Raw genomic sequence first — 144,179 nt, 5'->3', positions numbered from 1 at the left:
GCATTTTCTGTACATGCAGAAAATAATGTATTTTATCCTTTCTATGTAAAAATATTCCAAAGAGTGAATTTTATGTCATCTGGGCTCACTCCATATATTTCTGTACTACACAGTCCATGACTACAATATCCCTGGAGCATTACCCATCTTTCTGGGAGAATAAACCACCAGCCTTCACCCTACAATGGAGGATTGCTCACATTTATCAGATCAAGTGCATGCTCTCTAATCTAAGTGTTCTTTAGATTCTGCTTCTATGGCAGCCATACATATCAGTTTTTCCAGGACAGACCCAACTTCAAGTATTGTATCCTATGTCCTTATAAATCACAGAGAAGTCCTGGAAATTACAATGCTTTGTCTTTCAAAATACATCTCTTACCTCTGCCACTTTTACCCAGAAGCAGCATAAAATCATTTGATAGGCCATAGGACCTGATAATATACTCAGAAATTATGGTCACTGTACCCAGAGTTTTTTGCAGTATGTGCCACATGATGTAACACCTTCGCACTCACTCATTCTTTCACACAACAAGCATTTAGTGAGCAGCCACTATTTGCCAGGTGAATGGTCCCACAGAGGTAAATATGTTTTACAAGAGAGGCAAATGTAAAAGAAAATAAATTGTAATATAATATGACAAAGGGGATGCTGTGATAATCAAGAGTAGAGAATGGCCAGCTAGTTCTACCTGAGGATAATAAAAAGACTTTCCAAGAAGGAAAAGACATTTGGACTTGGACTTAAATGATAATTATAAATAATAAATGAATGATAATTAGCTACAATTTTGCTAAATAGGTGCTGTTGGGGAGTTGAGTTGGGAGGTATTCCATTATATTATTGACTTTCATTTTAAAAGCTCATATAATATTTTATATAATATTTGTTTCTTTAGAAAGCAACACAGCAGAAATATTCCCATTATAATAACCCTACCCTCACTCCTATCTTTCATTAAAGAGGAATTTATAATACCTACTGTCTGTGGCCATCAGGTAGCTGAAGTTGCTCTTCTGTTAGAAACTGTCCTTTTCAAATATCATTACCTACTCACAAAACATGAGTTTTAAGGAAAGACATATGATATACATACCTCATATGGAGATACATGTCTGTAACATATAATGGATATTCTATGAGTATGTGCACATACTACATATACACATATACACACACACAGTAAACTCCATGTGCAGAAACAAAATTGACAGCCGGGACTTCTTGAGTACAGTGTTTTAATTGGAGCTTAAACAACACTGAAGTTGATTGTTAAATGCTATTTAAAATTTTTAAAGGTTAGCTAAAAACAATTACATTCACTAAAACAGTTTTGATGCCTTTGAATTCTCTGACTTTATTTTAAAAAGTATTAATTTCATTGCTATTTAACTCACCATCTGTTAATTGAATGAAGATGGCCCTTCTTGTTAGCCTTAATTGTCATGCCCTTTTTTCCAACCTAGTGAAAGGGTTTTTTTCATTTACTTTTTTCTCTATAGCCTCAGCCCCAGCTTGCTGCCTAGCAAAGGCATGCCATTTGTCACAGGGGGCCAGGCAAGACAGAGTGAACAGCTCATTGAAATCCATCTCAGCTTGTGAGAACAGCTAATCCCCAGGCATGCCCTGCTTTAGGGAGGGGTGTGTCAGGCACTCCCTATATTAAGGCTTAAATGTGAAGCCAAAAATGCCCCAGAACAAACCAAAACTGTGGACAGAAACATAACAGCAAGTGTTTCAGCAGGAAAAAAACTGGTGAATTAACAGTGGAATAAAAAGTCTTCAAGACCAAGAAGATACTACTATTGGGTTTGCAATTTTCATCTTTTTCTTCTTGAGAATGAATCCGGGAGCAAATTTGGAGACTACAGTCAGAAATGAGTTAACTCCTGGCCAATATTCAAAAGCCAAGCACCTTCAACTGTCTACAGAGATAGCCAATATGGAAGGTGAAAAAATAACAAAAACACATCCAGCTCTGCTTAACCAACACAGAATTTCTCTGTCCTTCAAGCCCTGGTCTGCTCTCACAATTCACCTTTGTTAGGAAACAGGCAGCTATACATATCCCATATAAATTCCAGCTAGCCACTGCTCATTTGCATCTCCTCCTTCAAACTCAGTAATTCCAATTCCTCTGAGGTTAGCTGACCAGCAGCTGAGAAGAGACCTTTTCTCTATGAATGCATAACTGGTCATTGATGAACAAACAGACACTCAGTCTATCTGACCTAGGAAAAAAATCCCTGACCATCATTCCAGATGTCCCTGTCGGTCAACACAATCTCCATATAATTTATAAGGTATTAAATATCAAAAATAATGGATCTTTTCACTTAGCATCCTGGCAGATAATGATAGCAGTACGTTTTATTTGAGAAGCCAGCACAGACTTCTCCTAGTAAAACTGCAAACAGAAAACTGTGAGGACTGGCCCCAGAGCCTCCTAGAAAAAGGCTGCCATTATACTCCATTACAGTTAAAGCTATGTAAGCACTTCCTGGATGACATCCAGTCACATAGCACTTTCTCCTTCCTTCTTGCTCACTTTTTCTTTTTTTTTCTTTTTTAGTAAAAACATGTTCTTTCAATGGCTAGACAGTGGTTTCTAGTAAAGAAGTAGACTGCAAATCAACCAGGGGAATGTGTGCTGAAAGGAATGACATATTTTTCAGAATCACCAGTAACAAGATACTTCTTTGTAGTCAACTTTATGTGCTGTGTGACATGCCATATGGACCGAGAGCTCTAATATATAACTCAAAAGTGCCAACAAATACCAGAGGGCACAAATTAAATGACAGGAAACTGCAAAAGGAAAAGTGGAGTTTTTTACTTGGGACCTGAATATAGTTTAAGAGTTTCAAATATGTTCAAGGTCTGTCTTCTTTCTTTTATATCTTCCTTGAACATTTGGATATTTGGGAACCCTTATAATCTGCAAAATACCCCAAAGTAAAAAAAGATAGTGTGACGAAAGTAGCCATCTAGGAAATTAAGTATGTACTTTGCCAACTGTATTGTAAAATGAAAACACTTTGCTCTTCAACGTTCATATTCTGCTAAAAGTTTGCATAAAGCAATGTGAAGCGCATTTTGGTGTAAAGAGAAGGCTCAAGTGATAAGTTGAGAGGCAGTAGAGTATAGAGCTAGAGGATTAAAGCCATACAGATGTGATTTCCCATCCCAGATATGCCACATTGATTCACTGAACAAATATTATTTGAGTGTCTATTTACTAGATACCGTATTGAAAAAGAAAAACGTGGTTTCTACCCTGATGGAGCTTACCTTTTATGTAGGGGGAGGGAGCGATGTAGACAGACACTGAACAAATAAATCAAAAAGATGAATATCTCAGAGTACTATGAAGAATATTAAAATAGGGTAATGTGATAAAAGTAACTGGGTGTCTACTGTAGATTGGATGATCAAGGAAGTCCTCTCTGAAGAGGTAGCATTTGAACCTAAATGATGAGAAGAAGCCAGCCACATGAAGACCTGATGGGAAAGTGTTCTAAACATAGGAAACAGCAAAGGCAAAGACCTTAAAATAAGAATGAGCTTCATTTAATATAATAAGAGAATGGAAAGAAGACTAGTGTACCCAGAGTTCAAATGTGAAGGACAGAGTAGTAAGAGATGAGGCTGACCACTTTTTAACGTTTTTTTTTTCTTGTAAATTTGTTTAAGTTCCTTATGGATGCTGGATATCAGACCTTTGTCAGATGCATAATTTGCAAATATTTTCTCCCATTCTGTAGGTTGTCTGTATGTACTCTGTTGATAGTTTCTTCTGCTGTGCAAAGATTTTTAGTTTAATTAGATCTTATTTATCCATTTTTGCTTTTATTGCAATTCCTTTCGGCGTCTTCATCGTGAAATCTTTGCCCACTCCTACGTCAAGAATGGTATTGCCTAGGTTTCCTTCCAGGGTTTATACAATTTTGGGTTTTACATTTAAGTCTTTAATCCACCTTGAGGTGATTTTTTTGTCTACAGTGTAAGGAAGAGTTCCAGTTTCAATCTTCTGCCTATAGATAGCCAGCTATTGAATACAGAGTCTTTCCCCACTGCTTGTTTTTGTCAGCTTTGTCAAAGATCAGATGGTTGTAGGTGTGTGGTCTTATTTCTGGGCTCTTTATTCTCTTCCTTTGGTCTATGTGTCTGTTTTTGTGTCAGTACCATGCTGTTTTGGTTACTTGATCCTTGTAGTATAATTCAAAGTCAGGTAACGTGATGCCTCAAGCTTTGTTCTTTTTGATTAGGTTTGCCTTGACTATTCGAGCTCTTTTTGGTTCCATATGAATTTTAAAATAGATTTTTCTAGTTCTTGGAAGAATGTCATTGGTTGTTTGATAGAAATAGTATTGAATCTATAAATTTCTTTGGGCAGTACGGCCATTTATTTATTTATTTTTTATTTTGAGACGAGTTTCACTCTGTTGCCCATGCTGGAGTGCAGTGATGCAATCTCAGGTCACTGCAAGCTCTGCCTCCTGGGTTCACGCCATTCTCCTGCCTCAGCCTCCCTAGTAGCTGTGACTACAGGTGCCCACCACCATGCCCGGCTAATTGCTTTTGTATTTTTAGTGGAGACAGGGTTTCACCATGTTAGCCAGGATGGTCTCCATCTCCTGATCTCGTGTTCCGCCCACCTCGGCCTCCCAAAGTGCTGGAATTACAGGTGTGAGCCACCGCACCCAGCCCAGTATGGCCATTTTAATGATATTGATTCTTCATGTCTATGAGCATGGTATATTTTTCCATTTGTTTGTGTCATCTCTGAATTTTTGAGCACTGTTTTGGACACTTTTCAAAAGAAGACATGCATGTGGCCAAGAAGCATATGAAAAAAAGCTCAACATCACTGATCATTAGGGAAATGAAAATCAAAACCACAATGAGATACCATCTCACACCAGTCAAAATGGTTATTATTAAAAAGTCAAAAAATAACAAATGCTGGTGGGTTCCAGAGAAAAACGAACATTTATATACACTGTTGGTGGAAGTGCAAATTAATTCAACTATTGTGGAAAGTAGTGTGGCAATTCCTCAGAGAACTAAAAACAGAACTAGAATTCAATGAGAAATCCCGTTACTAAATATATACTCAGTGGAATGTAAATCATTCTATCATAAAGACGCATGAACATGTGTGTTCATTGAAGCCCTATTCACAATAGCAACAATACAGAATCAACCTAAATGCCCATCAATGGTAGACTGGATAAAGAAAATGTGGTACATATACACCATGAAATACTATGCATCCATAAAAAAATGAGATAATGTCCTTTGCGCAAACATACATGAAGCTGAGGCCATTATCCTTAGCAAACTAACACAGTAACAGAAAATGAAATACCACGTTTTCACTTATAAGTGGTAGCTAAATGTTGAGAGTACATGGACACATTGAGGGGAACAAGAGACAGTTGTGTGTGCCAGAGAGTGAAGGGTGGGAGAAGAGAGAGGCTCAGGAAAAATAACTAATGGGTACTAGGCTTAATACCTGGGTGACAAAATAATCTGTACAACAAACCTCCATGGCACAGGTTTACCTATGTAATGAACTTGCACATGTACCCATGAACTTAATATAAAAGTTAAAAACAGAAAGATGAGGCTGAGCAATAGGTAAGGGCCAGATCATGGGGCCTTTGCCTTGATTAGATGTTGTATTTCATATCAAGACCCACTTACTATTTATGATACTTTGGGCACATTTCTTTTTTTTTTTTTTTTTTTTTTTGGGTGGTTTTAATTTTTTTTTTTTTTTTTTTTTATTGATCATTCTTGGGTGTTTCTCGCAGAGGGGGATTTGGCAGGGTCATAGGACAATAGTGGAGGGAAGGTCAGCAGATTAACAAGTGAACAAAGGTCTCTGGTTTTCCTAGGCAGAGGACCCTGCCGCCTTCCGCAGTGTTTGTGTCCCTGGGTACTTGAGATTAGGGAGTGGTGATGACTCTTAATGAGCATGCTGCCTTCAAGCATCTGTTTAACAAAGCACATCTTGCACCGCCCTTAATCCATTTAACCCTGAGTGGACACATCACATGTTTCAGAGAGCACAGGGTTGGGGGTAAGGTCACAGATCAACAGGATCCCAAGGCAGAAGAATTTTTCTTAGTACGGAACAAAATGAAAAGTCTCCCATGTATACTTCTTTCTACACAGACACGGCAACCATCCGATTTCTCAATCTTTTCCCCACCTTTCCCCTCTTTCTGTTCCACAAAACCGCCATTGTCATCATGGCCCGTTCTCAATGAGCTGTTGGGAACACCTCCCAGACGGGGTGGTGGCCTGGCAGAGGGGCTCCTCACTTCCCAGTAGGGGCGGCCGGGCAGAGGTGCCCCTCACCTCCCGGACGGGGCGGCTGGCCGGGCGGGGGGCTGACCCCCCCACCTCCCTCCCAGACAGGGCGGCTGGCCGGGCAGAGGGGCTCCTCACTTCCCAGTAGGGGCGCCCTCTGCCTGGGCACATTTCTTAACTCTTTGTCTCAGTTCCGTCACTTGTAAAGTGGAGACAGTAAGATTACCTACTCCTAAGGTTGTTGTAAATATTAAAAGAGATAATATATGTAAAACTCAAAGTCTAAGACATAGAAAGCAGGCAATAAATGTTCATTGTTGTTATTATTTATTAGAAACAGTCTATCCATGGCTGATAGGGGATTAGAATCAGATAGCCTGTGTTCAAGTCTTGGTTTTGCCACTTATTGGCTATGCAAGTTATTTAGGCTTCCTAAGCCTCATTTTTGTCATCAATAACAATAACAATATTAATAAATACATTTTCAAATGCTCAATATGCATCAGAAAGTAGCACACAAAATTCTATGGCCTCATATTGAGCATTTGAAAATGCATTTATTAATATGGTTATTGTTATTCAAACTCCTTCTGGCCTCACATATAAGTGAGAATAGGTAGCCATTTTTGTGAAATGTTTTCCAAAAAGTTTGACCTCAGAGATCACTGAGTCCAATTTGCTTATTCTGCTAACAGGGGAACTCAGGCACAAAGAAAGGAATGGACTTGCCCAAGGTTACACAGTGAGTAGGAGAACTGAGTACAAAACCAGATTTGAGCTTCCAGCCCAAAGCTCTCTGTTACAGCACAGAGTTTGCACTCAGATCCTTCCCTGGGAGCATGTTCTGCTTAAAGGAAAGGTGGGGAGGCAGTAAGGGAAGAAAGAGTGGAGAGAAAAGAGAAAGCAAGAAGGGGGAGGGTGTGTGTGTGGGAGTGGGAGTGAGAGAAAGAGAGAGAGAGAGAGAGAGAGAGAGAATGAGAGTCTTGCCTAAAGCAAGAGAAAGCACAAGAAAGGTGATGCTGAGGCCATTACATGATCAGCACTGCTGACCAGAGGTTGCCTAGGCTTGGGCCTTCATTAGTCTTCTGGAATCCCTGTGACTTGAACCAGAGCATAAACACCCCAAAATGTATTAACTAAGCACAAATTTTGGACAACAGCACTTCAGGCCCTCATAACCCATTTAAAAACAAACATTAGAAATGCGATATTTAAGAATCAACTTTTTTGTACTTCCTTACATGCATTGATAAATTTAGTATTGGTTTTCATTTTATGTATTTATTGAGAATGGAGCATCTTCATCTTATGAATGCTTACAACCATTAAAGTTAAACCCAGTCCTGCTGTGGAGCATGGAATTTTGTTTCATGTATGTGTTTGCTCTATTTTTGCCTATAGCACTTATTATCATCTGTTCTTATTACATTTTTTATTTCAATCTGAGAGAAGATACTGCTTATTTACTGACCAGATTAGAAAAAAATAATCATGGTAGACACCTTAGTTCATTCTCCTAATAAAACTGTTGATCTAGTCCTCCTGTTGCCAGCATCTTCACCTTCTACAAAATAGGTGGTCTTTTTCTTCATTCCACCTCATGGAGAGGATAATTTGAAAGGCCACAGAAAGTTATTTGCTTCTTTGAAGCATTTTTCAACAGTATAGATCTCATGAATCAGATCCCCCATGCAAATGATGCCTTATTTACCAAGAGATCAAGTAGTCAAAGTGTTATCTGTCAAAGCAATTTGCTTCTCATTGATTTTGCCATAAGCACGCTTGTAGATTAGTTCATTTACTGACTTCAGATTTGGGTACTCCCATGCAATATGTGGTTCTACAATCCTCAGCATGTTAATTGAAGCCTTGTTGAGCTTCACAAAGGTTCCGTTGAAGATGTGTCGAAGGCAAAGAAGCTGCAACACCTTTCAGACCTTTGGCCTCATACCATTAATACATCTGATCCTGATGACAAATGCCAATTTGGGTTCTGCAGGTACATAAAATTTGCCAGTTTGTCTTGCCATCCTAGCCATTTGAATTTCAGTTCTGTACACCTGCGTATATTCCTTGTGATAGTGCTTCACTGTTTCATAGATAAGCTTCCTCCTTGTTTTTCAAAGCATCTTTGTGTAAACTTCTTTCTCAGGTGATTGATCTTCAGCTTTGCGAAATTACTTTACTTTCACTTAAGGGTTTCTGGCACAACGGAAACCTTCTTCTTCTCTTTGACACCCTCCATGGTTCCAGCCAGAAAACACTGTTATTACTTTTTAACTTGTTTATTTGTTTGTTAGTGGCTTTGCTTGCTCTGACTCGAGAGCTTAAGTTTTAAAATGACAAGGATTTTTTTTTCTGTTATTGTCACGATTGTACCCCCAGTGCCTAGAAGAATGTCTGACACATGGTTGGTATTCAAGAAATTTGTTGAATAAGTAAATGAATGAATTCTGGATCCCTAGGAATTCTCCCAGCCAATTTGTTTCTCAGGAACTTCAAACTGCCTTGAACTGGGTCTAGTCAAGAAGTTCCAGGTTCCCAGTTGGGGAAAGCGACCCATAGTTTTGGCTTTGCTACCACCAACATGAGGAGGAAAAGCGACAATGTGTGGAGGAGACAACTTACCTTGGAACATCAATATAAGGCATGAGGCCTCTTTGTGACTACCTTTCTATCTATAAGGTCTGAGCTGCTGCATGATAAACAGGAAGGAAAGCTGGCTGCTAGGGCCACACAAGGCATGACAACTTGAGAACCTGTTTGACTTCCTTCACTGCCACATTTTAGGCCTCACACTAGACCTGCTCCTCTGACATCCTGAACTCAGTATCTCTCTGGATATTTGGTAAAGAAGAGCTTCATTCCCAGGCCCTCAGAGAGGGAAGGAAGCAAAACAGTAGGCAGTACATGGTTCTTTTTTTTTTTTTTTTTTTGGCTTTACTCAGAATATAGCTTTTATTTTAGGCTTAATTACAGTACACTATAGTATAAATTAAGTACAAGGATAAAGCTGTACTTTTCCAGATCTGTTTGGCCTTACATTTTAAATTAGGCTACACAATGCATAGATTGCACTGGGTTTTATTGAAGCAATGGATTGCCCACTAAAACTCGAAGAGAACCAGGGCTTCCACAATTTAATATTAATTTTTGAAATTTGCATACATTTAAGGCTTTTACTGGCCTTGAAATTTCAGCTGTGCTTTGCTCTTACTGAAATTCCTACTGCATGCTACTTGTCTATTGCTTGCTATCCTAGTGACCAGTAATATTGTGCCTTTGTCACCCAACCAGTTTTCAAGGTCACTTTCTCTGAGTTGGAAAAAGCATTTTATAAACTGTGGGGAGAGTTGGGTCCTGCTTCTGCCACTAAACTTATTTTCACTTTAGTAGAGTTACCCAACAGCTTGCGTGATTTAAAAAGAGTTGAATTGGAAGTTTTCTTCTAAGATCCCTTTAGGAATCCTGAAATTCTGTGGCTGTGCATAAGTGTACTTTAACATTTTTTTTTTGATTCTTTGTATCCTTTTTTTTTCAGTTTTCAAATTTTTTTTAATTTTATTTTATTATTGTTATACTTCAAGTTTTAGGGTATATGTGCACAATGTGCGGGTTTGTTTCATGTGCCATGTTGGTGTGCTGCACCCATTAACTCTTCATTTAGCATTAGGTATATCTCCAAATGCTATCCCTTCCCCCTCCTCCCACCCCACACCAGTCCCCAGAGTGTGATATTCCCCTTCCTGTGTCCAAGTGTTCTCATTGTTCAATTCCCACCTATGAGTGAGAACATGCAGTGTTTGGTTTTTTGTCCTTGCGATAGTTTGCTGAGAATGATGGTTTCCAGTTTCATCCATGTCCCTACAAAGGACATAAACTCATCATTTTTTATGGCTGCATAGTATTCCATGGTGTATATGTGCCACATTTTCTTAATCCAGTCTATTATTGTTGGACATTTGGCTTGGTTCCAAGTCTTTGCTATTGTGAATAGTGCCACAATAAACATACGTGTGCGTGTGTCTTTATAGCAGCATGATTTATAATCCTTTGGGTATATACCCAGTAATGGGATGGCTGGGTCAAATGGTATTTCAAGTTCTAGATCCCTGAGGAATCGCCACACTGACATCCACAATAGTTGAACTAGTTTACAGTCCCACCAACAGTGTGAAAGTGTTCCTATTTCTCCACATCCTCTCCAGCAGCTGTTGTTTCCTGACGTTTTCATGATCGCCATTCTATCTGGTGTGAGATGGTATCTCATAGTGGTTTTGATTTGCATTTCTCTGATGGCCAGTGATGATGAGCATTTTTTCATGTGTTTTTTGGCTGCATAAATGTCTTCTTTTGAGCAGTAATCCAACTTACAAGGGATGTGAAGGACCTCTTCAAGGAGAACTACAAACCACTGCTCAATGAAATAAAAGAGGATACAAACAAATGGAAGAACATTCCATGCTCATGTGTAGGAAGAATCAATATCATGAAAATGGCCATACTGCCCAAGGTAATTTATAGATTCAATGCCATCCCCATCAAGCTACCAATGACTTTCTTCACAGAATTGGAAAAAACTACTTTAAAGTTCATATGGGACCAAAAAAGAGCCTGCATCACCAAGTCAATCCTAAGCCAAAAGAACAAAGCCAGAGGCATCATGCTACCTGACTTCAAACTATACTACAAGGCTACAGTAACCAAAACAGCATGGTACTGGTACCAAAACAGAGATATAGATCAATGGAACAGAACAGGGCCCTCAGAAATAATGCGGCATATCTACAACCATCTGATCTTTGACAAACCTGAGAAAAACAAGCAATGGGGAAAGGATTCCCTATTTAATAAATGGTGCCGGGAAAACTGGCTAGCCGTATGTAGAAAGCTGAAACTGGATCCCTTCCTTACACCTTACACAAAAATTAATTCAAGATGGATTAAAGACTTACATGTTAGACCTAAAACCATAAAAACCCTAGAAGAAAACCTAGGCAATACCATTCAGGACATAGGCATGGGCAAGGACTTCATGTCTAAAACACCAAAAGCAATGGCAACAAAAGTCAAAATTGACAAATGGGATCTAATTAAACTAAAGAGCTTCTGCACAGCAAAAGAAACTACCATCAGAGTGAAAAGGCAACCTACAAAATGGGAGAAAATTTTCACAACCTACTCATCTGACAAAGGGCTAATATCCAGAATCTACAATGAACTCAAACAAATTTACAAGAAAAAAACAAACAACCTCATCAAAAAGTGGCCGAAAGATATGGGCAGTACGTGGTTCTTAAAAATCTGCATACGGTGGAGATTTTGACTCAGTAGCCTGCGCTCTTTTGCTTCCTTGTTCATAAAATATAAACAATCTGCTTCTTATTTTACCTAATTTCACCAAATCCACCAGAATCAGGAGACATTTGAGGGAAATAATCCATGCCTATATGAAATGAGAATACAGGCTCCCAGTCACTTCAGGTGGTTTCGGAAAAGAGGGCTGTCTAGAAACAGGTGGTATATGGTTTGGAATCAACAGAACACAAAGTGAGCTCAAGGGAGCAGGACAAGAAAGCCTGCAGTGCAGAAGCTCCACTGCAAGGCAAGAGAGGCTGAGGCTTAACAGATGATTTACCATTTACCAGGACAATCATCTCTTCCCATCCTGACCCTCCTTCAGTCATTTGAATTAACTGGACTCCTTTTCTAAGATGCGAACACCAAAAGGTTAAAAACAGTCAAGGAGAGAAAAATGGGGGATCAATCATTCACACCTTAATGTAAATCTGTTCAGCCTGTCACTGTCTTGATAGAGCTTTATGTGTTGTCTTTTTGTTCAGGAAGAAACGATATTTCTGGAGAGGGTGGGAAGACATGTTGGAGAACACAAAGACCACATGTAAAACAGGGAGAAAGTATGAAGTTTGGGAAACCATATTAAATATAAGGTACGGGGATTGGGGGTGAAGACAAAAGGTAGAAGAGGGCAGATAGGAATGTGAAACCTACAGTTTCTGTCCCTATGTTTCTGGGGACGTGACCTAGGGCATCATTAATGGCAAACTTCCTCTAGTTTTAAATGTAGCCTAGGGCTGATCATGCTAGTCATGATCAAAAAATGCAGAGTTTGCTGTCATCTCATGGGGAACTAACACAGCATATGGTGCTTGAGATGATGACATTGCCTTCCCCGAGAGTTAGAGGCATGAGCATGATGACCAGAAATTCCGTTTTGCTACCTCGGGACCATCACCTGTTCTAGGTATTAATCTGCCAGCCACTTAGCTCTGCATTCATCTTATTGTTGTCAAGACGATCTGTTTGCCCTATCTTTTCCCAGGCTTCCCAGTTGTTGTCCTAGAATATTTTGTCAAATCCTAGAAATTAAAATCTGAAGTCAGCTTGGCTAGCAACCCCAAATAAATCAAACCCAAGTTCGAAAAATCAGGAAAAGAGGTCATTAGTCTTTCATCTTGATCCCTGAAAAGTTACCCAGGAATTTGCCATTTGCCATTTCTGCATTAGTCTTCAGATAGCCTCAGAAATGAGTTATTGAAATTAATTTGAGAGCAAATATAGTCTAATAATTCCTTTGTGAAAAGATGGAGGGAAGATAAAGGAGAGATGCCTTTGGGTGGCCACAAATAAAGAAAGTTGAATAATTGATCAAAGTATGACTGCTAAATAATTCAAATATATTTTATTACATTTAATAAACATTTAAAATCCAAGTTGCAATTACAGCTGCAAAATTGCTTTTCCTTTCGATGTAACATAGTCACTTTTATATTTAGTTATACTTTACATTTTCTTGGTTACATTGTTAATGTGACAAGTTTTATTATTAGCAATTTATATTAACTATAAAAATGGAAATTTGAGAAGTGAAATATAAAAAAATTAAAACTAAACATGGAAATTACACAAGAAACATTTAATAATATATTTTATTTCAACTTAGTTAATATCCCATTAAATGGTTTGGTGTCATAATCATAAAATTTTATAATGTTAAGAAGCAAGGGCACAAACAAATGTTCACATATATTTTATACTTAACAAGAAATGGAAAAACATGAATACTGAAAGAAACAAAAGATTATTCACGCTTTTATTACTGATTTGATCTTACCATATAATCTAACAACTGAACTTATCTTAACCTAATTTTATTTAACTGAATCTAATGCCTTATATATTCCATCTATAGCCTCTTTTCATAAGACTACATAATGCATAATTACTTTTAGGACTTTCATTGGGAAAAAGTAATGCCAGTTTTAAGAATTTGTTTTTACTATTGTTTTAGCATTTTTTCACTTTGTTCCTAACCCAGACACAGATTTTACAGTTTTTAAAGTTACATTATGCTAACAGATTTTTACTTAAAAGTCTCAGTATTTTTAAGTCTGCATATCATCAGAAAGAAAAACAAGTTAATGAGTTTTAAAAATTTGCTTATTGTTTTAGAAGTTTTACTTTTTTGTTATTGTTCTGTGCTTTATAATTGTTTAACCACTTTCTGGCACAAGTTCAGCAACTTGCAGGATACATTTTTCCTGGAAGTTTTGTTTTAAAATTCTTAGCATTTTTAAATTGCCATGTTATCCAAATATTTTAAAAATTGATTAATGCACATTTTAAAATATTTTTGTTGTTTTTCAGGGTTTAACATTTAATTTTGGTTTTTGTTGTTGCTGCTGCTGTGTATGTGTGTATACGAGGGTTTATTTCCACTGCTCCTGACTTGAGCACAAATGTAGCATCTTTCAAGCTCAGAAGTTATATTTACAAGTTCTAATATTCTTAAATATCCACTTTAGTTTAAAAACTAGTAAGAGTTTTAAAGATTTTTGCGGTTTAAGTAAATTATAAAAAAATTTTCTCTTTTTTTGTAGATTTTAAAATACTGTTTTTAATTCCTTTTAAACTGGGTGCCATTTTAGCAGCTTCTTAGTTGCAATTTGATCCAAAGCATTATATGAATGTTATAGTGTTTTGTAAGTTTCGCAGATGCTCAGAAAATGCAAGTTCTAAATTTTGTTTGTGCTTGTTTTGTTTGTTTTATCGCAGTTTGATTTTTGACCTTTTTTTCCCACAACTTGTTCCTAACCAGGAGACGAATTTAGCCACTTGGTAGCTGCGTTGTGCTTCAAAATGTTATGCAAATGACATAGTATTTTTACATTTACAGAACCTCAACAAATAGTAATGAAAGTGTTACAAATTATTGTTGAGGTTTTTTTATTTTTATTTTTCTTGGGGTTCTCTGGTTTTTTTGTTTTGGTTTGGTTTAGTTTATGTGTTGTTTTTTTTTTTTATTTGCTTCCAATCCAGGGGCACAAATTCAGCAGCTCCTGGCTATATTAGGCTCCAAAATTCGATAAGAAAGAATAAGTATTTTCAGGTTATATATCTCTACTCCTCCCTCCAAAAAGGATTAATTCAGGTTTTAATAAATGTTTTTGCTTTATAGTTTGATTTTTTTGTATTACTTTATTTTTTTTTTCAATTTGCTCCTGACCTGGGCACAAATGCAGCCCCTTTCTGGCTGTGCTGTGCTCCAAAGTATAACAGGGAGGATAAATATTTTATAGAACCTAGTTTCCCAAAATGAAGATAACGTGACATTTTAAGAAAAAATATGTTGGTGTTGCTCAAGTTTTTTTATTGACACTTTCCTGTTTTAAGTAATTTTCCAGCTTTTACCTGCCAGACACGTATTTAGCAGCTTTCTGGCTTTGAAGTTTGACATGAAAATTTTAATTTGGTGTAAAAACAACGAAGTTTTTTAAACTCACACTGCTGGTGATTATAATTGTGTAAATCCTGTTAATTTTCTTTTTCTTCCCACCCACGTACATGCCAACGCAATTTGTTTTCTGTTTTCAAAATGCACATAACATATTTTACCAATGTTAAAAATTTGACACATTTCTTATTAATAATGTTAGGCTAAAAATATTCTTGTGCTAAAATAAACTCAATGACAGTTCAAAAAAATAAAATAAAACTAGCATATATCAGTAGTAACACAATTTTTTAAAAATCCCTGAATTTGTTCTATATTTATAGGCCCAACCTAATTACCAAATATCATTGGAATAGAAATACCTTTTTGAAAGTTTCAAAGTCATCTCTATATTATCAAATGCCACTAGCCACCTGGATAATGCGATACAATGAAATTCCAACCAAGCAGAAGAGTTTGGCAATCCATCTTGGTTGTTGTAATTAGATTTGACCTATAATTACTGAACAAAACAGCAATAAAAACTCTACAGTATACCTTCAAACAAATGTATCTGACTGGATTTGGTGCATTATTCTCAGTATCATTAGCTTCAAATCTTTAGTTTATAGCATAGGAAAAATTATAGGAGAAACCATATCTGGACCTGAACACATTTCTCATACCTAAAAGGTGGATTCTAGCATTAATTCACCACCATTATTTGTTGTTTGATCACTCACTTCCTCTTGAATAGCTGGAAGGGAAGGCTTTGTGGTCAAAGGTGTTTCAGTCTTAAACAGGGACTCCATTCTGATGTGGGCATTGATGTAGAAGGACTTCTGAAAGGATTCAAGGGTGAAGTAATAGATGAAAGGGTCAAAACAACAGTTCAGAGTTGCAAGGCACAAGGTGATTGGGTACATGATCTTTGCAAATCTTTCCAAAAAGCAATTAGTAATAGCTTGGGAGCGCACCAGGGCATACAAGAAGAGGACAGAGTTGTAGGGTACAAAGCATACCACAAAGACTGCCATATGTACTGTGATCATTTTCAGTACTTTTTTCTTATTGGTCCCAATTTGAGACAGAGTAGCAGGCTTGCGAAGAGTTCTCAGCACCACAGAAGAGCAAGAGACATTCAATATTAGAGGAATGATAAACCCAACAACTTCAATAAATATTGTGATCTTGGATAAATAAGTCTTCCAGACACGTTTGGAGAAGCCTTCAAAGCAGGTGGTGGTTGCATTGTTGACATTAGTGGTGGAAAACAAAGAGGCTGAAATACCGCCACTGAGGACTAGGATCCAGACACCAGCACACACAATGGCAGAATTCCTCCTAGTCCTAATAGTACGAGATCGAAAAGGATAGACAATGGCCAGGAAACGATCCACACTAATACAGGTGAGAAAGAGCATGCTCCCATAGATGTTGGTAAGGAATGCAGTTCCAGAGATCTTGCAGAGGGTGTCACCAAAAGGCCAGTGGCGGTTGAAGTTGTAAAATATTTTAAAAGGTAGTGTACAGACAAAAAGCAAATCAGAGACAGCTAGATTGGTGATAAAAATAGCAGTCTCACTTCTCATTTTCATGCGGAAACAGAAGACAAACAGAGAGACACTGTTGGTTATCAGACCCAAGATGAATACAACACTGTAGACAGCACCATTGAGATTATACTTGAAGGAATCATCAACAATGCAAGTATTATTGGCAGTAGCATTGCCCAACCTGGGTCTGAGGCTTGAATTTGAATCTTGGAATTGGAAGTCAATGAATCTTCTGTCACCCATGGACTTTTTTTTCAGGAGGCCTGCTGGCTGCAGGGGTTCACCACTCTGACACTATGGACCGGTAGGAAATATTTTCCTCCTATGAGAGACAAGATGGAACAAATAATCAAATTTGCCTTCCATCCATGATTTCTGTGTAATAAGATATTCTGTCCACCCAGATTGGAAGAAAACATGCACATTCCATTTGGTTTGACAAGTATTTTTTGAACATCTATTATATATTTAAAGGTACTACAAGAGTATGTTGCAGGAGCAGGAAAGCTCACACTCAATACAATAAGTGCAATACTATAGCATTGCAAATGTAACTAAGGTGTAGGTCACTCAAGAGTCCAAAAATATAAAATGATAGTTAAAACAGCATTTATGGGACTGCAAAACCTCTAACATTAAAGTCAGGCTTTATTCACTATGATCGGCTTGAACTTATCTTCTACAATAAGTACTGCCAGTATAATTATTTTATTTGGAAAATGCTTTTATAATGGAAGGCTTTTCCCTTCTGCCCAGAGTCCCTCCAGTCTGCCCACTAGTGATCCTTTTACACAGCATGATTCTAGCTCACTGGCTATATATTATTTTGTGAGTCTCAAGTTGATACATTTCAAATAGATCTCCCCAGTTTTCCATTCAGATTTTTTATGATTTCAATCATTTTATTTTTTATTTGCATTATGTTTAACTGACAAATCATAATTGAACTACATTTATGTAAGTACGAGGCGATGTTTTAATATATGTATACTACATGAGGTGATTATGTCAAGCTAATTAACACATCCATCCCCTCACTTCAGTTTTATGTTTCCAGGAACATATATATTACACCCACAGCAAGCAGCCTGCAAATGCCTGGCACTTCTGCTCTGCTGCTCTGAGTAATCAAACTTTGTGGGAGAGAAAGGACAGACAAGAAAACATTACATTCTCAATCCTGAAGAGAGGGCATGGGAAAACTGCCACTGTGGCCCTATTCATAGCTCCCATTGCTTGAACACACAACCACCTTTGCCGTCTAGAAGTGAGGGTGTGGCGCTGGGACTTAACACAGCATTAGAAGCAAGGAGTTCTATTTCTGACTCAGACACTGGTTCACTCTGTAACTTGGCTATACTCTCTCTCTTCCTTGTATAAACTTTACCTCTAAGCCTCACAGCTAAAGCTAGGAAGATTCAATAGGGCTTGTGAATTGCTTTATGAGCTTGCTAGTATTCGGCCCTACCTAACTACAGAGAAACATTATGTAAGTTTGTTTCTTCCTCCCTTCCTGAAACAACTGTAACTTTATATTTCTGTCTTTTTTGGTATACTGAAGTTCACATTAGGAACACATCCTTCTAGTGTCATGTATACCTTGTGCCTCAGAAAGCTCCCCTTGAGTTTCAGCCTTAACTACACAATTTACTCAAACAGGACAATCCAGGAGTGTGCCCTCAAGGTAATATTTCCCATACAGGTATGATTAAAAAACCAGAAAGACATTTGGCTCTTGAGATGATTCTGAAGAAGAATCAATATTAGCCTCTTTTCTTACTGGCTTCCTTTCTTTTGACTAAAAGAAACAGCATTTCTAACTATTAGATCTTCCTAAATAGCCAACATATTGTGCACTAAATAGAGGCAAAGGACCAACACTTGAGCTTCAGATGAAATGAAGAAGGAAAAATATATGCTGATGCAGTTAATTACATTTTCCACTGCAAGGAGCATTAAACTACTGTCTTCTGCAAACCTCTGCTCCCAATTATTCTGACAATTAATCACCTAAGGGTGTCAGAGAGTGTTGGGTAGCTGCATTTTTATTGACAATGGACAGGAAGCAGGTCCCGTGGAGGTTGACCAAAAATAAATCTGACCCTCAACTTTTAACTTCAATCTACACCTGGAGCTAATTCAGAGTGGCCACAATTGTTTCCTCTTTTTTAAAAAATTTCTAATGATAGTAAAATACAGGTATACCATATTTGGGGTCCTTAAGGCTCCTGGAAGAAGTAAAGTTAGCCTTTTGGCCCTATAAGGATAAATAACCAAATCACTTCACTTCATGAAGTGCTAAACTTTCAGATCATACATTGAAAACAAAGCTCCAACTTCTGGCATAAATATGCCCGGTACCCTAGAAAAGCTGACTTGCTTTTGCTCCCTACAGAGGACAGTCCAGAGCTCAGGAAGACAAGGCCTTGAAGGCAGAGTATACTAAAATTATTTTTGCTTTGCTCCATTTTTAATAAGCGCAGGCCAGGTCAGAGTGCTTCTGATCCCCAGAGCATTTCCTTGTTCTACTCTGGTCAAAGTTTATGAAAGTTGACACAATAGTTTTCAGAGGAAGATGAAATCTATTGTGTTCTTATGTATAGATACTTAGCAGTGAAGCAGATTTAAAAATACACAAATGTTGTGAAAAATACAGCTCAAAACAATCCTGCTGGAGCGATAGGGAATATGTTCAGACTGTTGCTTCTCAAATTAGTGGTTTCTAACAGATAAGACTCTAGGTCAAGTCACAGGCATAGGTCACACTCATACAGGTTTTATATCAGTGTTCCTATACATTGGTTGATGCTTCATAATAGTTTTTGAAACAAAACCTAGCTTTATGGCATTCCATATGGAGGGAACCATAGATAAATGTTTCACTCAAGAATGGAGCTAGGAAATTGATCTAAATCAACCTCTTTTATTTTTGATGCAAGAAATAGCCTTTTAAAAGTGGCTTATCTACACCTAATCTGGTTTTCACTAAGATTATTAAGGCTGCTTTGTCTCTCCATTTTATTTGAGGAAAACAGGAAACTGATATGGGCCTCAATTTGATAAAATCCTGTTCTCAGTGATTAACTTGATATTTTTTTTTCTTTTCATCAAAAAAGAAAAAAAATACTTCAGTCTCTTATTAACACTTCACTTGATAACACAGTCCAATCTTTGGGAAATAATGTGGTCTGGTGCTCAACATGATGGGGCCAAAGATTGCATCAGCCCTACTAAAGTAGAATTTTCCCTAGTACTTAGTTACAGAGTAAGAAAACTACAGGTAAATTGCTCAACCTAATATTATAAAATTGTCTTGAGTCTTGAGACTCAATATCTCATCTCAGCAGAAGCCCCAGATCTTTGGGGACAATTTTTGGGTGTTCCCAAAATAACTCATTTCCAATTTCTGTAAGGGTCATATATACCAGCCAGGATTTTGACATTATTCCATATATTTGAACAGGTAAATCAGTTATCAATTTGGACACCAATTCATGTGATATACTTAGACACTGAAACTGATAATAGCAATAAAAAGAGTCTCCCATATCTAAAGGTAAATCCCAGTGGCAGAGAGGGGTTGAGCTAAAGAATCAATATTCATCTTCATCAAAATTGCCTGGATTATAACAAATTACAATTCCTCCATCCATTCTAGATCTTCGGATGATACAATCTTTAAAAAGTTGGAACTATTTGTTACAACAAAAGTTGGAGAATTAAATTAGGAATTTGCAGTTTCTCTACACATTTTCAGGTTATTATTATTATTTCAGTAATTTTCAGGAGGGTAGGACTCACCACATTAGTTCGAACCAAATCCTGGCACCAATTTTATCTAAGACTGGAATAACCAATGAGTTTCCTGGAGGCACTGTAGTTAGAGATTTCCTCCAATGGGTGCTGTGAAATAGAAATAGTCATAATAGTGTGCCATAAAGAGAGCTGATAGCTTTTCAATAAAATGTATATTTTCAATAAAATGATCTTATAGAAGATCATAAGACAGAAAAAGTATTATATGATATAAACCAGAGTAAATGAGACCCAATAAATTTTAAAATGGTATTTACATGCATTGGATTTCATTATTACAGAATTGCAGATAACAATGTATTTTCCAACCTGTCACTGCTGTGCTATATTTTTTTAGTAGTATTGACTAAACACTAGTGCATAAAATCCATATGTGGTAACCTATAATAATTTAAAGATAATGAGTGACAAAAGACATAAAAATATTTCCTCCACTTCCATAAGGTAATGCATTACATTAAAAATACCAAAACAAAGGAGAATTTTGTTTTGGCATGAACTTACATTGGGTCTTTTTTTTTTCTTTTTTTCTTTTCTTGGCAACAACTGTTACCATTGGGCAGGGTCCTTAATAAGGGAAGAGGGAAGAGGAAAGATGACTGGAACAACAGGTGGAGACTCCACTGTCTTGTTTTTTACCTACACCCCACACAATTTCTCTCTCCACTGAACTACAGTGATATGATCAAGGCTTCAATTCAAACACTGACTGACAATCACTGCACCTTTACCAGGATGTCCTAGGCCTACCCAATATAGCATGTCTGTAACATCTCCAATTCAAACTCTGCACAAAATATTTGTATAAAACCAGAAATACTCTGCGATGGAATTCTTAGGAGTAGCAACCGCATTTAGAATTTACCCATTACAGTGCTTCCATCTGTAAAGTAGAATCATCCCCTAGCTCCAAACGTACACTATTGTTACATCTCATCCTTTTCTAAACAGAGGTAGCCTAAAACAAAGCAAACTTCTAAATAGTATTACAACTCTCCTGAAATGATTTTTCTATAATCTAAAAAAACAAAATAAGTACAATGATTAGATAATTTAAGATACATTGAGATCACCTTAATATTAAGGAGAGTTGATTTTCACACTCCTCCAGAAATCTGTCTTCCTGGAATGAAATGAATATTTTATTCCATTTTATTGGTTTATCGTAAAGGAAAACAGAAGCATTAACATTATTTTATGCCTTTCACAGTTGATAACGATTATACAAAAAACCTTTTATTCAAAATCCAAGCAAATTAGGAAGTTCAAATACCCAGAAGTTTTTATAACTGATATTAATTAAATATAGACACATCCAGCCCCATCACGAGCTCTGTGAGAGCAAGTCACAGTCCATTTCTGAGTCTCAGTTTCTCTTCTCCTTTAATCTTCAGTCTTGACTGACAGAAAAGCAACCTTCAATGAGTGCCATGCTGGTGGCCTTACTGGCTGTTCTTTTCCATCATTTATTTTCACCTGCTTACATTGGCCACTGTAAAACATTTTTTATTTCCTCAAAGTCTGCAAGCAAGGAGGGTCATTAATTTTTATTAGACTTAATGAAATGATTGCTAGATTTATTTGAATATTAGAAATAAATAGTATTAATTAATACCGGAAGCTAAGAATCACAGAGAAAGATGCCACTAATATCCTAAAGTCTTCCAAATTCCCTTATTTTCCTCATCCTCTGTCCTTGTGCTCATTTCAGCAGGCATATCACCTCTAATTGTTTAGGTCTCAACCCTCAACCCTTCCCACCTGTTTCCTGGTCACTTCACCCCTCAGAATATGAGGTTATCGGCATATTTCAGGACATAACCATGTAGAATCATTAGATCATTTACCCGTTACATTGTTCTGATAACTGATTATTTATCCGCTTAAAGTAAAGGTGGATTCCCAGTGGTAGGTAACCTTTTATTGGGCTCCCAATTTTCAGTACTAATATTCGCAAACACATTACAGGTTTTGTTCTTCCCCCAACAAGAAGGCCAAGGGCAGACTATATGTGATGACCATATACACAGACAAAAGGTAGCTACACAATTAGGCGCTGAACAAACCACAGCAAGGGCAACAATTCTCACTGCATTTTCCCAAAAGGCAATTGAATAGATCAAGCTTTAGCTAAGCTTGGCCTGAATGTTTCTGTGAGGCATCTTCCTGGTTCTCCCTTTAACTTGCAGAGAGCACACATTCTGAAAGACTGGCCTGATTGTTCCAATAAGGCTTTCATTCCCATCTCTGATTGGCAGGAGAGACTTTAGAATGTAGATGCCATCAAGTTTATCAGGTGAACTCATCCTTCTTGGCAAGAGTGCAACTTTTCATCTGTGACAAGGCAAAAGGTTTTATAATCTATGTTGATGGGATATGATGTTGGGAATTTTGTTCTGAAAAATAAACGTGTTGCAAAGCCATTGGGTAATCTGGATCTCAGGTTATTATTATTGTCTTTATGTTAGTCAAGATAAAGAAAGATGGTATAATTTTGTAAGGTAGCAAAGTGAATAACCCCACCAAGCTCTGAAATATTCTAACCTTTGAATTTGTCTGGTCTTTTCCACACTGAAATAATGATAAATTACATTGCTGAATTTCCTTTTAAAAGGTAACTGAAATACTGTATTTAGCAACTCAATAAGACCTTTTTACTGAAAATATTTAAAATTTACAAGAAGAGAGTTTAAAGATGACACATTGATGCATTTGTATGGCAAACAGCAATTAATTTCACATATAATTGCAAATTCAGTTTATGACAGAGTTTTTCATTCAAACATGATTCTTCCTTTATGGGCAAGTTCATGAATTATTCAATATAGCAAATGTCACATTCTCCATAAATCAATTAAGCATCAAAGACATGTCATGTATAGTTTTACTAGAAGAAACCTCATCATAATACAAGCCACGTTAGCGCACAATAAACTGTAAACCAAAGAAATACAAAGCTAGTCGACATACTTTCTAAATTGTTCTACACTGTGATTTTAAATTAGCTCTTTAGAACAACTGTGTTTACATGAAACAGCAGCCTGAAAATCCTGTATGTCTTCCACGGAAACAATATTATTGCCAAAACAATGGAAATTCTCGTTTTTTACCATTCATCACGAAGATCCTTGTTCAGTACTTCAGAGTTGAAGTCTAACTTCTTTCCTTACACTCTCAAAGCATCAGTGTTTCCACTGTAGTTTGTTATGCTATCCCCCACCCCCAAACGCCAAAATCAAATCTTTTTAAAAGAGAAACTTACCCCAAGAAAGAGTGTGCTAGATGAGAGAATGTGCTGATGCCTGTAGATAATTAGCTAATAAACATGTAAATGGGCAACTCGCCCTTTGGAAGTGCATATTTTTATCCATTTTTTTTTTTTTTTTTTTTTTTTTTTTTTTACAGGGAAAGGTTAGCCCAGCCTAAAGTAGCAGACTCTGGGCTGCCGCAGCTTTTTACTGCAAACCGCTCATTCTGTAAATGTGAGCTTATTTACATTTATCTCTTTCCCTTTGTTAACGACTCCCTCTCTTGAATGCTGTAGCCCGCATGCCTTTAGCAAACAGGACACAAAAAGGCCTGAAGTCCGAGCTGGAGCCGACGGCCAGGGGAACTCTTGGGGGTCTCAATAGGAAATGCTTTTCATTGGCTAAGGAGGCATTATTAGGAGTCTAGATCCCGCCCAATTCCCTGTGCTCCATCGTTCCCTTAGTCACCAGTCACTGGACTGAATAAGTTTTTCCTTAAAGAGCATTGCCCAGGAAAAGCAGTTTCACAGTCAAGAATTAATGGCTTAAGTGCCACTTGACAATATAAAAAGTGTCTTTCCTGACCAATTAATCCACAGAGAAAGCCTGTGTGCCTGTCTTTGCCGCAGGACTGCAGAGGAGGAGACAACATTTCAAACAAGGAGGAGTGTTTCAATTATGCATACCATGTTCGCTCCTACTTGTTTAAAATAATTACAACAATATTGATAATAATAAGTAGGGGGCAAGGAAAAGGCAAAAATGAAAGGTACCATAAAAATATTCCTATCACACTGTGCAAAATTCAATCTCCCACCATCACAAAAATATAAAGTAAATTTTAATACTACACTCACTTAAGCCAGATAAGTGCCCTCAGATAGAGATGTACTAGGGTCCCAGAGCTCTGACACCCACCTTCCAAGGACTAGGGAGTGTTCTGTAGCAAAAGGAGGGTCTACACTTCTCAAGTAACTGCCTCGCAGTAAGTCTAATTACCATGAAAATTTCAGAGATTTGCTAAAATACAAAATAAATAGCACAGATGCAATCTATTTACAATAGAGAGTTATCTGCAACTGTATACCTCCGCCCACCTCCCCCATGGCAAGATTTTCTTTTCTAATTATCTACAGGTTTACTGCCTTGGTCACTCACAATTCTTTTTTTTTTTCCTCCCTATATTTTCCTCTTCACCTCCCTCTCCTTGATCTGATTTTGTGGCAGAAACCCACTCATCCATCTGTAACTTCATTGTTGGCCCTTCCCCTCTGCCAGCCCACCCCTGCAAGCCTTCTCTACTCTATCTCCACCCACTGCAAAAGCCACCAACAGCAGCCCCTCCCCCTCCTCTGGAATGAAATTCTCTGCCCAGGGATAAGGTGCTTTCTTTCTCTTGGCAGAGCAGAGCCCCTGGAGTCTTGGAGGATCCTCTATTTGCTTCAGAACTTCAGTTTGTGTAATTAAGCTGCCTCCCAAGTAGGGCATGTTTCAAGCTTGTTTATTCTCCCTATTTGTTCAGCTCTATTGTGGCTCTTCTCACTATCAGTGGAGGCCAGTAAACAAGTTAGTGTGAAGCTGACACTAGCCTTATTACTTGTAACTGGCTCTAAAAAAACACTTTCTCTGTTGCTTCCTCTTCTCCATCCCACCGCCCATCTCTGTTCTTTTTATTCCCCTCTCTGCTTATCTCAAATATGTCTATTTCTGTCAGTTGCTGACATTGTCTGTGTCTTTATAAATGGTCTTTTACCAACTCTCATCCTAGACCAGTACTCGGTGCATTTGTCAGTCCACAGGCGAAAGATACAGTCTCTACCCTGCAGTATGCCAGAGTCTAGGTAGGGACACAAAGACACATGAAAAAAGTGGGATACCAAAGGTAAATTTTGAAAAAAAAAATACCAAGGCAGTTATATGGAGATTGAGTTCTGTAATAGATCAGAGGATGGAGATGAAGTCCCATGGATAGGGCCAGGAGGGTTTCTTAGAAGAAGTGGGATTTGTGCCACATTTTGGTGGATGATTCAGTATTAAATAAACCAAGAATGGAAGGGGATATATTTCTAGGTGGGCAGAGCAAAGTGATCAAATGCAGAAGATGTAAAGTGAGAGTAGGTGAGAAGGAGACCAGTTTGTAAAGGGAAAATAAGGGTAAGGAGAAAAGCTTTTGAGAGGAGTACTTTACTGTAGCAACTCAATGCACTATAGTGATTGAAGGGTTAACCTATAGTCATGATCACTGTCTGTCTATATGATCAGCTCACTACCTTTCTCCTCTTCAAATTAATAGCCATAAGTTTTCCAATTCTTCTGTCTTCATTTCTCCCTCAAGGACACAAGTACTTTGCTGATTAATCTCACCAATGTAGCAGATCTTTTACAATGTCACTGGGTCACGTGCTCTTTTAGCATCAGTCTTCCTCCCTTCTGAGTTTCAGCCTCATTGATCCTCTTCCAGCCCCTAGAATGAGATAGGATCACTCATGCCATGGATATTTCTAAGTGCTATTTCCTCTGCCTGGAACACTCTCCTCCCTCTCTAATCTTCCTTTCACCAGTTTAATCCTTATTCTCCCTTCAAATCCTATCCCAATAATCACGCCTTCAGGGAATCCTTCCTTAACCCCTCATTTAGGTCATATCCACATACTATATGTCCTATAGCATCATGGACCTTTCATGTATTGCATTTTTTACTGGTATAATTTTACATACCGTTGTGTAATTTGTTTGTGTGACAATTTTATTAACATTGATTTCTCCCAACTGTAAACTCCAAGAGGATAGGATTAATATCTGCTTAATCCAAAAAGGATAGTGGTGTTTGCAAAAAATTATTCTCCCTGACCTTCTGTTTTACCCAACCAAAGCAACAACTAGACTTTTTTTACTTATCAGCTGAAAACATGCATCATTTTGCCCATTTTTGCACAAATTTACACCAAGATATTATTTTAGGCCAAAGAATACACACAAATAAAGAAAAAAAAATCCCATTAACAAGAAAGTACTAAGGCTTATCCACTACCATCCCCTTTTTCCTTTAACTCACTTATTGCTGCAAACCTTATAGTTTTGCTTGCTCTAACATTTGTAAGGTGGAAGGGGGAAAACAAAAGTCTTCCCAGGGTTTTCTCCAATCAGCCAGTTTATATCTGTAAAACTTAACTCAAAATGTTCTTTAAAAAAAAGACACTCGTTGAGTTTTTGATGTCTATGCTACTGGGGGAGGAAATGAATATGTCGCTTAAAAAGTGCATTCAGAACTGTCTGGGGGAATATGCATTTCATTTTTTTATCTGTTTGAAAAGAAAGTAACTGAAATATGACTAACTTCCAACTGGAAATTTACACATTTGATTAAGAACAACCAGATGCTTGGGACCTTCACACTTCAAACCCAAATTAATTTTTCTTTCTGCCAACAATATCAAAGGACTGGGTGAAATCACCCATAGTGCAAGTAGTTCAGCACTATGCCAGGTTCCCTAGAAACAGTATAAATGTAACCAAAGGATTTTAACCATGCCTGTATCATTCCAGCTAACAGTTTTGGTAACTCTGATAGTCTTTAAGTGAACACAGTACCTGGACCATGTTCTAGGGAAAGGGAGCCAGTTAATTACTAACTTTGCATTAATTAGTGGATGTCTTTTTTTTTCTGAGACAGGGTCTCATTCTGTTGCCCAGGCTGGAGTGCAGTGGTGCAATATCTGCTCACTGCAACCTCTAATTAGCGGATATATTGAAGTCTTCCAGGAAACAAAGAAAGGCAAAATCCTGGATCCTGCAGCCATTTCTTTTTTATACAATCTTCTTTTTTGCTTCAGTGGAAAAAAGGATCACAAGGCCAGGTTCCCCATCAGCTCATTTAGGACACTAAGTCTCTGAAAGGGGGTAAAATTTATTTTCAAGCAAATTCCCTACAAGATTTTTAGCTCATCCTTAACACTGGATTACCTTTACTTCCTAGTGTTTTCTCAAACAACTGAGCTTTCCTGCTCACTCACTGAACCAGCTTAGGAAACAAGTTTCCATTGCTAGAAGTGGAGTTGGTAGTTACAGAAAATGAACACTTTAACCTAAGAACTTTGGGAAAAGCCCAGGAACTTTGCATGTTTGATATAGGTTAGAAAAATTTCAAGGTAACAATAAAAATAATGACTGTAGAAAACATTTTGTCAGCATTATTACATGTCAGGTAATATTCTAAGTCCTTTACATATATTTATTTACGTAATTTGCACAACTCCATGATGTAGTCACTGTTATTCCTATTTTATACTTGAGAAAAATCAGCCACAGAAAGTTTAAGTAAATTGCTCAAACTCACACAGCTAATAATTCCTCCATTAATTCTGATAATTTCTAGGCTAATAGTTATAATCATACCTTCATTTGGTAGTACACTCAGAACTCTGTCCAAATCATCTTGTTCATGAGCAAATATAAGGATTCTATCTTTTGTGATGCAAACTCCTCACTAGAAGTCGACCAACCTTGCTAACAAAATGTGTAGCTTTTGAACTGTTCAAAGGTTTGAAAATCTGTTAATATGAGACCTAAAATTACAATCTGCATGGGAGGAAAGTGACTTACCTAAGACAACAAAGCTAATAAATACTACAATCACATCAAAATGCAAGTGTTTTGGAATTATGTTTATGTAAATATGAAGTCAATTTTGATAAGTTAAGCTACATATTCAAAACCCAAGAGCAACCACTATAAAATTTCAAAAATATAGTTTAAAATTATTAAAGTAATGAAAAAGTTGCACAGAAAATAGCCACTCAAGACAATGAGACGAATACAGGACAAGAGTAGTCATTACACATATAGAAACAAAAAAGGACAATTGCATGAAAACATAAAGCCATGTCAATTATAACATTACATATTATTGATTACATAATTGAATCAAAAGACAGATTGTAAGACTGAATTATAAACAAGGTTGAAATATATGCTATTTGTAAGACAAATTTAGATTCAAATACACAAATGCATTGAAAGTAGAAGGATGGAAAAAGATATTCCTTAAAACAATGGCCAAAAAAAGGAGCTGGAGAGGCTATGTTAACATTGACAAAAATAGATTTTAAAATAAATAAGCACCTATTACTGAGATTTTAAAATAAATAATCACATATTACTGTGGTATATTTTATAATGATAAAATGATTAACCCATCAGTAAGGTTTTATGATTATAAATATATATGCACCCATACACAGAGGCACTAAATACATGAAGCAATAACTTATATAATGGCAGGAAGAAATAGACTATCTCATAATAATAGTTGGAGACTGCAATATCCCAATTTCAATAATGGAAAGACCAACTATACAGAAGATCAAGAAGAATACAGAATAATTGAACAACACTATATCCCAACTAGACCTAACAGAGCTTTATAGAACATTTCACTGAACAACAATAAAATATATTGTACATTCTTTTCCAGTGCCAATGGAATACATGGCAAGTGGACCATATAGTAGGCCATAAAGAAGCCTCAATAGATTTAATAAGATTAAAAATAATACGAAGTATGTTGAAGATCCACAATGGTTTTAAATTATAAATCATCAACAGAAAGAAATTTGGGATTTTTTTAACATGTGGAAATTAAACAATACACTCTTAAATACCAGTGGGTCAAATAAGATATTATAAGAGAAAATAAGATGAACAAACATGAAAATACAGCTTACCAAAACTTATGAAGTTCAGGAAACTTATAGTTGAAGTAAACTTATGGTTGAAGGAAACTTATGGTTGAAGATACCTATATTAAAAATGAATACAGGCCAGGCACAGTGGCTCACGCCTGTAATCCCAGCACTTTGGGAGGCCGAGGCAGGCGGATCATGAGGTCAGGAGATTGAGACCATCCTGGCTAACACGGTGAAACCCCATCTCTACTAAAAATACAAAAAATTAGCCAGGCGTGGTGGTGGCACCTGTAGTCCCAGCTACTTGGGAGGCTAAGGCAGGAGAATGGTGTGAACCCAGGAGGTGGAGCTTGCAATGAGCCGAGATTGAGCCACTGCACTCCAGCCTGGGTGACAGAGCGAGACTCCGTCTCAAAAAAAAAAAAAAAAAGAATACAAACATTGATTCTTTGACAAAATTGACAAATCTTTGGCTAGACTGACCAAGAAGATAGAAAACTCAAGTTACTAAAACCAAGAATGAAAGAGTAAATATTATTACTGACCTTATAGAAATAAGAAATTATCATAAGGAAGCATTATGAACAATTGTATTCCAACATATTAGATTACATAGACTAAATGGATAAATTTCTAGAAATGCACAAATTACTCAAACTGACTTGAGATAAATGGAAATATAAATGGACATATAACAAGCAAAGAGACTAAGTTAGGAATAAAAAAAATCATGCAAAGAAAATTCCAGGAGGAATTGGCTTCACTGGTGGATGTTCCAATCCTTCACAAACAAAACTTCTCCACAAACATTTCTTAAAAATAGAAGAGGAGAGGCCAGGTGCAGTGGCTCACACCTGTAATCCCAGCACTTTGGGAGGCTGAGGCAGGCCGATCATGAGATCAGGAGATGAAGACCAACCTGGCCAACATGGTGAAACCTCATCTCTACTAAATATACAAAAATTAGCTGGGCATCGTGGCATGTGCCTGTAGTCCCAGCTACTTGGGAAGCTGAGGTAGAAGAATCTCTTGAACCCGGGAGGCGGAGGTTGCAGTGAGCCGAGCTGGTGCCACTACACTCCTGCCTGGAGACAGAGTGAGACTCCGTCAAAAAAAAAAAAAAAAAAAAAAAGGGAGAAGAGAAGAGAGAACACATCCCATTTCACTTTATAAGGCAAACACTATTGATATATTTTGGATCTGTATCCCCACCAAATCTCATGTTGAAATGTAATCCCCAGTCACCCCAGCTTGTTTGAGGTGATTGGATCATGGGGGTGGGTTTCTCATGAGTGGTTTAGCACCATCCTATTGGTGCTGTCCTCACAATAGTGAGTCCTTCTGAGATCTGGTTGTTTAAAAGGTGTGTGGCACCTATTTCTGCCCATGGTTCCTCTCTGGCCATGTAACATGCCTGCTCCTGGCTTAGCTTTTGCTATGAATAAAAGCTCCCGAGGTTTCCCTGGAAGCTGAGAAGATGTCAGAACCATTCTTCCTGTACAGCCTTAATTTCATGAGCCAATTAAACCTCTTTTCTGTATGAATTACACAGTCTCAGGTATTTTTTATAGCAATGCAAGGATAGTCTAATACAGAAAATTGGTAGTAGGAGTGGGGCATTGCTACTACAAATACACCTGAAAATATGGCAGTGACTTTGGAACTGGGTAATGGGCAGAGATTGGAAGTGTTGGAAGGCTCAGAGGGCAGGAAGATGAGAGAACATTTGAAACTTCCTGGAGATTGGTTAAATGGTTGTGACCAAAATTCAGATAGTCATATGGACTTCACCAAGTCCAGGCTGTTGAGGAGGTCTCAAATGGAAATAAAGAACTGTTTGGCAACTGAAGCAAAGGTTACTCTTGTTATGCTTTAATGAAGAACTTGGCTGCATTGAGTCATACTCTAGGGATCTATGGAAGTTTCAGCTTAAGAGTGATGACTTTGAGTATCTGGTGGAAGAAATTTCTCAGCAGTAAAGCATTCAAGAGGTGGCCTCGCTGCTTCTGATTGCCTATACTCAGAAGCAGGAACAAAGAAATGGTCAAGTTGGAACTTAGATTTAGAAGAGAAGATTGTAAAAGTTTGGAAAATTTACAGCCTAGCCATGTGGCAAAAAAAGAAGAGCAAATTTTCAAGGGAAGAATCTAAGTAGGCTGTGGAGCAACCACTTGTTAGAGAGATTTACATGACCAAAAAAGAACCAGGTGCTGATAGCTTAGACAATGGGAAAAAAGCTTAGAAGGCATTTCAGGGATCTTTGTGGCAGCCCCTCCCATGATAGGCTCAGAGGCCTAGGAGCGGGTCCAGGCCCAGGACTCCACTGCCCTGTACAGCCTTGGAACACTACTCCTTGCATCCAGGTCACTCTGGCTCCACCCTTACCTCAAATAGCCCCAGATATAGCTCCAGCCACTGCTTCAGAAGGTGCAAGTTACAAGCCTTGGCAGCTTCCATGTAGTGTTAAGCCTATAGGTGTGCAGAGTATAAGAGTGAAGGAGACTTGGTAGCCTCCATCTAGATTTCAGAGGATGTATGAGAAACCCTGGGTGCCCAAGCAAAAGCCTGCTGCAGGGGCAGAGACCTCACATAGAACCTCTACTAGGACAACATCAAGGTGAAATGTGAGATTGGAGGCCCCACACAGAGTTTCTACTGGGGCACTGCCTAGTGGAGTTGTGGGAAGGAGACCACCATTCTTCAGACCACAGAATGGTAGAGGTTTCATCAGCTTGCACCTCAAAAAATTACAGGCACTCCACTTCAACCCATAATGTCAGCAATGGGAGCTGTACCTGCAAGGCCATGGGGCAGCACTGCTCAAGGCCTTGTGAGTCCACCCCTTGCACCAGTGTGCCCTGGATGTGGAACATGAAATCAATAAAAACTATTTTGGAGATTTAAGATTTAATGACTGTCCTGCTGGGTTTTAAACTTGCAAGGAACTTGTAGCCCCTTTCTTTTGGCTGATTTCTCTCTTTTGGAACAGGAATGTTTACCCAAAGCCTGTATCTCCATTGTGACTTGAGCAAAAATAACTTGTTTTGATTTTACAGGTGCATAGATGGAAGGAACTCATTTCCACATGGCACTTAGGAATTGGGACTTGGGACTCTGAGTTATCGTCAGAATAAGTTAAGACTTTAGGGGACTATTGGGAAGGCATAATTGTATTTTAAAACGTGAGAAGGGCATGAGATTTGTCAGTCTAGGGGCAGAATGATATGGTTTGAATTGGTGTCCTTGCCAAATCTCAACTTGAAATGTAGTCCTCACTGTTGGAAGTGGGGCCTGTTGAGAGGTAATTGAATCATGAGGGTGAATTTCTCATGAATGGTTTAGCACCATCCCATTGGTGCTGTCCTCATGATAGTGAGTTCTCACAAGATCTGGTTGTTTAAATGGGTGTGGCACCTTCCTCCTCTTGATGCCTCTCTTTCCATGTGATGTGCTTGCTCCTGCTGCTCCTTCTGCCATGAGTAAAAGCTTCCTCAGGCCTCCCCAGAAGGTGAGAAGATGCCAGTGCCATGCTTCCTGTACAGCTGGCAGAGCTGTAAGCCAATTAAAACAATTTCTTTATAACTTACTCAGTATCCGGTATTTCTTTATAGCAATGCAAGAACAGCCTAATACAATTGCCCAGATACCAAAACAAAGATTTCCTATGAAATGAAAGCTACGTATTATTATCACCTGTGAATGTAGACATAAAAATCCTTTGAAAATATTAGCAAACCAAAATCTAGAAACATATAAAGAGGATTATAGACCATGACTGAGATTTACCCCAGCAATGAAAAGTTAGTTTAACATATAAAAATCAAAGTAATTCTTCATATTACTAGGATAAATGACAAACTACATGAACAACTCAATATATGCAGCAAAAGCAGTCGAAAAAACTAACATCCTTTCAAGATAAAAACCACTGAACATACTAGAAATATAAAGAAAATTCCTTAATGGGATAATGACATCTATAAAAAATCCACAATTAACATTATACTCCATGGTGAAAAATCGAAAGCTTTTCCACTAAGATCAAGGACGAAACAAAAATGCCTGTTTTCACCACTTTTATTCAATATTGTACTGGAAATTATAGCCAGAGCAATTAGGCGAGAAAGAAATAAACAGCATCCAAAGTGGAAAGGAAAAAGTAAAACTATGCCTATTTATTGATGATATAATTTTGGGAAAAAAATCTAAAGAATCTAGAAAATAACTATTAGAGATTGTAAACAGGGTAAGCAGGTTGTAAGCTACAAGATTAATACACAAAAATCAGTTTAATATCTATTTGCCAATAACAAACAATCTGAAAATAAAATTGAGAAAAAATCATATTTATAAATGAAACGAATAAATTTAAACAAAGAAATGCAAGACTTGTGCACTGAAAACTACAAAGGATTGCTAAAATAAATTTAAGAATATCTCAATAATAGGAAAAAACTCATGTTTATAAATTGAATAGCACAATATTTTGAGGATAGGGATACTACTCATATTGATCCACAGATTCAACACATTTTCTATCAAAACCCCAGCTGACTTTTTTGTAGAATATTAAAAGATGAAATTTATATGAAAATGCAAGGAACCCAGAATAGCCAAAATAATCTTTAAAACAGAATTAAGTTGATGGACTCACCCTTAATCAATTTCAAAACTTACTACAATCCTATAGCAATCAGTATTGTGGTACTGGCATAACAACAGACATATATATATATATATATATATATATATATGTCAATGGAATAGAAATGAGAGCCCAGAAACAAACCAACACTTGTATGGTCAATTTATATTTGACAAGGGCACCAAGAAAATTAAATGAGAGAAAGATTTTTTTTCATGAATTGCAGTGGGCCATCTGGATATAAACACTCAAAATAATAGATCCACACAAAAAATAAACCAAAGTGGACTATCTGCCTAAAATTATAAAACTCTTAGAAGTATAAATCTCCATGATTTGGGGTTAGGCAATGATTTCTTACATTTGGTATTAATAGCATAAATTACAAAAGAGAAGATTGAAAAGTTGAACTTCATCAAAAGTAAAACTTGTTTGCCAAGAACTTAGTAAAGTGAAGGGTCTTAAATTGCCAAGGCCACCCCACCCCCAACCCCTGGCAGTGGTGGCAGCATGGTGCAGAGAGCATCTCTAGGCACAGGGAGGCAGAACACAGCAATTTTGCGACACTGAACTCAGTACTGTCCAGTTAGAGCAAAAAGGAAAACCGGACCAAACTCAGCCAACATCCATCCACAGAGGAAGCGTTTAAACCAGCCTTAGCCAGAGGGAAATAGCGGATCCCACTGGTTGGAATTTGAGTTCCCACAAACCTTGCCACCAAGAGCTAAAGTGTTCTATGTCTCCAAGTAAACTTAAAAGGAAGTCCAGGCCATAAGGATTGCAACTGTTAGGCCTCCTAGTGCTCAACTAGGTTCAGAGGCAGTGGACTGGAGGGGGGCAGATGACATACTGAGATGCCTGATGGGGTGTCTAAGGGAATGCTGACAACATCCCTCCCAACCTCAGGCTGCACAGTTCATGGGTCCAAAAGAAACCCCTGCCTTCTGCTTGAGGAGAGGAGAGGGAAGAGTGGAAAAAACCTGGTCTTCCATCTTGGTTATCAGGCCAGCCATATCAGGATAAGACACTGGTCAGAGTCATAAAACCCCCATTTCAGGCCCTAGCTCCAAATGGCAATTCTAGACACACCCTGGGCCAGAAAGGAATCACTGCCTTGAAGAAAAACATCCAGTCCTAGCAGCATTCATCTCCTGCTAACTGAAGAGCCTTTGGGCCCTGAATAACCAGCAGTGATACCCAGGTACTATGTTGAGGGCCTTAAGTGAGGCTCTGTTACTTCCTAGATTCAGGTGAAACTCAGCTCATTACCAGCTGTGATGGCTACAGGGAAAAACTCCTGCTTGAGGAAAGTAAAGGGGATTTTGTCTTGCACCTTACATACCAGCATGGCCACAGGGTGATAGAGCACCAAGTAGGCTCTTGAAGTCCCTGATTCCAGTACTTAACTCTTGGATGGCATTTCTGGACTGCCCTGGGTCAGAAGGGAGCCCACTCTTCACCACCACTCAGTGGTGACGGATGAGTCCCAGGCCAGGTAGCATTCATCACAAGCTGACTGAAGAGCCCTTTAGACTTAAGAGAACATCGATGGTAGTCTAGCAGTATACCTCCTGGCCTGGGTTGTTGGTGGTTAATGGGCGAGGCTCCTTTGCTTTAGAAAGGGGAGGGAAGAGTGAAAAGAACTGCATGAGTACCAGGTCAACTGTATTACAATGCAATGCCAGGTAGACTTCTAAGATTTTTTTACTCCAGTCCCTGATTTCCAAACAGCACGTCTTAACACACTCGGGCCTCAGGAACCTCACCACATCACCCTGAAGGGAAGGACACAAACCTGTTTGGCATCACCACTGGCTACTTGTAGAGTGCCAGGGCCTTGGGCACACATAAGCAATTGCCAGAGAGTGGTGAGAGCAGGGCTTGTGTGAGATCCAGTGCTGTGCTGGCTTCAGGTCTGAACCAGCAGAGTCACAGTGCTGGTGATCACAGGGGTGCTTGTGTCATTCCACCCCCAGCTTTAGGTACCTCAGAACAGAGAGACTCAGTAAGTTTAGGAAAAATAAAGGGAAGAGAGCAAGAGTCTCTTCCTGGTAATCCAGAGATTTCTCCCAGATCTTGTCCAAGACTATCAAGACGATACCTCTACAAGTCTGCCAGAACCACAGAGTTACTGGGCTTGAGGTGCCTCCTAAAGCAGATACAGCTTAGATCGCAACACCTAAGTCCTTTCAAATACCTGGAAAGCCTTACCTAGTAGGGCAGATAAAAATAAGTCCTGAAAGTGAAGACTACAATGAATATCTCAATGTCCTGACACCAAAGAACATCTACTAGCATCAACACCATCCGGGAAAACATGACCTCACCACATGAACTAAAAAGGCACCAGAAACCAATCATGGAGAAACAGAGATATGTGACCTTTTATACAGATTATTCAAAATAGTTCTGTCAAGGAAAATCAAAGAAATTCAAAATAACACAGAGAAGGAATTCAGAATTCTACAAGATAAATTTAACAATGAGATTTAAGTAATTAAAAAGAATCAAGCAGAAATTCCCCAGCTGAGAAATGCAGTGGCATACTAAAGAATGTTTTGGAATTCCTTACTAGCAGAATTGATCAAGTGGAAAAAAGAATTACAGAGCTTGAAGACAAGCTATTTGAAAATACACAGTCAAAGGAGAAAAAAGAATAAAACACAATGAAGCAACCCTACAGGATCTAGAAAGTAACCTCAGAAGGACAAATCCAAGAGTTATTGGCCTTAAAGAGGAGATAGAAAAATAAATAGGGATAAAAAATTTATTCAAAGGGGTAATAACAGAGAACTTCTCAAACCTCAAGAAAGATATCAATATCCAATTACAAGAAATGTATAGAACACCATGCCAATTTAACCCAAAGACCACCTCAAGACATTTAATAATCAAACTCCCAAAGTTCAAGGATAAAGAAAGGATCCTGAATACAGGAAGAGAAAATAAACAAATAACATATATAGAAACTCCAAAACATCTGGCAGCAGACTTTTCAGTGGAAACCTTACAGGAAAGGAGAGAGCAGCAGGACACATCTATCGTGCTAAAGAAAAGAAACTTTTACCCCAGAATAGCATATCTGCTGAAAATATTCATCAAACTTAAAGAAGAAATAAAGACTTCCTCAGACAAATAAAAGCTGAGGGATTTCATCAACGCCACACCTGTCCTACAGGAAATGAAATTGGGAGTACTTCAATCAGAAAGAAAAAAAACAGTTATGAGCAATAAGTACAGCTGAAGGTACAAAACTCACTGGTAATAGTAAGTACACAGAAAAACAGAATATTTTATAAAACTATAAGTTTGCTGTGGAAACTACTCTTATCCTAGGTATTAATAGAAAGACTAACTGATGAACCAATTGAAACTCATAAGTATTCAGGACATCATACAATGAGCTATAAATAGAAATTACAAAAATTAAAAATCTGGGGTACAAAGTTAAGACATTGAGTTTTTATTAGTTTTCTTTTTACTTGTTTGTGATTTTTTTTACTATAAAAAGTGTTAAATTGTTATCAGGTTAAAATAATGGGTTATAAGGTAGTAGTTGCAAGCCTTTGGTTTGATGTTACCATCAAACCAAAAAACATACAATGGATACACAAAAAATAAAAAGCAAGAAACTATATCATACCACCAAAGAAAACCACCTTTACTAAAGGAAGACAGAAATGAAAGAAAGAAGGAAAAGACCACAAAACAACCATAAAACAAATAACAAAAAGGCAAGAGTAAGTCCTTACTTATCAATAATATTGAATATAAATGGACTAAACTCTACAATCAAAAGACACTGGCTGGATGAATGAATAAAAACACAAGACCCATTTATCTGTTATCTGCAATGAACTCATTTCTCCTATAAAGACACAGATGGACTGAGAATAAAGGGATAGAAAAAGATACTCCATGCCAATGGAAACCAAAAATGATCATGAATCACTATGCATAGACAAAATAGATTTTGAGACAAAAATAAGAAAAGACAAAGAAGGTCACTATATAATAATAAAGGGGTCAATTCATCAAGAGAATATAACAATTTAATGTAACTATGGATGCATCCAAGACTGGAAAACTTAGATGTATAAAGCAAATATTATTGGAGCTAAAAAGAGAGATAGGCCCCAATACAATAATACCTGGAGACTTCAACACCCTACTTTCAGCATTGGACAGATACTCCAAACGGTAAATCAAGAAAGAAACATCAGACTTGAACTGCACTATAGACCAAATGGATCTAATAGATATTACCAGAACATTTCATCCAATGGCTGCAGAATACACATCCTTTTCATCAGCACATAGATGATTCTCAAGCAGAGACTATATGTTAGGCCACATAACAAGTCTTAGAATATTCAAAAAATTGAAATAATATCAAGCATCTTCTTTGACCACATGGAATAAAACTAGATATCAATAAAAAGATGAATCTTGGAAACTATACAAACACATGGAAATTAAACAATATGTTCCCAAATGACTAGAGGATCAATTAAGTAATTAAGAAGAAAATTGAGAAATTTATTGAAACAAATAATAATAAAAACACAACATACCAAAACCTATGGGATACAACAAAAGCAGTACTAACAGGGAAGCTTATAGCTATAAGTGCCTACATCAAAAAAGAAAAAAAAAAACTTCAAATAAGTAATTTAACAATTCATCTTAAGGAACTAGAAAAGCAAGGGCAAACCAAACCCAGAATTAATAGAAGAAAATAAATAATGAAGTTCAGATCAGAAACAAATAAAACTGAAATGCAAAAAAAAAAAAATACAAAAGATCAATGAAGCAAAAAGTTGAGTTTCTTGAAAAGTTAAACAAAATTGACAAACCTTTAGCCAGACTAAGAAAAAAAGAGAGATGATCCAGATAAATAAAATTAGAAATGAAAAAGGAGGCATTACAACTGATACTGCAGAAATTCAAAGGATCTTTAGTGGCTACTATGAGCAACTATATGTCAATAAATTGGAAAATCTAAAAGAAATGGACAAATTCCTAGACACATACAACCTACCAAGATAGAGCCAGAAAGAAATCCGAAACCCAAACAGACCAATAACATAACAAGATCAAAGCCATCATCAAAAGGCTCCCAGTAAAGAAAACTCCAGGACCCAATGGCTTCACTGCTTAATTCTACCATACATTTAAACAACTAATATCGATCCTACTCAAACTATTCTGAAAAACACGGGAGGAAATACTTCCAAACTCATTCTACGAGGCCAGTGTTACCCTCACACCAAAAACAAGGACACATAAAAAAAAATACAAACAAAAAACACTACAGGCCAATATCTCTGATGAATATCGATGCAAAAACCCTCAGCAAACTACCAGTCAACAGAATTCAACAATACATTTGAAAGTTATTTATCATGACCAAGTGAGAATTATCTCTGGTATGAAAAAATGGTTCAACATATGCAAATCAATCAGGGGGACACATCACATATGAATGAAGAATAAAACATTTCAATGGATGGTGAAAAAGCATTTGATAAAATTTAACATCCCTTCATGATAAAACCCCTCAAACAACTGGGAATATAAGGAACATACCTCAACATAATAAAAGCCATATACGACAGACCCACAGTGAGTATCATACTGAATGGGGAAAAACTGAAAGTCTTTCCTCTAACATCTGAAACACAACCAAGATGTCCACTATCATCACTGTTATTCAATACAGTACTGGAAGTCCTAGCTAGAGCAACCAGACAAGAGAAAGATAAAAAGCTTTCAAATTAGAAAGAGAAAAGTCAAATGATTCTGTTTGCAGATGCTATGATCTTATATTTAGAAAAAAACTAAAGATTCCACATGAAAAAACTATTAGAACTGACAAATTGAGTAAAGTTGCAGTATACAAAATCAATAAGCAAAATCAGTAGCATTTGTATATGCTAACAGTAGACAATGTGAAAAAGAAATCAAGAAAGTAATCACATTTAAAATAACCACAAATAAAATTAATTATCTAGGAATTAACCAAAGAAATGAAATATCTCTATAATGAAAACTATAAAATAGTGATGAAAGAAATTGGAAAGGACACCAAACAAAAGAACAATAGCCAATGTTCATGGATTGGAAGAATCAATATTATCGAAATGTTCATACTACCCAAAGCAATCTGCAGATATAATGAAATGCCTATCAAAATACCAATAATATTCTTCACAGAAATAGAAAAAAAATCCTAACATTCATATGGGCCCACAAGAGACCCAGAATAGCCAAAGCTATCCTAAGCAAAAAGAACACAATTGGAAGAATCACATTTCCTGACTTCAAAATAGCCTCCAGAGCTAAAGTAACCAAGCAGCATGATACCGGCATCAAGACAGAAACATAAACCAGTGGAACAGAATGAAAAACCCAGAAAGAAATCCACACACCTACAGTGAACTCAGTTTCGACAAAGGTGCTAAAAAATATACTGGGGAAAAGGCAGCCACTTCAATATATGGTGCTGGAAATACTGGATATCCATAGGCAAAAGAATAAAACTAGACCCCATCCCTAGCCATGTACAAAATCAAATCAAAATCGACTAAAGACTTAAATATAATACCTCCAACTATGAATCTACTACAAGAAAACATTGGAAAAATCCCTCAGGACATTGGTCTGGGAAAAAATGTCTTGAACACAAGCACAGGCAACCAAAGCAAAAATGGACAAATGGAATCACATCAAGTTTAAAAGCTTCTTCACAGCAAAGGAAACAATAAATAATGTGAAGAAACAACCCACAGAATGAGAGAAAATATTTGCAAACTATCCATCTGACAAGGGATTAATACTCAGAATATATAAGAAGCTCAAACAACTCTATAGGAAAAAAAATCTAATAATCTGATCAAAAGACGGGCAAAATATTTGAATAGACATTTCTCAAAAGAAGACATACAAATGGCAAACAGGCATGTGAAAATGTGCTCAACATCATTGATCATCAAAGAAATTTAAATCAAAACTACAATGAGATATCATCTCACTGCAGTTAAAATGGCTTAGACCCAAACAACAGGCAATAACAAATGCTGGTGAGGATGTGGAGAAAAGGAAACACTCATATACTGTTGCTGGAGATGTAAATTAGTTAAAACCACTATGGATAACAATTTGGGGGCTCCTCAAAAAACTGAAAATGGAGCTACCACATTATCCAGAAATCCCACTGCTAGGTATATCCCCAAATGAAAGGAAATCAGTAAATAAAAAATATATCTGCACTCCTGTATTTGCTGCAGCACTGTTCATAATAGCCAAGATGCTGAAGCAACCAAAGTATCCATCAACAGATGAATGTATAAAGAAAACGTGTGATATGGTTTGGCTGTGTCCCCACCCAAATCTCATCTTGAATTGCGTTCCCATAACCCCCATGTGTGGTGAGAATGACCCCGTGGGAGGTAATTGAATCATGGGGGTGGTTTTCTCCATGCTATTCTCATGATAGTAAGTTCTCACAAGAACTGATGGTTGTATAAGGGGTCTCCCCCTTTGCTGGGCTCTCATTCTTCTCCTTCCTGCCACCATGTGAAGAAGTACATGTTTTCCTCCCCTTCTGCCATGATTGTAATTTTCCTGAGGTCTCCCCAGCCATGCCCAACTGTGAGTCAATTAAACCCCTTTCCTTTATAAATTACCCAGTCTCGGGTATGTTTTTATTAGCAACATGAGAATGGACGTATACAATATGGTACATATACACAATGGAGTACTATTCAGCCATAAAAATAAATGAGATCCTGTCATTTGCAACAACATGGATGGAACTGGATACAATTATGTTAAGAGAAATTAGCCAGGCAGAGAAAAAGAAATAACACATATTTTAACATATTTGTGGGATTTAAAATTCAAAACACTTGAATGATGGATACAGAGAGTAGAAGGATGGTTACCAGAGGTTGGTAAGGGTAGTGGTGGGGGACGTGGGGAGGTGAGGATGGTTAATGGGGACAAAAACTGGTGGAAAATGATGAATAAAACCTACCATTTGATAGCAAATCTGGGTGACTATAGTCAATAATAACTTAATTGTACATTTAAAAAATAACTGATACCAATGTAATTGGATTTTTTCTAATCCCAAAAATAAATGCTTGAGGGGATGTGTACTCTATTCTTCCTGACCTGCTTATTTCACATTGAATGCCTATATGAAAACATTTCATGTACCCCAAAAATATATACACTTAATATGTACTCCATTTACTATATACCCACAAAAATTAAAAATTAAATGAGTTATAGCAGAAAAAAAGCCAAAAAACTCCTTGAACATTCCATGCAGATGGTTCCCAAGCCCACCTCAGTGGGAAAGGAGAGTTTCTACAGCATTGGACTTTTTAATAATGAAATTGAACCTAGAAATCTGTGTTTCAATTCTGTCAAAACTTTCTCAGCTTCAGATAGTCAAGTGTAGAGGAAACATACATGAACCTTCTGTAATTTGCAGAGCTTTAGGGGTTGGTGTTCCAAACTCAGTTTTCACTCTTTATTAAACTTTCCCTCATTGTTTCATCAATAGGCACTGGGTACATACTCTCTGTTATTATTAATGATTTTTTTATCGTACGACATACCTTTCCAATTAGGTTGGCAACTCTTTGAAGGCAGGGATCCTATTAATCACATTTATTTCTCCTTTATGGTATCTGGTATGGCAACTTACTGTTTCAGTTAGGTCTCTTTTGTTTGCAAGGAGAAAGACCCAATAAATCTAGCTCAGTTAAAAGGGGACAGTGGGTGGGTTGAAGATATACAGGAATCCCAAAGAAAGTGAAGGGCACAAAGTATTTATATCCAGTTGGCAGGAACTGGAGCTTGGATAGGAGTAAAGAAGTTACAAGTGCTAACTCTGGAGTTAGACCACCTGTGTTCAAATCCTGGTTTTGCTACTTACTAGCTGTGTGACCTTATGCAAGTCACTAACAAATTGGTGCTTCAATGTACTCATCCATCAAATAAGAATAATAATTATACTTACATCATAGTAAGTGTGTGAAGCCCAAGTAAATTAATATATGTAAACAGCTAAGAAAAGTGGCTGGCACATAATGAGTGTTTTATAAATCTTAACTATTATTATTATCAAGTGCCAAGGTGTAGGTGTAGTTCTCTCTCACTCACTTGCTCTCACTCTCTCTCTCTCCTATCTTTCTCCCACCTCTTCTCTTGAGTTTTATAGTATTTTCTTTTTTGACATCTTCCTTCATCTATGGGTTTCCACAGTTCTCTCTCTGTGAATCATTTTCCTCTTCTCCTACTCTATATTATTACTGCTCTCTCAAAATGTCAGCTTGAATGTTGCCCTTTAGCTTAGTATAGTTCAAAGCCATGCCCGTGTGTTATAGCAATTAAGAGCACCGACTCTAGAGCCAGACTGCATGGGTTTCAATCTCAGCTCTGCCATTCACTATCTGTGTGGCCCTGAGTAAATTACTTAGTTTTCTGTTATTTCATCTCCTCATTTGAGGAGACTTATGTGATTTTTATCTCCTCATTTGAGGATTGTCTCCTCCTTAAATTAGTGATGATAATAATAGAATCTACCTCGTAGACTGTTGTGAGGATTAAATGAGATAAGACTTTACCTAGTAGATACAGAAAGTGCGACATGAGCATTTGTCATCATTATTATGGCAATTCTCAAAGCATTTCTTGGCTTCTGTTCCTGCCACTAACTGCTTCAGAGCAGAGTTTCTTTGGATTAGCTCATCTTTTGTATGCTGGGATTCATGGGACACAAATTGATGCCAAACCTAGGAATAGAATTCCCTTGCTTAGGTACCCATGTATGGTCCAGTTATGGGCAGGGCGATGGGGTCAAAGAATATAAAACATGGCTACTACCCTTGCTGGGATAGCAAGGGTGAGAAGTTTATATTTCCTTTAGAGTGTGAACAGTTAAATGCTGTAGATATATCTAATACACTTGCATAGAGTTCCCAATAAATATTGCTGATGCTAAATAAGCTGGACGAATAATGCAGATATACATAAGATTGAACATGTATCGGGTCCAGAGCTCTCCCTGGAAATATGTTTGAAACTAAATCCTGGAACCACAGAATGTCGAAATTGGCTAGAGTCTTAAAGAGATCTCCCAAATGCAACCTTTCCTCATTTCCACCATCTTTACCCTACGTTTTACGGCTTGAAAAACTGAACCCCTGAGACTAAACATGACAGCCCAAATCATACAGTGACTTGTCAAGAAACTTTAGTTATGCCAGAATTATTGCTACTCCATTAATTGACAATTTAATGCAAGTACTTCTATAAAACCATTTATCCCATATCTCAAATCATACTTCCCACTTAATTTTGTCAGTCCTATGGCCAACACTTAAGCAAATGTCTATCTTTATTTGGGTTCCCATACTCTTTCGTATTGGTTTCTACCTAAAGATAGTACCTCATAATATAATATTTTTTAAAGAGTCTTCCAACCTGACCCCTGCCATGTCAAGGAACTACAGCCAGAAATATTGGAAGAGCCAAGTTATGACATAATCTCATCCATAATTTAGCTTTGATACATAGGGCACCTGTGTATTATATATTGTTATATCTACCAAAATGATTAAACAATTAAAGGAAAATGTAAAATATTTATTTAATAAAAAGGACTACATTTCAATAAAAGGTTCTACCTTTGAGGTTTTGTTATTTCATCCTTCACCTGATTAGATATATTATAGCACTTAATCTTATTTCCTTATTCTTCATGTATTATCATCTGTAAACTTGTGACACTGAAGATAACATTAAATGCAAAAAGTTCATATAAGTATAACCATAATAATGAATAAAGGTAAATATAATCAACTCTCCTTCAATCAAAGCCCTTCAGTTCCCTCAAACACCCTTGTGCATATCTGCCTCTACATCTTTCCCTATCTTAATGCACAAATTCCTTTTTCCCTGATCAACATTTCTTCTGATCTGAATTAACAAATCTTCTCATTATTTGAAAGAGGAAATCTATAGCATCCATTAATTAATAACTTTCAAATAATTTCGTCTTCAATAAAATACCCAATACATTAAAATAATACTAACGTAAACAAGTCTGTCTGTGATATATTCACATAAACAAACTCCTTGGCTTTATTTTTAAAGGTACTGCAAAATGGCTTGAACCCATCATTCTAAGCTTCTCATGCAGCACTGTCCTCCATGAATCTGTCACTCAAGTTGGAAAAGCTTACTTGTTTCTCTGTTAAAATGCCTTGCACATTTCAGCCTCCCTAATGATACTCACTTACAATGACATCCCTGCCCTTCACTGAGGATTTTAACCATCTAAATCCTACTGGTTGTCATAGGAGTTTGGCAAAGTACGAAAACCATGTGAATTGGCTACTACACAGAAAGGCTTCATAGAGGAGAAGAGGCATTAAATGAGCCTTGAAGCCAAAGTAAGGTTTGAAGAAATAGAGAGTAGAGGAAAAAACATTTGGTTTGGGCATTAAGATAAGCAAAGCTGTGGGAGTAGAAATGCACAACAATGGGCCAGGCACGGTGGCTCACGCCTTGTAATCCCAGCACGTTGTGAGGCCAAGGTGTGTGGATCACCTGAAGCCAGGAGTTCGAGACCAGCCTGGCCAACATGGTGAAACCCTATCTCTACTAAAAATACAAAAATTAGCCAGGCGTGGTGGTGGGTGCCTGTAATCCCAGCTACTCGGGAGGTTGAGGCAGGAGAATCACCTGAACCCAGGAGGTGGAGTTTTCAGTGAGCCGAGATGGCACCACTGCACTCTAGCCTGGGTGAAACTCCATTTCAAAAAAAAAAAAAGAAGAAAGAAAAGAGAGGGAGGGAGGGAGGGAGGAAGGAAGGAAGGAAGGAAGGAAGGAAGGAAGGAAGGAAGGAAGGAAGGAAGGAAGGAAGAATGTTTGGGGGATGAAGAAATCAGTTTTGCTAGTGAGAAAAAAATGAGGGTCTAAATCAAACAAATGTATCAATTATGTAAATCCTGCCTTCTTCCACAAGCTGTCTGAGGCAGGAGAGAACACTGGAGATAGAAAAGAAATTATGGATCTGAGCACTAGGAGGAGGGAGAATCAATGAAAGTTTCAGCGTTTTAAGCCTGGAAGTACAGTGATTATATTTTCACATTAGAAAGATTGCTATGGCAACAGTGTAGAGAATGCAGTGGTTGGAAGCAAAGTGATTAGTTAGGAGACATTGTAGCAGTTCAAGCATGAGTTGATGAGGGCTCAGCCTTGACTGGGGTAGTGAAAGTGATAGGGAGAAGGAAATGCGAGTAAGAAAATGTGCAAGAAAACTGGAAGAATAAGATGTCACTGATGAAAACAAGAAAGTTTCAAGAGAGAACCAATCTGAGGGATAATAAAGAGCTAAGATTTGGTCAATGTATGAAGGTTATAGCACACGTGTGTGTTTGTGTGTGTGTGTGTATATGTGTGTAATATGATTTTTTCATAAGATACACTAGATACATATTAAATTGTATAAATCCTAACTTCAAAAGAGACTGGTAGAAGGAGATTCAGAAAGAGGGAAGGGAAGAACTGGGAGAGGTAGTTTACCATCTATCAAGATATAAAAATGGAGTATCCCATTTTTCACCAGCACAAAACCACCAGCTTTTTAGACATGTTAAGATTTAGGTGACAACAGGACCTCAGAATGAAAATTTTCTGGAGATGGTTTGAGAAACTGTATTGGAGTTCAATTAAGAGGTTTGAACTGTAGATAGAAGATTCCAGAGTTATTTCTATGGGGAATAATTAAAGCCTTGAGCCTTCACAAGAGAAAGCACAGGGGGTGAAGAATTAGTTTGGTGAATTACCTATATTTAAGTGTGAGGAAGAAAAAGATGAAGGAGTCATTGGAAAGATTGAGGTACACACTATTGACCCCAAATCAACCAAATACTTTCAAGAAAGGGAGGTCAACCAGCTGTGTTTGTTAAACGCTGAAGAAGGTTCCTGATTTGCTTAGGTTTGACCATTAGGGCTGTTGATTAGGAGATAATTGATGGCCTTTGAGTTCACGAATTCTATAAAGCCACAGGAAATAAAGATGAAATGCAGTGTGTCAGGAGACAGAAAGAGCTATGGAAGGTAACTCTAGGAGACTGACAGGGTTAAGTAAAGGAGCTGCTTCCCCAATCCAAAAAGTGGATGAGGCCCCGTGAAAACTCCATTAATTAGCATTGCATCTTGTTGCAAAAATAATCTAATTATTTTCACTTAACATTGTTTACATAATGCAAATATCTGAATTTATTGTAACATATTTGAAATGTTCACTGGTATAAATTGAAAAATAAATGTCAATTTGTTCTATTACAATAGGTTAAGTCAAAATAACCTTAATTATGCTCGCATGTATTTTAAGGAACTGGCAGTAAATTATTTATGAATGGTCTATTGGGCAGCTATATAATAGCATGCATCTTTGTGTCTATGTGTGTATACATGTGTACGTGTGAACATGCATGTGTGTGTACCCTCAAAATATAAATTGTTTGTTAAATGCCAAATTCAAATTTCACCTCTTTCATAGATCTTTCATTGATCACCCCAGTCTGCATTCTTGCAACCACTAAGCTGACATCTGTATGTTTTATTTAGCTTTTATATTAACTGCCTTATCATATCTCTTTTGATATTTTCTGAAACAGCCCTCTAAATGTTGCTTTTGAGATTTTATTCAGTTGTCCTGTCTCCCCCTCCCCTCCATTAATTTGTAAGGTTCTAAGACAAGAGCTCTTATTTTATTAATCTTTGTGTTCTTCATTTAGCATAAGTTTTGCACATAGTAGAAAATTAGTAATTATTTATTGATTTCATCGTTTATTGTTTAAATAGCCTGAAATTTTGCACATAAGTTCCATGTATTTTCATATTATTTGTTCATGTAGTGCCATCATTTTATACAGTATACTAATATTTAACAGAAGTCATTTGTAGCCTTCATGCTCTTTTACATTTTAACTTACTCTATATTTGAAAGGTAGTAGACTTTGGAAGCCCTGAATCATTATTGATCTTTTTGGACAGTATTCTCTTTGTGTTTTCTGGCCACTTTTACCCTTCATCTGTTACAGTAATTTTACTCTTAGCTTCTAAATATGCATCAATGATTCAGTCAACATTTCTGGTTCTCCACTGAGGTCTAAATCATTTTCAATCTGCTCCACTCATGTACAGATAATTTTTCCAAGTTAGTTAGAAAGAAACACAGACGAAATGGAGTGCCCAATGTCATTAGACTTTATAAGCCAAGGAATTATGCATTTGGGAGAATAGCTACAAATCCAAGGATCAATCTTGTACCTCCTCCCTGCACCACACGTGTGTGTACCTAAAACATAGCTGCAGTTTTATCACAAGGACCTAGGGTGAGGGATTCTGAGAGGTTGGCAAAGGAAGGATGGAAAAAACAAATGAGAGAAGAAGTAGCAAGTAAAGCAGAATTCAAATAGCAAGAAAAGAATTCAAGACAAGAAGGAAAAAGGAGAAATCTTGTCTTTTTAATGTTGAATACTTATTAGGCATGTGTTCTACTTTTATACGAAGCTCTCATTTTTAGGAAAAGAATCAACTAGGAGAAAACATTATTCTTCCCTCTACCTAAAAAACAGTTTTCTAATATAGCCATTTCAATAAAAAATGGAACATTAAATATGATCAACTCATCTCTCCTATAATATAACTATTTACTGGTAGTTACAACACAAGAATACCACAGTACTTGTTCTCACAAGGGGTCACAATGACTTCCACTGGGTGGTTACTATATACCTAACAGGACCCATTATACTCTGGCTATCCCTCTCTGGGCCTCAAAGTACCCTTTATAAAATGAAATGTTTAGACTCGATGAGGACTAAGGTGTTTCAATTTCTATCAATCCCTTGGTTGATGGTGTTTGATGGTATTCTTCCCCAATCCTATTACTTTTTAAACATTGACACAATATGATAGCATGGAAAGAACACCAGATTTGTCCTCAGAGGAGCTCAGTTCCTATCTTAGCACTGCTGTTAAGTGATCTTCAGAAGATAACATCATATTGCTGCACCCAATAAGTAAAAGAGAGGAGACATTTCAACTAAGTACATTTCATTTTTTAATGTTTTTAATCACTCATTTTTTTTAACTTTTAAGTCAGGGGTCCATGTGCAGGTTTGTTACATAGGTAAACTTGCATCCTAGGGATTCGTTGTACAGATTATTTCATCATCCAGGTGTTTAGCCTAGTACATTAGTTATTTTTCCTGATGCTCTCCCCGCTCCAGAAGGCCCCAGTGTATGTTGTTCTCTGGGTGTCCTTGTGCTCTCATGATTTAGCTCCCAGTTATAAGTGAGAACATGCGGTATTTGGTTTTCTGTTCCTGTGATAGTTTGCTAAGGCCTCCAAGTCCACACTGGTTCCTGCAAAGAACATGACTTTGTTAAAAAAAAAAAAAAAAACATATTTTAAGTTCAGGGGTACAAGTGCAGGTTTTTTTTTTTTACATAAGTAAATTTATGTCTTGGGGTTTTTTTGTACAGATTATTTTATCTCCCAGGTATTAAGCCTAGAGAAGGGAGAGGATCGATAAAAATATTTAATGAATCTCCTTCTTTTTTATGGCTGCATAGTATTCCATGGTGTATATATACCACATTTTCTTTATCCAGTCTATCATCAATGGACATTTAGGTTGATTCCATGTCTTTCCTGTTATTAATAGTGTTGCAATAAATATACACGTGCATGTAACTTTAAAATATAATGATTTATATTCCTTTGGTTATATACCCAGTAATGGGATTGCTGATTCAAATTGTATTTTTGTCTTTTTACTTATCTTTTTTAAAATTTCAGTAGTTTTGGGGGAGCATGTGGTATTTGGTTACATGAGTAAGTTCTTCAGTGGTGCTTTCTGAGAGTTTGGTGCACCCATCACCTGAGTAGTGTACACTGTTTCCAGTGTGTAGTCTTTTATCCCTCACCCGCCTCCCACCATTCCCCCTTAGTCCCCAAAGTCCACTGTAGCATTCTTATGCCTTTGTGTCCTCATAGCTTAGCTCACTATTATAAGTGAGAACATACCATGTTTGGTTTTCCATTCCTGAGTTACTTCACTAAGAATAATGGTCTCCAACTCCATCCAGGTTGCTGCAAATGCCATTGATTTATTCTTGTTTATGGCTGAGTAGTATTCATATATAAATATATATATATATATACACATATTCTTTATCCACTTGTTGATTGATGGGCATTTGAACTGGTTCCATATGTTTGCAATCACGAATTGTGCTTCTACAAACATGCATGTGCAAGTTATTTTTCATATAATAACTTCTTTTTTCTCTAGGTAGATACCTGGTAGTGGGATTGCTGGATCAAATGGTAGATCTACTTGTCATTATTTAAGGAATCTCCATACAGTTTTCCATAGTGGTTGTACTAGTTTACATTCCCACTAGCAGTGCAAAAGTGTTCCTTTTTTGCCACATCCATGCCAACATGTATTTTTGTTTTATTTTTAAAAAATGGCAATTCTTGCAGGAGTAAAGTGGTATCACATTGTGGTTTCCATTTACATTTCCCTGATCATTATTGATGTTGAGCATTTTTTTATGTTTGCTGGCCATTTGTATATCTTCTTTTGAGAATTGTCTATTCATGTCCTTAGCCCACTTTTTGATGGGTTGTTTTTTCTTGCTGATTTGAGTTCCTTATAGATTCTGGATATTAGTCCTTTGTCAGAGGCATAGTACGCAAAAATTTTCTCTCAATCTGCGTGTGGTATGTAGCATTTTGCTGTGCAGAAGCTTTTTAGTTCAATTAAGTCCTACCTATTTATCTTTGCTTTTGTTGCATTTGCTTTTGGGTTCTTGGTCATGAAGTCTTTGCCTAAGCCAATGTCTAGAAGAGTTTTTCTGATGTTATCATGTAGAATTTTTATTATTTTGAGTCTTAGATTTAAGTCTTTGATCCATCCTAAGTTAATTTTTACATAAGACAAGAGATGAGGATCTAGTTTTATTCTACATGTGGCTTGCTAATTATCCCAGCACCATTTGTTGAATAGAGTGTTTTTTACCCACTTTATGTTTTTGTTTGCTTTGTCAAAGATCAGTTGGCTATTAAAATTTGGCTCTATTTCTGGGCCCTCTATTCTGTTCCATTGATCTATGTGCCTATTTTTTATATCAGTACCATGCTGTTTTGGTGACACTAGCTTTATAATGTAGTATAAAGTCCGGTAACATGATGCTTCCAGATTTGTTCATTTGCTTAGTCTTGCTTTGGGATGCGGGATCTTTTTTGGTTGCATATGAATTTTTTTTCTTTTTTTAATTTATTATTATTATTATACTTTAAGTTTTAGGGTACGTGTGCACAATGTGCAGGTTAGTTACATATTTATACATGTGCCATGCTGGTGTGCTGCACCCATTAACTGGTCATTTAGCATTGGGTATATCTCCTAAAGCTATCCCTCCCCCCTCCTCCCACCCCACAACAGTCCGCAGAGTGTGATGTTTCCCTTCCTGTGTCCATGTGTTCTCATTGTTCAATTCCCACCTATGAGTGAGAATATGCAGTGTTTGGTTTTTTTTTCTTGTGATAGTTTACTGAGAATGATGATTTCCAATTTCATCCATGTCCCTACAAAGGACATGAACTCATCATTTTTTATGGCTGCATAGTATTCCATTGTGTATATGTGCCACATTTTCTTAATCCAGTCTATCATTGTTGGACATTTGGGTTGGTTCTAAGTCTTTGCTATTGTGAATAGTGCCGCAATAAACATATGTGTGCATATGTCTTTATGGCAGCATGATTTATAGTCCTTTGGGTATATACCCAGTAATGGGATGGCTGGGTCAAATGGTATTTCTAGTTCTAGATCCCTGAGGAATCCCCACACTGACTTCCACAAGGGTTGAACTAGTTTACAGTCCCACCAACAGTGTAAAAGTGTTCCTGTTTCTCCACATCCTCTCCAGCACCTGTTGTTTCCTGACTTTTTAATGATTGCCATTCTAACTGGTGTGAGATGGTATCTTATTGTGGTTTTGATTTGCATTTCTCTGATGGCCAGTGATGGTGAGCATTTTTTCATGTGTTTTTTGGCTGCATAAATGTCTTCTTTTGAGAAGTGTCTCTTCATATCTTTCGCCCACTTTTTGATGTGGTTGTTTGTTTTGTTCTTGTAAATTTGTTTGAGTTCATTGTAGATTCTGGATATTAGCCCTTTCTTTGTCAGATGAGTAGGTTGCGAAAATTTTCTCCCATTTTGTAGGTTGCCTGTTCACTCTGATGGTAGTTTCTTTTGCTGTGCAGAAGCTCTTTAGTTTCATTAGATCCCATTTGTCAATGTTGGCTTTTGTTGCCATTGCTTTTGGTGTTTTAGACATGAAGTCCTTGCCCATTCCTATGTCCTGAATGGTAGTGCCTAGGTATTCTTCTAGGGTTTTTCTGGTTTTAGGTCTAACATTTAAGTCTTTAATCCATCTTGAATTAATTTTTTTATAAGGTGTAAGGAAGGGATCCATTTTCAGCTTTCTACATATGGCTAGCCAGTTTTCCCAGCACCATTTATTAAATAGGGAATCCTTTCCCCATTGCTTGTTTTTGTCAGGTTTGTCAAAGATCAGATAGTTGTAGATATGCAGCATTATTTCTGAGGGCTCTGTTCTGTTCCATTGATCTATATCTCTGTTTTGGTACCAGTACCATGCTGTTTTGGTTACTGTAGCCTTGTAGTACAGTTTGAAGTCAGGTAGCGTGATGCCTCCAGCTTTGTTCTTTTGGCTTAGGATTGTCTTGGCAATGTGGGCTCTTTTTTGGTTCCATATGAACTTTAAAGTAGCTTTTTCCAATTCCATGAAGAAAGTCATTGGTAGCTTGATGAGGGTTTTAATCATAAAGAGATGCTGGTTTTGTCTAATGCTTTTTCTGCATCTATTACGATGGCCATACTGTTTCTGTTCTTAATTATGTTTATGTGGTGTATCACATTTATTGACTTGTGTTTTCAAATGATTCCTTCATCCCTGGTATAAACCCACTTGATCATGGTGGATTATCTTTTTTGACATGCTGTTGATTTGGTTAGCTAGTGTTTTGTTGAGGATTTTTGCATCTATGTTCATTAGGGATATTTGTCTCTAGTTTTCTCTTTTTGTTATGTCCTTTCCTGATTTTGGTATTAGGGTGATACTGGTTTCATAGAATTATTTAGAGAGGATTCCCTCTTTCTCTATTTTATGGAATAGTTCTAACAGGTTGGGTACCAATTCTTTGAATGTCTAATAGAATTCATCTGGTCCTGGAGTTTTTTCATTGGCAATTTTTTAGTTACCATTTCAATCTCACTGCTTGTTACTGGTCTGTTAAGAGTTTCTATTTCTTCCTGGTTTAATTTAGAAGGGTTGTATATTTCCAGGAATGTATTAATATCCTCTAGGTTTTCTAGTTTGTGTGTGTAAAGGTATTGATAGTAGCCTTGAATGATTTTTTTTATATTTATGTGGTTCTAATACCTCCTGTTTCATTTCTAATTGAGCTTACTTGGATCTTTTCTGTTATTTTCTTCATTACTCTCACTAATGGTCTATCAATTTTGTTTATCTTTTCAAATAACTAAGTTTTTGTTGTATTTATTTTTTGTATTTTTTTGTTTCAATTTCATTTAGTTCTGCTCTATTTTGTTCTTTCTTTTCTTCTGCTGTGTTCGGGCTTGTTTGTTCTTTTTTCTCTAGTTCCTTGAGGTGTGACCTTAGATTGTCTATTTTTGCTCTTTCAGACTTTTTGATGTCGGCATTTAATGCTATAGTCTTTCCTCTTACCACCACTTTTCTTTTATCCTAGAGGTTTTGATAGGTGGTGTCACTACTGTCATTCAGTTCAAATAATTTTTTCATTTCCATCTTGATTTCATGTTGACCCAAAGATCATTCAGGAACAGATTATTTCATTTCTATTTATTTGCATGGTTTTGAGAGTTCCTTTTGGAGTTGATTTCCACTGTGGTCTGAGAGAGTACATGATATAATTTTGATTTTCTTAAATTTATTGAGACTTGTTTTGTGGCTTACTATATGGTCTGTCTTGGAGAATGTTTCATATGCTGATGAATAGAATGTATATTTTGCAGTTATTGGATAGGATGTTCTGTAAATATCTGTTAAGTCCATTTGTTCTAGGGTATAGTTTAAGTCTATTGTTTGTTTGTTTACTTTCTGTCTTGATGACTTGTCTAATGCTGTTAGTGGAGTATTAAAGTCCTCCACTGTAATTATCTTGCCATTTTTCTCATTTCTGAGGTCTAGTAGTAAATGTTTTATAAAAATTTGGGAGCGTCATTGTTAGGTACATATATATTTAGGATTGTGATATTTTCCTCTGAGACTAGTCCTTTTATCATTATATAATGTCCTTCTTTGTCTTACTTAACTGTTGCTGCTTTAAAGTCTGTTTTGTCTGATATAAGAATAGCTATTCCACTTGCATGGAGTATCTTTTTACACCTCTTTACCTTAAGTTTGTCTGAGTCCTTATGTGATAAATGACTCTCTTGAAGACAGCAGATACTTAGTGAATTCTTATCTATTCTGCCATTGTGTATCTTTTAAGTGGAGCATTTAGGCCATTTGTATTCAATGTTAGTATTGAGATGTGAGGTACTATTCTATTCATCATGCTAGTTGTTGCCTGAATATCTTGTTTTGTTTTCATTATGTTATGGCTTTACAGGCCCCATGAGAGTTATGCTTTAAGGAGGTTCTATTTTGGTGTGTTTCAAGGGTTTGTTTGAAGATTTATAACTCCTTTCCATGGTTTCTGGAGTGCTGGCTTTGTAGTGACAAATTCTCTCAGCATTTGTTTGTCTGAAAAAGACTACTTTTCCTTTGTTTATGATTTATTATGTTTACTTTCACTGGATACAAAATTCTTGGCTAATAATTATTCTGTTTAAAGAGGCAAAAAATAAAACCGCAATCCCTTTTAGCTTGTACGGTTTCTGCTGAGACATCTTCTGTTGATCTGATAAGTTTTCCTACGTAGGTTACCTGATGCTTTTGCAACACAGCTCTTAGGATTCTTTCCTTCATTTTCATTTTAGATAACCTAATGACTATATGTCTAGGTGATGATCTTTTACAATGAATTTCTGGGGTGTTCTTTGAGCTTCTTTTATTTGGATGCCTAGATCTCTAGCAAGGCTAGGGAAGTTTTTCTTGATTTTTTCCTCAAATAAGTTTTCCAAACTTTTAGATTTCTCTTCTGCCTCAGGAACACCAATTATTCTTAGGTTTGATTATTTAACATAATCCCAAACTTCTTGGCAGCTTTTTAATCATTTTTTTATTTGTCTTTGTCAGATTGGATTAATTAGAAAGCTTTGTCTTCGAGCTCTGAAGTTCTCCTTGTTTGATTATATTGTTGAAACTTTTCAGTGTATTTTGCATTTCCCTAGGTGCATCTTTCATTTCTAGAAGTTGTCATTTTTATTTATGATATTGAATTCTTTGGAGATTTTTCATCTATATCCTGTATTTTTTTAAATTTAAGTTGGTTTTCACCTATCTATTTTGCCTCCTTGAGTAGCTTAATAGTCAATGTTCTGAATTCTTTTTCTAACAACTCATAGATTTCCTCTTGGTTTAGATCCATGTCTGGTTAGCTAGTGTGATCTTTTGGGGATGTTATAGAAACTTGTTTTTCTGGTCTATTCTCTTTTTGGTAGACAAGGTCACAGGAAAAATCTAGAACTCAAGAGCTGCTGTTCAGATTCTTTTGGACCATGGGGACAAAAGATTCATGATGTGGTGCTCTCCCCCTTCCCCTGGGGATGGGGCCTCCTGAGAGCTGGACTGCAGTGTTTGTTATTGCTCTTCCAAGTCTAGCCAACCATTGGAGCTACTGGGCTACAGGCTTGTTCTGCAGAGTGTGTGCATATAATCCTGTGATGTGATTTGTCTTCAGGTCTCTCAGCTGTGGGTACCAGCACCTCCTTTGGTGGAGGTAGCAGGGGAGTGAAACAGACTCTGTGAGAGTCCTTGGTTGTAGTCTTGTTTATTGTGAAGGTTTTCTTGAATGCTGGTTATTCCAGCAGTGAAGTTGTCATGTGGACAGACTCAGGACCTCTGTTTAGCCAGGATGTTACAAGCAGTGGAATTATCTGTTGTTTTCTCCTGACTTGGAGCAGGATTGTTCTGTTAGGCATTGCAGTAATGGCTTGAGTTGATTGGCCTCCGGCCAGGAGGTGGCACTTTGAAGAGAGCATAAACTGTGGTAGTATAGGGGGGATACAAGCTTGCTCTAAGTTTGCCTGAATAAGTATTTGGGTTTCTCAGGCTATGGGTGAGGCCACAGAGTTCCCACGAGTTTATGTCTTTTGTCTTTGGCTACCAGAGCAGCTAGAGAAAAACTATCAGGTAGGGGCAGGGTTAGGTCTGCCTGAGCTCAGACTCTCCTTGGGTGGGTCTTGCTGTGGCCACTGCTGGGGGTGAGGTGTGGTTCTCAGGCCAATAGAGTTATGTTCCAAGGGCAATTATGGCTGCCTCTGCTGCTTTGCACAGGTCACCAGGAAAGTGGGGAAAAGCTGGCAGTGACAGGCCTCACCAAGTTCTGATGCAGCCAGCATGGATAGTCTCACTCCCGCTGTGCTCCCTCAACAGCCAACACAGATAACTTTAAATCCAGACCTAAAGTGCACAAGGCTGAGATCTTGTCCCTGGCTACGAGCTTCCTAGCTGAGAAAGCAAGCAGGGCTTTCAGGCCCCATTCTAGTGCCATTTGATCTCTGTGCTCATATCTGTACTTCCTGTTCACCACACCACTACTCCCCCAGATTCTGCCTAGGAAAACTGGTGCTCCGTTGAAATTATTACAAAATTCAACTGGAAGTCTCTTTCTCCCTGTGGCCCTTCCCCAATACTACTGGCTGCCCTCCCCAAGGACCCCTGTGATATAAAATTAGAAATGGCTTCCCTGGGTACCAGGAGTGCCTCCAGGGCTCTTCCTGCTGCTTCTTCTACTTTTATATTTTGCTTGGCTCTCTAAATTCATTTCAGCTCTAGGTTAGGTTAATTTTTTCTCTTGTGATCTGGATTTTAATGTTCCCCAGTGATGATATGTGTTTGGAGGTGGACTTTCCTCCTCTCATACTTTGGGCACTCACAGTTTTTCAGCTATCTCACGGAGATTGCAGCAGCAAGCTGCTTTATTCAAAAGGTCTGTGAATTCTTTGTTTTCCTGATATCTTTCTGCAGTGGCTCTTGAAGCAAAAACTCATGATGTGAGTCTCCACACACTGTTCTGTTCATCCAATTGGAAGCTGTAAGTTAGTCCTGCCTCCTTTCTGCGTTTTATTTTTTATTTTTTATTTTTTTATTTTTTGGTGTTTCTGTCTTTAGGTCCTTGAGGAATCACCACACTTTCTTCCACAATTGCTGAACTAATGTACACTCCCACCAAGAGTGCATAAGCATTCCCTTTTCACCACAACCTCACCAACATCTGTTATTTTTTGACCTTTTAGTAATAGCCATTCTTACCGGTATATGATGGTATCCCATTATGATTTTGATTTGCATTTCTCTAATGATCAGTGATGTAGAGATTGTTTTCATGTGATTGTTGACCAAATGTATGTCTTCTGAATCCTACTGAATTTTTTAGCTTGTATATTGACAGAACCACTTTACTGATTACCCAAGATTTCTAGAATTCCCTATATCCAGTCAGTAACTAAGTCTTCCCAAATATCTCTTGCAAACACCTCCTTCTCACCTCCTAATATTTACTGACTCACTTAGGTTCTCATTATATTTTTGGACTATTGGAACAGTCTCTTAACTGGTTGCTCTGCCTCGAAGTTTAACCCTGTCAAGTTCTTCCCTTGCACTGTTGCCAGAGCAATCTTTCTAAAGAACGTCTTGAAATACGTCATTCTAGTGCTCAAAATTCTTCAGTGGCTCCCCATTGCATCCGATAAAATGTCCAAAGTGTTTATCCTTGCCATTCAGATCCATGCTACCATTCAACTAATGTATTCACTCTTTCCTGAGTGTGTCTTGCACTTTCTCACTTCCATACCTATATTCAATGCTGTTTCCTCTATAAGACACACCCTCTCTACATTATTCCTTTTTGCTTATTGGATTCCAACCATCCTTTAAGGTTCAATTTACATTCTTACTGCTTCCATGAAGCTTTCTCTGATTTCTCAAATAAATATAATTTCTCCCTATCCTGTGCTCCCACAGCACTACTTCTAAACCTCTCTAATCATGCTTATTACATTCTTCTGTGTATCAACTCATTCATGTCCATGATCTTGTGTCTCACTGGACTGTAATTTATTTAAGGACAGGGTTCCTGTTTTACTCACTTCTACTGCTGCTCTGACATGCTCAGTATAGCCTAATGCAGGATCCTGCTGCTCTGCACATAATCAGAAAACAAAGAAGTTTAAAATGCATGGAGCTGACTCCAAATAAAGAACAGAAACAGTTTTAGTACATCAATGTACTAGAGCTGTCACAGATCAAATGAATTCTTACTCTCACCACTAAGAAGAGAGAAAAATAAGACATGTCAAATCTACACAAAAGGCAATGACTGTAACCTGAGGATCCTAAAGAGTTAGCTAATGCACTGGGAATTCAAGGGCAAGGAGCTTTATAAATTACAAGAGACCAGAAGAGAGAATAAATAAATGTAAAAAGTGAGTTTCACTCCCATCAAAATGAAGCAAGATGTCTCCTGATAGTTACTCCTTGATAGGTAAAATCCAGAAAAAAAGACAGTCCTTCAGGCCTAACACAAAATTAAATCACAAGCTATCAGAATTGTAGATACTAACCAAAAACACATTGTACTAAACAGATTAATCACTTTACCTTGGAACAAATTAGAGTAATTAACAAATTACTTCATAAAGTATCCCTGGATTTAGGTAAAGCAATCAACAGGGCTTTCTGGTTTGACCTTGGGGACACAATTAGTTTCAGGGCTGATTGGCTGTGAGGGCCGTATGTGTGCTTAGATGAATAAGAAGGGAAACATTCTGATAATGGTTTCAAGTACCACAGGGTCAAATAACATCCAGGATTTATGACCCAACTTATGAAAAAAAATACAAACCCTCACATGCACAAAAGCATTTCTCTAAATCCCAATTTGGCCATATTAGTAGAAGATAACAACAAGCAAAGTTATAAAAAGACACTATTGCCTAAAGCCAGTACTGTGGAGTTGGCTGAGCATATATTCATTGGCCATGCATTGCTATTTTCTATTCCCTCTCTCATTTTGTGCTATCTGTCTCTTCTCTATAGCTCCCCAAGTGCCTTATAGCTTCAAACTGCCCCATAATGACCCAGAATCTTTTCTTATTACCATCCTCCCCAGCAGTCAGGGCCTTGGATTTCTCTCTTCCCCACTCAACTCAAAATTGCCTTGTCTTTCATTCACCACCTTACTCAGCCTACAACTGGCTCTCCAAAGAGAGGCTGAGAACTCACAACAGAATGAGTTAGCTACCTCTTCTAAGAATATCAGTATATTAGTGGATAGTGACTAAATCCAAAAGTGTGAACCTCCAATTTTCAGGCATATCAGCAAGTGAGGTGAATAATTTTTTCCTCTTAAAACAAGGGAACCTAAAATAAAGATATAAGTTCTAGTGCTGTCTGTCTTGCTCATTGACACCGTGGCTTTGAAATGGTCACTTGGTTTCTATGAAATGTGGTTTTCCTCTCTGAAAAACTGAACAGTTTATGTAGATTTCTTCCAGTTATAATAATCTGTACTCAATAACTCTCAGCACATTCACTACTCTACTTATTCAACCTCTGCATAAGACTGGCCCTAGTTGTCACCAATCACATTGACAGATGGAGAAACCTATATTTCTATTTCTTGCCACTGCTACCAAATATATTTGCACTCAACTCAATAGAACTAATTCCACCATAGTGGGCACTAAGTAAAACATTACTGATTAAAGTGATATAAGATTTTATCTGCACATAAGTACAAAAGAGTAGCTGTTGAGTAATGAGTTTTTATTCTATAATGGGAAGAATATTGGACTTAAAGTCAAGCGACTGGGATACAAATAAGTCTACTACTTATTTGCTCTGTTTTCAGTTATAGGTAAGTTTCTTAACTTCTCAAACATCCATTTCTCTGGTTTGTAAAACAAAATGCCAAATATTCTTAATTTCTACATCTGGGGGCTACAGCAAGGGTTAAGTAAGAAAATATATGTGAAGTCTGTGGCATAGGATATGGAAAATAGCAGGGGCCCAGTTTACAATGCTCTCAGCTGGAAACTGTAATTGCTCAAGATTTTATCTAAAAAATAAATCTTGATGCAAATTGAATGTGCATAATCAAAATTAACAGGCTCATCTGGAAGGATTGATCCGTGAGTGAATATCCATAAGTGCATATTCTCCTCATAAAATTATGAAAGAGAATAAGGAAAACTTTTTTTTTTTTTTTTTTTTTGAGACGGAGTGTCGCTCTGTCGCCCAGGCTGGAGTGCAGTGGTGCGATCTCGGCTCACTGCAAGCTCCGCCCCCCAGGTTCACGCCATTCTCCTGCCTCAGCCTCCTGAGTAGCTGGGACTACAGGCACCTGCCACCACACCCGGCTAATTTTTTGTATTTTTAGTACAGACGGAGTTTCACTGTGTTAGCCAGGATGGTCTCGACCTCCTGACTTTGTGATCCGCCCACCTCAGCCTCCCAAAGAAAAACTTTTAACCACTGTGACATCCAAAGAAATGTCACTAGGATATTCATGTGTACATTTTTTTTTCTGCTTAGAGACAAGGAGAAGAAAAAGGAAAAGGAGCATTTTATTCTTATATATTGTCTACTTCTCCCCTATATGTCCCAGAGGCAATTACTATTGTTCTTATTTTGTATTTATGAAAATAGAACTGTGGAATGCCTCCTGAAAGAAGTAATAGAAAGCCATATTGGAAGCATTTGCAGCTAGCTAATAGTTGACTAGAGCCTCTAAATTAAACATTTCTGCTGCTTTTAACAAAGAACTTTTAGAGGTCTTCATTAAGACACAAGAAGTTTTGAATCTCTAAACCAGAATTTTGCTTACAAAGATATGTAGAGTGAGGCAGAGGTTATACAGTTCCTTTTATTTCTATGCACACTCAAGTATTTTAAAAACGAAACAAGAAAGATGCTTTTAATCATAAATAAATCATGCATAACTTGGGTTTCATGTCAAGTAAGAATTTTGTGAAATAAGCAATTTAACCACACATGAGCTAAACACATTGTTATGTATTTCTTTGTCTGTATGGTAACTTTATCCTTGCACTATATTTAGCCTCCAATAGCAAGTTCCCATCAATTCAACACATTATTATTATGTGAGAGCCTGGGCTAATGGCTATGGGACCCAGAAATGAATGAGACTTTATCTCTGCCTTTCATGAAACACACCAGTTCCTTGTTTGGGAAGTCAATGAGCATGACTCTACATATCCTAGCTTAAATGACTGAGTGATATCATTAGCTAGGAGTAGAAAGGAAGGAGGGAGAACAAATTTGGAGGGGAAAAGATGAGTTTGGTTTTGAATAGGTTGTATTGACATGCCTATAGGACACCTACCCGGAGAATTCTAGTACCATAGATAGATGGCCTGATGTTCAGAAAAAAATTCACAATGGGAGATATATATTATTGAGTCATATTCATAAAGGATGCAGTTGAAGCCAAGGGAGTGAATGTGATCACACAAGAAGAACAGGTAGAATGAAATGAGAAAGGAAGCTGAGACATCACTGATTGAACCTTAGTATCTACTTTTGTTCCTTCCTCAAATTCCTCTAATACAGCAGTATGGATTTTTAAAAGTCATGAACCCACAGATGCAAAGCGAGAAAGAAAGGAGACAACCATATAATTTTAGAAGCTGGAAAGCAGGTGGTTTCATGTTAACTAATTTAACAGCTAGAAGAAAGTGATTGCCTCTGGAAAGCAGGAAATGTTAGGGGAGAGATGCAAGTGTACTACTGATTTTTATAACTCTTTTGTGACAAGCCTAGCAGAAATCTGAATACATGTGGGTTGAGAAGTAAATTCAAGAAGAAGAATTCGAGACACCAAATATTAACTATGTTTACAAGAAGTTTGGTTATGAAATGAATGAAGCAGATATAGCTTGAAGCATTGGGAGAGGAATAAAGGATTTGGAGTTTGTGTAAAACAGTTGATACTGGAACACATTTGCAAGCTGTGAGAAAAGGTGAGAAGAATTAAAACGAGGTTCAATGATATAGGAGAGGAGAAGAAAAAGAATGAATGACTACAAGAACATTGGATGGGGAAGTAGGAGAGAACTGTCACCTGATGGCATTTTTAAAAGATAAACAGAAATGTAGGTTATCTGCTCAAAATGAGAAGGCCAGAAGTGTGGGCCTGAGAAGAAAAATGAAGGTTTGGAACAGCTGCTGTGGGAAAAAGTAGAAGAAGCCAACTATGGATGAGAAACGGATTAAGGATAAGAGTTGAGGGCCGAGCTGAGATTGGAAAGCATGCATTTGTCATGAAGCCAATGAACATGAATATGTAATTTTCCCCAGATGGGTCTTCAGCAGCCTGGGAACAAGAACAGGCAAAGTGGACCACTGAACTGAATCAAGCCTGGGCAGGAATTGCCAAAGCTGTGAGATAGAAGGTGAAGAAATCAAAGGAATGGAAAATGCTTGTGAAAGTGTCCTTGAAATGGGGCCCAGAATAGAGAGGAAGGGAGAAGACAGGTTGTGGCTGCTAGCCTAAGAGATTAAGTAAGAGAGAAGAAAATGAAGGCCAAAATAAAAACAATTCGATTGATCACAAGACCATTCCTTGGTGTTTCAGATACAAGTTCAGGTGACTATTGCCTCTATGACCAAATTTCTGAACTCTTTTAGCTGGATAGCTGTTGATTTTCCAGTAAGTGCACTGTTAATTAGGTTCAAATGATTGCTTTCTACCATGAGTTATTTCACTGTGGTGATCCAGTTTTCCCATTATTTTTAATGTATTTCTCTCAACTAATCTTGAGGCACAATGAGGAGAAGTATGTATTTAATAATCTCCTTTCACATGTGGCTCTAAGTCTGGCTCTGCCTCAGAGACCCATTACTGTAGGGAACACAAAGAACATTTGGAAGCTATCGATTTTCTGAGCATCCCAACGTGTGGCCTGCCCTGCAAAGAAATCTGGCTAATCCCTTTTTCAGTCCTCCTCTAGAGGGCAGCTGCTTCCTTCATCAGTTTGGAAGCACAGCTCCTTGCCCAGATGGCTGTTCACCATTTGCAGGTTCCCATTTTACAAGTAGGGAAGTGGGAGTTGGTGGGTGGTGGGTATTCATTCACCAGAGAATACAGAAGACGTAAGGCCTGTCAATTCCCAATCCATACAGGCCTCCTCTAGCCTTCTGGATAATGTCACCAGGGTTTTAAGAGAAACTTTTACTTAAGTCCACAAAGTTGTGGATTCAGACATGTTTGCATCAATAGTAATTGCCCCTAGCTAATGAAAAGTGTAGAAGTAACTTCTTTAGCTTCCCTTTAGTTAGGGGAAAATGTCGTATACCTCCTGCCTTAATTTATTCATTATTAAATGGTTTACTTAAGATAAATATTTTTGTGGGGAAAATATTACCAGTGATTTTAAGATTACCAGCTACGATAGAAGGCAACAAAACATTTAATTGACGTACCTTACATTCTCATGGAAATAAAGTTTATGCTCACAGAAGGTGTAACATAATTAGAGTCCATTATATTGGTCTCCTGCTCCTTACTATTGGAAAACGTAAACTTGTTGGGGCTCCTTGATAGATTATCTGTGCTACTGCACATTATTCATCAAATGGGAATTTCACAGAAATTGATACTGTATCATTTGCCTTAACACAGCCTTTCTCTGTTCTTACGCCCCAAAGCATAAAAGTTCTGAATGTTTGTTTGGCTATTCCATTCCCATTGAAGCCTCAGTATTTTTCCTAAATATTGCAACTTTACTATTATGTATCCAACTGGAACAAAAATCCAATGAGAGAGAGACTTGAAAGCCAACATCAGTTGTTCATAGAGCAAATGTTCAAGAGCTGTGTAAAGTACTGGTTAAACAAGCGAGCTAACATAGCTTTGACTACAACTCTTTCCCATCTTTGTTTGAAATATGAAGAACGAATTTTGGTACCAATATCTCAGTTTTGTTAGCAGAAAAAGCTTTTAGACTAACATTTGTAAGAATAATTCAGTTATCATAGAATATATAGGTCTGCTAGACATTTTCGGGAATCTGTAACCAAAGGCACAGAAATATGACTGTTAACCTACATGAAAGTGGCACTATTTCTAGTTTCATAGGTTTAAACCAAACCAAAATAATCTAGTTCTGCTTAAAATGAAAAATAAAATATAGCCTTTGGCTTACCTTGGGACTAAATTATATTTACTGAAAAAGTCCTTCAAATACTTAATTGAATGCTTCTTGGAATGAGAAATTGGGTCTGTATATGCATATGACTTCAGCTAGTTCTTTGCTAATTTTAACTTGTACTTATTTTCTAACCTCACTCTTATGTCGCAAAAATGATTGTGCAAACTATATTCAGTGAAGCTCAATTGTAAGACACTTATTCTCCTTTAGGTTTGAGATGGAGAAAAAACATTTGCTCTTGCCATACCTCTGGAAAGTTCTGCTTCTGCCTTTAAATGAACTCAGCTCACTAAAACTATCCACAGCAACTTTCATTTCACTGTTTTTTCTTTTATTTTATATTTTACTTTTTTGACTCTTATATCCTGTTACTTCCTTCAGGTAAATATTTGTGACCTTGGCATCTTTTTCCAGAGCCTTTGGTTTATGGGCTTTCATTCCACAAAGTACAGCACACCAGGAAGAAAATGTTGTTTCAAAAGTCTGACATATTTTTTTTACACTAGAGAGACTCATTCTCTGAAATATTCATTAAAATAAAATCCTTCCTTACCGTGAACCAGAATATGACAAGGGTTAAGGGTAGGTAGGAGAATCTCCCCAGCTGAAATTTTTGTAACAGTAAAGAAAGAAAGACAGCAGCCATTTTTAGATAGATATGTGTATGTTACAGTTTTTGTCAGGCTGAGTGTGCAGCTCAAAAAATTAAACAATTCTAGTATGTTACAAGGATTAACTACTATATTTCAAAATATTTGTAGGTTAGTTTTGCAGGAGAAAAAGAACAGCTTCGTCTAATGGAACAAGGATATTTACTGCAGAAGAAGCCAAGAAATCTGTTTTTTAAGCATATTTGCAATAGGAAAAAGTACCCAAAAGAGAGCCCTTTTTGTAGAAAGACTGGAAACATTTTCTGGGTCATTTAAAATGCTGTCCAGTCAACCATGGCCAATTTATGATTAAAAGCAGAAATGAAAACTGAAATAAAACTGCAAAGTGTCCTTTTGGTAGGATTTTCTTTCTCAGAAATGTATAATAGATGTGATTTATGTATTATCCACGTCTGATGTGCTAAGTCACTGAAATTCCCTTTAAAGAGGCAATTTATTATTAAGGACCCAGGCCCTAGCTGTAAGGCCACAGTAAATTGGAATGCAAAATAACTGTTAGTCCAGTTGCTAGCAGTCCATTTTAATACCTCAGAAATGGAGAAAACAGTATACCTTAACAAAACGCAACTCATTGTTTTGGCCCAGTAGGTAATCATGTACATGTGATTTCAAGAACTTTAGAAAAACCATCCCGATCCAAAATATTTCCCTTGAAGCCTATTTTGTTGATTGAAATTTCTACCACGACAGTATCTCTTTGGGTTAGAATGCTGTTAAAATAGGTCTACCCTTGAGAGGTAATATACAAATAGCCATGAACAGATTAATGTGGCTTCATTATCCATTCCTTGGTAGAGAGAAAAGTTCTGACAATGTTGGGAAGACTAAGGATGTGCATGTACAATACAACAATGAGTAAAAGAAGATACTGGATTTTTGTTGGATCCCACTTGGAAGGGGAGCTTGAGTGTTAAGGACATAGGGACTGGATAAACTCTAAAAGGAAAGGCGGCACACCATAAACCATGATGTGGTAGAAAGAATACTGACCTGGAAGTCAAAACACATAGTATCGGTTCCTTTTCTAGAAATATCCCATGACCTTGAGCAAGTCCTCCCCCTCTCTAAATTCAAATTTCTACGTCTATCAAAAGTGGAAAAGATAGATGGAATAAGTAATCTCTGAAGTCCCATGCAGCACTCTCTAATCCAAAAAGATACGGGCAGAGTACAGCTGAGGGTAAGGTGGCTATTTCACCATTTTGTTCAGCCCCAGTCTTAACTTCTGGGCTCCAAATAAATATCTGTGAAGATGCTATGGAAACAGTAAGAAGCAAAGTAGAGTTCCCCTTAGAGGAACTCATTACAAGGAATAACAACATTCCTTATCAAAAAATAATTCTTTTTTCCCATTGCTCCTCCTACTCTGTCATTATTGTGATTGCTAAAACCAACTGACTGCCTATTAAAAAATTATGTGCCAGTTTTCTCTATCTAACACAATATATTTTTAACTTTTTTAAACTTTATTTTCCACATTTCATCTACTAAAGACTCAAAGCTTACCAAACCAAGTTTCTTTTTAATTTTTCTGGCTGGCTTTTCAAATATGTGTTGTAACACAACAAGAAAAAACAAAACAAAACATGAAAATGATCATTATAAGGGTGAGACACCAAATGAAAAGATGGAAAGCATTTAAAGGGTAGTACAATCCTTCCTCTTACCAGTATGAGATTGCTTTCTATGATTAGCCTTCACAAATATTGCACAGTCCATATTTAAATACCATAAATGATGCTGTCACATTCCACTGGAGACCATGCCTTAGTCTAAAAAGATTTCACTGTCAAGAACTTTGTAACTGTTACTAAGCCTAAACTCTCATCTTTTACTCCCATGCTTTCTTATTAAACATTAAGTAACAGTAAAAAGGAAGTACCCACCAACACCATCACCATTTTGTTCACCAATTTCCACATTTCGAAGCCACAGTTGAACCCACTTTCTTTGGCCTGTTCTTTCAGCCCTTTAACCTAAGGTGTTTTGTTTTTGTTTTTGTTTTGCTTTGTTTTGTTTTTTGTTTTTAGACTAGAGTGCAGTGGTGCGATCTTGGCTCACTGCAGCCTCAACCTCCCTGGCTCAAGCAATCCTCCTACCTCAGCCTCCCAAGTAGTTGAGACTACAGACGCACACCATGATGTCCTGCTAATTTTTATATTTTTTTGTGTAGACAGAGTTTTGCCATGTTGTCCAGGCTGGTCTTGAACTCCTGGGCTCAAGCGATCCACCCGCCTAAGCCTCCCAAAGTGCTGGGATTACAGGTGTGTTCCACTGTGCCTGGCCAACCTAAGCTGTTTTAGACCAACTTGTTCTGTTCAAATTTGCTTGAGCCTCTTCTCATTGGACAATAAGGCATTTCTGGGTTCATTCACTGCCATTAGCAAATGACTAGTTTCTTTTGGCAACTGTAGCTTGGTTTCAGCAAAGGCATTTCTTTGGGTCACACCACTATACTCTAGCTGCCCGACTTGCATAGGAAAAGCACTCCCAATGCTTTCTTTATCAGAACAGAGACAAACTTAACGTTTTGGGTAAGATGCATCTTGAAAAATGGTTCCATCTTTGAAATGTTACTCTCCATGTAACACAAAGTTACCTTTGGCCTATTGGAAATCTGGACTCTAATTGCTTGTTTTGGTGTAGTCATACCTGCCTAAAAAAATGGAAATTTGTTTTGGAAGTATTATTTGTGTAAAGTACAAAACATTTTTAAATGGCTCCCTCTGGCAAATGTGGGCCTCATGAGAAAATCACAAAGGAATCTGGCTGTGTTTAATCTTGTGACTCTCCTGGAATATTATGGAAATAATACATTTGAAACAAGGGAAATAGAGGAGTTCTGGAGTTCCCTGAAATAATAAATTTGAAACAAGGGAAATAGAGGAATTCTGGAGTTCCCTGGGGACTTTAGGAATTGTCATATATATATATATATATATATATATATATATATATATATATATATATATCTCAGCTATGTTGACATTTTTGTGAGATATATAAATAAGCATGGTTTCTGCCTTCATAGTGCTTAAAAAAGATAAGCTATTTGTCCTGAAAATCATAGTCTGAATATGGTCAATATCATTAAAAATACATAAATTAATTGCTAAAGGAATTTGGAGATTACAAATTATTTCCAGCAACAGGAATCTGCAATATCTGATTCAATAACAAAAATTAAATATTTGTTGACTGAATGAATGAATGAGTGAGTGAGTGAGTGAGTGAAAGATTGTGGGCAAAGGATAGGGCAGCTGCTTGAGTTGAACCTTGAAGAACATAAAGGATTCAAATAGACATAGATAGAAATAGTACTTTCCAAGAAAATAAAAAACACAAGCAAAGATGGGAAAGCCCAAGGGATGAACTTAGAGTTGGTTGATCCAATTTGGATGGAGGAGAAGCTTCCTAAAGAGAAGATAGGATCATACTGTGGATAGACTAAAATGAAAAGGTAAACATGTGTGTGTTTTCACACCAGCCACTTCCTCTCTGGCACATTTAACACAGTCCTTGTTATTTTCTGGAGCTCCTCCATCTGTCTGAATCCTTCTCAAAAATACACAGTATTTAGCTTCCACTCCAAAGCAGGGTTGGCATCAAAAGGAAGTTCATGCCTTCATCTTCGGCTCCTGATACCTGAAACATACCCCCACCACCAAGGTGTACCCTGACCTTGATTATGGCCTTGTTGTAATGATAATCTGAAAATGAACAGTCCCGGCCTTAGCAGGCTTGACTTTCATAATTATCCTTCAAATTGCCTACTCTAGCACTCCTTTTCTTCACATACAATATCTTTCTCCACTCACTTCCTGCAAGGTCAAACCGTGAGTTTCTATCTTCATGGAAGTTAAATATAGTCTGGGAAAATAGGGATAGACCTTAGCCCTTCCCATTCTGGTCATTTCATTGAAATTAATATTATCTATTCATGAGTAAATCAATCAAGGGAAGTCATGCTGAATTAGAATCAGAAGCAGCATTTGTTTCACATGCTGTGCACAAATGTACATTCATGGGGACAAATCATTCTACATGTCCAGGGAATTTTTAAGCCTCGGTGCTTCAATGAAAAGAATGATTATTTCATTTCTAAGCTTTCTATAAGTGAGTTTTCTGGACTTTCAGTTTTCCACTGTGTTCCACAACTCTAAGAAATCTTTCCAATGTAATATAGTATACAGAGCATGTATAATTCTGAACTCTTTGGAAATCTCATGTTTTGTGACCCTAACTATTCTAGGTGTCAAAGATGATTGAATGATATAAAGTTGCAGGCCCAAACATTTCCCAACTTAGGTAAATTTCCTTGTAAGCATTAAGTGGCATGTATATTTCATAATTGCAAATGTCCAACTCCTCAAAAACAAGATCCATGCCTTATTATATTCTACATCTCCAGTATATAATACATAGTAACTGCACAAAGATAAGTTACTACTGCTGAATGGTGCTGAGGAAAGGAGATAATCATTCACAAAAATATACTGGTGAAACACATTTGATTATCTCCTTCCATTTAATCCATTCTTAATTTTCCACTGTACACTACTTTTTCCTTCATTTGGGGACATTGTATAAATTTTAAAAAGATATTTCATCCTTAAGTAAAAATAAATAAATCAGTATATTATTGCACAACCCGATCAACCATACATGGCTGCCCTACATGGAGGAGACAGGCATGGATGAAGGCACAAATACATCCATACTCTTGCCAGCTCTCACACACCTTGGATGTGCTAGGATACACATTCTATAGGAAATGCTTGCATTTTGAGCCCCTCTCACTGATGCACAGATAAGGTGACTGTATCAGGTTTGGAATATTTCTGGGAGTTTAGTTTAGAATCAGACTGTGAGAGTGGTGAGCAACAGAGAAAAGCATCTTCAGGGGATACATCTGAAGTGTAGCCTGGATAAGGGGTAGCTTCATACATATGTATTTGTCAGTGAATGTGTCCATGTGTGCTCTCCCAAGTGTGTAAAGCAGATGTATGTGCTACTATGAGTTTTCATTGGATGGTACTCTTCTCTGCTGCCTTAAAACTTGCTTAATAGGTGTGAAATCTCCATGCTTCTGTACCCTTCTTATATGTTAGTATCTATCCATAATATAAAAAGTCTCCCTTTTAGGTAGAACATCCATTGGCACTGGACAACCTGAATACCTATACATAGCAGCCCTATCCTCATCACTGAGATTTTATCTGACCTTTGTGCAATCAACAATATTGAGGAAAATCTGGGCATCTGGTAGTCCTTTTTGTTGCTGGTGTTACCTTTGGGTAGTGGCAAGTAGGAGTGGGCTTTAGCCCTGTTCAACTTGCCTCTCTAGAACAACTGCAGCTGATATTGCCAACCGTGTACTATTTGGTGCTTGATATGCTCCAAGGTCACTTTCATTGGACATTACAAAATATCTGTTCACCAGAGGGAAGTTAAATTTCTCTGCATTATTCACAGATTACTACGATTATACCAGAACTTCAGCTGCAGACTAACTCATTTTCCTAAATGGTTTTGTCTAATAATGTTTCTTCTTCTATCTAAATGCAGTATATTCTAGCTAAGCCAAACATAAACAGAGCCACTAGTATATTTTATACAGACAGTATTATTCTCTTATCAGAAGTAATTAATGCCTTTTCAGAAGAGAATGAATTAGCTTCTATTTTGCAATTTGGTTGAGTTAATCCATGAGGCTAATTGCATTTTTTCAATGAATCCCATTTCCAGTTGATGCTTTCTACGTAATGAAGCCTTCTCTTTGGAAGTTCACTTTGTAGACTCACTCAATCTGATGAATATATTATGCATTTTCTGGACACCTACAAATATAAATGATTAATACTAGTTACTACGAAAGATGAGACAATAAAGACAGTTCATAGCTATGAATGAGGTGAGGTGATTGAGGGCATATGAGACACACCTGGATTTTACTTTATGTCATGTGTATAATGAAAAAACTGCTAGGCTTTTTTCATTTTACAAATATTAAATTATATTCTAATGTAATTTTTTTCAAACTAAGATTCACAAAGATTTTGATATTCCTCCCATAACTAAAGAAAAAAATTAAGAATAAAAGAATCTAGAGATGGTTTTGAAAGTTGGCAAGCCTTCAATGGCCAGGAAAATATAACTACGCAGCAAGAAATGGATCTCTCCGAGGAGAAAAATGGTAAGAACAGGGCTGGAAAATAAGAAAGCAAATGGCCTATAGTGGGGCATTAAGGAGGACATTCTCGGCCAGCGGTTGTGTTCTCAAAAGTGGAGTTGCCTTGGAAGGCTAAAACCAGACTAAAGAGACTTTGAACAGTAAAGTTAGTTATTAGAACTCCTGTGACCAAATCTCACATCCTTCCCCAACTTCATTCAACTAAGGGGGAAATCAATTTAGCTCAATAAATTTCTGCAGTGAATTTTTCACTTCTCATATCACTCCCTTTTTGCCTGTAATAGATTTTCCCCTCCCAATCAAGCTTTTCCTTCACTTACTGATTTTTCTATTTATCTTCTTTTTTATATAAAATGCAGAAAAAGCCCTCTTGCTTCAAAATATAAAGAGAAGGGCTGGCTGGAACTCAGACCCTGGCAGGGGTAGTGGGTCCCTTAACATGCTTTGACACTATGGGAGTGAGAAGACCAAGAGGAATGTGGCATATTTGGTACGTTGACTCAGGAGAGTGGCCCATGCAGTTAGACGTGCAACATATAATCACCGTTGGACACGTGGGTCCACAGCACCAGGATCAGAATACTGTTAATATTGTACTTAGTGTTGGGATCTTGATGCCTACCTTCAACACACACAAAGGAATGGGTCTTGCAAATTATATCTTTAAAAAAGACAATTTAAAGAAATTATACATTTCAAATCCTGAAACTGGACAAATGAGGTACACAACTGAAAGAAGGTGAATTGTCCAAAATTTCATGAGAAAACAGTCGTGGCACATATTGGTGAACTGATAAATGTTACTCCATTAAGGGATAAAGCTTCTATGTCATGGTATTAATTGGTCAACAAGTTTTGATAGTGAAAGGATTACCCACTTACTGGTGTATTCTCCTCAGGAATGAGATGAAAGTTGACTGAGAAGCAAAAATTAAAAACTTACTGAAGGTGGCATTTCCTTTCTGTTTAGAGAACTTCTTCTAACCATTATTTTAGAGTAGGTCTGCTGGTAACAAATTGTCTTAGTTTTTTTCCATCGGAGAATGTTTTGATTTTTTTTCTCTGCTTTATTCCTGAAGGATATTTCAGCTGGTTATAGGATTGTGGGTTGACAGTTTTTTTTTCCTTTAACACCTGAAAATTGTTGTGCCACTACCTTCTGACTTCAGTGATTTCTGATTAAAAAAAAAAAAATTCCATCATTCAACCTGTTCTCTCCCTGTATGGTAAAGTATTGTTTTTCCTCTGGCTGCTTTCAAGATTTTTTCTTTGTCTTTAGTTTTCACAAATTGAATCATGATGTGACTTGACACATATTTCTTTGGGTTCCCTTGTTCCAGATTTGCTCAACTTCCGAATATATGAGTGTATGTTTTTCTCCATGTTTGATAACTTTTCAGCCATTTTTTTCTTTGAATACTCTTTCTGCCCCACTCTCTCCTCTCCTCTGCTCTCCGTTTGTTACTCCAATGATACTAATGTGGAATATCACTATTATTCCACAGGTCCCTGTGAGCTCCATTAGTTTTTTTTGTAAAGTCTGTTATCTCTTCGTTATTTGGCTTGTGTAATTTCCTCTCTTCTATCTCCAGTTCACTGATTCTTCCCTTTGACTCCTCCATTCTGCTCTTAAGCCCATGTACTGAGATTTTTATTTTGGTTACTATATTTTCCATTTCAAAATTTTCCATTTGATTCTTTTTATCAAATGGAAAAAAGTCCTATTTCTTTGCTGATTCTTTCTATTTATTTGCTTCAGGTCTGCTTATAATTGCTTGTTGAAGCATTTTTATCAAAACTGCTTTAAAATATTTGTCAGCCTTACTACTGTTGGGCGATGTTGAAGGAACTGACTCTCCACTAGGCCTCAGCTGACATCACCCCAGCAGGGAGTCAGACCAGCACCTTGTGCTGCCAGGTGAGAATGGAAGCCCAGGCTCCCCAAGTGTTCTTCTCCACTGATGCTGCTGAGGGAGAAACTTCTAATCAGCCAGTGGGGATAAAAACCTTGGCTCCTTACTTGGCCTTCTGTAACACCAAAGATGTTAGAGCACCTCATTACAGGCTCACACACAAGTTAGTCTAGGTGCCCCACTCAGCCTTAGATGAGTGGAACTATAGCTTTTTCTGTATTGTTTGGCTAGAGTAGAGGTATTATTGTCTCAAAGTTTTCTGTCTTATTAAAACTCCTCCTTTCTTGTCCTTTGGCTAGAGAGAGAAGATTTTTCTTGGGGCTTTATTTTGTCTGTTCCCACTGGCATTCCAAGATCATCTGTTTCTTCAAGTCTGGGATATATGAAACCAAAATAAAATGCAGGGAAGTCACCACTATGTAGTTCCTCAAGTCCTGAGGTCCTATCTCGTCTACCATCTTCCCTCTTCCTTTTAGTTTTCCTATGTTCTATATATAATGTCCAGGGCTTTAAGTTGCAGGAGGAATAGAAAAAAGTACTTTTTTTTACTCTTTAAATTTTATTTATTTAAAAAAATTTTTTATTATTATTTTACTTTAAGTTCTGGGATACATGTGGAGAATGTGCAGGTTTGTTACATAGGTATACACATCCCATGGTGGTTTGCTGCACCCATCAACCTCTCATCTACATTAGGTGTTTCTCCTAATGCTATCCCTCCCCTAGCCCCCCACCTCCAACACGCCCTGGTGTGTGATGGTCCCCTCCCTGTGTCCATGTGTTCTCATTGTTCAACTCCTACTTATGAGTGAGAACATGTGGTGTTTGGTTTCCTGTTCCTGTTTTAGTTTGCTGAGAATGACAGTTTCCGGCTTCATCCATATCCCTACAAAGGACATGAACTCATCCTTTTTTATGGTTGCATAGTATTCTGTGGTGTATATGTGCCACATTTTCTTTATCCAGTCTATCATTGATGGACATTTGGGTTGGTTCCAAGTCTTTGCTATTGTGAACAGCGCTGCAATAAATATATGTATACATGTGTCTTTATAGCAGAATGATTTATAATCCTTTGGGTATAAACCCAGTAATAGGATTGCTGGGTCAAATGGTATTTCTGGGTCAAATGGTATTTCTGGTTCTAGATCCTTGAGGAATCGCCACACTGTCTTCCACAATGATTGAACTAATTTACACTCCCACCAACAGTGTAAAAGTGTTCCTATTTCCCCACATCCTCTCCAGCATCTGTTGTTTCCTGACTTTTTAATGATTGCCACTCTAACTGGCGTGAGATGGTATCTCATTGTGGTTTTGATTTGCATTTCTCTAAGGACCAGTGATGATGAGCTTTTTTTCATCTGTTTGTTGGCCGCATAAATGTCTTCTTTTGAGAAGTATCTGTTCATATCATTTGCCCACTTTTTGATGGGGTTGTTTATTTTTTCTTGTAAATTTGTTTAATTTCCTTGTATATTCTGGATATTAGCCCTTTGTCAGATGGATAGATTGCAAAAATTTTCTCCCATTCTGTAGGTTGCCTGTTCACTCTGATGATAGCTCCTTTTGCTGTGCAGAAGCTCTTTAGTTTGATTAGATCCCATTTGTGAATTTTTGCTTTTGTTGCCATTGCTTTTGGTGTTTTAGTCATGAAGTCTTTGCCCATGCCTATGTCCTGAATGGTATGCCTAGGTTTTCTTCTAGGGTTTTCATGGTTTTAGGCCTTACACTGAAGTCTTTAATCCATCTTAAGTTAATTTTTGTATAAGGTGTAAGGAAGGGGTCCAGTTTCGGTTTTCTACATATGGCTAGCCAGTTCTCTCAACACCATTTATTAAATAAGGAATCCTTTCCTCATTGCATGTTTGTGTCAGGTTTGTCAAAGATCAGATGGTTGTAGATGTGTGGCATTATTTCTGAGGCCTCTGTTCTTTTTCAGTGGTCTATATATCTGTTTTGGTACCAGTACCATGTTGTTTTGAATACTGTAGCCTTGTAGTATAATTTGAAGTCAGGTAGCATGATTCCTGTAGCTTTGTTTTTTTTGCTTAGGATTGTCTTGGCTATACGTGCTCTTTTTTGGTTCCATATTAATTTTAAAGTAGTTTTTTCTAATTTTGTGAATTAAGTCAATGGTTGCTTGATGGGGATAGCATTGATTCTATAAATTAGTTTGGGCAGTATGACCATTTCCACGACATTGATTCTTCCTAGCCATGAGCATGGAATGATTTTCCATTTGTTTGTGTCCTTTCTTATTTCCTTGAGCAGTGGTTTGTAGTTCTCTTTGAAGCGGTCCTTCACATCACTTGTAAGTTGTATTCCTAAGTATTTTGTTATCTTTGTAGCAATTTTGAATGGGAGTTCACTCAAGATTTGCCTCTCTGTCTATTATTGGTGTATAGGAATGCTTGTGATTTTTGCACATTGATTTTGTATTCTGAGACTTTGCTGAAGTTGCTTAGCATCTTAAGGAGATTTTAGGCTGAGACAATTGGGTTTTCTAAATACACAATTATGTCATCTGCAAACAGAGACAATTTGACTTCCTCTCTTTCTATTTCAATACAGTTTATTTCTTTCTCTTGCCTGATTGCCCTGGCCAGAACTTTCAATACTATGTGGAATAGGAGTGGTGAGAGAGGACATCCCTGTCTTGTGCCAGTTTTCACAGGGAATGCTTCCAGCTTTTGCCCATTCAGTATGATATTGGCTATGGGTTTGTCATAAATAGCTCTTTTTATTTTCATATATGTTCCATCAATACCTAGTTTATTAAGAGTTTTTAGCCTGAAGTGGTGGTGAATTTTTATATCCAGCCAAGCTAAGCTTCATAAGCAAAGGAGAAATAAAATCCTTTACAGACAGTCAAATGCTGAGAGATTTTGTCACCACCAGTCCTGCCTTACAAAGCTCCATTTCCGTGTTTGAAGGAAGCACTAAATATAGAAAGGAAAAACAGGTACCAGCCGCTGCAAAAACATACCAAATTGTAAAGCCCATTGACAATATGAAGAAATTGTATCAACTAACAGGAAAAATAGCCACGCTAGCCTCAGAATGACAGAGTCAAATTTGCACATAACAATATTAAACTTAAATGTAAATGGGCTAAATGCCCCAATTAAAAGACACAGAGTGGCTAATTGGATAACGAGTTAAGACCCATTGGTGTGCTGTATTCAGGAGACCCATCTCATTTGCAAAGACACACATAAGCTCAAAATAAAGGGATAGAGAAATATTTACCAAGCAAATGGAAAGAAAAAAAAAACAGGGATTGCAATCCTAGTGTCTGATAGAGCAGACTTTAAACCAACAAAGATCAAAAAGACAAAGAAAGGCATTTTTCACTGTTTTTATTTTGTTTCATTGACACGTCTTTAAAATGGAAAAGAGTATTTTTGTGGTGTGGTAATTTTACATATTTCTTAATAATTCTCCACATGACTTTTTATGTCATGAGTTTCTAAAGTCTGAATTAAGTTTTGACCTGTTGGATCACAAATATTGTTTAGTTCCTTCAAAAATAATGTAAATTAGGTATTATAAACTATGGATAATCTTAAAATGTGTTTTCAAGGGTTATATACTGACTAAACTAAGCCTACATTTTGTTCTTTACTTTTCTTTCCTTTTTTTTTTTTTTTTTTTTTTTTTTGGTGTGTGATGGAGTCTCACTCTTTTTGCCCAGGCTAGAGTGCAATGGTGCAATCTTGGCTCAGTGCACCCTCTACTTCCTGGGTTCAAGCAATTCTCCTGCCTCAGCCTCCCAAGTAGCTGAGATTACAGGTACCCACCACCAAGCCTGGCTAATTTTTGTATTTTTTTCTTTTTTGGTAAAGATGGGATTTCATGTCGGCTAGGCTGGTCTCAAACTCCTGACATCAGGTGATCTCAGTGTCCCAAAGTGATGGTATTACAAGTGTGAGCCATTGCGCCTGGCCTAAGCCTACATTTTCATTAATGAAATGGAATGTTGGAACTTAATAGAAATAATTATTATCCCTAATATAATGCATAGTGTTTGCCAGACACTTTTCTAAGCATTTTCAGTATTTTCTTTTTACTGAATCCTTGTAACAACCTTATGAGATTGGTATTATTATTATCTATATGTTGCAGATAAATAAACCAATATAGAGAGGCTGAGTTATTTCTCACACAGTTAAGTAAATGATGTAATCAATATTCTAATTCAAGCAGTCTCAAAGCACAGTTTCTTTTCCATGCTCATCTAGCCTAGTAAGGAGCTCTCCTGCACTTTCTAAAAGAACGTATTGAAAAAGGCCAAACAAAACCTAACAAGTTGGGAGTAAATATCAGAAATATGGTCAAACAAAAATTAAAAGAGTAGAGCATACTCAGTTAGAAAACAGTCTTTTGTGTACACAGATTAAGCAAATTGTCAATGCCTACATGGGGAAAAATATCTTCCCAAATGGAAATTGTATTATTAGCAACTCATTCCCTTGGCTTAAAACTTAGATCTCTGAGAAAATGTAAATCCATCCTGGAAGAGATAACCCAGCAAGATTTTCCCTTTAGTTACATCTCAATGCACATCCACTTATTTGATTCTTTACAAAATGTCCGTCTTGATAGTAGAACAAGAGAATGTGGAGAGTATGAGATCACTGTGGACAAGAAAGAGAAGGCTGGATTGAGCTCAAACAGTGCTGCTTTTACAACTTGGACAAGGGCCCACCCTGGAAAAAGTGAAGAGATAGAAACTGGTGCATTACAGTTCAGCCGTGAACATCAATCTTTGTTAAAGCAGAAAGCTTTGGCAAAGAATAAAATAATATTAAGCTAATGAGGGATGTTGAGAGAGATTCAGACATACGCTAGGCCAACAGACTTTATAGCAGGAGGTACAAAGGCTCACCTATAGATGCCCCAAAACCCAAGAGGAAGGGAAATAAATCCCTAGCTATAAAAAGAGAGGGAAGTAATGGCAAGATTTGTAACCAGATTACAAATGTTATATAGGGGAATGTTTTCTACATTATTCAATATTTTATCTTTCTTCTAGTAAGATAAAATATAAGCCTATATGTGAAAAAATTTCAGGTTAAATACCCAGTCATTTAATGTTGCCCAAAATATAAGCAAGCAGTTTTTCCAGAAGGACACCCTAGCCTCAATTTGTAACAACATCCTTAGTTTATCGCATGGATAGTTTTCACAGCTGGAAGACGTTAGGGTTGTCCAAGTCAACAGTTTTCCATAAGCCAGAAAGAAAAGAATTTTCAGTGTTTGTTAAGACATACGAAAATTGGAGTCTTAAATCTTGCTTAGAATTAAAGGGACTTAACATGAGAGGAAATGAGTAGGAAGAAATGTTAAAGTGTTATAAAAGGGTAATCACTGTTGGACCATGTTGGAAACAGAACCAAACAGAAAACCACTATAGGTTCATAGGTAACATGCAGCAAAAAGATGTTGGAAAGGCTAACGAATTTTATATTAGACCTAAAGGTTTCATTTTGTTTGTAGAGGATATTTGCCATTAGATCTTTCACTTCATTGCTGCCTGCTCTTCTGCTCACATGCTTACATTCAACAGTGCCTGAGGAATTATTCTATCCAGGGAAAATCCTCTACTAGATTGTGGGAGTCAGCCAAGTTTTATGTCAGCACTCTTTATTTTCTTCTCAGGGTTCTTTTTGTTCCTTTTCATTCCACTCCATTTTCACTTCCTTCCACCCTACCAGGTCTAAGATTTGTTCCTGTGAAGCTGTACATGTTAAATGCATTTGTCCTTTCAAGAGTAACTCATCAGTACCTTTAAGGAGAACCCCAGTGACACGTGCTTGGGAGAGTAAGTAATCCAGACCTGGATCTTACCATTACAAAGTTTATAATCAATGGCAATCACATTTCCTTGCATCAGTCTCTAAAATGCTAAACATGAATATGTCTATTTCTTGGGGACATCTTTAAATAAACCATAAGCAGTCATGTTCAGTCCATGGACAATTCTGTTTACCAATATTATATTAAGACCTGAGATTAGTAGGTTGATGCAAAAGTAATTGCAGTTTTTCCTATTACTTTTAATGGCAAAACCCACAATTACTATTGTATCAATCTGATATCATCTTAACTGTCCATGTTTCTTTATTCATTTTTGAAGACGAAGTTGGAGCTGCTGCTTGTAAACTTTCTGAACAACCTTCAAACATAGAGACACTGAAACAGAACTCTTTAAAAACAAAAACCTTTAAATGGATATAATGGAGCTGGGTATTGATATGGCTGTCTGTACTAATGAATGAGTAAATAGTTGATGGAAACCTGGTATTATCGTATGATTTTAATGTTTCATTTCAGTCACTGTAAAAAAAAGGAAAACCTGGCCAGGCACGGTGGCTCAAACCTGTAATCCCAGCACTTTGGGAGGCCGAGGCAGGCGGATCACCAGAGATCAGGAGTTCAGGACCAGCCTGGCTAACATGGTGAAACCCCGTTTCTACGAAAAATACAAAAAATTAGCCAGGCGTCGTAGCACGCGCCTGTAATCCCAGCTACTCAGAGGCTGAGTCAGGAGAATAGCTTGAACCTGGGGGCGGAGGTTGCAGTGAGCCAAGATCATGCCATTACACTCCAGTTTGGGCAACAATAGTGAAACTCCATCTCAAAAAACAGAAAAATAAAAAAAGAAAAACCAACAAGTGAAATTTAGATGTTCTATTATTTGCAGATGGCATTACAGATGGAAAGGCAAAAAGGTAAAATTAAACATTTTAATTTTATGGTTTTTCAGTCCCTGTTTAAAGATTTGCTGAGGTATGATTGCTAAAAGAATGTGGAGTGTTGAAAAATTATATTCTAGGGACTTAAGAATTACTTGAGAGAAGTACAGTTCTGATCAGAGCAAGTTTAGGAATTTTAAACAATTTCCATCCTTCAATAGAAAACGGTAAAATAAAACTCAGCCTTCAATTGTTCATGAAGTCATTCAGCAAAAATTCATTGAGCACCTACTATGTGCCAAGTGTGGAGTTAAATTGAATTTCATCTCGGATTTCTTTGAGTAATGTTTTGTAATTCTCTTTGTAGAGATCTTTCCCCTCCTTGGTTAGCTGTATTCTTAGATATTTTACTCTTTTTGTGGCTACCGTGAGTGGGATTGCATTCTTCATCTGGGTCTCAGCTTGGATGTTGTTTGTGTAAAGAAATGTTATTAATTTTTGCACATTAATTTTGTATCCTGACACTTTGCTGAAGTTGTTTATCAGTTCCGGGAGCTTTTGAGGGGAGGCTATGGTGTTTTCTAAGTATAGAATAATATCATCTGAAAACAGGGATAGTTTGACTTCCTGTATTCCTATTTTGACACAAACAAATGAAAAAACATTTAATGCTCATAGATAGAAATAATCAATATTGTTAAAATGCCCATACTGTCCAAAGCAATTTACAGATTCAATTATATTCCTATCAAAGGAGACATTGACATTCTTCACAGAACTATAAAAAACTACTTTAAAATTCATATGGAACCATAAAAGAGCCTGAATAGCCAAGGCCATCTAAGCAAAAATAACAAAGGTGGAGGCAGCACATTACCCGACTTCAAACTATACTACGAGCAAACAGTAACCAAAACAGCATGGTACTGGTACAAAAACAGTTACATAGACCAATAAATAGAACAGAATAGAAATCAAAGAAATAATGCCACACACATACAACAAAATTGACAAAAACAAGCAATGGGGAAATGTCTCTCTATTCAATAAATGGTTCTGGGATAACTGGCTAGCCATATGCAGATGATTGAAATAGGATTCCTTCCTTACACTATATACAAAATCACCTCAAGGTGGATTAAAGACTTAAATGTAAAACCCAAATATATAAAAACCCTGAAAGGCAACAAGCCTGAACATAGAAACTGGCAAAGATTTCATGATGAAGATGACAAGAGCAATTGCAACAAAAACAAAAATTAACCAATGGGACCTGATTAAACTAAAGAGCTTCTGCACAGCAAAATAAACTATCAACAGAGTCAACAGATACCTTACAGAATGGCATAAAATATTTGCAAACTATGCATCCAACAGAGATCTAATATCCAGCATCTGTAAGGAACTTAAACAAATACATGAGAAAAAAAATAATTCCATGAAAAAGTTGGCAAAATATCTAAACAAATACTTTTCAAAATAAGTCATACATGTGGCCAAAAGGCATATGAAACATGCTCAACATCACTAATCATTAGATAAATGCAAATCAAAATGAGATATCATCTCACACCATTCAGAGTGGCTATTAATAAAAGGTCAAAAAATAACACATGCTGGCGATGTTGTGAAAAAAAGAAAGCTTATACACTGCTGGTGGGAGTGTAAATTAGTTCAGCCACTGTGGGAAGCAGTTTGGCGATTTCTCAAAGACTTAAAATAGAATTACCATTTGACCCAGCTATCCCATTACTGGGTATAAGAATCTTTCTACCATAAAGACACATGGATATGTTGTTCATTGTGACACTATTCACAATAGCAAAGTCATGGAATCAACCTAAATATCAACAGTAGACTGGATAAAAAATGAGGTACATATACACAATGGATTATTATGCTGCCATAAGAAACAATGAGATCATTTCCTTTGCAGCAACATGGATGGAGCTGGAGGCCATTATCCTTAGTGAGCTAACACAGGAAAATCAAATACTGCAGGTTCTCACTTATAAGTGGGAGCTAAACTTTGCATACATGTGGACACAAAGAAGGAAACAACAGATACTGGGGCCTACTTAAGGGTGGAGTTGGGGGAGAGAGAGAGGATTGAAAACTGCCTATCGAGTACTGTACTTATTACCTGGGTGACAAAATAATCTGTACACCAAACCTCCATGGCACATAATTTATCTATATAACAAACTTGCACATCTAGCCCTAAACCTAAAATAAAGGTTAAAAATATAAATTGAGTTTCAAGCAAGGAACAAGGCAGGTTCCACATGTGGGTTTTCTGCCGCTATTTCACTGCACTTTTGTTGAGAGAGCAGAAAAGCTTCTCTCCTGTCTCAAGATTCAGCTTCTACCCCTTCTGTTGTATTTTCCTCCTTCTTACTTAAATTATAGTGATTCATAAATATTTCACTGTAAAGGGGCTGAATGATTAAACATATCAGCTTCATCAGTATCAAAGGCCTTGTAATAATACCCCAAATAGCTCAAATTTAATGAGCATTGTATAATGCTTTATGTGTATTTGTTTCGTTTAATCCTACAAAACCCTTATAAGGAAGGCATTGTTATTATCTTCCCATTTGGCAGATGAAGATATCAAGTCACAAAATGGATAAGTAACAGTAAAACTAGCTGAGCCAGGACTGAACCTAGACAATCTGGCTCCAGAACCTGCATTTGTAATCACGAAGATATACCATGCTTCAAAATAGAAAATTATATCAGCATTAGAATGTATAATAAAAATCACCCGCTCTCTTCCCTCTCTTATCTCCAAATCGGGAGGATTCAGCTGAAATGCTGCCTCCTGCACTCAGTCCCAGCAAGAAGTCATTATTTCCTTTTCTAATTTTCCATTGCCCCATTTATAGACCTCTCTAAAGGCACTTTTCACTTTCAACCTAGAGTATAGGACTGCATGAAAACAAAGGCCAAGATGTCATATATCTGCTCTATTTATTTTCTACCTCAGCCACAATTAGCACATTGCCTTGAATATTATGGTTGTTCATTAAATTCCTGTTAAGTGAATTTATTGGATAAAATGGGATAACATATAAATTGATCAATGGCAGTTATCTCTCTCTAGACCATATGATTTTTTCATTCCTTACAATGTCATGCACAAGTAGAAACTTAGTATTTTTTGAAACTGTTGAAAAGTCTCTAAATTCCTATACTCAAATGAACACTAGCTCAGAAGTGGAAAAGCATACTGACTACTCTGTAAAATTGATCTGAAGGCCACCTCCATGTAGAGTCAACACTAAGCAGGGGTAGGAATCATGAAGCAATGAAATCTAGAAGTATATTCTTCATGTTAATATTTTCCCTATCTCCCAAATCTGTTAAAATTTCAATAATAACAATAATATCAGCAAATATAATTTTAACAGTTACCATGCATTTAATACCTTCTCTTTTTCAAACACTTACAATCCATCATCTTATTTAATCCTTATTGCAACTCTGTGAGGTATTTTTATTTCCAATTTACAGATAAGGACAACCAGGCTCAGGGGTTTAAATGACTGACAATGTCACCCAGCTCGTAACTGGCAGACCTGGGATTCAAACCAAGGTCTCTTTGATTCTAAAGCCTGGGCCCTTTCTACTTCATCTAATATATCACTAAACAGACTCATGAGGCTTTTTATTCTCTTCTCTAACCTACTACCCAAATACAGATTTTGTAGATGCAGCATCAAATTTTATCTTTTTTTTTAATTTGGAGACAGCATGGTTGTACATAAGATCTCAGACACAGGACCAGGCAGACCTGAGTTTGAATACAAGCTCCATCACTAATGAGCCATATATCATTGGACAAGTGTATTAGTCTGTTCTCACACTGCTATAAAAAAAGACCTGAAACTGAGTAATTTATACAGAAAAGAGTTTTAATTGGCTCATGGTTCCTCAGGCTGTACAGGAGGCATGGTTGGGGAGGCCTCAGAAAACTTTCAGTCATGGTGAAAGGGGAAGCTGGCATGTCTTACATAGTCACAGCAGGAGAAAGAGAGAGAAGGGGAAGGTGCTACACACTTTTAAACAACCAGATCTCATGAGAACTCACTCACTCTCATGAGAACAACAAGGGGTAAATCCACGCATACCCGTGATTCAATCACCTCCCACCAGGCCTCTCCTCTAACATTGTGGATTACAATTTGACATGAGATTTAGGCTGGAACACAAATCCAAACCATATCAACAAGTTACTTATCCTCTCTGAGTCTCAATTTTCTCATCTGTTAAAGGGGATTAAAACTAGTACCTCACTGGGCTATTGTGAGGAAAAATGAGACAATGCATATAAAGACCTCAGAAATAATAATTACTCAGCAAAGGTTACTAATCTTTGCTATTGCAAAAATAGCCTTGCCTATTTGTCATAATTATACCACATATTGATAATCTGTCAACTTTTTTGATATGGAGGAGATAAAAGAACACTGGTAACTGTTGACTCTTTCAAGCCAAGGATGAAAGTAAAGATAATCAACTCTGGTGAATGGTAAAATGGAGACATCATTGCAGCACTATTCACAATAGCAAAAACATAGGAGTTGAGCACAGTGGCTCATGCCTATAATCCCAGCACTTTGAGAGGCTGGGTTGGGAGGATTTCTTGAGCCCAGAAATTTGAGATCAGCCTGGGCAACTAATTGAGGCCCTGTCTCTCTATTTAAAAAAGTAAACAGTAAAACAGCATGAAATTGACCTAAATGCCCATCAGTGGTAGACTGGGTAAAGAAAATGTGGTACACATACATAGAATACTATGCAGCCATAAAAAAGAATAAAATGATGTGCCTTGCAGCAACATGGATGAAGCTGGAGGACATTATCCTAAAGAAACTAACACAGGAACAGAAAATGAAAGACCGCGTGTTTTCACTTATAAGTGGGAGCTAAACATTGAGCATATACAGACACAAAGAAGGGATCAACAGACACTGGGGCTTACTTGAGGGTGGAGGGTGAGGATGAAAATACTACCTATCAGTACTATGTTTATTCCCTGGGTGACAAAATTATCTGTGCACCAAACCCCCATAACATATAATTTATCTATAAAACAAACCTGCACATGTACCCCTGAACCTAAAAGTTAAAAAAAGAAATCATTATGTCAAGAAGATACCTTTGTGTGTATGTTCATCACAGCACTGTTCACAATAGCCCAGATGTGGAATCAATCTAAATGTCCATCAATAAATGAATGGATAAAGAAAATAGTTTATGCACACAATGGAATACTATTCAGCCTTTAAAAAGCATAAAATAATGTTTTTTGTAGCAACATGAATGGAACTGGAGGCCATTATCTTACTTGAAACTCCGGATTCTTAGAAGATTAGCATAAGTATCAAATAAGTTGGGTTCTAGTCCTGGCTCTCCAACTTACTAGCTGGGTTATTTTGTTAAACTCTTTAACCTTTCTGTGCCACAGACTCCTTCAACTAAAATATTCTTTCTAATTTAAAATGTTATGGGGTAAATAATATGCTACACTTAAATAGAATTTCTAATTTATAAAATGTATTTCCGTTTTCTCTCATTTGTTCCTTATAACATCCCTGGGGGATGCTCGGGAGGTGTTTCTACTCTGTTTGAACAAATCAGAAAACTATGGCCCAGAAAAATTACAGGATTTGCTTAAGGTTGAATGTTCTTTCCACCACACCATGTTGAATTTAAAACTGAGGCTTTATGGTCAGTTTAATAATCTACTTTTTAAAATCCAGACATCCATGCTAACATCCGTGGAAGGAAACCAAATTCAACATGGCATGTTTTCATTTACCATTAGCAAAAAAAATGATGAATCTTCATGGACAAATTTGGGCATGCCTTTATGAGTACAAATTTCTGAATCTAGTTGAAATGTCCCACCCAAACCACATAGTCTCAGCCTGTTATCTCATTGCACAAATAAAGACTTGAATAAAAGGAGGTTAAAAACCTAAATGAAAGCAAAAATATGAGGTTAATCCTGTTGCTTAAGACCTAGCCAGAAATCAATAGTAGGTCTAGTATTAGGGAGTTGCAGTCTAAATCCCACGTGTTTGACAAAATCCACCATTTTACTTCCAACCTACGTCAAGGCACTTGGCTACAGGGAGTTCTTTCAGTTTTATAATTGCAGTAGCTTTTAATCATGATAACAAGTTAAAGTATAAGGAGGCTCATTATTCTGCTTATAAGATAATCCTACTTTATTTTACTATATTGAGAACTCAGGGTAAAATATGGTGATAACTATGAGCAAAGGCAAAGAAAAGCACTATCCAAAGTTATCTGTTGTCCATTGAACAGCTAACTCAATTCATTTTCTTCCAAAATCAGCAGCAGAGCATTTTTGCTCTCCTATAACTATTGAAAATCATAGTTTCTATCAAAACTGAACCAATAGAAGGACATGGTGTTTCTCCAACTGTTTAATTTCACAAGGAGTACTTAGTATGCTGCAAATTTTTCCCTTTGAGGGTCAATGCAAACTTGTTCTCCTTTTGCTTCCTCTGAATATTGAAAAGTGAGCTCCAATGCTATAAAATTTTTCTTGAGTTCATATTGTTGTGACAGGAGGGTGCATTTTCACAGAAGAGGAAATACATTCTCTAAGGAAAAACGAAAATGAATTTCTCCTTAAAGAAGAAACAAACAAGATCTGGGCATGTCATCAATTGATGACAACGACATCTCTCTGGAAATACCTTGTTAACATTCTATTAAAATCATAGGCAACTCCCAAGATTCTAAACAGTTTCTGAATCTTTAGATAGTGTGATTTTTGTGAAAACTTTTCCATCAAAATCAAAAAACAACTGAAATTTATTCTCCAATGTTCTTTCATCTTCCCTCATTAATATATTTCTCTAACATCTCACATTTAGTTTGCACCTTTTTTGGAAGTGTCAAGAATGGGAAAGAGCTTTTAGAAAAGAAGAGAGATAAAATTCACAGACATACTCAAATCACTCCAGTTCTGGGAATGCCTCAGATAATGAATCTCACACCTTGATATGTGTCAAATGTAATACAAAAATGGCTTCAAATAAGGGGTATCTTTGGCTGATTGGCATTGTAGGCTTCATAAATATTTTTGCTTTCATAAGTATAGAAGAAAGTTCAAAGATCTAAATTCTGAACTAATTTAGATTTGTAAGTCTTTGAAGTTCCATAGCAAAAGCTATAGATATAGATATGATAAAAATTGATATTCATTTCATTGACAAACCTAACTCCCTCATTCATAAGAAATGAGATCGTTTTAAGCTGTAACTCAATCCCAGACAAATCTGCCATTCACTTGCAAAGCCCATCATTGGCTTTTTGCAATCCCCATTCACATGGTTCCATTTATGCTATTTTGTTGTTGGTGGTGGTGGTGGTGTACTGTGTTTGCTTGTTTTTTTTTTTCTATGTGATCCTCTTCAGAGTTTTTTTTTATTATTTTATTTATTTATTTATTTATTTATTTATTATTATTATTTTTTTTAACGGAGTCTCACTCTGCCACCCAGGCTGGAGTGTAGTGGCTGTATCTCGGCTCACTGCAAGCTCTGCCTCCCGGGTTCACGCCATTCTCCTGCCTCAGCCTCCCAAGTAGCTGGGATTTCAGGTGCCTGCCACAAGGCCCGGCTAATTTTTTGTATTTTTAGTAGAGACGGGGTTTCACCGTGTTAGCCAGGATGATCTCGATCTCCTGACCTCATGATCCGTCTTCCTCGGCCTCCCAAAGTGCTGGGATTACAGGCGTGAGCCACCATGCCGGGCCTAGAGTTTTCTTAAAGTGCATAAAACAGAAAGAAAGATATTTGAGCATAGGAGATTTTTATTATTTTTTATTTTTAAAATTTGTTTGTTTTGGATTCAGGGAGTACATGTGCAAGTTTGTTACATGAGTATATTGCATGATGCTCAGGTTTGGGCTTCAATTGAACCTGTCACCCAAATACTGAATATAGTAACTAACAAGTAGTTTTTCAACCCTTGCTCCCCTCCCTCACTCCCCCCTTTTAGAGTCCTGAGTGTCTCTTGTTCCAATGTTTATGTCTGTATGTACCCAATGTTTAGCTCCCACTTATCAATGATAACATGCAGTATTTGGTTTTATGTTTCTGCTATAATTTGCTTAAGGTAATTTTCTCCAGCTTCCATGTTGCTGCAAAAGACATTATTTCATTCTTTTTATGGCTGCATAGTACTCCATGGTGTATATGTGCTGCATTTTCTTTATCCAATCCAGTATTGACAGACACCTAGGCTGACTCCAATTCTTTGCTATTGTGAATAGCACTGCAATAAACATGCAAATGCAGGTGTCTTTTTGGTATAATGATTTATTTTCCTTCGGGTATATGCCCAGTAATCGAATAGTTGGGTCAAGTAGTAATTTTACTTTCTGTTCACAAAGGAGATTTTATTACAGATCAAATAAAAAGTTATCTTCATAAAGAATGAATATTAATTTATCTTAAGAACTTGAAAATTCAAACTCTTTTAAGTGCTAGATGATCACAAGTTTTCTATTTGACTCTAACCATTTCTTAAGTATAATGTCCTTGGGGCTTAAGTACTTTCAAAGTTGCTGGAATCATTATGCTTTCTGTAAATTGTTTATTCATATTTTTGTGAAATATTCAATATAGCTTTGCTATAACTACCATAGTCTTCTACTATGTCTTAATTTTAATTAATGAAATATTTTTGCAGTACTAACAGAGAGATGTGTTTTCATATATAATTCTCCTCCATAACTACACAGGGATTTTCCTCTGAATTCGTTCTTATGAAAGATAACTTAACTTCATTTGCTTGAAAAGCTTTGTAATATTTTTATTGCTAAAGAAAGAGCAGCTCTGAGCATTGTTTGGCTTTAAAGAATGAAAATGGTCTGGCACAGTGGCTCATGCCTGTAATCTCAACACTTTGGGAGGCCAAGATTGGGGAATTGCTTGAGGCCAAGAGTTCAAGACCAGCCCTGGCAACACAGTGAGGCCCTATTTCTACAAAAGAAAAAGTTCAGCCAGTCGTGGTGGTGTTATCTTACAGTCCCAGCTACTCAGGAGGCTGAGGTGGGAGAATTGTTTGAGCCTAGGAATTCGAGGATGCAGTGAGCTATGATTGTACCACTACACTCCAGCCTGGGTGACAGAGCGAGACCCTGTCTCAAAAATAAATAAATAAGAATGAATGAATAAAAGAAATCTTAAAAATCATTGAGTCCAACCTTCTTATTGCACTCATGATGGAAGTGAGGCCTAAAGAAGAGAAAGTATTTGCACATATGGGAGGCTAAAGAACTATGAATGTTTAAGAATGTTTTCATGAATGAACAAATGGATCAATTAATTGATTGGTGGATGATGGATGGATAGATGAGTGATGAATGGGTGCATAAACTGGGGGACCAATAAATATATATATATAGATAGATAGATAGATATAGATAGATAGATAGATAGATAGATAGATATATTTAGGTATATTTTTTTAAATAATAGTATTTGCAAAATGATCTAGAAGAGAAACTGTAAGTTTTCAACCTAGGCAGAACTGGGTTTGAATTTCAACTCTGCCACCTGATAGCTTTGTGGCCTTCAGAATGTTAGTTAACTTGCTGAGTTCCATTTTTTTAATCTGAAAAATGGGGATAATGAAGCAATGATGAAATTGAATAAGATATCTGTATAAAGTATCTAGCAAGTGCATCCTACACAGTAGGTGTTCAGTAAGTGTTTGACTCTATCCTTTTCTGTGACTCTTGCATTTTAATTTATAGCTTATGGAAATGCCAATGTTATTTCATAGAAATACCATGGAACTTCTTTACCATAGGTGACTCTAATCCAATGTTTCTCAAAGTGTGGTCCCTCAGACCAACAGCATCAGGAACACCTGAGAACTTTTAGATTTGCAAATTCTTAGGTACCATACTACACATACAGAGTCAGAATCTCTGGAGCTGGAGCCCATACATTTCTCTTTTATTAAATCCTTCAGGTTATTCTGATACATATTGAAAACTACTAATCTATATAATTGATATCTCTAGAACTGCTCGGTTTTCTAGAGCTACATAAATGCATAAAGACTGTATGAGTTAGTTTTCACACTGCTATAAGGATACTACACAAGACTGGGTAATTTATAAAGGAAAATGGGACTCATAGTTCCACATGGCAGGGAGGCCTCAGGAAACTTACAATCATAGCAGAAGGGGAAGCAGGCACTTCTCACATGGCAGCAGGCAAGAGAAAGAGACAGAGAGAGAGAGAGAGAGAGAGAGAGAGAGAGAGAAAGAACACAACTTATAAAACCATCAGATCTCATGAGAGCTCACTCACTATTATGAGAACAGCATGGGGGAAACTGCCCTCATGATCCAATCACTTCCCACCGGCTCTTTCCTTCAACACATGGGGATTATGGGGATTACAATTTGAGATGAGATTTGGGTGGGGACACAGAGCCAAACCATATCAAAGACCTTTGATTGTTTTTTTTCCTGCGGTCTCTTCTAAGTTATGACATTACATGTACATGCCATATTATGTCAACCATGATCCAGGAGGTGACATTAATTGACCCTTGAGCTCCAGTGACAGCTTTCTAATTAAACATAAACTTCACCGTGTCCGTGCATTGTGAGAATGTCCTTGTTTTATAATGATAACTCTAAACAGTCTCAACAGTTTTTAGAGGAAGCCACTATATGTCTTTGTTAAAAACCAAAACCTTCATGTTTCTTTAAATCTTACTTTAAATTATGAATTATTCTTTATAATAGTAATTCAAGACTAGTGAATACTCATGCTGGTAATTCAGTGAAGAGTGTATTTTTGTTTGAGTTTATAAAGAGCAGAATTAAGCATGGGCAAACAAACTCTAGGTCCTTTGACATGATTAAAGAAAGTTTCGTAAGTTGACCCATACAACCTTACCCAAGAAACTGATCTGTGGACACAGTGCCTAAGAAGAAACAAACATTTTTTTGGAGATGAAACTGCTTTTGCAACTTAAACCTTTAGAGTGATAACAATACCATTATCTCCTTTGCCATTTCTTGACCCAGGAGCTGGAGAACCAAAGGGTTCATTGATCACTGTAAGAAAGATAGAAGAGATAGCTACTGAAAGGTTTTGAAGGATCAGCATAAAGTCCTTAGGCCAATTAAAAGTTAATCACCTGGACTTGAGCATTAGAGATTCAACTATACTGAAGTTTCAAACAATTTCAACTGTACTCTGAATATTATTATTTCAGCTGGGATAGCAAGCCAAAAGTAGCTTCCACAGACCAAGTCATTTGGGCCGTGAAGCTAAAACAACTGAAGTTCCATGTCAACAGTGAGAAGAAAATTCATTCTGCTTTTTTAATGCTATTTGCGTTATGCTTCTATCATGTTCCAGTCTAATATCTTCAAGAGCAAAAGGTAAAATTCTGCAAACTTTTCAAGGACTTTTTACCATGCATATAGCAGATGGCTGAGTTTTGAAGGAAGAAAATTGTAAAACTGGCATAGCAGGAGATGAGTAGGGAGAAAGGTGATGAGCAGACAGAAACTCCTTCATCTGGTCTCATCAGCAGCTCTCTCATCCCTCTGTCCCACAAACACATTTGACACTGGGTAGCGCTGATCCAATTCCTGGTACCTATATTGTAATGAAATTTTAAATTTCTGAATATATATAAATAAAGACTATAGTCAATTGAGTCAAGACTGTAGAATACTGTCAGAAGGCAGACTGTGTAGTTAGAAATGTATAATACACATAATTCATAGAAAATTATAGTACCTAAACAATTTTTTAAAAAAATATTGAGCATATCAAGCCCATGATGCCAACAAACATAATGTTGAAAATGGATAACATACGTATTTAAGCTTTAAAAGGGAGTCAATTTAAAGAAAAATGGTAAGCAATCAATAATAATGGTGAGGAGGTTATGGCATATATTAGAAAAGTAGTGAGAAAATAACTAAGATTTAAGCTTAAGGAAAACTATTAAAATCCAGGCCTTAAGCAAGCAGAATACACATACACCATCCCATGACTGAAACAGAAAGAAACTGAATCCCTGAACAGACCAATAACAAGTTCTGAAATTGAGGCAGTAACAAATAGCCTACCAACCAAAAAAAAAAAAAAGCCCAGGACCAGAGGGATTCACAGCTAATTCTACCAGATGTTCAAAGAAGACCTGGTACCATCTCTACAGAAACTATCCCAAAAATCAAAAAGGAGGGACTTCTCCCTAATTCACTTTCTGAGGCCAGACTCATCCTGATACAAAAACCTGACAGAGACACAACAATAAAAGAAAACTTTCAGCCAATATCCTGGACAAACATTCATGCAAAATCCTCAACAATACACTGGCAAACCAAATCCAGCAGCACATCAAAAAGCTAATCCATCACGATTGAGTAGGTCTGATCCCCAGAATGCAAGGTTGTTTCAACAGAAACAAATCAATAAATGTGATTCATGAAATAAACAGAACTAAACAAAAAAAACCATATGATTATCTCAGTAGATGCAGAAAAGACTTTTGAAAAAATATTCAACATTCCTTCAGTTTAAAAGTTCTCAATAAATATTGAAGGAACATACCTCAAAATAATTACAACCATATATGAGAAGCCAACAGGCAACATCATACTGAATAGCTGAATAGCTGGAAGCATTTCTCTTGAATATAGGCACAAGACAAAAGTGCCCTTTCTCACCACTCCTATTCAACATAGTATTGGAAGTTCTGGCTGGGAAAATCAGACAAAACAAACAAAGGACATTCAAATAGGAAAACAGAAAGTCAAACTATCCTTGTTTGCAAAAGACATGATCCTATACCTAGAAAACCTGATAGTCTCAGCCCAAAAGCTTCTTAAACTGATAAATAACTTCAGAAAAGTCTCAGGATACAAAATCAATGTGCAAAAGTCACTAGCATTTCTATATATAAAAAACAGTCAAGCCAAAAGCCAAACCAGGAACATTGTGCAAATTATTTCATCATCCAGGTTTTAAGCCTTGTACCCATTAGTCATTTTTCCTGAACCTCTCCCTCCTCCAAACCTCCATCCTCAGAAAGGCCCCAGTGTGTGTTGTTCTCCTTTATGCATCCATGTGTTCTCATCATTTAGCTCCTACTCATAAGTGAGAACATGTGGTATTTGGTTTTCTGTTCCTGTGTTAGTTTGATAAGGATAATGGTCTCCAGCTCCATCCATGTCCCTGCAAAAGACATGATCTCGTTCTTTTTTGTGGCTGCATAGTATTCCATAGTGTATATGTACCACATTTTCTTTATACAGTCTATCGTTGATGGACATTTAGGTTGATTCCATGTCATTGCTATTGTAAATCATGCTGTAATGAACATACATGTGCATGTGTCTTTACAGTGGAATGATTTATATTCCTTTGGTTACATACCCAGTAATGGAATTGCTGATTCAAATGGTATTTCTGTCTTTTGGTCTTTTAAGAAATCACCACACTGTCTTCCACAATGGCTGAACTAGTTTACACTCCCACCAACAGTGCATAAGCATTCCCTTTTCTCTACAACCTTGCCAGCATCTGTTATTTTCTTACTTTTTAATAGTAGCCATTCTGACTGGTCTTAGGTGATATCTCAGTGTGGTTTCAATTTGTTTTTCTCTAATGATCAGGGATGTTGAGATTTTTCATGTGATTGTTGGCCTCATGTATGTCTTCTTTTGAAAAGTGTCTGTTCATGTCCATTGCCTACTTTATTATGGGGTTTTTTTTTTCTTGTAAATTGGTTTAAATTCCTTATAGATGCTGGACATTAGACTTTTGTGGGATGCATAGTTCGCAAATATTTTCTCCCATTCTGTAGGCTATTTACTCTGTTGATAGCATCTTTGGCTGTGCAGAAGCTCTTTAGTTTAATTAGATTCCATTTATCAATTTTTTCTTTTGTTGCAATTGCTTTTGGTGTCTCTGTTATGAAATCTTCGTCTGTTCATGTATCCTGAATAGTAATGTCTGTGTTGTCTTCCAGGATTTTTATAGTTTTTGGTTTTACATTTAAGTCTTGAATACATCTTGAGTTAATTTTTGTGTGTGATGTAAGGAAGGGGTCCAGCTTCAATCTTCTGGATATGGCTAGTGAGTTATTTCAGCACCATTTATTGAATATGAATTCCTTTCCCCATTGCTTGTTTTTTTTTCAGTTTGTTAAAGATCAAATAGTTGTAGGCGTGCACTCTTATTTCTGGGTTATCCATTGTGTCCCATTGGTTTATATGTCTATTCTTGTACCAGTACCATGCTGTTTTGATTACTGTAGCCCTGTAGTATAGGTTGAAGTTGGGTAGCATCATGCCTCCAGCTTTGTTCTTTTTGCTTAGGGTTGCCTTGTCTATTCAGACTCTTTGTTGATTCCATATCAATTTTAAAATAGTTTTTTTTCTTGTTTTGTGAAGAATGTCAATGGTAGTTTAATGGGAATAGCATTGAATCCATAAATTGCTTCGGGTAGTATGACTATTTTAACAATATTGATTCTTTCTATCTGTGAGCATTGAATGTGTTTCAATTTGTTTGTGTCATTTCTGATTTCTTTGAGCAGTGGTTTGTAGTTCTCCTTGTGAGACCTTTAACCTCCCTGGTTAGGTGTATTTCTACGTATTTTATTCTTTTTGTGGCAATTGTGAATAGGATTATAAGTATAAGAATGCTTATACACTGTTGGTGGGAGTGTAAACTAGTTCAGCCATTGTGGAAGACAGTGTGGTGATTTCTTAAAAGACCAAAAGACAGAAATACCATTTGAATCAGCAATTCCATTACTGGGTATGTAACCAAAGGAATATAAATCATTCCACTGTAAAGACACATGCACATGTATGGGTATGTAACCAAAGGAATATAAATCATTCCACTGTAAAGACACATGCACATGTATGTTCATTACAGCATGATTTACAATAGCAATGACATGGAATCAACCTAAATGTCCATCAACGATGATAGACTGTATAAAGAAAATGTGGTACATATACACTATGGAATACTATGCAGCCACAAAAAAGAACGAGATCATGTCTTTTGCAGGGACATGGATGGAGCTGGAGACCATTATCCTTATCAAACTAACACAGGAACAGAAAACCAAATACCACATGTTCTCACTTATGAGTAGGAGCTAAATGATGAGAACACATGGATGCATAAAGGAGAACAACACACACTGGGGCCTTTCTGAGGATGGAGGTTTGGAGGAGGGAGAGGTTCAGGAAAAATGATTAATGGGTACAAGGCTTAAAACCTGGATGATGAAATAATTTGTACAACAAGCCCCCTTGACGCAAATGTACCTATGTTCCAAACCTGCACTTGCTCCCCTTAACTTAAAATAAAAGTTAAAAAAAGAATAGAGCAGCATATATATTTCTAACCTAAACTCATCAAAATTTTATAGTAAATAATGAAATATTGGTTATATTTAGACCGTACTTAATGAATCAGTTTTTGAGCTGTGAGGGACCCTAATAATCAAATTGGCAAATGATCTTAATTTGAAGCAAACACTGTACTTTATTTGAGAGAGAGAATTTGAATTTGTATCAGTTTCTAAACATACTTCCTTTTAGTAAGTTCAAATGTTTTATTTAATTTGATGAGGGTCTCTTTTTATTGTCCTAGGTTTTAAGTTACGACTAGATGCCTAGTTAATCTGTGACTCAGACCAAAATATATTTTATCTCTGTCTTTCTCAGAAAGCCAGAAATATCCAAAGTGAACTTACGCAATGCGGTTGTATTCACTCACACAAATAATTAATGTTACCTGTAGAAGTTTGCAGAGCAAGGACTCTAAGCATAAGTCTTCCTCCAGTTTTCCTGCAGACTACCTTTTCTTGGATATGTGTTTCACTGGAGAGAAAAAAGGTGAAAGAGAAAAGTGTTTTTTAATCAGTTTTTTTTTGAATTAAAAGGTTCCAAATAGAACCCAAGGTATTGTTACATGTTTGAGTCTGTCTTGCCATAATGAAACAATATACCAAGGGGAGTTTGCATTTGGCCTGCTCATCTTGCTAAGGCACTGACTTAGAAGTCTAATTATAAAGATTTATTGTCAGTACCAATAGCATTAACTATGACCCCACTGATTCTCCAGCCAAACCGATAAAGAATATATACATATCACCCACATTCCAAAGTATGTATGGATTTTCATCCACCAAGGAGACACTAGCTGTAATACATTGCACACATGCCAGACTGTAGTATTGGGACAGAAATAGGTGGTCACAGAAGAGTGCCAGGATGATGAGGGGTAGTCTAAATCTTATCACATGAGAAACAGTTAAAAGCTATTTCACCTGAAGACGAAGAAGACTTAAGGAGAATATCAGTGCAATTTGTATAAATTTGAAGGGCGATTTGTACTGAAAAATTAGAACTTATTTTGTATGGCTGAAAGAGCAGGATAAAGACTAAGGAGAAAATTTTCATAAGGCAGACTTGAAGTCAACATAAGGAAGAACTCTCTGGCAATAGTAAAATGAGCTGTCTGAGTAAATGTTAAGTTCTCTTTTCCTGGAGAGACTTGAGTCTAGATTGGATGAGTGTTTGTCAGGGATGTTAGAGAGAATGTTAGTGTGAGAGTGGGTTAGATAACCCTTACAGCTTCCCAAAGTCGTTCACTCATTCATTCACTCTTTACACAGATATTTACTAAGCCCCTACTAAGTTCCAGGCACCATTGTAAGCACTAAAGACACAGTGGAGAGTAAGGCTTTTTTTTTTTTTGGTCTAATGAGGTAACATTCTATGAATTCAAACAAATAAATATTTCGTGTAATGTCTGATAGTGAAATTGTTAGAAAGAAAATAAGATCTGTGAATCACATGCTCCTCTGAAATGGAGATCTTTTGATTTAGAGACCAGCACTATGCCCATTAAACTTTTCTTTCCCCAAAGACTTCAGGCCTGGGCTTTGTCAGACCAAATTGGAAAAGAGAAACTAACACTGGTGATTCCCTTTAAAGCATATTACAGGATACTACAGGAGGCTGAATTAATAGTGGGAGATTCACAGTTAGCAAAAAAACATGTTTCTTGACTCCTAAACCAGTAAATTTCTCATTCTTCCTTCCAGAAAAGCATGGCTTTAGTAACCAAAATGTAGACAAGGAAAGCAATATATGCTAGTTAATGCTCTTCAATCACCATTATAAATTATTGTTTCATAGACATTGTGTGGAACTAAGAACAAAACAATTGAGGCATACCTGAGCACGCAGCTGAATGCTACTGTCATATCAACCATAGACAAAATTGTTAAGTAAGCAGCTTTTTGTTTTCTTTGGTGCAGAGATAAGAAAAGGTATCTTTGCCAGTCTTTTCATGTCATACCAACAGCTCTCTTATGTGACAGGTCTCTACATTCATTTTTCACATATCTACCTTAGAAACCATGTTCCAGGTTAGTGAAGGTCCACTATGAAGACAGGGGTAGCAAAATTGCAACCTACAAAATTGGATATAATACAATCAGATATATCTGTACTTGTGACAAGTCTGTACCTGTGATGGCCACCCACCTACCCTGATGCTCAGACAAGATAGAGGTGCTTGAAATGTGAAAATGCAAACAAATGAGAGGACTTTCTCAGGGAGATAAATTATACCAACAGCAAACTGTAAAATGAATTAGAAACAGCCACCCTGCTCTGGCCTAATCAGCAAAAAAGTAAAGCAGAGCCTAAGACCCCTGGTCATCCCCACTCCCCTGGGTATTGGGTCAAAATGAAACATCACTTGATGCAGAAAACAAAACCAAGTCTAGTCAAGTCTAGAGAAGCATTGCTAAAACATGCGATGGAGGGGAGCAGGGGATGGGTAGTAAAACAGATAGATGAATGTTCACAAAGACAAACAAACAAATACAAATGGCAATTTAAAAAGATAATAGTAAATTTTCCAATTCTGATTGAGATAGAGGAATAGGGGCCACATAGAGAGTATTGTCCTGCCTGCCAAACTCTTTGTAAGCATGTAAATCACCCTGAGAACAAGACATTTACAAGTGATGATTTCAGAGGAGGGAAAAGACTGGCCAAGACAAGACAAGGGCTCTTGTCTCCAAGGTGTGCAAGTTGTTTTCAACTCCTAGTTCCTGAGCACTTAGCCAGGGCAACAGTTGCTCACTGTTGACTCCATATTGGTATAGGACAGAAAGCTGGCCTGGGTCCAGGCATTTGACAGAGTCTTTGGTGGTTACTCTCTACAGGGCTGGTCTTCAATTGTGCAATAAGCAAAATGTGATCATCTTTCCTCTCCCCTTCCTTGTTTCCTGTTCAAAGGCCTTTTATCCCTCCTAGTGATTCCTACCTGTTAATCCAGTGCTTTCCCACTGAAGTGCCAGTGACTTCATAGAATGCCCCATCCAGGCACCTGTCTTCAAGGACTTGATGTAAGAGGCTGTATCAATTTCCTAGGGATGCCATAACAAATTACCACAAAATATGTAGCTTCAAAAACAGAAATGTATTCTCTCAAAGTTCTGGAAGCTGAAAGAGTACAATCAAAGTGTCAGCAGGACCATGTTCCCTCTGAAAGCTCTAGGAAAGAATTTTTTTCCCTCTTCTAGCTTCTCATGGCTCCTGGAATTTCTTGGCTTGTCAATGCATCACTCTAATCTCTGCCTTCATCTTCACATGGGCATCTTCTCTGTGTGTGTCTCTTTGTCTTCACATGATCTTCCTATAAGGATACCAGTCTTTGAACTTAGGGCCCATCTTAATCCGGTATGGCCTTATCTTAACTAATTATATCTTCAAAGACCCTATTCCAAGTAAAGTCACATTCTGAGGCTCCAGGTGGACATAAATTTCAAGAGGTCACTATTCAACCCCAGACAGAGACAATGTTTAATGCAAAAGAATATATTTCCTTAGTAAAAGAGAGATATTAAATATAAAATGGCAAATTTCAGACAGTGGAACTGAGGTGAAGGTGACAATTTAGGAGACAGGATAGACATCTGAAGACCCACAGATCCCTTCTAAAGTAGACACATATACCACCAGAGTTGATTTTATTTTTGAAAAAATTAGAATCAAACAAGTTTTAGTTATTCCATAAATGTTAGAATTTTGGAAATATTGAAATTACATTATTCATTTTCACTCCATCGTTAATGAACATTCTCTAATTACAGGGTTTTTCAAGGTACAAAATGCAGTGAAAAAGCTATTCTATGTTGTAACCTTAGAAACTGTCGTATTTTGTGCAGTCGGGCTTTAAAATATTTTGCAAACAGATCTCAAGCAGAACTCCAGTTGTAAAAAACCAACTCTTTTCAGGGGCAAAGTGAGGGGCACTGAAGGCATCAGAGAAATAGGTCCTGGATATATTAATAGACTTGGGTTCAAACTCTCCTATGTGAATTGCACATTGCATTTTGAGCAAGATACTTAAAAAGCAAACTCTGCTAAGTTATATAAGATATGCTGTTTCAGGGCTCTGACTCTACACATCTTTAATCAACAAGTAGGGATAACACTTTGCCCATAATGACTGTTTTTAGAAGGCAATGCATTGTCATGGAAATACCTGGTCTTTGAAGTTAAGTGGGGCTGTCTCTAAATCTGTATCCATCTTTTGCTAGTTTTATCACTGAGGTTAAGTTCCTTGATTGTCCCAAGCCTCATTTCACTTCCATGTATAATAGAAATAATGACACCTATCTCATGTGTTGTTCTGAGGAGCAAATAAGACGTTTGCTTACACTTCTCCAAAGGTATTCAAGAGGGTCCTGACAAGTGTCTTTGAGTCAGCTAGACCAGCCAACTTGTTAAAATACATACAATCTCAAGGCCCTACCTACAGAGATTTTGAATTAGTATGTCTTACCTTGGTCCTGGGAATTTGCTTTTAAGAAAATATCTCATATACCTAATGTAAATGATGAGTTAATGGGTGCAGCACACCAACATGGCACATGTATACATAAGTAAAAAAGCTGCATGTTGTGCACTTGAACCCTAGAACTTAAAGTATAATAAAAAAATTAAAAAAAGAAAATATCTCAGATTATTCTGATGCCACCCTTTGAGGACTAGCATTTGGAAACCCCTGGACACCATTGCTTTTTAAGCATCTTGCTCAAAATGCAATGTGCAATTCACATACAGTACAATGCACAAATCTTCAGTGACTTTTAAGATATGTGTATACCTATGTGACTGCCACTCAGATCAACATATAGATTATTTCCATCACCCACACTGAGAAAAGTTTCTTCTGCTCATTCCTCAGTCAATACTCCCTCATCCCCAGAGGTAACTACTCTTCTGACTTGCAGCACTATTGAGTGGATCTTCCTGTTCTTTTTTTTTTTTTCCAATTTCAGCTTTTATTTTATTTTATGCATGTGCTGTTTTGTTCCATCGAAGTAATACATGATGTTGAAGTTTGGAGTATGGATCCCATCACCAAAATAGTGATCATATACCCAACAGGTAGTTTTTCAACCCACACCTCCCGCCTTTCTTTCCCTCTACCCTCTATTAGTCTACAGTGTGTACTGTTCCTATTTCTATGTTCATGTGTGCTCAATGTTTAACTCCTACTTATAAGTGAGAACATGGGGTATTTGGTTTTCTGCTACTGCCTTAATTCACTTAGGATTATGGCCTCCAGCTAGCTCCATCCATGTTGTCACAAAGGACAGAATTCCATTCTTTTTATGGCTGCATAGTATTCCATGGTGTATATGAACAACATTTTCCTTATCCAATCTACCATTGATGGGCACGGGGTTGGTTACATGTCTCTGCTATTGTGAATAGCACAGCAATGAACATACAAGTCCATGTGTCTTTTTGGTATAATGATCTATTTTCCTTTGGGTACACCCAGTAATGAAATTGCTAGGTCAAATTGTAGCTCTGTTTTAAGTATTTGAGAAATTGCCAAACTGTTATCCACAGTGGCTAGACTAATTTACATTCTCATCAATTGTATATAAGTATTTCCTTTTCTCCATAGTCTCGCTAGCATCTGTTGCTTTTTGACTTTTTCATAATAGCCATTCTGCCAGGTGTGAGATGGTATCTCATTGTGGTTTTTATTTACATTTCCCTGATGGTCAGTGATGCTGAGCATTTTTTCATATGTGTGTAGGTAACTTGTATGTCTTCTTTTGAGAAGTGTGTGTTCATGTCCTTTGCCTGTTTTTAATGGGGTTATTTGTTTTGTGCTGGTTGATTTGCTTAAGTTCCCTATAGATTCCAGATATGCCTTTGTCAGATGCATAGTTTGTGAATATTTTCTCCAATTCTCTAGGTTCTCTGTTTATTCTGTTGATAATTTACTTGCTTTGAAGAAGCTCTTTAGTTTAATTAGGTTCTGCTTGTCTATTTTTGTTTTTGTTGCAATTGCTTTTCATTACTTAGCCAAAAATTATTTGCCAAGGCCAATGTCAAGAAGAGTATTTACTAGATTGTCTTCTAGGATTTTTATAGTTGGAGGTCATACATTTAAATATTTGATCTATTTTGAGTTAATTTTTGTATATGCTGAATATAAGGGTCTGACTTCAGTCTTCTGCATATTGCTAGCCAGTTATCCCAGCACCATTTATTAAATACAGAGTCCTTTCCCCATTGCTTGTTTTGTCAGGCTTTGACTGTTCTTGAACTTCAAATAATGATAACATTTACTCTTTTGTTTCTGGCTGCTTTCATTTGACATTATGTCTTAAAGGGTCATCTATGCAGTTATGTGTATCAGTAGCAACTACAGTAAGTTTTTACTACACATGGAAACATTAAATTTTCAAGCTAAAAGAGACTGTAAAAGTTATATATCAGGGATATTAGAGCTCCGGCTCAAATGTATACAAGGAACCAGGTAGAGAAAGCAAAAGAGTAAAGCAGGTAGTTTTAATGCAACTAGGGAGTGGTAGAACCATAGAAAACTAGAGTTGTTCCCCAGCTAAAGGAAGCAACCAGTATATACTAAGTTCTTGTTGGCTCTTGCTATGTGGGAACATGGGCATAGTATGGCCAGATTTCCCAGCTTTTCAAGAGAAATTGGGAGTATGGATTGTTTTGTGGAATCCCCTGATTTTTAATCAACTTTAAGATAAGTACAGACAGATCAAAACATATCTGCAGGCTACATCGAGCCCATGGGTGATCAGTTTGCAATCTCTGACTAATTTAATCTCTCCACTTTTAGAGACGCATATAAGACTCAGAAAGAAAGGGGCTTATCCATGGTCACACAGAAATTTGAGAGCAGAGTTGAAAGCGGCTTAGCTTAATAGCTTAGAACAGAGAATATGAAGACAGATTTCCTGAGATGAAGTCCCATCACTGCAATTTACCAGCTATGTGACCTCTTGGCACATTATTTAGCCTTTCTGGGCCTCGGTTTTTTTCATCCATGAAATGGAAGGGGAAATGCTTACCTTACAGTGTTGTTGAGAGAACTGAATGAATTAATATATGTAAAGAGCTTAGGATAGTACCTAGTGCAAAGTAAGTGCTATGGAAGTGTTAGCTTTGTTGTTGATGATGATAATGTTGTTATTCCCATAGATAATGCATGGGGACAGTAATATTATTTGTCATTTCTGAGGAGTTAATTTCTTCAGGAAAGATTGCCAATATATGATACTAGGACATTTCTAAATTGTCAGGCTTGATGTAAAAAGGGCATTTAAATGGTTCGTTAATGCAAATTCTACATTAATCAAAATATGTTCAAGTGATTGTCAGCTCAAAAATGAAATGCAAAACTGACAATAGAAGAAACATGTTCAAATCTGTGTCTCTAATATGTGAAAAATATACTTTCTTTTGTGGAAAGTTGGACTTTAGTTCAAGCCAAAAAGAATTTTTATTAAATCTTAAGACATTTTGTACAAACAGTTTGTCAGAGATACAGGTATTTTACTTGGTAACGTAAGAGCTGCAGGAAATACAAACAGTATAATTCTAATACAAATTTTTATTGTATAGTGCTTTGGAATTTTTAAAGTCTCTTTCACAAATATGAAAATCCTAGTTTGTTAGAAATAGAAAGCACTTAGGAGATCTCCCAACATCCCTCATTTTCTAGATGAGGAAACACACCCAGAGAGATTGCTACATGCCCAGAATCACACAGCTAGGCTGTGGCAGAACAAGAATTTGGCTCCTGTAACTAGTCAGAAAATACTAATACAGGAAATAATTAGGTACTAACTGAGAACTACATTCAATGTGGCTGCATTTGCAACATTAGCACAGAATAGATAGAGGGTGAGTGGTGGGCTAAAAATCTCTCAAAAGGTTGCTTGGAAGAGGCAGCTTCTGTGGTAGGCCTAGAAAAAAGGATCAAATTTCTAAAGGTCGAAAGCCAGTCAGAGGGCATAGCCATGTAAAAAAGGTAGGGTGAAAGCGCCATGTGGGTGGCACAATGTAGAGACTAACAAGACTAGTAGTGTATAGGTAAAAGTGAAAGGAAGCATTGCCAGAAAGGGAAGATAGGGCTGCATTCTAGAGGGTTTTGAATACCAAATAAATAAACCTGCACATGAGGCCACAGCCAGGTACTAAGGCTCCTATTTTCCATAAAAGAAATGTGTACTCGTATTTTTAAAATAATTCAACTGCTGCAGAAAAATGTAAATAAAAAGTAAAAGTCTCTTCAATCTCCACTACCCAGAGTCACCATGATTAACAGTTTCTGGTGAAACTTGCCAGAAAAGTCTCTAAGTAGTTCTTTTAAAATCACAATCTTTATTTTTTATACTGTTGTCTACTGCTGTGGCCCTGATGTAGCACAGTGACTGCATTGCATTATAAATGGGTTATACAAATGCTGAAAGCAAAAAGTGCCCATGAGTACTGCCTAGCCTGCTTAAAGAGAACTGGAAAAAAGAAATCACTAAGTTCTCTCTAAAAATTTAGAAAACCAAAATGCCTTTTCACTTTTTGACAAATAATTCATCAGTGTAATCCTTCCCTTTTGCACATGCTGATAGAGTCAGCTCTGCTGGCACCCATAAAGAACATACAAATGTCCCAGGAATCTGATGTGACTCCTCACTAATGATATTTTCTGCTTCAGTCTTTCAGCCAAGAAATAATCAGAAACTAAGAAGGGGCCTCTCTTTCTGTCAGGGGTACACACAAAGAATGCAGTTTTAGATAATCCAGTTCTGCTAAAAAATCAAACAGGGTAGTGACAAGAACAAAATAATTCAGAAATGGAGTGGAAGGAAAGGGGGAAATGGAATTTGGTTATGTAAATATTCTACAGGAAGAGATTGAGATAAAAGAGCTAAACCAAGAGGTCCATGCTGGGGTTAGCATGGGACATCTATGCCTGTTTAATACCTGACTCAAAGGTGAAGGAAAATTTAATCATTCTGAACATGAGGGAAATCACAGCCAGGATTACAGTGTTAAGAAAACATACATTCAAAAGCTCTAGGAAACATTAAAAGAGAAGATCACCTGATAGATCATATTAAAAATCTACCAGGTGTTCCTGGGTGTGAGGGAGTATTAATGGATGCTAGGATCTTAGTAAATTAATAAAATATTTAGAGCAGTTAGAAATTGCCAGAATCACATATTTCTTGACCATGAACATATAAAATATTTGCTTTTTATTGTCATCTTTCTGCTAAAACTCAACTTTCTCTTTGAGTAGCTCTGTATTACATTTTATGTCTATGAACTTACACATTTCCTTCACGTACCCTAGGTTTTATCCAAACTGAACTGTTGCTTCCCCCATTCACAAGCTGAAGTTCCTAATCTCTTTGCTTTTGTTCTCATGATTTCTTTCATTGGAGATTGTATTAGTCTGTTCTGATGCTGCTAATAAAGACATTCCAGAGACTGGATAATTTATAAAGAAAAGAGGTTTAATTGACTCACAGTTCCACATGGCTGGGGAGGCCTCACAATCATGGCAGAAAGCAAGAAGGAGCAAAGTCACATCTTACATGGTGGCAGAGAAGAGAGAACTTGTGCAGGGGAACTCCCCACTATAAAACCATCAGATCTCATGAGACTTATTCACTATCATGAGAACAGCACTGGAAAGACTCACCCCCATGATTCAATTATCTCTGCCCAGGTCCATCCCACGACATGGGGGAGTTATGGGAGCTATAATTCAAAATAAGATTTGGGTGGGGAGACAGCCAAACTGCATCATTCCACCCCAGCCCCTCTCAAATATCATGTCCTTACATTTCAAAACCAATCATGAGTTCCTAACAGTCCCCCAAAGTCTTTAATCATTTCAGTATTAACTCAAAAGTCCATAGTCCAAAGTCTCATCTGAGAGAAGGCAAGTTCCTTCCACCTGCGAGCCCATAAAATCAAAGCCAAGTTAGTTACTTTCTAGATACAGTGGGGGTACAGGCATCGGGTAGATACACCCACTCCAAATGGGAGAAATTGGCCAAAACAAAGGGGCTAGAGGCCCCATACAAGTCTGAAATCCAATAAGGCAGTCATGAAACCATAAAGTTCCAAAATGATCTCCTTTGACTCCATGTTTCAAATCCAGGGCACATTGATGCAAGAGGTGGGCTCCCACAGCCTTGGGTAGCTCCACCCCTGTGACTTTGCATGGCACAGCTCCCCTCCTGGTTGCTTTCATGGCTTGGTGTTGAGGGTCTGTGGCTTTTCCAGGTGTACCATGAAAACTGTTGGTGGATCTACCATTGTGTGGTCTGAGGGATGGTGGCCCTCTTCTCCCAGCTCCACTAGGCAGTCCCCCAGTGGAGACTCTGTGTGGGGGCTCCCACCTCTTATTTCCTTTCCACATTGCCTTAGCAGAGGTTCTTCATGAAGTCTCTGCCCCTACAGCAAACTTTTGCCTGGACATTCACATGTTTCTACACATCTTCTGAAATCTAAGCAGAGGTTCCCAAACCTCTATTCTTGACTTCTGTGTATCCACAGGCTCAACACCATGTGGAAGCTGCCAAGATCAGGGCTTGCACCCTCCAAAGCCACAGCCTGAGCTGTACCTTGGTCCCTTTTAGCCAGGGCTAGAGAAGCTGGGAAGCAGGACACCAGATCCTTAGGCTGCATACAACAGAGGGGCCCTGGCCCAGCCCACAAAACCATGTTTTCCTTCTAGGCCTTGAGGCCTGTGATAGGAGGGCCTTTAGCAAAGGCCTCTAACATGTCCTGGAGATATTTTCCCTATTGTCTTGGTGATTAACATTCAGCTCCTTGTTACTTATGCAAATTTATGCAGCAGGCTTGAATTTCTTCCCAGAAAAATTGGTTTTTCTTTTCTATTGCATCACCAGGCTGCAAATTTTCCAAACTTTTATGCTCTACTTCCTCTTGAATGCTTTGCCGCTTAGAAATTTCTTCTACCAGACACCCTAAATTCTCTCTCTCAAGTTCAAAGTTTCACAGATCTCTAGGGCAGGGGCAAAATTCCACCAGTTTGTTTTCTAAAACATAACAAGCGTCACCTTTAGTTCCCAAAAAGTTCCTCATCTCCATCTAAGACCACCACAGCCTGGACTTTAGTGTCCATATCACTGTCAGCATTTTGGTCAAAGCCATTCAGCAAGTCTCTAGGAAGTTCCAAACTTTCCCAAATCTTCCTGTCTTCTGAGCCCTCCAAGTCTCTAGGAAATTCCAAACATTCCTACATTTTCCTATCTTCTTCTGAGCCTTCTAAACTATTCCAACCTCTGCCTGTTACACAGTTCCAAAGTCGCTTCCACATTTTCAGGTATCTTTACAGCAGCAGAGTTGCTTTTTTTTCTTCATCCATTCTAAATTCACCCTCATACTGGGATGATCAAATCTTACCCTTCTCTCAAATTCAAATTCAAAAGCTCAACTCAAAAGCCACCTCTTCTATTAAGCTTTCCAAAATTTCACCCCTCACTCCTCTCTACCACACCCCACCACATCCACAAGTTTTCTACCTTTGGAGGACTTTATCTTTATCTCTCACATAACATTTAGCACTGAGAGATTTCTGCATATTAATAGGAAAGTACATATTTTTCCTGTTCCACTGGCCTGTAAACTCCTTGAGAAAAAGCTCCAAGAGCATTCATCTTTGTATTCCTCACTCAGCATATGCATCACAAACACATACATCACACCCCCTCACACATACATACACCCACACGTGCATATAGACAACCACAGCACAGTGACTTTAACCACCTGAATACTCAATAAATATTTGAAGAAAGAAGGTGAGAAAGAAGAAATGTAGATTGACATTATGGAAAGCAAAATACAGATAGTCCCTGATTCATGATGGTTCAACACACGATTTTTTGACTTTACAATGATACAAAAGCAATATGCATTCAGTAGAAACCGTACTTCCTATACTCACACAATCATTCTGCTTTTCACTTTCAGTGCAATATTCAATAAATTACATGAGATATTCAACACTTTGTTATAAAACAGGCTTTGTATTAGATGATTTTGCCCAACTGTAGACTAATGTAAGTATTATGAGCACATTTGAGATAGGCTAGGCAAAGTTATGATGTTCCGTAGATTAGGTATGTTAAATGCATTTTCAACTTATGATATTTTCAACTTACAATGGCTTTACCAGGACATAACCCTATTGTAAGTCATAAGATGAGGAGCATCTACATATTGGAGCAATCATATTATGTTGAGTTTATATGGAAAAAATTGAGAAGAATTTTGCTTGAATGCACTAGATAAGCTGACATGAAAATCAATGACAATTCTTTCCACTGTCAATATGATTTTTATCATAAGCTACAACTCAGAAAATGCCTATTATTAAATACTAACATTATTTCTAATCCTCGCAGCAACTCAGTAATTACCCATTGTTATCTCCTATTTTCCAAGTGAGGAAAATGAGTTTCAGAGAATTTAAGCAACTTGGACAAGACCATACAACTAGATACAACTAGCAAACAGCAGAGGTGGGAATTGAAACTAGTCCTGCCTTACTTCAAAGCTTGAGTTCTTTCCATTAGCACATTTTTAAAGCACTTTAACAACTGATATCTTATTTGTAGCACACAGAAAAATGGCCAATTTTGGTATTCTTTCTCCTCAGCACCACAGTCACTCCTACATCTTCCACTTCTACACTCTTACTGTCCTCTTCAGTCCCACTGAGGCTCTACCATCACTCCTTCAGCAGTCTGCAAACCTTTAAAGACCATATCACCCACTATGGACTAATTAAGACCTGTAGAGGTAAGCTTAAACACTTAAAAGATAATGCTTCATTATTTTATCTAATTTTTAAAATGCTAAACTATAAAATTAAATTTTATCTTTCACTGACCAAAATGTACCTATGCTGAGGTTTTAAGCTCCTTTCTAGATTTCCTGATATTATCTTTCCTTCTCCTCGCCTTCTCCCCTACCCTCTCTTTCTCCCCATATCCCTCCCTCTTTTTTTCTCTCTCTCCCTTTCTCCTTCTCTCCATCTGTAGCCCCTCATCTCCCCGCTTCTCCCTCCATCTTGTCTTTCCCCATCTCTCCTGCTTTGCTGGTACCATCAGCTTAAACTTAGTCTGACTTCTGGGTGAGCCAGCATTGGTAGGCCTCAGAGAGTAAGAGGTCCAGGAAGTAGAGGAGAAGGACAGATCTCTACAATAAGTGCATCCCCAGAAGTGGGGTTATAGCAAAGTCCCGCATTCCGTGGTTAGGCTGTGATGGCAGTTTCCTCAGCCCTGGTGAGGAAACTAAGGCACCCTGGTGCCTTCACAAGGATTTAGTGAAATCAGAGCATTAAAATCATTAAGCATATCTGCTGCTAATACTAGGGGCCATATTGGGTCAACTTTATAAGGAAATCAAATATAAGGCCACTGACAAGGTGTAATCTGAAGGACACCAAAATGATATCTCTGACCAAGGGTATCTCTCCTAACAGAAGAGTCTTGAATGGATTGCAGTCTTTCAAAATATCCTATGAAAATGCACACACCCCCAAGAAAGATTTTTTAAAGTCTTACGAGTTAGTATTTCAGTAGGGCCTTACTTTCCCAGTGTGACAGCTGATCAAGCGGAAAAGCCTCCTAAGTATGGGATAAGAAATAAAGTGAGAAGGTTGTAAATTTCGTAAAGGGAGATGAGTGACAAATTTTGACTCCTGTGTGGGATAGACTCTGTTTCCATACCATTACTAGGTCCTCTGGGTCCTGGCCTTATGAGTAAAGAGAATTTTTGGTCAGCCTTCTAACTTCCAGAGAAATTGGGAACTCCTGTTGCCCCAGTGCTATATTATGGGGTGTTGTTGACAATGAAAAGTTTCATTCTGTACTAATCACATTATAGGTTAAATTTAAGAAAGTGTTGCAAGCTATAATGTAACCATAGGAATAATATGTTAAATAAAACACACACCAGGATGGGACTGCCCCCAAGGGGTGACTGGGCCTTGCGCCAGAGACCTGTAGGGTAAACTGTCCCATTGACTGTTTTTCAGAGTGGGAAAAGGGAGGGACAGAAGCTGGAGTTGCTTAAAGATGCAGCCCAGCCAGCTTAGGGGAGGAAGACCCTGGGAGAGACCTAAAACATTTAGTTTGTATATTTGCCGACGAAAGAAAATTATGAGCCAGTGGAATGTACAAAGTAGAACTGCATTGCATTCAACCTTTTCTTTCCTTTTCTCCCTAAGCTAACAATCAGCATATGTAGCTTATTAACATAACTGAGCCTGAATATTTCTTATTAGTGTGTAGTCTTTTTATATCTGTTAAATGAGCATATTTGTCTCTTTTCTCCCTGAAATATTCATTTGCATAGTTAACAAAATCTCATTTACTTAAAATATTTTCATGACCGTTCTAAAGGATCCATACATTCCATCATATTGTAAATGTATGAAGAAGAATTACAGTGTAGGGGAAACATGATGAAAATTTGGATGTGATTACTTTCTTATTCTTACTTTCCTGTTCTCACTTAACTAATTCAGGATGCTGAAACCACTTTAGGCGTTTTGACAAAAGTCTGTGTAGCTGCCTTTTCCACCCAGAAAAGAATAATTCTCTATGTTTAGGCAGTTTGAACTTGTACTTAAGGACGGTGAATTCGGTCTTTGCTGTTTAGTGTAGGGGGCTGGGGAAGGAAAGGTTTCTGTGTTTATACACTGAATAAATATTCCTGTAGGCAAGACACTTTTCAGTGCTTTAGTCCATGAACTTTTTAAACATCTATCTTGGCTGCTTCACAATTCCAGTTTTAATCTTCTAATCTTCCTGCTCAGGTGCCTCCAGTCCTGATTCTAGAGTACTATCTGGAAACTAAACCATCTATATCCCAGCAAGGAAGAATAGATAAAAGTTCCCAAGTGGTGAAAAACCAATGCTGTAAAATCGATGCACTGTAGATTTCTCGGTATGAGACCCCTTTCTCAGCCTCTACACAACTCTAGCATGTTTACCTATTCAGTTTCCCAATTCACAGGTGATTAAAAAGAATAAATTAAAATGAGATTACTGCTGCTACAGCTTATTATTATTATTATTATTATTATTATTAACCTTTATTGGGTGTTATTAGCTGCCAGACACTGTGCTAATCCTTTTTTCACACATTATTTCACTGAATTTTTGACAACCCTATAAAGTCAAATAATATTAATAACTTCATTTTACAGTTTCATAAACTAAAGTTTAGATTCTAACTATCAGAAGGATGAAGTAATTTGCCAAATTTGTATAGGGTAAGTATAGACAGGCATATAGGTATAACATGAAGGGCTATGTTACAACTTGATTGCAAAAGAGTATAAAAATATAAAGGAAAAGAAAATACAAGAAGTCGCAAAACATAGCAATTTGGAAGTTTTTAATTTGAAGACAGACCACTTTATACCTCTCAGTAGCTTTCAGAGGGCAACACTGTGTTACAACAGGGTAAACTAGCTGGTTTGTGTAAGTATGAATCCAAACCATTAAAACTGGATTAAATTATATGCAAAATCATTTCTTAAGAATGGACAAAGAGGTATAACATATGCTATAAATATTTCTCTGATTTTTTTAAATTGAAATACTCTTTATTAAATTTCAACTTGATGTCCAGTATTGAACCTTCAAACTCATTGTTACAGAAATTGCTAAACATTAGGAAAGAGTTTCAATTAATAGTTGTTCCCTAACTAAGCCCGTTACAAATTCAGGTGTTGGAAGTTCTCTTTTCTTTCTGGATAAAATAAATGTTAACTGTGTGTTTTGGCTTCTTGGAGGGCAGGAAGGCTTCAGTTATCTGAAAACTTCACATAAATAGATCACATCATCCCTGATGATGGTGGTATTTTTATATGTGTGGTGTTTCTAGAAAAATAAAACTTTGAAAGGTAAGGAAAGAATAAACTCGATTTGCAAAAGATTTTGTTTTTACTTTCAAAGCTTCTGCATTCGGATTCAGGTAGCCCAGTCTGTCAATTTGCTATGTTTTGGGCCTATTCCATCACTAGGGTTTATCCCATTATGCTGACTAATGCAGAACTGACCATTTGTGAAGGAGACATGGGACTGTGGTTGACATGATGTGTGATTTGAAATGGCCAAATGCAAACCTCAACCCCACTCCTTACTTGGATAAAAATAGTTGCCCCTAAGCCTTGCCTAAAATGGCCACATAGCCCATACCCAAGGCATAACTGTGATCTGGCATGAGAAGAGAAAGTGAGATTCTGAGCAGGGTTACTTCCCAAGAGGCCAGTCTTTAGTGAATGTCCTGAGTGCTACCTGGAGCACCTGATCAGTTCAGGGAAGCATGAGATCTTTGGTCCAGGACATTCAGAAAGAGCCAGGGACTCTGTAAGACTGCTATAAGTACCCACCAACACAATTGGTCTCCCTGACATTTGTACCCTTTTATACCTTTTCTAGATCTGTCTGTGGCAAATTTTCCAAGAAAACATTGCAAGGAAAAACCCTAGGGACTGAATAGGTAGTAAGCAAGGGAAGGGGCTGAGGGTTTGCAGGCTGTTCCCTGAGTGAGAAGTAAACAAATGGCCCAATTTGGACAGAGTAAGAATAGGTTAGATGAGACAGACATAAAAAATCACATCCCAAACCACTGTGGTCATTCAAAAATGTTTGCAACTTTTCACAAGGGCAGTGGTATTACTCACAATTTCCTGGCCAAATATTCATTAAAGTAACCAAGGACTGAGTACATGAAGCTGCTTCACATCAGCACAGCATCCTACTTTCCTTGCAGCTCTGAACTGTGAGGTACTGTCAAAAAACTCTTCCACACTTTAAAAAGCTATGTTACAGAGGAAAGTTGGAATGTGTTCTGGGAGTGGGTGTGTTTGCTTGAGTTCAGTGTGTGCAGAAAAGGCAAGCCTCCACAGCCATTTACACATTTCCCTCCTCAGCAATGGGTACACAGACAGCCAAGCTCCTGGACTAAGTCTCTGAATGGTAACGTACATTTATAAAGATTATTTTCTTAACTATTTTGAGGTATTTTATAAATAATATGCATGTGTCTTCTGAGGGCATATATATATATATATATATATATTTAGTCGACTTTTGCTTGTTTTCTCCTGAGGCTGGTCTTGTGTGGTTACTTATGTGGTATGATTTCTGAGGTGTCAGAAAGAGCTCCCTCCTACTTCCTACCACCCTAGTCACCCAAAAATATCTCTTGGGCTGGCCCACCGCAGAGCCTAAAATTCCCACATTGCTCAAACATTTGATTTAGTCACTGAAAGCAGCTGTTAAAATCCAAATGTTACATTGGGATATTAGGCAGATATTCAAGATTAAAGACTATATAAAACAGAAAATAATATTAAAAAGTTGCTTTTGATATAATGTTAAGTTTCAAAGGATAAATGCAAAATGACATGTGCAGTTTGGGACAGATGCTGTTCTTAAAATGTCGTGGAGTCAGATCCAGCATATATACCCCAGCTCATGAACATAAGCCTATGGTAAAAGAAACCCAGCATTGTTGGGCAGATTTTGTTTTATGTTGAATGTGTGCTTTCCACAGTTTCTGATCCTCAGCTCCCACTCTCTTCGCAGTGTATCTGACACTTCCCCTTACTGAGCTCCGGAGGCTCCTTCTTGCCGAGCTCCGGAGGCTCCCAGTGACCTCTTGATAATCAGCCTTGGCGGGGCCCAAATACCACCCCTTGGAAAACTCACTGAGCCTGACATCTGCCTGTAAGCAGCTTTCAGGAAGGATCTCACAAACACCCACCCAATCTCTCTTGGTAGCAAATTGTCAAATCATACCCATTTCCTCAAAAGATGGTGGAGGACTTAGCAGCCTCCTATATTGTTCTGAAATTGGAGAATGAAATTCGGCAGGCTCAAGTGCAGTGGCTGATGGAAGAAAATGCTGCTCTCCAGGCCCAGATCCCAGAGCTTCAGAAGTCCCAAGCAGCCAAGGAGTATGATCTACTCCGAAAGTCCTCAGAGGCCAAGGAGCCCCAGAAGCTCCCAGAGCACATGAATCCCCCAGCAGCCTGGGAGGCCCAAAAGACCCCAGAGTTCAAGGAACCCCAGAAGCCACCAGAGCCACAGGATCTTCTACCCTGGGAACCCCCAGCAGCCTGGGAACTCCAGGAGGCCCCAGCAGCCCCAGAGTCCCTGGCGCCTCCAGCAACCCGGGAGTCCCAGAAACCTCCAATGGCCCATGAGATCCCAACAGTCTTGGAGGGCCAGGGGCCTGCAAACACCCAGGATGCCACAATAGCCCAAGAGCCCAAGAATTCAGAACCCCAGGATCCCCCAAATATTGAGAAGCCCCAGGAGGCACCAGAATACCAGGAAACTGCAGCACAGCTAGAGTTCCTTGAGCTTCCACCTCCCCAGGAGCCTCTGGAGCCTTCAAATGCCCAGGAATTCCTAGAACTCTCAGCAGCCCAGGAGTCCCTGGAGGGTCTAATAGTTGTGGAGACATCAGCAGCTTCAGAGTTTCCACAGGCCCCTATTGGGTTAGAGGCTACAGATTTCCCCCTGCAATACACTTTAACCTTCAGTGGAGATTCCCAGAAGCTTCCTGAGTTCCTGGTTCAGCTGTATAGTTACATGAGAGTCAGAGGGCACCTGTATCCCACTGAAGCAGCCCTGGTGAGCTTTGTTGGCAATTGCTTCTCAGGTAGGGCAGGATGGTGGTTCCAGCTCTTACTGGATATCCAAAGCCCCTTACTGGAGCAATGTGAAAGTTTCATACCTGTGCTCCAGGATACTTTTGATAATCCAGAAAACATGAAAGATGCCAACCAGTGCATCCATCAACTCTGCCAAGGGGAGGGTCATGTAGCAACCCACTTCCACCTCATTGCTCAAGAGCTGAACTGGGATGAAAGCACTCTCTGGATCCAATTTCAAGAAGGTCTTGCCAGTTCTATACAAGATGAACTGTCTCACACAAGCCCAGCCACCAACCTATCTGATCTCATCACTCAGTGCATCAGCCTGGAAGAGAAGCCTGATCCCAATCCATTAGGGAAAAGTTCCTCTGCAGAGGGAGATGGACCCGAGAGTCCACCAGCTGAAAACCAACCTATGCAGGCTGCAATCAACTGCCCACACATCAGTGAAGCTGAATGGGTCCGTTGGCACAAAGGCCGCTTATGCCTCTACTGTGGTTATCCTGGTCATTTTGCCAGAGATTGCCCTGTCAAGCCTCATCAGGCCCTGCAGGCGGGAAACATCCAGGCCTGCCAGTAAGGGGGACCCCACGTGGGCCAATCTACAAATATGCGTCCCCCTCTCTTCCAATATCCATGTCTCATACACTATGGCTTACTGTTGAAATCCAACTGGGAAGAAGATAATTCTTTGAGCAAGCAATGGTAGATTCAGGCTCCTACAGAAACAGCATTGATCATACTGTGGTTCTTCGAGAGAAGCTGCCCATCCGCAGTAATATCTTCCCTCTGATGCTGGAAACTGTCGACGGCCATCCACTTATTAATGGACCCATAACTAAGGAAACATCACCTGTCCAAGTTCAAATTGGAAACCATGTTGAAGAGCTCCAGTTTGACATTATTCATGCACCACGATACCCTCTGATTATTGGAATCCATTGGCTTGAGACACATGACCCAAACATAGAATGGAGTACCCGCACTGTGTCCTTTCTATCACGTTATTGTCACTACAATTGCTTCAGGCACAGGTGGAATAGAAGAAATCGTGATGAAATAATTTCTGGGTAGATCCTGTGTCCTAGTGACTGTTCCTGGCAACCTGTCTTCTGTTACCTCAGCTGTCATCAGCATTTGCTGCTCCCTGAATCTTCTACTGAACATCTTGCTATGTACTAAGGCTACCTGTACAACGACTCTGCCTCTTAGATGATAGACTGAACCTGATGACTTTGAGCTGCTTTTTTTTTTTTCACTAACTCTGCATGCCTCTATCTCAGAACTCTGCATCCTGCGGAACTGTTTTAATTACAATTATACTAACAATACACATGAGAATAGATATTAGAAACTAATAATGAAAAAGCATAGCTGTTAAACTGACTTGATTTTTTTCTTATCAATATTTTCTATATCACAAAAATGGCAACATCTTTTACATAAAGAAAATAAGTTTGTAAGTGATATTTCTTAAAAGAATCAATAAATATTAGCAATTTCTACTTGTGTTTGAGTTATTTCTTGGCTTAGCTAGAGGAAGAGATAATGAACCAGTAAATTGGGAGGGAGAGAGGGAATTAGAAAATGTTCAATGTTTAGGGAGGCTCCTAAACATTCCGGGTGTAGTGATAGGTCTGCAGATGATGGAGAAATGATGTAGAGGGTAAGATGGAGAGAGTAGGGAATGGTTAGGGCTGAAAGTGAGAGTAGGGAATGGTTAGGGCTGAAAGTAAGTGAGGTATGGAGGGATTAGGGGAAAGGTAGAGGTAAGATTGAGAAGAGGGTTTGGGGGAGATTGGGAGGAGGTTGAAGAGGGTTTAGAGGAGGGTTGGGGTGCTGAGAGGTAGAATCTCCAGGTGAGGTGTGAGGAGTGGTCTAAGCAGAACCTAATGCTTTTCCTCTGTGTTTTCAGCTTTCCCTTAGGAGCCTCTCTCATTGAGGCTGCTAAAAGCGGACTCTTTCCCTCATTTAGACAAATGTAGACAAAATATCAAATAAATGATTATAACCCTAGAAGGTAATAGGGAAGGGGCTTACCATTCATTGGACCACTAATATGTTCAGCTACAATGTCAGACATTTAACACACATTAATCATCTCATTACTCCTCAGAACAATCCAGTGAAGTAGTTTGCTCCTGTTTTAGCAATGAGCAAACAGAATCCAAGCAAGGCTAATTCACTTGCCCAAAGCCACACAGCTAGTAAGTGATGAAGACCTGTTTGGCCTACAAAGCCTTTGCCCTTTCCCCTACAGCATGCCAACCTCCCTAATGCAGTGGTAAGAGCCAAACAAAATTATGGCAGCAGAGACCTAAGTGGGTCCCTTAAGTTTTCCCCTAAAACTGAGGGGAAAACTCAAAACAAAAACTTCTAAAGAGTTTGGCTAATAGTTCCATGTCCTATGCTTTGGTACTACTTCCACTTCCCTGGTTCTCTTATTCTACTGCTAACCCTGTCATCACCCACCAAACTCCCTTTTTCATTTCTTGGAAATTTTTCTTTTGTATACCTAATGTCTCAGACCTCTTTCAGATTCCAAGGTGTTTTTAATGAGAGTTGGGAGTCCAGAACAGTTATCTACAGGACCTGTACATTACATAGCAGCACCACCCCTTGGACTGTCTACCTAGCCACTTCCATAACCCATCCAAATCCTCTGCAGCCTTAAATTCCACCTCTCCTAGTCCTCACTGGCCTTCCCTTCCTTTCCTGAACAGTCAAATGTACTTCGGCACTACAATTGCTTTGTGATACGTGGGGGTTCTTTCCCTAGGTACATGTCCTGTATTCCCCCACTTCCACCCACACACATACATACTTAGCTTGGGTGAAGGAACAGAATGATCTACATCCCTACCCTGGACAGTTAAGTGTAACACAGTGTCTTATACATAAAAAGTTTGACATAGTGACTGATTCGATGACATTTTATTATCAGAGAAAGGGGCTTATTTGTATACTATATACAGGCCCTTCTTGCATTTTCTCCTACTCAGTTGCTCATCTTTATTCCTAAAACCAAACACTATTTGTCAATGTGGAATTAAAGAGAGAAAAAAAAAACTTTAAGCAACCATAAAGAAAAAATGCCTCTTATTGGCCAAATTACCCTGGACCTAGGAAGATCAACTGTGCTTGGTTTCCCTGGGACTGAGAGGAGTCATGGGACATAGGGCTTTCTGCACCAAAACTGGGACAGTGCTAGACAAACTGAGACGGTTGGTCAACCTACCTGGACTCTATATTTTTCTATCTGGCTACAGAGGCTTATTTAATTAGAGTACAATTCTTTATTTTACAAACGGGAATAATTATCTAATCACAGAATCACAGATGCTGTATGTTGAAAAAGACTCAATAAGCTCTCGTCTTAATTTTACAGATTAATGAGCTGAGGACCAGAGAAAGGAAAGTCACTTAACAAAGCTCAGTGTACCTCTACCTATTGTTTTTAAATCCTTTGCTCTCTTTTCACCGTGATCCACAATTCTAACCCAAGAGTTAAAAATCAAGTCTGTGGCTACCATTCAGTCAGGTACTGTGGACAGTATTTAAAGTATAACATGAGAGGTTTAAATGTGGTCAAGAACAAAAAAATTAGCAGGCGTTACACAGCTAGCATAGATAGCCAAATGCTAAGTTATGTGATGGCAACAAATATACTAAACTGAAACATACCAGCTAATGAGACTAATAAAAATTTCCATTTAGTGAGCACTTGCTCTTTGCCAGATATTGTGTTGGGCCATTTAGGTCTTTTCAACTGTCTGCAAAGTAAATATTGTTAGCCCCATTACACAAATCAAATGATTGAAGTCCACTGAAGTGAGGTTACTTGCCAGAGGTCACACTGCTAGGAATTGATGGATTCTAAAAACAAACTCTGATCTGTCTCATTCCAAAGCTGGAGTGTCATCCAACGTACCACACTGCTCCTCAGTATGAACGACCTTTACTCTATTAACCACCTTAATAATATTGATTCACTAAACATGAGTGCTAGTACCCTAGAAAAGATTTTAATTTATTAAATTAATCATTACTTTACTCACTCAACAAGCATTTATGGAATGCCTTCTATGCATCAGAGACAGGCAGGAGAGAAGAGGAGGGAAAAGAGAGAGACAGAAAAGGAAAAATATAACTAAAGCATGACTCATTGTTTTTGCTCTGACCACAATTTAAAAGGGGAAGCCGTTGGGTAGTGCAGCACTGTGACATACAAAGGAGAGAACACTAATTCTGCTTGAACTGAAGTGGTGCATTTTGAGCTGGTTCCTGGAGAAACCTCATTGGAAGCAAGAGGAAAGGCAGGGCTTCCTAGGTTTAGTATGGTGCAAACAAAAAATCAAGCTGGAGGGAAAAAGCAAGGTGTCTTCAGAAATGATAGTTCTATGTCACTGGAGAGTAAAGATGTGTGTGTGTGTGTGTGTGTGTGTGTGTGTGTGTAGGGTGGAGGTGGGGAGATGAAGCTTTAGGTTAAAGACATTATCTATTAATAGCTAAGGAGTTTAAACTTTATCCTGTGAGTGATTTAGACTAAGATATTTGTTTTTCTTTCTTTTTTTCTGTTGTAGATATGATTGTATTTTTCTCTTCTGCTATGAAATACTGCATACTTATTCCAACAAATTCATATGTATCAGGACTTTATAACATAAAAATTGAAGGTTGGCCCCTTTCTCTTTCCCCATCTCACAAACTCAGAGTAGGAAAGAAACATGATTACTTTGTATTTTAATAATTTTATGAGAATATCGAAAATGATAAAAAAGTAAGCGATAAAGTGTGCCTATTCTTTTTATCTTCTTAGATTTGATGAAGTTGAGTTCAAACCATCAAAAGCGAAATATTAAAAGTAAATTAAGCTCAACTTTCATCAAGTATTTATTTTGAGGGCTTACTGTAAGCAAGGCACTGAAGTACACATAAACATATGCAGGACAATATTCCTACCATCAATGATTTCACAATCTAGTAATGGACAAAGGATCATGAATAATAAGAGACTACCATTTCATTTGGGCCTCATCAGTTTCAAACACTTTAAAGAGTCTCTAAATGAAGTTGTTTTTAAAAAATAAATATTTTGTAATATTTGGCACAGATGAAAACAGTCCCCTCTTTAGCTAACTTTTCTAAGTTGACAATTTAAGAAGAAAATGATGTCTATGTATTTTTGTACTCTCCCTTTCTGGTTTGCTTTTTTAAACAAATATTTTGTAGTTTATGATATTAAAGTGTGCCTGGAATATTTATGGTCAGTCTGTAGAAGGATTTACATGTATTTCAGTTCATAAAGTACCTGTATAAGTCTGTTTTTAAAAGGTTTTGTAGGAATAGATAATTTTTAAAATTCTTAATGCAGTAAATTTTGATATCTAACATTCTACAAGATATCAAATATTGAATGACAAGAACAATATAGGGATCAAAGTACTAGGGATCAAGATATTAAGATTAAACTCCTAGGTTTGCCACTTACTAGCTGTACAACCTATTTCATTTAATAAATGAGGATAATAATATTTGCTTTCTCTACCCAGCAAAGTTCACAAAAGCATCAAATGAGAAAACTCATGATAAAAAGCATTTTGAAAATTGACAATGCTGTATAAATAAGAGATATCATTATAATAACCGATCTTTGTTAAAGTGACCACAAGCATCTTGAAAATACCAAAATGCCTGTTTAAATTTATTTCAACTCCACAGAAATCTATACCTAGTAAATACCTCCTATATGTCAGGTACTCTTTATTGTCAATCAAAGCAAGATTCAATTAGGATTTATATAATTATCATATTGAGTAGTTTTTTAGTATTCCTACAGTCAAAGCCCTGGCACATATAACAGCAGTCTCCCAGAATACTTTACGATCTAAAATGCCAATTTCTTATTGGGGCATGACAACTAGATGTTAACTTACTCTAATTGGTCTGAACTTGTTGTTTTTTTTTTTAAATCTATTTAGCACAACATAGAGAAAACATGTCAGCACAGACTAATTTGTGTGTTCCCATCAATAAAAATAACTTTAAAAATTAAAACTCACAGTTATCTTTTTCATTTATAGTTTTCTAAGTAAAAATAATTGAAAGTTAAAAGGTCAAACCATACTGGCCTCTAAATAAATCACAATGTCTGCAGGGAACAATTGCCATCATCATTTAACATGACTAACAAGATCTCACCTCGGTTATTATTTTGCCTCAAAGCGATTCAGATGTGTGAGAAAGTTTGGTGAAGGGTTTTAGTCTCGAGAATGTGGAACATATTCAAACTAGGTCTGTAGAGAAGTGGGGGAGGGTAACAAATGCCAACAGTAGTCAACTAAATGCATTTGACTTGGCTCAAATGTACTATTATGTATTCCAATACAGATGAAAATGGAATACGGCACAGAAACAGAACGGCCATGTGTGCACAAGACATCTGGCAACCTAAATTTCACTTAAGTAAAAGAAAGCATGAAATTTTGTAACCACAAAGAGCAGAATGCCTGAAATGCTATAGCTCAGTTCACTGCTTTTCTTAGTCTTTCACATTGCATTTTTCCTGTCAGTTACACCACAGATACCACATAATAGTCTGCAAGTGAATCAACTGCACTACCAGTGAAGTTCTGATTATTAGAAGAAAAGCTGGCTGAACACCAGTAAATTAAAGGAATTCCCAAACAGCTAAATACCAAATATTATCCTTAAAGTTTCTAATTAAAAATTGCAATAAGAAGCATTTCTCCTCACTGATTTTCCATAAGGGGGAAAAAGAGTGGGTCAGAAAGCCTTACACTCATTTAATAACTGTGAAAAGCCTTTTTTGAACAATAAAGATACTATTTTACAGAGGAAGAATGGACAGACAGACAAGAGCTAAGTAACTTTAATCAGACTACATGATGAAGTCCAGTGAAGAGCAGAGGAACAATCAGGATTCCTAGATTTTAGTTTTAGTTTTTAACTTGCCCTATGACCTTGGATTAGTTAATTGATCTCTTTTCTGAAGCTCAGTTTCTTTACAGGAAAACTTATGATAGTAATGTCCATGCTGTTTACCTTTATAAAATATTGCAGAGAATCATTTATTCAGTGAACATTTGTTAAATTCCAATTATATGCCAGACACTGGGATAAGCTCAAATGAGATAACAAATATGAAAACAGCAACCCCAGATATAAGTGAGAATATTATTATTGCTCTAAAGGCTACCTAACACTCCAAAGGAATGTAGCTTTTGCAGAGAGAATAAATAAACCGAGACTTCAATATGACATTTCCTTTTGTATTTTGTATTCTAAGAAATTTTGATTATTACCTCATAGCTGTCTAACCTATAAAAATTAACAGAATTACATAAGATTTTTTTCCTCCCTACCAGATGTGCAAGCTCTCAGGTTGGTTATCATTTAAAAGAACGCAGACATGTACACTGCATAGCAACTATCATTGTTACTACTAGGTCTGTTCAGTCTTTTTTTTTTTTTTTTTTTTTTTTGCGTACTCATAAATAAGAGAAAAGGGACCTAACAGGTAGTGAGCACCTATTGTTGGCCACACTCTGCTGGGTAATTTACCTATAAAATCTCATTTAATCCTAACAAACATTTAGCATGGTATATATTATTCTTCCCATTTTATAGATCCAGAAGCTCAGTCTTAGGGACATGAAAGTCACTCAAGAAGGACTGGTGAAATCCTAAGACAAACTCAGGTTTGTCTCTCTCAAATCCTATGCTTTTCCTAGCTCTTAGAAAGAATACTGGAGCTGGAATGGCCTATGTTTACAGATAGAAACACTGCAATCCAAAGAAGTCAGATTCTCCACACAGGCCACACAGCAAGTTAGTGGCAGAACCAAACCTAGAATGCATGTCTTTTGTTTTCTGGTCTAAAGTATTTTCCCATTAAATTTCACTAAATTAATATTGTGTCAACTTAAACATATTAACCAAATATAAATAAGAAGTTAAGTAGTATTATCCTTAAAGTTTCTAATTAAAAATTGTTTTGCACAGAAACAAAATTTAAAAGGAAAACACAATTTTTATATATAAACCAAATTTAAAAGGAAAACAATATTTTATGTATGAATGAAGTTTTTCATTTTTATTTATATTTCAGTTCAGCTAGTAGTTTCCTGCTTTTCTTTGTGTATATATATATATATATTTTTTTTTTCAATAAGGTTTTGGGGAACAGGTGGTGTTTGCTTACATGAATAAGTTCTTTAGTTGTGATTTCTGAGATTTTGGTGCACCCATCACCCAAACAGTGTACACTGTGCCCAGTGGGTAGTCTTTTATCCTTCACCACCCTCTCACCCTTCCCCCTGAGTCCCCAAAGTCTATTGTGTCATTCTTAAGCATTTGTGTCCTCATAGCTTAGATCGCACTTGTAACTGAGAACATACGATGTTTGGTTTTCCATTCCTGAGTTACTTCACTTACAATAACGGTCTCCAACTCCATCAGGTTGCTGTGAATGTCATTGTTTCATTCTTTTTTATGGCTGAGTAGTATTCCATGGCACACACACACACACACACACACACACACACACACACACACAGATAGATGATAGATAGATAGATAGATGATTGATAGATAGATAGATAGATAGATAGATACATAGATAGATAGATAATCACATTTTCTTTAACCACTTGTTGATTGATGGGCATTTGAACTGGTTCTATATTTTTGCAATTGCGAATTGTGCTGCTACAAACATGCATGTGCAAGTGTATTTTTCATATAATAACTTATTTTTCTCTGGTTAGATACCCAGCAGTGGGATTGCTGGTTCAAATTGTAGGTCTACATTTTGTTCTTTAAAGAATCTCCATACAGTTTTCCATACTGGTTGCACTAGTTTACATTCCCACTAGCAATGCAAAAGTGTTCCTTTTTCACCACATCCATGCCAACATCTATTAATTTTTTTATTTTTAAAATATGCCCATTCATCCGGGAGTATAGTGATATTGCACTGTGGTTTTCATTTGCATTTCCCTGATCATTAGTGATGTTGAGCATTTTTTCACGTTTGTTGGCCATTTGTATATCTTCTTTTGAGAATTTTCTGTTCATGTCCTTAATCCACTTTTTGATGGAATTGTTTGTTTTTTTTCTTGCTGATTTGTTTGAGTTCCTTGTTTATTCTGGATATTAGACCTTTGTTGGATGCATAGTTTGTGAAGATTTTTCTTTTTCTGTGGGTTGTCTGTTTACTCTGCTGATTATTTCTTTTGCCGGGCGGAAGCTTTTTAGTTTAAATCCGATATATTTATCTTTGTTTTTGTTGCATTTGCATTTGGGTTCTTGGTCATGAAGTCCTGCCTAAGCCAATGTCTAGAAGGGCTTTGCCAATGTTATCTTCCAGAATTTTTATGGTTTCAGGTCTTAGATTTAAGTCTTTGATTCATCTTGAGTTGATTTTTGCATAAGGTGAGAGATGAGGATCCAGTTTCATTCTCCTACATGTGGCTTGCCAATTATCCAAGCACCATTTGTTGAATAGGGTGTCCTTTCCCCACTTTATGTTTTTGTTTGCTTTGTCAAAGATCAGTTGGCTGTAATTATTTGGCTTCATCTCTGGGCTATTTATTCTGTTCCATAGGTCTATATGCCCAATTTATACCAATACCATGCTCTTTTGGTAACTATGGTCTTATAATATAGTTTGATATCTCCAGCTTAATTTTTTTGCTTAGTCTTGTTTGACTATGCAGACTCTTTTTTGGTATCATATCAATTTGGGGATTGTTTTTTCTAGTTCTATGAATAATGATGGGGGTATTTTGATGGGAATTGCATTGAATGTGTACATTGCTTTTAGCAGTGTGGCTATTTTCACAATATTGATTCTAACCATCCATGAGCATGTTCTGTGTTTCCATTTGTTTGTGTCATATATGATTTATTGCAGGAGTATTTTGTAGTTTTCTTTCTAGAGGTCTTTCACCTCTTTAGTTTCACATATTCCTAAGGTTTTGTTGTTGTTGTTGTTGTTTGCAGCTATCATAAAAGGGGTTGAGTTCTTGATTCGATTCTCAGCTTGGTCATTGTTGGTGTATAGCAGGGCTACTGATTTCTGTATATTAATTTTGTGTCCTGAAATTTTGTTGAATTCATTTACCAGTTCTAGGAGGTTTTTGGAGGAGTCTTTAGGGTTTTCTAGGTATACAATCATGTCATCAGCAAACAGCAATAATGTGACTTCCTCTTTACCAATTTGGATGCCTTATTTCTTTCTCTTGTCTGATTGCTCTGTCTAGAACTGCCAGTATTACATTGAATAGAAGTGGTGAAAGTGGGCATCCTTGTCTTTTTCCATTTCTCAGGAAGAATGCTTTCAATTTTTCTCCATTCAGTATAATGTTGACTGTGGGTCTGTCATAGATGGCTTTTATTACGTTAAGGTATGTCCCTTCTATGCTAATTTTGCTTAGGGTTTTAATCATAAAAAAATGCAGGATTTTGCCAAATACTTTTTCTGCATCTATTGAGATGATCATGTGATTTTTGTTTTTAATTCTGTTAATGTGATATATCACATTTACTGACATAAATGTTAAACCATCTCTGCATCACTGTTATGAACCCACTTAATAATGGTGGGATTATCGTTTTGCTATGCTGTTGAATTCAGTTAGCTAGTATTTTGTTGAGGATTTTTGCATCTATATTCATCAGGGATATTGTTCTGTAGGTTTCTTTTTTGGTTATGTAGTTTCCTGGTTTGGGTATTAGAGTGATACTGGTTTCATAGAATGACTTAGGAAGGATTTCCTCTTCCTCTATCTTTTGGAATAGTATCAATAGGATTGGCACAAATTCTTCTTTGAATGTCTGAGAGAATTTAGCTGTGAATCTATCTGGTCCTCGACTTTTTTTCCCTGTTGGTAACTTTTTAATTACCATTTCAATCTCTCTGCTTGTCATTGGTCTGTTCAGAGTTTCTACTTCTTCCTGGTTTAATCTAGGAGGGTTGTATATTTCCAGGAATTTATTCTTCTACTATAGGTTTTCTGGTTTATGCACATAAAGGTGGTCATAGTAGCCTTGAATGATCTTTTGTATTTCTGTGGTATTGGTTGTAATATCACCTGTTTCATTTCTAATTGAGTTTATTCGGATCCTCTCTTTTTTTCTTGGTTAATCTCTCTAATGGTGTCTCAATTTTATCTTTTCAAAGAACTAACTTTTGTTTCATTTATCTTTTGTATTTTTTTTTGTTCAATTTCATTTAGTTCTGCTCTGATCTTTGTTATTTCTTTTCTTTGGCTGGGTTTGGGTTTGTTTGTTCTTGTTTCTCTAGTTCCTTGAGGTGTGACCTTAGATTGTCTATTTGGGCTCTTTCCGACTTTTTGATGTAGACATTTAATGCTATGAACTTTCTTCTTAGCACTGCCCTTGCTGTATCCCAGAGGTTTTAATAGCTTTTTCACTATTATGGTTCAGTTCAAATAATTTTTTAATTTCCATCTTGATTTCATTGTTGACCCAACAATCATTGAGGAGCAGATTATTTAAGTTCCATGTATTTGCATGATTTTGAGAGTTACTTTTGAAGTTGATTTCCAATTTTATTCAATTGTGATCTGAGAGAGTACTTGACATAATTTTGATTTTCTTATATTTATTGAGACTTGTTTTATAACCTATTATATGGTCAATCTTGAAGAATGGTCAATGTGTTAATGAATAGAATGTATATTCTGCAGTTGTTGGGTAGAATGTTCTGTAAATATTTTTGAGTCCATTTGTTCTAGGGTATAATTTAAGTCTATTGTTTGTTTGTTGACTTTCTGTCTTGATGACCTGTCCAATGCTGTCAGGGGAGTATTGAAGCCCCCCATTATTATTGTGTTGCTATCTCATTTCTTAGGTGTAGTAGTAATTGTTTGATAAATTTATGAGTTCTAGTGTTAGGTGCATATATATACACACACACACACACACACACACACACACACACACACGATTGTGATTTTTTCTCTTGGACTAGTCTTTTTATCATTATATAGTATCCCTGTTTGTTTTTTATTACTGCTGTTGCTTTAAAGTTTCTTTGGTCTGATGTAAGAATAGCTATTCCTGCTTGCTTTTGGTGTCCATTTTCACAGAATATCTTTTTCCACTCCCTTAATATAGGTTTGTATGAGTCCTTATGTGTCAGGTGAGGAAGACAGCAGATACTTATTTGCTGAATTCTTATCCATTATGCCATTCTGCATCTTTTAAGTAGGGCATTTAGTTCATTTACATTCAATGTTAGTATTGAAATGTGAGGTACTATTCTATTCATTGTGCTAGTTGTTATCTGAGTACCTTTTTTTGTGTGTGTGTGTGTGTGGTGTTATAGGTCCTGTGAGATTTATGCTTTAAAAAGATTCTGTTTTGGTGTATTTTGAGGATTTTTTTTCAAGTTTTAGAGCTCCTTTTAGGAGTTCTTGTAGAACTGGCTTGGAAGTGGCAAATCCTCTCAGGACTTATTTCTCTGAAAAAGACTATCTTTCCTTCATTTATGAAGCTTTATTTCACTGGATACAAAATTATTGGCTGATTATTGTTTTCTTTAAGGAGGCAAAAGGTAGGACCCAAATCCCTTCTTGCTTGTAGGGTTTGTGCTGAGCAATCTACTGATAAACTAATAGGTGTTCTTTTATAGGTTATTTGATACTTTTGCCTCACAGCTCTTAGGACGCTTTTCTTTGTCTTCGCTTTAGATAATCTGATGACTATGTGCCTAGGAGATGATCTTTTATGGGATAAACTTTCCAGGCGTTCTTTGAGCTTCTTATATTTGAATGTCTAGATATCTAGCAAGGCTCGGGAAATTTTCCTTGATTACTCCCTTAAATATGTTTTCCAAACTTTTAGATTTCTCTTCTTCCATGGGAACACCAATTATTCTCAGGTTTGATCATTTAACATAATCCCAAACTTCTTGGAGGCTTTGTTTACTTATTTTTTATTCTTTTTTCTTTGTCTTTGTTGGATTGGGTTAATTCAAAAGCCTTGTTTTTGAGCTCTGAAGTTCTTTCTTCTACTTGTTCAATTCTATTGTTCAGACCTTCCAGTGCATTTTGCATTTCTCTAAGTGTGTCCTTCATTTCGAGAAGTTGTAATTGTTTTTTATTTATCTATTTCACTGGAGATTTCTCCATTCATATCCTGTATCCTTTTTTTATTTCTTTCAATTGAACTTTACCTTTCTCTGGTGCCTCCTTGATTAGCATAATTGACCTTCTGAACTCCTTTTCTGGCAATTCAGGGATTTCGTCTTAGTTTCGATCAATTGCTGGTAAGCTAGTGTGATTTTTTTGAGGGTGTTAAAGAACCTTATTTTGTCATCACATTACCACAATTACCAGAAATCTTTTTCTGTTTCCTTCTCATTTGGGTAGACTATGTCAAAGGAAAGATCTAGTGCTCAAGGGCTGATGTTCAGGTTATTTTGTCCCACAGGGTGCTCCCTTGATGTGGTTCTCTCCTCTTTTCCCTTGATGTGGCTCTCTCCTCACTACAGTGTGGCTTCCTAAGAGCCACACTGTAGTGATTATTATTCTTTTCTTGATCTAGGCACCCAGTGGGGCTACCAGGTTCTGGGCTGGTACTGGGGAGTGTCTTTAAAGGGTCCTGAGATGTGATCTGTCTTCAGGTCTTTCAGCCATGGATACCAACACCCGCTCCAGTGGAGGTAGCAAGGGAGTGAAGTGACTCTGTGAGGGTCTTTGGTTGTATTTTTATTAAGTGCACTGGTTTTATATTGGTTGGCCTCTAGCCAGGATGTGGCACTTTCAAGAGTGCATGATCTATGGTAGTATAGGTACCAGGTGGTGGGCAGGCCATAGAGCTTCCAAAAGATTATGTCCTTTGTCTTCAGCTACCAGGTAGGAAGAGTAAGACAATCAGGTATGGGAAGGTTAGGCATGTCTGAGCTCAGATTCTCCCTGGGTGGGGCTTGCTGTGGCTGCTGTGGGGGATGGGAGTGTGGCTCCCAGGCTAATGGAGTTGTGTTCCCAGGGGGACTATGGCTGCCTCTGCTGTGTCACACAGGTCACCAGGGAAGTGGGGGAAAGCTAGCAGCCACAGGCCTCATCCAGCTCCCATGCAGCCCACAGTCTGAAAGGCCACTCTCACTCCCACCATGCCCACCCCCACCAGTAAACTGAGTTTATTTCCAGGCTGCTGGTGAGCAGGGCTGAGAACTTGCTCCAGGCTACAAGCCTTCCAGCTGAGAAAGCAAGCAGACTCACAGTTCCTCAGCTGTCCCACAGAGCCTGCAGCAGCAATCCACCTCCTTCAAAGGGTCTGTGGATTCCCTCAGCTTTCCTGGTATTTCCTGCAGTAGTTCTTGGAGCAAAGTTCACAATGTGAGTCTCCACATGCTACTGGATTTGTCTGAGTGGGAGCTACAAGTTAGTCCTGCCTCCTACCCGCCATTTGTTTCCTCTTCTGCCTTTCTTAAAAGGTTTTATAAACTGATTTATTAGTTTTTTAAGAGAAATAAAAAGCATTGTCAAAAAATGCAATTTAAAGACATGCCACACAACATGAACTGCCAATTAGACATAAAAGGCAACTATACTACATCCAACAACAATAGAATACACATTCTTCAAGCAAACATAGAACATTCTCCAGAATAAACCATATGCTACATCATAAAATATGAAACAATAAATTTAAAAATATTGAAATCATAATTCATGTGTTTTCTGGCCATAATAAAATGAAATTAGAAATCAATAAGAGAAGAATATTAGGAAATTTCATAAACATGTGGAAATTAAACAACATTCTCCTAAATAATCAATGCATCAAGAAGAAATCAAGAGGGAAATTAAAAAACTCTTTCAGGTGAAGAAAATGTAATACATATCGTAACAAAACTTAAGAGATGCAACAAAAATAGTCATTAGAGAGAAATTTATGGCTGGGATAGCTTATATTATTTTTAAAAGCTTGTATTATTTTAATACAAACTAAACTCTACCAGGCAGAAGGAAGGACACAACAATTAGAGCAGAAATTAATTAACACAGAACAGAAAAACAATAGAGAAAATTAATAAATCCAAAATTTGGTTATTTGAAAAGATCAAATTAGTGATCTTTTAAATAGACTGAACAAGAAAAAAGAACACTCAAATAATTAAAATCTGGAATGAAAGGGGGCATTACTATTGACTTTATAGCAATAAAAAGTATTGTAGGAGAATGAAAAATTGCATGCCAATGATTAGATAACCTAGATGAAAAGCACAAATTCCTAGAAAGACATAAACTACTGGAACAGATTCAAGAAGATATTAAAAATCTGAATAGATTTCTACTATAATAAGCAGAGAGGTTGAATTGTGAATTTTAAAACTTACCACAAAGGAAAGCCAAGTACCAGATGACTCCACTGCTGAATTCTACCCAAACATTTAAAGAAGAATTAAGGCCATTCTACAAAAAGTCTTTTAAAAAGTTAGAGAAAAGGCAGCACTGTTCAACTCATTTTATGACAGTCTTAAACTCATATCCAAACCACATGAACATATAAAAAGAAAACTATAGACTAATATCCCTTATCAATATAGATGCAAAAATTTTCAATAAAATACTAGTAACCCTAATCCAGCAACATATAAAAAGGATTATGCTACACAATTTAGTGAGACTTATCCCAGGAAGGCAGGACCATTTCAACAGCTGAAAATCAATAAACATGATACATTATACTAATAGAATAAAGAACAAACACTGCATAGTTCTCTCAGTAGATAAAGAATTAGTATTTGACAAAATCCAGCAACTTTTAATGATAAAACAGCCAACATACTAAAAACTACAAGGGAACGTCATCAAGATTATAAAAGGCATCTATAAAAATTCCACAGTAATCATCACACTTAATGGTGAAAAACTAAATGATTTCCCTCTAAGAACAGGCAGCAAACAACAATATTTTCTCTCATCACTTCTATTCAACATCGTAGTGGAGGTTTGAGAAAGAGAAATGAGATAAGAAAATAAAATAAAAGCATCAATATTAGAAAGGAAGAAGTAAAACTGGCTCTAGATGACATGAACTTTTGTATATAGAAAATCCTATGGAATGCAATAAATGTATTAGAATTAATAAATGAGCTCAACAAGGTTGGAGGATACATAGTCAATATAAAAAATCAGCTATAATTTTACACACTGGCAATAAATATTTCTAAAATTAAGAAAATGTTCTTATATATGTAATAGCAGGAAAAATATCTAGGAATAAATTTAATGAAATAAATGCAAGATCTGTATGCTGAAAACTACAAACCATGGTTGAAAGATATTTTAAAATGCTGAAATAAATAAAAAGACATACAACATACATAGATCACAGCACTTAATATTGTTAAGATGAAAATATTCTCCAAATTGATCGATAAGTTCAACACAGTCTTATATAATAAAAGGATCCCAGATGTCTTCTTTGCAGAAATTAACAAACTTATTCTAAAATGTATATGGAAATGCAAGGGAGCCAGAAGAGCCAAAATCATTTTGAAAAAGAAGAACAAATTTGAAGAACTTACAATTCATGATTTCAGATGTCAAGACAGTATAGTCCTGGCATAGGATAAACATATAGATCAATGAAACTGCATTGAGAACCCAGAAGTAAACCCTTATATTCATGGTTAATTGATTTAAACAAGAGTACCAACACAGTTGATTGGGGAAAGAAAAGTCTTCAACAAATGGTACTGGGACAATTGACTATCCACATGAAAAAGAATGAAGTTGGACCCCTACCCAAACCATGCATAAAACTAACTCAAAATATATTGAAGACCTAAATATATGAGCTAAACTGTAACACTGTTAGAAGAAAATATGAGTAAACTTTTATGATGATGAGTTAGGTAATGGTTTCTTTGAGACTACACCAAAAACATAAGGAACAAAGTAAAACAAAGGAGAAATTTGTCTGCATCAACATTGAACATTTTGTGTTTCAAAGGAAATCATTAAGAAAGTGAAAAAAACAACCACAGAGTGAAAATGTAAAATGGTGCAGCCACTTTGGAAAACAGTTTGGCAGGACTTCACAAAGTTAAACATACAGTTACCATATGACCTAAAATTGAAAACATGTTTACATAATGACTTGTACTGAAACATTTGTGGCAGCAGTATTTATAATAGCCAAAAAGTGGAAACAACCCAAATGTCCCTAACTAATGAATGGAGAAGCAAAATATATAATCTATAAAATGGAAAATTATTCAGAAGCACCAAGATGACTGACTAGAAGCAACTAATGTGTGCTGCCCTTAGGGAGAGGAGGAAAGTAGCTAATAAACTCTAACTCTTCAAGTGGATTGTCCAGAAGGCCATATTGGGGTTCACCAAGTCAGCAATGTGACCGACAAAGAGCAGAGAAGAATGAGACAAGACAGCAACCCACCAATTTTGGTGCAGATCCAGGGAAAACTCCCTACCATTGGGAAAGGGTGAGTGAGTGAGAGCCCCTTGGGACCCACACTTGTGCCATGGACCTTTGCAAGCCTGGGCACAGGAAATCTCCCCTGACACCCTTGTGCCTCCAGAGTGACACAGAGAGATGTCTGAAGTCTAATCAGAGTCACCAGTCATGCCTATATGGCACCCCACAGGCTTTGGATCCCTGAGCATCCCAGTGCCAACTGCTGTAGTTCCACCAGCAGGGAAGGTTGTGCTCTCTTATGTGCCCCTTGGAGAAGAACCACATTCACAGTGCTGAGGAGCAGATAGATTGTAGGTCCCACCACCACTGCACCTTATCAGACCAGGCTCATTAACCTGGGACACCAGTGAAGTTACCCCACCTCCCCACCCCCACACCTGGAGCCCTTTGGCTGGTCACAGCTCTCCATTGCTCTGGGATGGAGCAAAGAGCCGCAGAACAGCCCTGGGCCTCCAGCACATCGCAGCTGCCATATGCAAAATCAGCCAGACTCTTCTCCCTTGACCTGGTTCCCCTCCAGGCTAGGGAGGGAACAAAGAGCCTGATTGCTTTGCTGGCACCTCCAGCATGTCACCACTGCTCTACAGAGAGGAGGTCATACTGACTTTCCATTGAACCCCTGCTCTCACTGCTCTTTGCCAGACAGTGCACCTTTACCACATCCTACTTGGCCTCGCAGCACAGCCATCCCAACACCAGTGATTGTCTTCATTGGTAGTGTCTCTGTGTTTCTCTGGGGTGGAGTTCCTGAAGACAAGTGAAGGCCCCTATGCCATCACCACTGCTGAGGTCTCTGCCCCTGCTGCTCCCAAGCTGGGAAAGAAACAAAAAGCCTGAGTTCACCCTAAGGCTGCGTTGCACAGCTCAGGAGTGCTGAGCCCTGATCTGTGGCTGGCAATGGAGGAGAGGAGCCCATACTATGAGAGCACTGAGAAAGGAGAGTCACATGGGTTTGTGGGTTGCCACAGGAATTGGACATGCCTCCCTCTATGGGGAGGGTCCAGAAAGTGGCCTCTCTCCCCTCCTTGGCCTTTGCACAAGGGATCTCCATGGTGCATAATATCTAACAAAAGAAACGTGGGCACAGTGTCAGTGAGAGGAGGGGCATCCTTAAGTCTCAGGAGTGGACCTGGTGAAGGAGTCACCTTTCTCCAACTGCACCACAGAGCACAACTGTAAACATAAGGAAATATGAAAGAGTCATGCCTCTAAATAAGATCCTATCTGCCAGCCATTACTCTTTAGCACAATCTATTGAATTGCACCACAAACTACAACACCAAAAATACTTAGCTAATATATGCTTCTGTAAAATTAAGGACATGAGAAAAGAAATCCGTTCAAGAACTCTGACAATTCAAAAAGCCACAGTGTCCTCCTACCTTCAAACAAGTATACTAGCTCCCCAGGAATGTTTCATAACTTGTTGAAAATGATGAAAAAGACAGTCAGAATTCAAAATCTGGATGGCAGGGAAGTTCATCGAGATTCAGGAGAAAGTTGAAATCCAATCCAAGGAATCCAGGGATCCCAGTAAAACAATCCAAGAGATGAAACACAAAGTAGCCATTTTAAGAAAAAAAACAAACTGATTTTCTATAAGTAAAAAACTCAGAGAATACTATAAACACCTCTACACTAATAAACTAGAAAATCTAGAAGAAATTGATAAATTCCTGGATGCATACACTTTCCCAAGTCTAAACCAGGAATAAGTTGATTCCCTGAATAGAACAATAACAAGTTCTGAAATTGAGGCAGTAATTAATAGCCTAACAACAACAACAAAAAAAGCCTAGGACCAGATGGATTCACAGTTGAATTCTACCACAGGTACAAAGAAGAGGTGGTATCATTCCTTCTGAAACTATTCCAAACAACAGAAAAAGAGGGACTCCTCCCTAACTCATTTTATGAGGCCAGTTTCATCCTGATACCAAAACCTGACAGAAACACAACAAAATTTCAGGCCAATATCTCTGATGAATGTTGATGCAAAAATCCTCAATAAAATACTAGCAAACGGAATCCAGCAGCACATCAAAAGTTTATCCATGAAGAACAAGTCGGTTTCATTTCTGGGATGCAAGGCTGGTTCAACATAGCAAATCAATAAATGTAATCCATCACATAAACAGAACGAATGACAAAAACCACATAATCATCTCAATAGATGCAGAAAACACCTTCCACAAAATTCAACACCCCTTCATGCTAGAAACTCTCAATAATCTAGGTACTGATGAAATGTATCACAAAATAATAAAGGCTATTTATGACAAACCCACAGACAATATCATAGTGAACGGGCAAAAACTGGAAGCATTCCCTTTGGAAATTGGCACAAGACAAGGATGCCCTCTCTCACCACTCCTATTCAACATAGTATTGGAAGTTGTGGCAAGGGCAATCAGGCAAGAGAAAGAAATAAAGGGTATTCAGTATAGGAAGACAGGAATTCAAATTGTCTCTGTTTGCAGATTACATAATTGTATATTTAGAAAACCCAATAGTCACAGCCCAAAATCTCTTTAAGCTGATAAGCAAATCAGCAAAGTCTCAGGATACAAAATCAACGTGCAAAAATCACAAGCATTTTTACACACCATTAATAGAAAAACAGAGAGCCAAATCATAAGTGAATTCCCATTCACAATTGCTACTAAGAGAATAAAGTACCTAGGAATCCAACTTGCAAGGGATGTGAAGGACCTCTTCAAGGAGAATAACAAACCACTGCTCAAGGAAATAAATGGAAAAACATTCCATACTCATGGATAAAAAGAATCAATATCATAAAAATGGCAATACTGCCCAAAGTAATTCATAGATTCAATGCCATCCCCATCAAGCTACCATTGACTTTATTCAAAGAGTTAGGAAAAAAACTACTTTAAATTTTATATGGAACCAAAAAAGCACCCACATAGCCAAGACAATCTTGAGCAAAAAAAAAAAACAAAAAAAACAAAAAAAACAAAGCTGGAGACATCACACTACCTGACTTCAAACTATACTACGATGCTACGGAAACAAAACAACATGGTACTGGTACCAAAACAGATATATAGACCAGTGGAATAGAACCCTCAGAAATAACACCACACATCTACAACCATCTGATCTTTGACAAACTTGACAAAAACAAGAAATGGGGAAAGGATTCCCTATTTAATATATGGTGTTTGGAAAACTGGCTTGCCACATGCAGAAAACTAAGACTAGACCCTTTCCTTACACTTTATACAAAAATTAACTCAAGATGGATTAAAGACTTAAGTATAAGGCTTAAAACCATAAAAATCCTAGAAGAAAACCTAGGCAATACCATTCAGGACATAGACATGGGCAAAGACTTCATGACTAAAACACGAAAAGCAATGGCAACAAAAGGCAAAATAGACAAATAGGATCTAATTAAACTAAAGAGCTTCTGCACAGCCAAAGAAACTATCATTAGAGTGAAACAGCAACCTACAGAATGGGAGAAAATTTTTGCAATCTATCCATCTGACAAAGGGCTAATATCCAGAATCTACAAGGAACTTGAACAAATTTACAAGAAAAACCAATCACATCAAAAAGTGGGTGAAGGATATGAACAGACACTTCTCAAAAGAAGACATGTATGCAGCCAACAAACATATGAAAAAAAAGCTCATCATCACTGGTCATTGGAGAAATGCAAATCAAAACCACAATGAAATGCTATCTCATGCCAGTTAGAATGGAAATCATAAAAAAGTCAGGAAACAACAGATGCTGGAGAGGATGTGGAGAAATAGGAATGCTTTTACAGTGTTGGCAGGATTGTAAATTGGTTCAACCATTGTGGAAGACAGTGTGGCAATTCCTCTTTACAAGAATTTTTAATAGAATCAGCACTATCAACAGCAGAATAGACCAAGCTGAGGAAAGAATCTCTGAGCTTGAAAACAGATTCTTCAAATCGATTAGTCAAAAATAAAGAAAAAATAATTTTAAAAAGTGAATAAAACATCCAAGAAATATAGGATTATGTAGAGACCAACTCTTTGAATTGTTGGCATTCTTGGGAGATAAGGAGAGAGAATAAACAACTTGGAAAATGTATTTTGAGGATATGGTAACAACCAGCTAACAACACAATGACAGGATCAAAATTGCACATATCAATACTAACCTTGAATGTAAACAAGCTAAATGCCTCACTTAAAAAACACAGAGTGACAGGCTGAATAAAAAGACAAGACCAAATTATCTGTTGTCTCCCTGAGACGCATTTCATATGTTAGGGCACAAATAGGACCAAAGAAAAGAGATGGAGTAAGATCTACCATACAAACAGAAAACAAAATAAAAAAAAGCAAGAGTTGCTATTCTTATATCCCATAAAACAGATTTTAAGCTAAAAAGAAGCATGAATAAGGACATTACATAATGACAAAGGATACAATCCAACTAGAAAACATAATTATACTAAATATATATGCATCCGACATTGGAACACCCAGATTCATAAAGCAAGCTCTTCTTATCCTACAAACAAAAATAGACAACCACACCACAATAGTGGGAAACATCAGCAGCACATTAGACATATCATTGAGGCAGAAAACTAGCAAATAAACTCTGAAATTAAATTCAACACTTTACCAATTGTACCTAATAAGCACCTGTGGAATTCTCCACAAAATAATCAGAATATATACATTCTTCTCATCTGCACACAAAACATATTCTAAGATAAATCATAAACTTAATCATAAAGCAAGTCTCAATAAATTTAAAAAATTGAAATTATACCAAGCATACTCTCAGGTCACAGTGCAATAAAAATAAAAATGAATATAAAGAAGATGTCTCAAAACTACAAAATTTCATGGAAATCAAACAACTTGCTCCTGAATAACTCTTAAGTGAACATTGAAATTAAGGCAGAAATTTTAAAATACATTGAAGTTAATGAAAATAGGGACACAACGTACCAAAATCTCTGAGATGTAGCTAAAGCAGTATTAAGATAAAAGTTTATAGCACTAACCACCTCCAACAAGAAGTTGAAAAGATCTCAAATTAATAATCTCACGTTGCACCTAAAGGAAGTAGAATAAAAAGAACAACTCAAAATCTAGCAGAAGAAAAGAAATAACTAAAATTAGAGAAGAACTGAATGAAACTGAGATGCAAAAATTTATTTAAAAGGCCAATGAAACCAAAAGTTGCTTCTTTAAATAATTAATATACTGCCAGCTAGATTAACAAAGAAAAAAACAGAAGATCCAAAAACATGCAATCAGAAATGACAAAGATGACATTACAGCTGAACCCAGAGAAACAGAAAAGATCCTCAGAGCATACTATAAACAACTCTATGCACACAAATTAGAAAATCTAGAGAAGATGAACAAATTCATGGAATCACACAATCTCCCGAGACTGAACTAGAAAGAGATTGAAACACTAACTTTACCAATATCAAATTCAGAAATTGATTTAGTTATTAAAAAAAATACCAATTAAAAAAAGAAAGCCCTAGATTAATTTACAGCTGAATTCCACCAGATGTACAAAGAAAAACTAGTACCAATCTTACTGAAGCTATTTCAATAAATTGAGGAGGCTCCTCCCTAACTCATTCTATGAAGCCAGTATCAGCCTAATACTAAAATCAGACAAAGACACAACCAATAAAAAGAACTTTAAGACAATGTCCCTGATGAACATAGATGCAAAAATCCTCAACAACATATTAGCAAACCTAATCCAGCGGCATATCAAAAGCAAATCGACTATGATTGTGTAGACTTTATTTCTGGAAAAATATTCACAAACTGTGGATCTGTAAAAGGTCTACTATCCAGAATGTATAAGAAACTGAACACATCAACAAGCAGAAAACAACTCCATCAAAAATATGCTAAGAAAATGAACAGACACTTCTTTAAAAAAAACACACAAGTGGCCAAAAACATGAAAAAAATCCCCATTATCACTTATCACCAGATAAATGCAAATTAAAACCATGATGAGGCTGGGCACAGTGGCTCACGCCTGTAATGCTAGCACTTTGGGAGGCCAAGGCAGGTGGATCACGAGGTCAGGAGCTCAAGAGCAACCTGACCAAGATGGTGAAACCCCATCTCTACTAAAAATACAAAAATTAGCCATGAGTGGTGGTGGGCTCCTGTAATCCCAGCTACTCAGGAGGCTGAGGCAGGAGAATCGCTTGGACCTGAGAGGCAGAGGTTGCACTGAGCCAAGATAATGCCACTGGACTCCAGCCTGGATGACAAAGTGAGACTCTATTAAAAAAAAAAAAGAAAACAAAAAAACCACGATGAGACACCAGTCAGAATGACTTTTTATTAAAATATTATACTCTTTAGAAAGGCTATTATTAAAAAGTCAAAAAACAACAGATGCTGGTAAGGCTGTGGAGAAAAGGGAATGTTTATACACCGTTGCCAGAATGTAAATTAGTTCAGCCGTTCTGAAAAGCAGTTTGTAGATTTCTCCAAGAAATTAAGCTTCAAATTAAAAAAAAAAAAAAAAAAACTGAAACAAAAACAAAAAACCAAAAAAAGCAAAAAACGAAAAAACTGTCTCTGGATTTCTGCTGCAGTTTTATAATTTTATAATATATCTAGTATAAAAACAGAATGTATAATTGGATTCTTCAAAATATAGAAATGACATTTATGTCTCAAAAAAAATTAAAAGACAGTTACTATTTGACCCACAATCTCATTACTGGGTATATGTGCCCCTTCCCCCTGCAAAATAGATCATTATACCAAAAAGACACATACCTTTATACGTTCATCACTGTGCTATTAATAATAGCAAAAACAGGGAATAAACCTAGGTGCTCATCAATGGTGGATTGAATAAGGAAAATGTGGTACATGCACACCATGGAATACTATGCAACCATTAAAAAAATGAGATCAGGTCCTCTGCAGCAACATGGATGCAGCTGGAGGCCATTATCCTAAACAAATTAATGAAAGAACAGAAAACCAAATATTGCATGCTCTCACTTATAAATGGGTGCTACACATTTGGTATTCATAGACATAACAATGGCAACAGTAGATACTGGAGACCACTACGGTGTTGGGGGAGGAAGAGGAGAGTGGGTTGCATACTCTGCTCACTATATGGGTGTAATATACCAATGTCACAAATTTGCACATGCATATCCCTGTCTAAAATAAAGTTAAATTGAAAAAGAGAAATGCATTATTCTTGTTCCCACACATAAAAGTAAATTATTCCGTCTTATAAAGAAATAAAGTACTGATACATGCTACGGAATGAATAAACTTTGAAAACATTATAAGTGAAAGAAGTCAGTCACAAGAGACCAAAAACTGTATTGTTTCATTGATGATAAATGTACAAAACAATCAAATACATGAAAATATTAAAATAAACTAGTTATTGGGAAGCAGGGTAAGCAGAGATGTAGTGGAAATGAATGACCGCTAATGACTGTATGTGTATTATTCTATGCTCTCACTGCTACTAAAGTCATACCTGAGACCGGGTAATTTATAAAGAACTTTAATTGATTCAGAGTTCAGCATGGCTGAGGAGGCCTCAGGAAATTTACAATCATGGCAGAAAGAGAAGCAAACATGTCCTTCTTCACAAGGTGCCAGCAAGGAGAAAAGTGAGAGATGAGCAAAAGGGAAAGCCCCTTATAAAACCATAAGATCTCATGGGAACTTACAATCATGAGAATAGCATGCAGAAAACCACCCCAAAACTCAATTACCTCCCACTGGCTTCCTCCCACTACACGTGGGGATTATGGGATTACAATTCAAGATGAGATTTGTGTGGAAATACAAAGCCAAACCATATCATTCCACCTCTGCCCCTCCCAAAGGTCATGCCTTCACATTTCAAAACACCATGCCTTTCCAACAGTCCCCCAAAATCTCAACTCATTCCAGCATTAACCTAAATGTCTAAGTAAGTCCAAATTCTCATCTGAGACAAGACAAAACCCTTCCACCTATAAGCATGCAAAATCAAAAGCAAGTTTGTTACTTCCTACATACAGTAGGGGTACAGGCATTGGGCAAAAATACCACTGCAAATGGGAGAAACTGACCAAAACAAAGGGGCTACAGGTCCCATGCAAGTCCAAAATCCAATAGGGCAGTCATTAAAACTTAAAGTTTTTAAATGATGTCCTTTGACTCCAGGTCTCACATCCAGGGCACACTGATGCAAAAGGGGGGCTCCCATGGTCTTGGGCAGCTCCACCCTTGTGGCTTTGCTGGGTACAGCCCCCCTCCTGGCTGCTTTCATGGCTGGCATTGAGTGTCTGAGTCTTTTCCAGGTACACGGTGCAAGCTGTTGGTGAATCTACCATTCTGTGGTCTGCAGGATGGTGGCCCTCTTCTCACAACTCCACTAGGCAGTGCCTCAGGGAAGACTCTGTGTGGGGGCTCCAACCTCACATTTATTTTTCCCACTGCCCTAACAGAGGTTCTCCATGAGGGCTCCACCCTGGCAGTAAACTTCTGGCTGGACATCCAGGTTTTTCCATACATCCTCTGAGAATTGGGTGGAGGTTACCAGAGCCCAATTTTTGACTTCTGTACAGCTGCAGGCCCAAAACCATGTGGAAGCTGCCAAGGCTTGGGGCTTGCACCCTCTGAAGTAACAGCCTGAGCTGGAAGAGCTGGGACATAGGGCATCAAGTCCAAAGGCTGAACACAGCAGGAGGTCCCTGGATCCAGCCCATGAAACAATTTTTCCCCCTAGGCCTCCAGGCCTATGACAGGAAGGTCTGCAGCAAAAGCCTCTGACATGCCCTGGAGACATTTTCATTATTGTCTTGGTGATTAACCTTCGGCTCTTCATTACTTATGCAAAGTTCTTCAGCTGCCTTAAATTCTCCCCAGAAAAAGGAGTTTCCTTTTATATTTCATCATCAGGCTGCAAATTTTCCAAACTTTTATGCTCTGCTTCCTCTTGAATGTTTTGCCACTTAGAAATTTATTCTGCTAGATACCCTAAATCTTCTCTCTTCCGTTTAAAGTTTCACAGATCTCCAGAGCAGAAGCAAAATGCCACCAGTCTCTGCAAAATAAGAGTGATCTTTACTCCAGTTTCCAACAAGTTTCTCATCTCCATCTGAGACTATTTCAGCCTGGACTTCATTGTCCATATCACTATCAGAATTTTGGTCAAAGCCATTCAAGAAGTCTCCAGGAAGTTCCAAACTTTCCCACAGTTTCCTGTCTTCTTCTGAGTCCTCTAAACTGTTCCAACGTCCGCCTGTTATACAGTTCCTCAGTCACTTTCACCTTTTTTAATATTCACATAGCAGCACACCACTCCCTCAGTACAAATTTACTTTATTAGTCTGTTTTCACACTGCTAATAAAGACATGCCAAGACTTGGTAATTTATAAAGAAAGAGGTTTAATTGACTCACAGTTCAGCATTGCTGGAGAGGCATCAAGAAACTTACGATCATGGTGAAATGGGAAACAAACATGTCCTTCTTCATGTGACAGCAGAAAGGAGAAGAATGAGAGCCAAACAAATGGGGAAGCCCCTTATAAAACCATTAAATCTCACCAGAATTTCCTGACTATCACGAGAATACCAAAGGGGAAACCACCACAATTATTCAATTACCTTCCACCAGGTCCCTCCCACCACAGGAGGAGATGACAGGATTATAATTCAAGAGAGATTTGGGTGAGGACACAAAGCCAAACCATATCAGTATGAAATTTATTTTAGAGGTGTTGGCAATTTTCTAAACTAATATAAAGGTTATGACTGCACACAATTCTTTTAATATTCTATAAACGATTAAACTGTATACTTTAAATTTAGAGTGCATTTTATGGTATGTGAAATGTATCTGAACAATTATGGAGGAAAAAGCTTGAGAAAAATCATAACATTGATAATGCATTTGATGGCATTCATCCAAGTTCAACCATTTATCAGATGTGTATTTTTAAAAAGCTATTTAATTTTCTTGAGTCTCAGGTTCATTTTCTATGAAACACAAATAAGAAGTCCCTAGAGATCAATGCAACAAGAAGAGCTAACTATCCTAAATATATATGCACCCAATACAGGAGCACACAGATTCATAAAGCAAGTTCTTAGAGGCCTACAAAGAGACTTAGACTCCCACACAATAATAATGGGAGACTTTAACACCCCACTAGTCAATACTAGATCAACGAGACAGAAAATAAACAAGGATATTCAGGACTTGAACTCAGCTCTGGACCAAGCAGAACTAGTAGACATCTACAGAACTCTCCACCCCAAATCAACAAAATATGCATTCTCAGCACCACATCGCACTTATTCTAAAACTGACCACATAATCGGAGGTAAAACACTCCTCAGCAAAATCAAAAGAACAGAAATCATAACAAACAGTCTCTCAGACTGCAGTGCAATCAAATTAGAATTTAGGTTTAAGAAACTCATTCAAAACAGCAAAACTACATGGATATTGAACAACCTGCTCCTGAATGACTACTGGGTAAATAATGAAAATAAGGCAAAAATAAATCACTTCTTTTAAACCAATGAGAACAAACACATACTGTATCAGAATCTCTGGGACACAGCTAAAACAGTGTTTACTGGGAAATTTATAGCACTAAGTGCCCACAGGAGAAAGCATAAAAGATCTAAAATTGAAACCCTAGCATCACAATTAAAAGAACTAGAGAAGCCAGAACAAACAAATTCAAAAGCTAGCAGAAGACAAGATACAACTAAGATCAGAGCAGAACTGAAGGAGATGGAGACAAGAAAAACCCTTCAAAAAATCAATGAACCCAGGATCTGGTTTTTTGAAAAGATTAACAAAATAGACCATTAGCCAGACTAATAAAGAAGAAAACAGAGAGAAATCAAGTAGAAAAAATTAAAAATGTTAAAGGAGATCTCACCACTGATCCACACAACTACAAACTACAATCAAAGAATGCTATAAACACCTCCACACAAATAAACTAGAAAATCTAGAAGAAATGGATAAATTCCTGGACATATACAACCACCCAAGACTAAAACAGGAAGAAGTCAAATTCCTGAAGAGAACAATAACAAGTTCTGAAATTGAGGCAGTAATTAATAGCCTAACAACCAAGAAAAGCCCAGGACCAGATGGATTCAGAGCCGAATTCTACCAGAGGTATAAAGAGGAGGTGGTATCATTCCTTCTGGAACTACTTCAACCAATAGAAAAAGAAAGACTCCTCCTTAACTCATTTTATGAGACCAGCATCGTCCTGATATCAAAACCTGGCAGAGACACAACAACAACAAAACAAATTTCAGGCCAATATCCCTGATGAATATTGATGCAAAAATCCTCAATAAAATACTTGCAAACCGAACCCAGCAGCACGTCAAAAAAGCTTATCCACCACGATCAAGTCGGCTTCATCCCTGGGATGCAAGGTTGGTTCAAAATATGGAAATGAATAAATGTAATCCATCACATAAACAGAACCAATGACAAAAAACACATGATTATCTCAATAGATGCAGAAAACACCTTCAATAAAATTCAACATTGCTTCATGTTAAAAACTCTCAATAATGTAGGTATTGATGGAACATATCTCAAAATAATAAGAGCTATTTATGGCAAACCCACAGACAATATCATAGTGAATGGGCAAAAACAGGAAGCATTCCCTTTGGAAAGTGGCACAAGACAAGGATGCCCTTTCTCACCACTTCCATTCAACATAGTATTGGAAGTTCTGGCCAGGGTAATCAGGCAAGAGAAAGAAATAAAGCGTATTCAAATAGGAAGACAGGAAGTCAAATTGTCTCTGTTTGCAGATTATGTGATTGTACATTTAGAAAACCCCATCATCTCAGTCCAAAATCTTGTTAAGCTGCTAAGCAACTTCAGCAAAGTCTCAGAAAACAAAATCAATGTGCAAAAATCAAAAGCATTCCTATACACCAATAACAGACAAAGAGCCAAATCATGAGTGAACTCCCATTCACGAATGCTACAAAGAGAATAAAATACCTAGGAATCCAACTTACAAGGGATGTGAAGGACCTCTTCAAGGAGAACTACAAACCACTGCTCAAGGAAATAAGAGAGGACACAAACAAATGGAAAAACATTCCATGCTCATGGATAGGAAGAAGCAGTATTGTGAAAATGGCCATACTGCCCAAAGTAATGTATACATTCAATGCTATCCCCAGCAAGCTACCTTTGACTTTCTTCACAGAGTCAGAAAAAAAATACTTTAAACTTCATATGGGACCAAAAAAGCACCCACATAGCCAAGACTATCCTAAGCAAAAAGAACAAAGCTGGAGGCATCACGCTACCTGATTTCAAACTATACTACAAGAGTACAGTAAACAAAACAGCATGGTACTGGTACCAAAACATATATATAGACCAATGGAACAGAACAGAGGCCTCAGAAGTAATGCCACACATCTACGACCATCTGATCTTTGACAAGCCTAACAAAAACAAGCAATGGGGAAAGAATTCCC

General features: G+C 37.3%; 2 protein-coding genes, 1 long non-coding RNA gene and 2 pseudogenes across 12 annotated transcripts; 2 read left to right on the top strand and 3 right to left on the bottom strand.

Annotated features, from left to right (window-relative positions):
• Positions 7,759–8,586, bottom strand: RPL7P54 (ribosomal protein L7 pseudogene 54; annotated as a pseudogene).
• Positions 13,014–24,008, bottom strand: LPAR4 (lysophosphatidic acid receptor 4). Of its 10 annotated transcripts, none has more exons than XM_047442015.1 (5): positions 23,694–24,008; positions 21,505–22,827; positions 20,936–20,998; positions 20,417–20,518; positions 13,014–16,937 (listed from the first exon to the last, which is right to left on the bottom strand). In XM_047442015.1, the coding sequence occupies exon 5, from the start codon at positions 16,856–16,858 to the stop codon at positions 15,746–15,748; it is 1,113 nt and encodes a 370-aa protein (XP_047297971.1). In that variant the 5' UTR covers positions 16,859–16,937; positions 20,417–20,518; positions 20,936–20,998; positions 21,505–22,827; positions 23,694–24,008; the 3' UTR covers positions 13,014–15,745. The 10 variants fall into 10 exon arrangements, with proteins under 10 accessions (XP_047297971.1, XP_016884926.1, XP_047297968.1 ...); XM_017029437.2 differs by having other exon boundaries at positions 21,505–22,765; XM_047442012.1 differs by having other exon boundaries at positions 21,505–21,952.
• LOC107985670 (uncharacterized) lies at positions 49,335–118,269 on the bottom strand. Its single transcript, XR_001755900.2, has 3 exons — positions 118,214–118,269; positions 95,859–95,944; positions 49,335–49,470 (listed from the first exon to the last, which is right to left on the bottom strand). It is a non-coding gene; the product is annotated as an uncharacterized LOC107985670 (long non-coding RNA).
• On the top strand, positions 71,841–72,344 carry PPATP2 (phosphoribosyl pyrophosphate amidotransferase pseudogene 2; annotated as a pseudogene).
• Positions 112,400–115,660, top strand: RTL3 (retrotransposon Gag like 3). The gene is made up of 2 exons (NM_152694.3): positions 112,400–112,467; positions 113,080–115,660. Exon 2 carries the CDS (start codon positions 113,308–113,310, stop codon positions 114,733–114,735), a length of 1,428 nt encoding a protein of 475 aa, NP_689907.1. The 5' UTR covers positions 112,400–112,467; positions 113,080–113,307; the 3' UTR covers positions 114,736–115,660.
• Positions 118,270–144,179: the final 25,910 nt, after the last annotated feature.

This window comes from Homo sapiens, chromosome X (genome assembly GCF_000001405.40).
Source record: "Homo sapiens chromosome X, GRCh38.p14 Primary Assembly".
NCBI classification, from domain to species: domain Eukaryota; kingdom Metazoa; phylum Chordata; class Mammalia; order Primates; family Hominidae; genus Homo; species Homo sapiens.
This window is presented reverse-complemented; position numbering and strand designations above follow the sequence as displayed.

What these genes read in the sequence shown, in the direction of transcription:
- LPAR4 (XM_047442014.1), bottom strand. Translation starts at nt 16,858, where the DNA reads ATGGGTGACAGAAGATTCATTGACTTCCAATTCCAAGATTCAAATTCA.
- RTL3 (NM_152694.3), top strand. Translation starts at nt 113,308, where the DNA reads ATGGTGGAGGACTTAGCAGCCTCCTATATTGTTCTGAAATTGGAGAAT.